The sequence below is a fragment of the Dendrobates tinctorius genome, unplaced genomic scaffold (assembly GCF_039654945.1).
Source record: "Dendrobates tinctorius isolate UK_male_01 unplaced genomic scaffold, ASM3965494v1 ptg000030l, whole genome shotgun sequence".
In the NCBI taxonomy this organism is placed as follows: Eukaryota; Metazoa; Chordata; class Amphibia; order Anura; family Dendrobatidae; genus Dendrobates; species Dendrobates tinctorius.
In genome coordinates, this window is record NW_027361698.1 from 38,124,621 (window position 1) to 38,268,799 (window position 144,179).

Sequence of the window (144,179 nt, forward strand, 5' to 3'; positions counted from 1 at the left end):
TTATCAGTGTCACTTTACTTGATAACAAACAATCCATGGCAGCACAAGTTCATGTTTTCAGCCTGAGCTTTCCCTCTCAATGCTGGCTCCTCTAGCCTCTGAGATGCTCTTCCTGGCACCGCGGTCTTATATTCAGCCTGAGCTTTCCCTCTCAATGCTGGCTCCTCTAGCCTCTGAGATGCTCGTCCTGCCTCTGGGGTCCTCATATAACTGCGCCCACATTCCAGTACTGATTCCCACTCCGGCTCCCCTTCACTGGGAGATAAAAAAGGTTCCGCTGTCCTGATTTAAGCCATAGGCCCCGGATTCTCTATGGGATACCATTGTACCAAGTGGCGGCCGACCGCATTCTGCTTTTCCCAATCATTCTGTGCCTTTCCATATTGTGTGGCCCTCTGGCCTGTTCTGCCTTCTCCTGAATCACTCTCCAGCACTTTCTTAATGTTATAACTATAATTCACTACTGTACACTGCTCACACTGACTGACTGAGAATCAGGAAGTGTCTCACTGACAAACTCATACACTTACTCTTAGCGCTCCCAATTTGGAACATACTGGCACCTTAGTTTTCCTGACTCTATTGTGCCCCACTATACTAAACCCAAGCATATTCTAATTTATAGCTACCCTCTTATCATATCCTTTACATCTTTCCCTAATTACTATGCATAAATGACATTTAATTACTATATAATAACATTAAGTGAATATAGTAATGTTCAGAAAGTTCTATGCAGCAGCAAATAGTATAACAGTGACTATCAGCACACATTTAATACCTACACTGTTTAAAGAGGGAGAGGCACATGATAATGTGTGCAAAGAGTAAAGCGCTGTGGAATATGTTAGCGCTATATAAAAATAAAGATTATTACTATATTATTATTATTATAGCCTCTGTCACACCCTTACATAAAAAAACTACTGATTTCTTCAAGTTGGCACCAGTCAGACCCGAACATGGCTCAAAGTGAATATGTTTTTTAGTTTAAGTGTACATTTTTCTAGATTTCTGGCATTGCTCCAATTTACTGTTGGTTCATTTGATTAATAAGAACTATTACATTATTTAGGTAGAAAAAGACAGCAGGATGGCAGTCACCATTCTCTTGAAATGATTCACTTTATTTCATATTGACAAAGCATAGGCATCGGCACGGGAGAGATGTAAAAAGACGGACAACAGCCGTTTCGTGCACAATGCACTTCAACAGGTCTTAGGACCATAAAGTGAATCATTTCAAGAGAATGGTGAGTGCCATCCTGCTGTCTTTTTCTACAATGATATTTCATGTTTTTCTCACATGGATAGAGCACCCGTTCAATAAGGGTTATAGGTGTCACTCTGATAGCGGTTACAAGCAGCCTTGCGGGTATTTCTTATCCAGGGACAGTGCCGGATGTTTCTTTCTTTCGATTGATATTACATTATTTACAGTAGGCATTTTGCCAACATGGTTTTGATCTTTTGCCTATCCAACTTAATTGAAACCTTCTTCAAATTTTCCTTTTAAGACTGAGAGTACCAATACAAACATATCTGCTTATCTCCCTCAAATATATTGGGAATAGAGTTATTGTGACCAGAAACATCAAGGTTAATTCAGTGCTTCTTCTGAGTTTTAAAGTAGGCGTAGCCAACTTTTATAGTTTTATCCTTGTCTACAGGTCTGCCATCAGGAATTTCAGGGTCCAATACAGGCAAAATTTTCAGGCCCCCTTGAGACTCCGCCCAGGCTCCACTCCAGCTCCACATCCACACCTCGAACCTTCCACAGTCCCAACGCCCACTCTTGGAAAAACTCCACTTCTGCACCATGTCCTCGCCAATCATATATTAACAGTTCCCATCAAACAGCATATCATATACATAGCTAGCAGATTTTTTTTGGCCAAAAGATTTTTTTAAGCTGCCACCATGACTCTTCTGGCTGGGCCCTACTCTACCCTAACCTATTAAACATTTCTTGAAATGGCCAATACTCTTTTTAAAAAATTTTTGATTATTTTTCTTTAAGGGAATGTATTGCATACATTTTTTAGCACCATGGATGAACCACATAGTACAGGTAATACAGTGATCACCGGTGACATTATACATAGGAGCTCTGTATATAGTGTACATGTAATACAGGTTTCACCAGTGACATTATACAAAATGCATTCCCCCATGTTTCCTCAACTTCTACTCTATGCCAGATGAATAAAAAAAGTTACAGTGTCGCCTTGCACAATAACAGGACCCTTCCCATTGAAAACAGTATTCTCAAAAATAAAATATACCACCGCAGTAATTATATTCCTTAATTAGCCCCAACAGTTATAATGTCCCATATCCTGGCACCTTCTTGTAATAATGACCCCCATTCTGGCACCCATATGTTTTCATCCTGCTCCCATATGTCCTTCCATATGTCCTCCCATCCTGCCCCCCATATGTCTTCATCCTGTCACCTTATACAGTATGTCCCCTCATCCTGTCCCCCCACATGTCTCCATCCTGCCCCATATATGTCTCCTCATTCAGTCCCTCCACATGTCCTCATCCTGCCTCCACATATGTCAAATCATCCTGTCCTCCCATATATCTCTATCCTGCCCACATGTATGTCCTCTCACCCTGCCCCCAATATGTCTCTCCATATTGTTGATTTTAGTGAAATAAAAAGTTTCTCCTTACCTGGCCACGACCCAGCGGTGTCCTCTTCCTCAACTATTTGAGGCACTGGCACAAGACAGTGACACAGTGATGCTACATGCTGGTGACATGAGCTGCCGGACTCTAAGGGTATGTGCCCACATTAAGGAATTGCTATGGTTTTGACATTGCGTACTTACGCAGAGTCAAAACTGCAGCAGCAAAAATGTTACAGCATAGTTTATGGGATTTCAAAAATTCCATGTCCACTATGCGTGTATGTGCATCGGCGTATATATGCACCGTGGAGACGGACAGCGTGGAGCGTGTTAATGAGCCGCAACATGTCAATTTCTCTTGTGGAGACAATCCTCTCTGCAACATAAATGTCAATGATAAATAGAAATGACAAATCACAAGGCTGAAACAGTATAACATCATATATTATGTGTAGGTGCAGATGAAAAGAAAACCAACACAATCAGCCCATGGAAAATCAGTGTAGGACACACTGTAATCAATAAGAAGCAGCAAAAGGAAATCAGTGCATAGATGTCCAAGGTATGGTAAAATCACAAATCTTTATTAAATAGCACAGGTAGAAAAGCACAAACAATGACAGACAAAGGGTGACACAAGCAGAAGCAGAGCAAAGGGGTATACAGTGTCAAAAACCTCACTCTAACCCTTATCGTGAGTAAACACCTGGTGGTAAGAATAAATAAGTGTCCAAGTATAAACACCCAATATATACCAGGCAGACCAGTGAAAAGCAGTAAGGGGTAAAATCCCGAGCTGGATGGCCATATAATCAGGGGTGAAATTGCAAAGACACAAAAGCAAAGTAAACATACCAGGAGGGGAGAGGGGAGAGACACTGGATCCCAAGCTCAGCTAACCCCGACGTACATTTCAGAATTGATCTTCCTTCCTCAGGGGGCGTATCAATAGGATGTTAATTGCGGTTTAAATAGGGGAAGTAAAAACAAGCACCAATCATGAGGGGTGACGCTGACCAATCTCCCCACGTCCCCCATTGCTGCCTGGGCTGGCGCTGATCAGCACGGGGACCTGTGATGTCAGACGCCAGACCATAGGCAGACGGGGGCGAGACAGGAAGCGCGTCCACCCACACATGTACAGGAACAGGAAAGACGGCCGCGGCCATCTTGGATATGGGCAAAAGGCAGGAAATCTGCTAGAACTGTGAAGGGGAATAGTGAGCGTCTCTGAAAGGACCTCACAAAATAGAAGCGGGCTGAATAGCGCTAAAACTAATGAAGTACCCTAATATAACAATGTAGTAATGCATCACAAATGACATGCAATTTAATTAATATATAGGGGAGCGCAAATAGGGCATTAACAAGAAATGTAAATGTAAACTAAAAGTATAAATTACACATGGGCAGCAAGAATAATCGGTAAAATGAGAGACAGAGCACATAATATTACAGAGTTAATAACAGTAACCAGTATTTAGTGCCCATACCTATCATATATAATCAAATACATGATTTTAAATACATAAAGCTGCACAAGAGCTGTATACATGTCGATATATACATCAGTATACAGATCCATAATATTGAGCCAAAAAATACACCTACATATGGATGCAGCAACATCATTAGTCCAGCATTCATAGTAATGAGATGGAGAAAAAATAAGGACTAGGGTACCACCATATTCTCCATGAAAATGTGCCATAAAATAAACTTGCACATAAATACAGAGACATTATTAAACCAACATTCATAGTATTGTGATGAAAAAAAGATGAGGCCTTGAAACCGCCAAATTCTCCATTCAAAATGTGCCATAGAGTAAACTGGCACATAAATACAGAGGCATTATTAGTCCAGTATTCATAGTATTGCAATGAGGGAAAGATGAGGACTTGAAACCGCCATATTCTCCATACAACAATGGAGAAGTAGATATATCTTTATCTTCCCAAGTAAGATATCCATCCAACCCAACAAGGAAAGCCACAAGAAAACCATCAGACAGGTGCCTGCAATTAAAACTAAAATAAAAACAAATGTTAAAACCAACGACACAAGGAGTCACACAAATGGCAGCAACAAAAAAGGGGATAGAGAGGACAATCATAAAAATGGAGCAAATGACAGACACTCATTGAGACCCCTCGGATGGACCGTTTGCAACTTCCAGATCCACCTGGTTTCCAATTGACCCAGCCTTTTAGATAGGCTCCCACCTCTGATATCTATTCTCAGAGCCTCGATGCCACGCACTTTAAATAAAGATGCGTCACATTTATGATGATCTTTGAAGTGCTTGGGAATAGTTCTCAGGGTGGAGTCATCCATGTGGTCCCGTGCCGCCTGGATCCCCAACACATACTCCCGCACACGGACCTTTAGTTGGCGTGTTGTGAGGCCAACATAAATAAGATCACACGGACAAGTGGCGTAATAAATTACGTATCTTGCCGTGCATGTGATTCGTTGTGGTGAAAGTTTGATCACCATCCGAGTTGGTGAAATCATTGCATCGCAATATGTTGGGGCAGCCAACACAGTGACCACATGGAGAACAACCACCCCTGAGAGTAAAGGAGTCCAGGAATGAGGGTCTATAACCACCAGAATAGTGACTAGAGATCAAATGGTGTCTTAAATTTTTTGCCCGTCGAAATGACAAAGACGGTCTTTCGGTGGTAAATTTATTAATGACTGGGTCAATCCGGAGTATAGGCCAGGCCTTTTGTAAAGCCGTCCGAACGGCATTAGATCTGGAGTTGTAAGTGGTAACGAACCTCACAACCTGCCGATCCCTAGACTCAGTAAATGACCCCGTTTTATACAGTAAATCTTGTCTAGAAGTATGTTTGGCATGATTAAAGGCTCGCTTCAGTGATCTACGGCTGTATCCACGATCTAAGAAGCGTTGGCAGAGCTCATTTGCACGATAGAAGAAAGTTTCATCCGTCGAACAAATACGACGTAATCGTAAAAATTGTCCAACTGGGACAGATTTAATAATATGTTCTGGATGAGATGACGTAGCGTGAAGTAAGGAGTTGGTAGCCGTAGTCTTTCTGAAGATATCCGTCTGTAAAAACCCGGCAGGGTCCCTCCTAACAGTAACATCTAGGAAATCCAAAGCCTCTGAACTGTACGTAAATGTTAAATGGATGTTACGGTCATTGCTGTTCAAAATGGTCATCAACCGCTCAAGGTCGACGGGCGTGCCCTGCCAAATGAAGAAAACATCATCAATGTACTGCGTCCAAAAGGGGACGCGGCCCATTGACGAAACCTCATCTGACAGAAAGAGGTCCCTCTCCCACAGCCCCAGAAATAGGCCCGCATAGGAAGGCGCAAAGGCCGCTCCCATTGCGGTACCCTGGAGCTGCAGGTAGAAGGACCCCTTAAACACAAAGAAATTGTGTGTGAGAGTGAACTCTAATAGCTCCAGCAGAAGGTCCCTTAGGCCTAATGACAGGCCAGATGTATTCAAGAAAAATCTCACGGCTCTCAATCCATCAGTATGTTTGATGTTAGTATAAAGGGACTCTACATCTACTGAAACTAAAAGAGCATCACTCTCAAGGCAAAGCCCGTTGACCCTGCGCAGAAGATCCCCAGTGTCACGGAGGAAGGAAGGAAGGCTGGACACAAGAGGTTGCAGATGGTAATCTATCCATTTATTAACATTCTCCGGGAAATTGCCCCGTCCAGATACAATCGGTCATCCGGGTGGTACGGAGGCATTCTTATGTATCTTAGGGAGTAAGTACAATGTAGGGATCGCAGGTTCAGATACCAATAATGCCAAACATAGCGGCTTGGTGATAATGCCGTCCTGCAGAGATCTTTTTAATATAGCTTCCAACTGAGATGAATAGGCCGAGAGGGGGTTATACGTCAACTTCCTGTAACAGGATTTGTTGTTTAACTGACGAAATGCATCCCTCTCGTACATCTCAATTGGCCACAGGATGATATTACCACCCTTGTCAGCCGGTTTGATAAGAACACCTGGCAGTTTTTGTAATTATCCTGTTGTGAGTTCATTTTCCCCTCCACCATTGAGGTCTGATGAACTCCCTCTTCTGGTGAAGGAAGGTAGTGAGGCTGATTACAAAGCACCTGAGCAGAATGATGATGACTAGATAACTGGAATTGCTGACTGGATATAAAGGCAGCCAACGCCCTTCTGCCTTGCGGGTGATTTCTCTGAGGGATTCTTGGAGACCAGTCTGATTCCTGCTCCTCAAAAGCTAAGTTTTTCTGCTCTGCTTTTTGCATTTGTGTTTTGGTTTTGTTTTGCCTTGTTTTTCTGATTTCTGCCTTTCCCTGCTGGGTGAGCTGAATTCTTTTTTGCTCTGTCTTCAGAAAATACCTGAGTACTGATATAGTCTTTTTGAAGCCTAGCGTCTTCAGGGCTTTTTTCCCTATCAGTCTGTTGGCTCTTGTTTTTGAGAGGGTTTTGGCGGATAGCAGACAGCAGCTTTTCTATCCTGTCCTATATAGTTAGCTTGGACCACATCATTTGCTCAGCCTATCTTTCTATCTGTGTGAGTGTTTTTTCATCTTGCTTCACCATCATTATATGTTGGGGGCTGCCTATTGCTTTGGGGTCTGCTCTGGGGCAGTTTAGATTTCCCTTTCTGTTTTTAGGCTATGCAGTTCTCCGGCTGTGATCGAGAGGTCTAGGGCACCGTAGGAACCCCCCACGGCTACTGCTAGTTGTTGTTAGGTTCAGGGGTCTGCAATCCGATAGCTGCCAACTTCTCTGGTTTTCTGGACTCAGCTATTATTTCTGTTTTTGCCTCCTACGGTGACTCATTCATAACATATCCCAAATGCTGTCTTTCCTCTCTATTAAGGTTATCTCCAGCAATAAAGCTGGGAATTTTGTACAGTTCATCCGTTACCACACGGACGAACATATCAATATTGGCACACGAAGATAACGCAGGAAACTTAGTAGATCGTGGGCGAATTGAAGGAGGGATCTTACCTCCATCAGGGCAATTTTCCAAGGAGAGTTCCTCAAGTATCCTCAAAGCCTCCTGTTCCTCCTCTGTGGGAAACAATGTAGAAGCATCATTAGAATCAAAGTACCTTTTGAACAGCAATGACCTAGCAAAAAGATGTACATTCTTAATAGTCCCAAAAAGATCAAAGTGAGAGGCTGGACTGAAGGAGAGACCCCTGCCGAGGAGACACAGATCGGCATCACAGAGACTTAGCTCACATAAGTTAATCACCTTATTGTCACGCTTGGGATGGATCACATTTCTTCTATACGGATGGAATGTATGATCTCGTAGTCTAGAAGTCTCATTCGTTGCAGTAGTGGATACGGAAGAGAGGTCTGAGTGTCCACTCAAAGATGACACAGAAAGAGAAGAAGATGTCTTACGTAGATTGGAATGTTGAACCACATTCCTTCTCCACATATATACCCTTTTTGACTGATAGTCCTTAATATCCCGGTTAAATTTTGCTATTTGATTATCCTGGATTTTTTTAACCAAAGAGTCCATGGATTTGTCTAGATCTTCTTCAAATTTCTGTAATTTGTCTACTGGACAGCCATTACGGAGCTCATTAAGTGTAGTGTCAATTAACAAATCCAGGCTAGCAATGGTGGAGGTATTATGTTCAATTAAACATTGCATAAGAAACATTGAGCAATTATTGCACGACTCCTCCCACTTGGCTATAAAGGTCTCATCCTCAATAGGAAAAGAGGGAATGACTTTTACCCTGAGACCTCTAGGAATCATTTTATTGTTTTTATATTTTTCCAACAAAGACAGATTCCACCATAGTTTAGATCGTTTAGAGAGCAAAATTTTAACAGAACCAAATTTGTCTTCAAGACCACTATCCCCAGATGGCTGAACACCCGCCATGTTGGCGCCAAACACCTGGTCCATTTGTGAAAGCCAAGATTTTTCTTTGGCCCGGAAATCCATGTTGTCAGTCAAAATTCCTGTGCATAACACAGTAAAAATCAATGATAAATAGAAATGACAAACCACAAGGCTGAAACAGTATAACATCATATATTACGTGTAGGTGCAGATGAAAAGAAAACCCACACAATCAGCCCATGGAAAATCAGTGTAGGACACACTGTAATCAATAAGAAGCAGCAAAAGGAAATCAGTGCATAGATGTCCAAGGTATGGTAAAATCACAAATCTTTATTAAATAGCACAGGTAGAAAAGCACAAACAATGACAGACAAAGGGTGACACAAGCAGAAGCAGAACAAAGGGGTATACAGTGTCAAAAACCTCACTCTAACCCTTATCGTGAGTAAACACCTGGTGGTAAGAATAAATAAGTGTCCAAGTATAAACACCCAATATATACCAGGCAGACCAGTGAATAGCAGTAAGGGGTAAAATCCCCAGCTGGACGGCCATATAATCAGGGGTGAAATTGCAAAGACACAAAAGCAAAGTAAACATACCAGGAGGGGAGAGGGGAGAGACACTGAATTCCAAGCTCAGCTAACCCCGACGTACGTTTCGGAAATGATCTTCCTTCCTCAGGGGGCGTGTCAATAGGATGTTAATTGCGGTTTAAATAGGGGAAGTAAAAACAAGCACCAATCATGAGGGGTGATGCTGACCAATCCCCCCATGTCCCCCATCGCTGCCTGGGCTGGCGCTGATCAGCATGGGGCCCCGTGACGTCAGACGCCAGACCACAGGCAGACGGAGGCGGGACAGGAAGCGCGTCCACCCACACATGTACAGGAACAGGAAAGACGGCCGCGGCCATCTTGGATATGGGCAAAAGGCAGGAAATCTGCCAGAACTGTGAAGGGGAATAGTGAGCGTCCCTGACAGGACCCCACAAAATAGAAGCGGGCTGAATAGTGCTAAAACTAATGAAGTACCCTAATATAACAATGTAGTAATGCATCACAAATGCCCTGTTAATGCCCTATTTGCACTCGCCTATATATTAATTACTTTGCATATCATTTGTGATGCATTACTACATTGGTATATTAGGGTACTTCATTAGTTTTAGCGCTATTCAGCCCGCTTCTATTTTGTGGGGTCCTTTCAGGGATGCTCACTATTCCCCTTCACAGTTCTGGCAGATTTCCTGCCTTTTGCCCATATCCAAGATGGCCACGGCCGTCTTTCCTGTTCCTGTACATGTGTGGGTGGACGCGCTTCCTGTCCCACCCCCGTCTGCCTGTGGTCTGGCGTCTGACATCACGGGGCCCCGTGCTGATCAGCGCCAGCCCAGGCAGCGATGGGGGATGTGGGGGGATTGGTCAGCGTCACCCCTCATGATTGGTGCTTGTTTTTACTTCCCCTATTTAAACCGCAATTAACATCCTATTGACACGCCCCCTGAGGAAGGAAGATCATTTCCGAGACGTATGTCGAGGTTAGCCGAGCTTGAGATTCAGTGTCTCTCCTCTATCCCCTCCCGGTATGTTTACTTTGCTTTTGTGTCTTTGCAATTTCACCCCTGATTATATGGCCGTCCAGCTCGGGATTTTATCCCTTACTGCTTTTCACTGGTCTGCCTGGTATATATTGGGTGTTTATACTTGGACACTTATTTATTCTTACCACCAGGTGTTTACTCACGATAAGGGTTAGAGTGAGGTTTTTGACACTGTATACCCCTTTGCTCTGCTTCTGCTTGTGTCACCTTTTGTCTGTCATTGTTTGTGCTTTTCTACCTGTGCTATTTAATAAAGATTTGTGATTTTACCATACCTTGGACATCTATGCACTGATTTCCTTTTGCTGCAACATACAGTAAATGTCAACAATAGAAATTTATTTGGATGCAGTAAATCCACATGGTTCACTGAACACATGCGGAATATGCGGATTTACCTACGTGATTAGAATGCAGCGCTTTGGACGCAGCGAAAATACGCTGCATCCAAAGCACTGCTACTTCCTGATCGTGGGAATGTAGCCTAAATGGCTAGTGGGTCGTATTTTCGTGCAGGACGCGGTCCTGCATAACAATAGATTTACACTAGATGTGCATCCGAGGACGCACTTTCAGTTACTGAGCAAACGGCTGAATCCTGTTCCTGGGGTCCAGTGAGGACAGGGGCCCGAACTGAGGACATACATAGTAACATAGTAACATAGTTAGCAAGGCTGATAAAAGACATTTTCCATCCAGTTAAGCCTATATTCCGTCAAAATAGATTGCAAGATCTACGTCCTTCTAAAGAACCTAATAACTGTAAGATACAATATTGTTACGCTCCAGGAAGACATCCAGGCCTCTCTTGAACCCCTTGACTGAGTTCGCCATCACCACCTTTCCAGGCAAGGAATTCCAGGTTCTCACTGCCCTAACAGCAAAGAATCCTCTTCTGTGTTGGTGGAAAAACCTTCTCTCCTTCAGACGCAGAGAATGCCCCCTTGTGACCGTCACATTCCTTGGTATAAACAGATCCTCGGAGAGATTTTTGTATTGTCCCCTTATATACTTATACATGGTTATTAGATCGCTCCTCAGTCTTCTTTTTTCTAGACTAATTTTGCTAATCCCTATGGGTATTGTAGTTCTCCCATCCCCTTTATTAATTTTGTTGCCCTCCTTTGTACTCGCTCTAGTTCCATTATATCTTTCTTGAGCACCGATGCCCAAAACTGTACACAGTACTCCATGTGCAGTCTAACCAGGGATTTGTACAGAGACAGTATAATGCTCTCATCATGTGTATCCAGACCTCTTTTAATCCACCCCATGATCCGGTTTGCCTTGGTAGCCACTGCCTGGCACTGGCTGCTCCAGGTAACTTTATCATTAACTAGGATCCCCAAGTCCTTCTCCATGTCAGATTTGCCCAGTTGTTTCCCATAAAATGTGTAATGGTGATATTGATTCCTTCTTCCTATGTGCATAACATTACATTTATCATTGTTAAACCACATCTGCCCTCTTTCGGCCCAAGTTTCCAACTTATCCAAATCCATCTGTAGCAGAATACTATCTTCTCTTGTATTGACTGCTTTACATAGTTTTGTATCACCTGCAAATATCAATATTTCACTGTGTAAACCTTCGACCAGATCGTTAACAAATAATTTGAAGAGAATAGGTCCCAACAATGACCCCTGCGATACCCCACTGGTCACAGCGACCCAGTTAGAGAATATACCATTTATAACCACCCTCTGCTTTCTATCACTAAGCCAGTTACTTACCCATTTACACACATTTTCCCCCAGACCCAGCATTCTCATTTTGTGTACCAACCTCTTGTGTGGCACGGTATCAAACGCTTTGGAAAAATCAAGATATACCACGTCCAATGACTCACCTTAGTCCAGTCTATAGCTTACCGCTTCATAAAAACTGATTAGATTGGTTTGACAGGATCGATTCCTCATAAAACCGTGCTGATATGGCGTTAAACAGTTATTCTCATTGAGATAATCCAGAATAACATCCCTCAGAAACCCTTCAAATATTTTACCAACAATAGAGGTTAGACTTACTGGCCTATAATTTCCAGGTTCACTTTTAGAGCCCTTTTCGAATATTGGTACCACATTTGCTATGCGCCAGTCCTGTGGAACAGACCCCTTTGCTATAGAGACCCTAAATATAAGAAATAATGGCTTGTCTATTACATTACTTAGTTGTCTTAGTACTCATTGGTGTATTTCCATCCGGACCCTGAGATTTATCTATTTTAATCTTATTTAGCCGGTTTCGCACCTCTTCTTGGGTTAGATTGGTGACCCTTAATATAGGGTTTTCTTTGTCTCTCAGCATTTCACCTAACATTTCATTTTCCACCGTGAATACTGTGGTGGAGAAGAAGTTGTGTAACCCCTTAACCCCTAAGGGTGGTTTGCACGTTAATGACCAGGCCAATTTTTACAATTTTGACCACTGTCCTTTTATAAGTTAATAACTCTGGAACGCTTGACCACTGTCCCTTTATAAGGTAATAACTCTGGAACGCTTCCATGGATCCTTGTGATTCTGACATTGTTTTCTCATGACATATTGTACTTCATGTTAGTAGTAAAATTTCTTTGATATAACTTGCGTTTATTTGTGAAAAAAATGAAAATTGGGTAAAACATTTCGAAAAATGTGCAATTTTCCAAATTTGAATTTTAATGCCTTTAAATCACAGAGATACGGCACACAAAATACTTAATATGTAACATTTCCCACATGTTTACTTTACATCAGCACAATTTTGGAACCACATTTTTTTTGTTAGGAAGTTATAAGGGTTAAAAGTTGACCAGTGATTTCTCATTTTTACATCACCATTTTTTTTTTTAGGGACCACATCACATTTGAAGTCACTTTGAGGGGTCTATATGATAGAAAATACCCAAAAGTGACACCATTCTAAAAACTACACCCCTCAAGGTGCTCAAAACAAACCACATTCAAGAAGTTTATTAACCCTTCAGGTGCGTCACAGGAATTTTTTGAATGTTTTAAAAAAAATGAACATTTAACTTTCGTTACGTACTGTAGCATGTCATATGCAATGAACTGTGGAAAATAATTTGGAATTTTTCAAAATATATCTCATTTTTAGTCCAGAAGAATGTACAATGGGAATTTGCTGTAAAATTGAAATGAACTCCACATGCTAAAAAGTGAATGCTTTGTTTTAATGGTTGTCATGGAAATAGATCTGTTTATTATACAATAACAATAAATCTTGCAGACTATGTCTGCCGTCTTCAGAACAATCTGGAATTTCATTTTGGATATTAGCCTAATTTCTAATGCTCCAAGAATATACATATTTAATATCACAGCTTTAGGCTGGTTTCACATTAGCGCATTTTCAGCGCGCGCACGGCCGGGGGTAGCTCCGCCCCCGATCCGGCTCTCTGCCCGGCGTGCCCGCCCCTTCCTTGTAGCGCCGCCTCCTAGCGGACAGCGGCGCCTGCGATCGGCGCACCCTATCTTTAGCATAGGGTGCGCCGATCGTGCGCAGGCCGTGCGCTAGTTGCGCTTTGACCTGCGCTGCACACTTTTGACGGTGCGCCGTGTGCGCCAAAATCAAACTTTTCGGATTTTGGCGCGCACGGCGCACCGTCAAAAGTGCGCAGCGCAGGTCAAAGCGCAACTAGCGCACGGCCTGCGCACGATCGGCGCACCCTATGCTAAAGATAGGGTGCGCCGATCGCAGGCGCCGCTGTCCGCTAGGAGGCGGCGCTACAAGGAAGGGGCGGGCACGCCGGGCAGAGAGCCGGATCGGGGGCGGAGCTACCCCCGGCCGTGCGCGCGCTGAAAATGCGCTAATGTGAAACCAGCCTTAGTCTAAAGAAAAACAAGTCTCTAATTTTTGGCAGTTTCTGAAAGAGAGAAAAGATTATTGATGCTTATTGTTTCCAAAAATATAAATATTTTAATGATGTTAAAATTATAACCTATATCGTTCTCACCCATAATGACCACTGACTGCTAAAAAATATGACATTGATTATCTTGTAACAATGATAGCTGTCATGGAGTGGGATAAGCAGGGAACATTGGCGAATATAAGGATCTAAACTACTTTGACTAGAGTCAAATTGTGATGGCTAGATGACTGGCCAGAGCGTCTCTAAAATAACATGTGTTGCTCTTTATAAGCTCTGGGTAGTACCTACCAAAAGTCATCCAAAGAAAGGCAACTGTTTGGCCTGGCATCAAGCTCATCGACATCAAAGGCTCTTTGTTGTATGGGACAGAAAAGACTTCCATTTTATCCGATCCTACGAAAACCCAATGCAGGGGTGGACGTAATATTAGAGCAGCCTGTGCAGTCGCACAGGGGCCTAAGAAGTGAGGGGGCCCATTTCTACCTTCAAAACAGGATTTGGTGGACACTACATTAGGATGAGCTATTGGATTATTGGACTGTCTGTGACCGCCAGTGACCCACTGCACCAAAAATTGCTAGAGAAGATAAGACTGACTGCGATGGAAATGTGTCAGAACAAACAATATAGCACAGTTGTCTCCTTGCCAATGCAGTACACAATGTCAGTCAGGTAGCTTTAATCTTATAGCTGATTGGCTGGTCCAACTGTAGATCTGTATGCATCTGATTTCAGACGTATGGAGTTTTTGATGTGAGATTTGTATGATCTTAGAAATTATATTGTGGATTAAAAAATTTCAGCAGGTCGTGCAATGTCAGCATCGTTCTGCCTGCATCATGCAGAAGGGGTGACAGTCAAGTGTTGAGTATGAGAGCCAGCTTCTGCTCTCTGCCGCTCTAATGATATTATTCAACTGCATCCATGTAAGGATGTGGATACAAGGCAATGCCTCAGCAGAGCTACAAAAAGCAGTGGTCGGCTCCATGACTCTCATCCCAAAAATAAACGAGAAGCTGCAGGATGTCTATTCTCATTCTCTGGGTGCGCTGCTGATTGCCAGCGATAGCCCGGTGGGCAGGCAGAGTGGTGAGCAGTGTCAGTGACTCTGAATCTGGAGAGGGGATGAGGGGCATCATCCCTGAAGCAATAATAATGATTAATTCTCTTCCTGCCCCCCCAGGGGAACAGGGGAATCCCCCGGTGGGCCCCTGTGCAGGCATGGGCCCCCAACCCCCTTTTTTGGGTAGTACTTGGTATAATTTGCATGAATTACTCTGTACAGAAAAAAGCAGCATCTCCTCATTCATTAACCAAACTACCTAGTTTATTATTTAGAGATATAGGTACATTTGTGAATGAGGGGAATGTAATATTAGTATGCAAGTGAAAAGTGGGCCCGCAAAGTCACTGTTACTGGTGGGTCCTTGGCACCCTAGTCCGATACTGCTTGGCTGAAAGATTGATGAAAACAGATATGCCAACAAATAAATATATGGCATGCAATAACTTTTGAAGGATACGATCCTCTTTCTTATACATAGCATGTTTATTTGCTGATATAAAGATAATTGTTAATCATTAACTAAATAAGCTATAAATAAGGTTTTGCTCATCTTGTTAAATGGCTTTCTGCTATGTGAACACAAGATGGCAGCACTGAGCTAAGTTAATTTCCCTTCAGTTGCAGTGTCTTTCTCAAAATTTGTCTCTGAAAAGATCAACCTTTCCTTGTACTTGCTCAGAATGTTGAAACATACTTCTCTGCAGATGTATCCAGTGCAATGAAATATCTGAGAAGTCTCAACTGCCAAACACTGTTATGCTTTAAATAGTTTCTCATAAAATAATAAAATCCAGAAACATTTCAATGTGGTGTTCAGATTTTTTTTTAATTCAGATAGTCCTACATTTTTATGGTCTGAACATTGATATATTGGTATACCGAGCTCTGTGAGAGGGAGATGTTCAGCATTAGGAAAGCAGGGGCTAAAATGAGACTTTATATGTGCATTGACCTGTCACTAGCAAGCCATTGAAAATTCTTAGTATACATTTGCTTTATGTAATATATTCCTATTCTAATGGCCTCAACTGATAGCTATAATGCTACATAAAATTTGTCTGCATTAGCTGCTACTTCATTGCTTTTACAATTGACTGGACTAGTGTTGGACTTGGGTGCCAAGGGACCACCAGTGACCAACTACAGTGCCCCCCTTTTCATCTAAATGAAAATTATTATTACCTTTATAGTGCCATTTATTCCATGGTGCTTTTCATGTGAAAAGGGGTATACATGATAAAAAACAAAAACAAACAAAAAAACAAGTAGAATAATCTTAAACAATACAAGTCACTGAATGGTACAGGATGAGATAGGACCCTGCCCGCGAGGGCTCACAGTTTACAAGGAATGGGTGAGGATACAGTAGGTGAGGCTACAGCTGGTCAAAAGAGGGTTACTGCAAGTTGTAGACTTGTCATAAGAGGTTGGTCTTCAGGTTCCTTTTGAAGGTTTTCACGATACGTGAAAGTTGGATATATTGGTGTAGAGAGTTCCAGAGTAGAGGGATGCACAAAAGAAATCTTGTGGGCGATTGTGGGAAGAGAAGATAAGGGTGGAGTAGAGAATGAGATCTTGTGTGGATTGGAGGTTGCATACAGGTATGTAGCAGGAGACTAGGTCACAGAGGTAAGGCGAAGACAGGCTGTGGATGGCTTTGTATGTCATGGTTAGGGTTTTGAACTGTAGTCTCTGAGCAGTGGGGAGCCAGAGAAGAGAATGGCCTGGAAATAGCGGGGGGAGATGTTTTAGTCAGACAGCAGAGATTAGGATAGATTGGAGGGGTGCAAGAGTGTTAGAAGGGAGGCCACATAGCAGGAGGTTGGAGTATTCATGGTGGGCGATGATGAGGACATGCACTAGCAGAGGCATATCTGGGGGGGCAGCCGTCAGGGGGACGCAGTCGGGCCGCCTAATGTGGCAGTCCACAGTGTCTCCCTGGCGGCTGCTTTCTGACTCCCCCCGGACTGGGAGTTGGCCGTTCTCTGTGCTGGCTGTTAAGCTGACAGCCAGGGCAAAGAAGCTGCAGCACGCTGGCTCCCAGGAATGAATTGTACTGGCATCTGTACAGACTCCAGTACAATTGAAGCTCTGACCACCAGGTCAGAGCGTTGCCAGCAGCATGATCAGGTCATGTGATCACGCTTCTGACATCACTCGCCAGCACCCAGAAGCATCGGTGGTAAGTGTGCTTCACTCTGGAGCTGGTGAAACCACTGAAGATTGAGGGAGGGGGAAGTGATTTGGAGTGGGGATACAGGGGTACATAATGTGGGGGGGATTTGGAGTGGGGATGGGGGGTACAAAATGTGTGAGAAGATGGAGTGGGGATGGGGGGTATTTAATGTGTGAGGGGATTTGGAGTGGGGATGAGGAGTACTTTATGTGTGTGGGGGATTTAGAGTGGGGATGGGGGGTACTTATGTGTGGGGGGATTTGGAGTGGGGATGGGGGTACTTAATGTGTGGGGAGATTTGGAGTGGGGATGGGGGTACTTTATGTGTGGGGAGATTTGGAGTAGGGATGGGGGATTTAATGTGTGGGGAGATTTGGAGTGGGAATGGGGGGTACTTTATGTGTGGGGGGATTTGGAGTGGGGATGGGGGGTACTTTATGCGTGGGGGAATTTAAAGTGGGGATGGGGGGTTATTTTATGTGTGTGGGGGGATTTGGAATGGCGATGGGGGGATTTAATGTGTGTGGGGAGATTTGAGGACACAAAATGAAGAGTATGTATGTATAAGGGCATGTATGAGGAAACAGTATGGGGGATGGGTGCAGACACAGTATGGTGAGTGGGGAGATGGGTGCAGACAGTATGGGGAGCGAAGGGGTAAATGTATATGGACACAGTATGAGTAGCGATGGGAAAAATGTATGTGGGCAAAGTTTGGGAAGCAAGGGTGATGGGATGTGTGCAGACAATATAGGGAGTCAGGGGTATGTGTGAGCAGACAATATAGAGAGTGAGAAGGTAAATATATGAAGAGACAGTATGGTAAAAAGGGGGATGTGAGAGGAGACAGTATGAGGAGGGAGGGGAATAGTGTGAGGCAACAGTATGGGGGGAGAAAAGTGAGTGGGCACAGAATAGAGACTGAGTAGTGGGGGTGTAGCATGTGGGGACAGTGCAAGGGTACAGCCAGGAGGGGGCAGCATACCAAGGAGGGGGAGTGTGATGAAAAGGTACAGTATAGAGACTGAGGCCTATAGAGAGGACACAGTGCGAGAGGACAGTGTGAGAGGACAGCGTGAGAGGGCAGTGTGAAAAGGTATCCCAGTATGGAAAGGAGAGGTCAGTGTGAAGAGCATGTACCAAGAAAAGGACAGTGTGGGGTCATATTTTGTGCAGACAATATAGTGAGGGGTAATTATTAATTCAGGGGCTCAGTGTACTGCAGATACTTTTATTTAGGAGCATTATAATGACACTTCTATCTTTAAGGGCATCATGTGGAGATCTGCTGCAGAAGTGCAGAGAAGATGGAAGTCGGTGGTGGTGGTGGTGGTGGTGGTGTTGATTAAGATTAAGATGGGAGAAAATTGATGAATTCTGTTTTGTCCATGTTAAGTTTTAGAAGTCTATCAGAGAAGAAGGATGAAATAGAGGACAGAGATTGTGGGATTTTGGTTAGTAATGAGGTCATATCGGGTCCAGAGAGGTAGATCAGTATGTCATTAGCATAGAGATGACACTGAAAGCCATTGGACTCTATGACCTGTCCCAGTCCAACAATGTACATGGAGAACAGCAGGGGTCCTTCAGCTGAACCTTGGGGGACATCAACAGACAGGGGGCGAGATAAGGTGGTGAGTGGGAGATGCTGAATGTCCATCTTGTTGGTATGAAGAGATCGAAGATATGGCCAAATCTGTGATGTCGAGATGAGAGAATCTGTAGTAACAGGGAGTGGTCCACTGTGTCAAAGTCAGAGGACAGGCCCAGGAGGGGGAGGACAAAGTAGTGTCGCTTGGATTTGCTGGTTAGTAGGTCATTGGTGAATTTAATCAGGGCAATTTCAGTGGAAGAATGCAGTCTTAAGCCAGATTGTAAGCTTTCAAAGAGGGAGCAGGAGGACAGTTATAGATGGATGTGTTGGTCCAGTAGTTTTGAGGCATACTGGAGAAGTGATATGGGGTGATAGCTAGACACAATGGATGAGTCAAGCGAGGGCTTTTTGAGGATGGGTGTGATCAAGACGTGGTTAAAGTATGAGGGGAAAACACCAGCTGTTAGCGATAGTTTGAAGAGATGAGTTAAGGACCCGTTACACACAGCGATCTCGCTGGCGAGATCGCTGATTTTGTGACACATCAGCGATCTCTCCAGCGAGATTGCTGTGTGTGACATCCAGCAGCGATCGGCCCCCCCCGCGGGGTATTGCTGATCGTGCTGAATCGTCCTGGCCCGTTTTTTCATCACTGGTCTCCCGCTGACCAGCGCGCATCGCTGCGTGTGGCAGCGGGAGCCAGCGATGAGCGATGCTGCACGCTGGTTACCAACGTAAACATCGGGTTTCTAAGGGCTGCGGGGCCCTTAGAAACCCGATGCTTACCCTAGATACCAGCATGCACTGCAGGCCGGGGCGGGAGGTGGAAGCAGAGCAGCGCACAGACCGGAGTAGCTCTGCTATCTGCTACTCCAGTCTGTCAGACCGGAGTAGCGGATAGCAGAGCTATGCCGGTCTGTCTGCGCCGCTCTGCTTCCACCTCCCATCCTGCCTGCAGTGCACGCTGGTATCTAGGGGAAGCATAAGGTTTCTAAGGGCCCCGCAGCCCTTAGAAACCCGATGTTTACGTTGATAACCAGCGTGCTTGCAGGTCCTGATCGCTGGAGGGGCTGTCTATGTGACAGCTCACCAGCGATCAGCTAACAATGTTCCAGCGATCCCATCCACGTCAGATCGTTGGTGGGATCGCTTGGACATCGTTATGTGCAACGGTACCCTTAGGGCTTGGATGAAGACTGTGGTGAGGTTTGGGATGAGATGGGATGGGATCAGGTCAAGTGCACAAGTGGTGAGATGTGGACTGGAGAGTAGAGAGGAAAGTTGATCTTCTGTAATGATGAAGAAGCTGTTTTTTGATGGAAGAGGGCTGACTAGTTATGAGGAGGGACTTTGGGGGCTGTAGACCAAAGCTTTCTCTGATGTTATCGATTTTCTGCTTGAAGCGTGAGGCAAAGTCTTCAACTGAGATGAGAGGAGAGGTATGAGGTGCTGGGGGATGGAGGAGAGAATTGAAAGTGTTGAATAGTTTTTAAGGGTTGTGAGATGGAGAATATGAGAGATGAGATGTAGGTTTGGTTTGCTGCAGCTAGTGTGGACTTGAAAGTGGTGAGGGACTGTTTGAATGTGATGTAGTGCTTGTTGAAGTGGCATTTTTTCCATCTATTCTCAGGAACGCTAGAAGCCTGCCTCAGTTCTTTAGTCAGGCTGCTGTGTCAGGTTGTCTGTTTATTGTGTGAGCTTTGGTATTTGTGAGGTGGGCGAATGATTCGAGAGCTGCAGCTGATGTGTTATATAAAGCAGTAGTATCTGCATTGTGTAAGTAAACTATGTCTTCAAGAGGGAGAAGGGACTCAAAGTGAGTGTAAATCAAGGTGTTTGAGATTTCTGCGAGGGTGTGCAAGTTATTCACAATCACAAATTTATGAACTGGGTAGATTATTAAATTAATAAGATGCTGTCTTTGTCTGTACATAGTGATTCAAGTATATTATACCAAGTGCTGCTTGTATAAAAGACGGTGGTGGCTTAGTTTTGCCCATAGGCCCATTGGAGGATTATCCTGTTCTCCTGTGGGTCAGTCCAAGACTGGACTGGATGATATTGTGGCATTGGGTATACAAACAACATCTACTGGGAGCCCCTCAAAATTATTTACGCTGTAAGTAGCCTGCAGTTTCGGGATAATGTAAAAGGAGCCTAATTAATGTTCAAGTGACCTCAACCTATCTGGCTATGGGAAAACTGATGGAAACCAATAGCCGTATTTGGGTGCTCCAATGTTGGGCTATTACAAGAAGGAAGAGTGCAACAAACAAATGTTTCTTTTACAACACACAGACTTTGTGAGGTAGACAGTTATTATAGAGATTTTTGTTTTGGCTTTGAAAAAAAAATTGCAATCAATGTAGTGAAGTAAACTTCTCTATATTACTTCAATCTTTGCATTATTATTCACAAACTGAGAGTTTCAGGCACTGCAAAACACAGTTCACCCCTTTTTTTTCCCACTATGTCGTACTCCTCACCTCAGCCCCCTGAAAAACACAGTTCACTCCAGGGAAATTTAATGGAACTGGTCACATCCAAGTTTTATTGGTCCCATTCATAAGTCAGCAAAATAAAACACAAATAATACAAAAAAAGTTCTAAGGCTAGTTTCACACTAGCTTATTTTCCACGCAGCGCTCGGCGCCGCTAAGCCCCGCCCCCTGTCGACTCCCTGCCCGCCCCATCAGGTCATCGCCGCCTACTATCGCGCACGGCTGCATGCGATCTGCGCACCCTATCTTTAGCATAGGGTGCGCAGACCATGCGCTGGCCGTGCGCTAGTAGGATTTTAGCGTGCGCTGCGCACTTTTGAAGGTGCGTCGGTGTGCGCCGAATGCACCATGTTGCATTTTGGCACGCTCGGTGCACCTTCAAAAGTGCGCAGCGCATACTAAAATCCAACTAGCGCACGGCCAGCGCACGGTCTGCGCAGACTATGCTAAAGATAGGGTATGCAGATCGCATGCAGCCGAGGGCGATAGTAGGCGGTGATGACCGGATGGGGTGGGCAGGGAGCTGGCAGGGGGCGGGGCTTAGCGGCACCGAGCGCTGCGTGGAAAATAAGCTAGTGTGAAACTAGCCTAAGCCAGTTGGTTGCTGCAAACTATACATGTAAATCCTGACTCAAGAGAGCTGGACCGTTGCATCCCAAACAAACAAATTACTTTACTTATACAGCAGACTTCCCAGCAGTCCAGAGAGCCATCCACTTGTGGACACTCTACACCAACCAGTTGCACTTGGCTCTTTGTGGGCACCCACAGAGAGGAGGTAGCAGAAAGCTTAGGAGGCTGACCAAGCATTGTGAGGTATGTGGCCAGGTGACCTGATTGTCCCAAACTGGGTTCTTGTTGGCAGCAGATTATTCAGCATACTCTCCAAGCGTGTGACAACAGAGCTTCTTTATTCAGGAACAAACAGGAACAATATATGATAAGCTTAAAGGGGTTGTCTGGGCTTTTCACATAATCTCAGTAGATATCTGGGCTGCATAATTATGACATTAAGTAATTTACTTTCTGTCACTAGTTTGCACGGTTTTCTAGATATTCTGAACAGAACGTACAAGGGGGGGTGTTATGGCATTGAAATGAGAACTAGTCGTAGCCTCCTACTCTACTTCAAACATGCCCTCTATAGCAACAACCCCACCCTCCATAGCTACAGGCTCCCGTCCACATGATGAAGCCCTCATCACACAGTAACAAATCCTCCCCCTCTAGCAGCCTCAGTGCAGAGAGCAGCTGCTCCTCCCCCAGACACACACTGAACAGTGATCTATGGAAAGTGACACAGAGCTGTCTCATTCACACAGCAGAGGCTTTGTCACACAACAGATTACATCAATGACTGCCATCCCCAGTGCAGATTAGAAGCTGCAGATCCCCATCACTGGCCATCACACAGTCTGTTCTCACTGCTGCCAGCAGCCTGGGACAGTGAGGGAAGGAATTACTGATAATGAGTTATGTATTGTAATCATGGAGTGGCCCAGAATACAGGACGATTTTCCCTCCTCACTACTTTCACTTTCCATAGATCACTGTTCAGCATGTGTCTGGGGGAGGAGCAGCTGCTCTCTGCAGTAAGGCTACTAGAGCGGTAAGATTTGTTACTGTGTGATGAGGGCTTCTGCATGTGGACGGGGAGGGCCTGTAGCTATGGAGTGTGGGGTTGTTGCTATAGAGGGCATGTTTGGAGTAGAGTAGGAGGTTATGACTAGTTCTCATTTCAATGCCATAACACCCCCCCTTGGACGTTCTGTTCAGAATATCTAGAAAACCATGCAAACTAGTGACAGAAAGTAAATTACTTATTGTCATAATTCTGCAGCCAAGATATGTACTGAGATTATGTGAAAAGCCCGGACAACCCCTTTAACAGATCAGGAAAAAATCATTTGTGTGTCTCTATCTGTGCATCATCTGCAGTAAGCTGCTTCATCTTCCATACACAGACACAGGAAAAACAGGAAATACAATCACATGCTCTCCCTGTGTGAGCCTCTGGGAGTTTTTTTTACTTTATAAACAGCATACAAATATGGCAACTGAACACTCTGTGAGGTAGCGCTGTCATTCAGATAGGGGATTCTCACTAGGCAGCAAACAAAAAACATCCGGCACAGATTTTCCACCAAATCATAACTCCATGCGATTTATTCCTCATCATAAACCAAAGCAATATCCAACAGAATATAAACAGCAGAGCGTCCATTATAGCTTCACTCTGTAAACCCTGTTTTCACACAGGTTGTACAATGTCCAGCATGCAGGCTCTATTAGCCTCATTTATCTCACCCTCGTCCAGGTTTCCTCATGGCTGCTTCAGCTTACTGCAGACGTTCATTCCCTCCCCTGGGAACTCTCAGACACGTGCAGCCATTCACCACAGCCACTCCACAGGCTGTTAGCCAGGAAGCTCCATCTCAGCGGGACCTTCCACACTGGACCAATAAGGGTCCCAGCATTCACCCCCATGTGACCTACCCTGGCCACATTATATGGTCCATAGCCACACCCACTGGGTCACATGACTCTGACCTCATCACAGGTTCTTCAAGCCTTTACACACTCTTTACAATAGTGCTTTAAACACACCCCCTGGGTGGGTTTGTAGGTAACCAGGTCCGCCCATCTCTCTAGTTACCTGGAGACTTCTCCCTTACACATTGAAACAACACCTCAGCAGTATCACTGCTGATCAACACATAAGTCTCCATCCCAAAGCCACCCACTTTGAGATACATAACGGCCATTCAGTATTCTACCATTCATCCTTTCTCCTGGGACATCCACACAGCGCCCCCTAGTGGACTCAGTGGTTACTACACCACATACCTTCCCCCTCTGTTCAAACTTGTGGGGTTGAACACACAACATTACACCAGGGTCTCACGACCGGGCACTCACTACACCTTGCCCCACAGGTCAAGAGAACCGTCTCCATCTGTCATACGGCCTCGTTCCTACATTAAACCTCCCCGCCTCCAGCGGTCAGAATATCGGTCGTTTTCTTTGACCCTCCAGTCACGGTCTTTCTGCGTCGTCAGACACTGGTTAGTCACCATCCTTTCTCTATTTAAGCGTCTTGTAACAAATGGTACCCCACCACATCTAAGTTTACTTTTCAGTGCATTAACCTCACAGTTCTTTGCATCTGCTGTCTCTGTAGCAACCTCACACTGTAATCTACGGTGCAACGTATTGGCACGTTGAGCCTCTTTCTCTGCTTCTTTCACCTGGCGTTTCAACTGTTTCATACGCACATCGTTTCCCTCCACCAGGTCTTGGTACTGCTCAGAATTACGCCTTTCATCATCCATTTGCCTTAGTGCAACCTTCAGTGTTTTTCCTCCTACGACGTACTTGTTTGCTAGCAGATTGTCGCACTTTAATTTCTGCATCAAGCTGTTCCTCCAGTAGTGCAACCTTTGCTTCTAAGTCCTTATTCTGGTGAACTAACTGACGGATATTCTCATTCTTCTGAGCCTTACTATGTTCTGTCCTCAGATCAGCATCCATCTGGTCAACCTGAAGTGTGGCCTTTCTCAGCTTGTCATTGGCTAATTCAACGTTGCCGTGTTCTTCCTCCGCTTCTTCTTCAAGCTGAACAATTTGAGACTCTAACCGCCTCTTTTCTTCCAAAGCCAGAGCACCTTCACCTCTGTTGTTGGCAATCACAACAGCCAGTTCATCTCTTTCCTGCTGTGCTTGTCTTTTAGCACACTCTGCAGTAGCAAGCTTCATCTGCAAACAAATCACCTCTGCTTCCATACTTTTCAGTTTCTTTTTGTCTTCACACTGTTCCTCATTCAGGCCTGGCCGCTGTAAGTCTTCGTTCCACTTCTTCTCCCGCAGAAGACCTCTTACAGTTTCTGTTAGTACTCCTACCTCTTCTCTGAGGGACTTATTCAGACCTTGCCATGATGCCAGGTGACCTTTGAGCTTGAAGACTTCTTTCTCTAGGTCATCTAGTCTGTGCTCCCTTTCTCTCTCAGAGCCACAGTCACCCCTAGAGTCTGAGTCATGCCGATCATCTGAGTCAACCCTCCAGTTACCCTCTGACAGTGTGTCCACTCCAGTCACCTCATCTCCCAGCCCACCATCTGTCTTGTCACGAGATGTCAGGTCCATCAGTTGGGCAGATGTACTTCTTTTCCCAGTCAGTTCTACCTCTGAACTGTCCACGTCAGGAGCTGTCACTGTCTCAGTGCCTGCTGGCCCAACAGTAGAAACGTCTTCAACCTCCTGCCATACGTCATCAAACACGACAAAGTCCCGGCCCCTCTCCAAGGCATAGACTAAGTCCTGTGGTATCCCACCCCCTTGGCACTCACCACTTATGGGCCCCTCAAACATCACTCTGTCTACCGTATAGTTCACCGTGACCCCATGTTTACAGCGAACCCTGGCGCTTTTCTCGGTCAGAGACAAAACGAGAGGAGTTCCTGTCAGAGTCACCTGACTCTCTGAGTCCAGTCTACCAGAGACTCCTTCCCGGTGCAGCATCACGGTACACACCTGTGGCCCGTCATTATGCGGAAAATACATGCCGCACGCCTCAAAACTCATACAGACACACTGCGGTTCCCAAGACATACCCAGTGATGCAACCAGTGCTGCCATTTCCTGAACCGCCCCAATTTGGGTCACCACCCCCTCCCGGGACTCCACCCCTTTTTGGGTTACCACCCCAATTTGGGTCACTGCCCCCCTCTGGGACTTCACTTCTTTATGGGTTACCACCCCCTTCTGGGACTCCACCCCCTTTTGGGCTACCACCCCGATTTGGCCACCGCCCCCTTTCGGGATTTCCCCATGTCCATTATACCGGTCTTCTCAGACCACAGTTCACACAACACAGTTTGTCTTCTTTACGATGCCACACAAGTCCTTGCTGGCACCACCACAGCTCCTGCTGTCACCGATCACCGACACCACCAGTTGCTGTTCACACACACAGTGGCTGGTGTCCTCTTCGTAACCCCACCAAGTTACAGAAAGCCACTTGTCCCCTTCGTAACCCCGCCGAGTTACCGAAAGCCGCTTGTCACCTTCTTGACTCTCACTGAGCCACCGCAGGCTGAGTTGAGAAAAGAAGAAAAAAAAAACACACCACAAAAACTCACGTGTCCTGTGCTATTCAGGACGTACCGTCTCCGCCTGAGACCGTCCAACACACAGGGCGCACTGGGTGCTATTCAGTGAGTGGCCCTCCTCCCAGGGTTTCCCAACACACCAGCCTCACCAGGTCCAGGGGCTTAGCAGGTGCTCTTCAGGACATCCATCTCCACCTGAGACTGCCCAACACTCACGCCTCACCAGGTCCAAGGTCATACCACGTGCTCCAGGGATCCGATTCTTCTCCCAGAACCTCCCAACACTTGACCCTCCAGGACCTTGCTCACTGACCCAGGTCAGTACAACACACGGCTTTCCAGACCGTCAGCCGTCCTGGCTCAGCAATGCCAGCACTGCAACATGTGCTGTTGGAACCGCTGCCCTTAGCAACCGAGTTTTGCAGTCCTTTTCCGTTGCCCCTAGCAACAAGGCTACAATATTGTCCTTTGCAATTCTCCACCAATTGTGAGGTAGTGCTGTCATTCAGATAGGGGATTCTCGCTAGGCAGCAAACAAAACACATCCGGCACAGATTTTCCACTAAAATCATAACTCCATGCGGTTTATTCATCATCATAAACCAAAGCAATATTCAACAGCATATAAAAAGCAGAGCGTCCATTATAGCTTCACTCTGTAAACCCTGCGTTCACACAGGTTGTACAATGTCCAGCATACAGGCTCTATTAGCCTCATTTATCTCACCAACGTCCGGGTCTCCTCATGGCTGCTTTAGCTTACTGCAGACGTTCATTCCCTCCCCTGGGAACTCTCAGACATGTGCAGCCATTCACCACAGCCACTCCACAGGCTGTTAGCCAGGAAGCTCCATCTCAGCGGGACCTTCCACACTGGACCAACCAGGTCCCAGCATTCACCCCCATGTGACCTACCCTGGCCACATTATATGGTCCATAGCCATGCCCACCAGGTCACATGACTCTGACCTCATCACAGGTTCTTCAAGCCTTTACACACTCTTTACAATAGTGCTTTAAACACACCCCCTGGGTGGGTTTGTAGGTAACCAGGTCCGCCCATCTCTCTAGTTACCTGGAGACTTCTCCCTTACACATTGAAACAACACCTCAGCAGTATCACTGCTGATCAACACATAAGTCTCCATCCCAAAGCCACCCACTTTGAGATACATAACGGCCATTCAGTATTCTACCATTCATCCTTTCTCCTGGGACATTCACACAGCGCCCCCTAGCGGACTCAGTGGTTACTACACCACAACTCATAGACAGGAATGAAGTTGTTGCACCATATTCCAACACCCCTACTCAACAACTACTTAACCTGTTAGTCCCATTGTGGTTTTGAAGACCACAAACTTGGCTCTTGATAGTGGATTTGTCATACCATCAGCTATCATCTTGTCAGACTCGCAATAAACAAACTCGAGTACACCACGTTCCACTAAGTCACATAAGTGGTGATGTTTTACATCAATGTGCTTAGTTCTTGCACTAATCTTCTCACTGCTGGCGAGTTTGTGCATTCTTGGTTGTCCTCATAGATAACTGTTGGTTGAGCTAATGGCTTGCCGAAATCTTCCAAAAGTTGTTTCAACCAAATTAATTATTGACTTGCATAAGCAGCAGACATACACTCACTGGCCACTTTATTAGGTACACCATGCTAGTAACGGGTTGGACCCCCTTTTGCCTTCAGAACTGCCTCAATTCTTCGTGGCAGAGATTCAACAAGGTGCTGGAAGCATTCCTCAGAGATTTTGGACCATATTGACATGATGGCATCACACAGTTGGCGCAGATTTGTCGGCTGCACATCCCTGATGCGAATCTCCCGTTCCACCACATCCCAAAGATGCTCTATTGGATTGAGATCTGGTGACTGAGGAGGCCATTTGAGTACAGTAAACTCATTGTCATGTTCAAGAAACCAATCTGAGATGATTCGAGCTTTATGACATGGCGCATTATCCTGCTGAAAGTAGCCATCAGATGTTGGGTACATTGTGGTCATAAAGGGATGGACATGGTCAGCAACAATACTCAGGTAGGCTGTGGCGTTGCAACGATGCTCAATTGGCACCAAGGGGCCCAAAGAGTGCCCAGAAAAAATTCCCCACACCATGACACCACCACCACCAGCCTGAACCGTTGATACAAGGCAGGATGGATCCATGCTTTCATGTTGTTTACGCCAAATTCTGACCCTACCATCCGAATGTCGCAGCAGAAATCGAGACTCATCAGACCAGGCAACGTTTTTCCAATCTTCTACTGTCCAATTTCGATGAGCTTGTGCAAATTGTAGCCTCAGTTTCCTGTTCTTAGCTGAGAGGAGTGGTACCCAGTGTGGTCTTCTGCTGCTGTAGCCCATCTGCCTCAAAGTTTGACGCACTGTGCGTTCAGAGATGCTCTTCTGCCTACCTTGGTTGTAACGGGTGGCAATTTGAGTCACTGTTGCCTTTCTATCAGCTCGAACCAGTCTGCCCATTCTCCTCTGACCTCTGGCATCAACATGGCATTTCCGGCCACAGAACTGCCGCTCAATGGATTTTTTTTCTTTTTCGGACCATTCTCTGTAAACCCTAGAGATGGTTGTGCGTGAAAATCCCAGTAGATCAGCAGTTTCTGAAATACTCAGACCAGCCCTTCTGGCACCAACAATCTTGCCACGTTCAAAGGCACTCAAATCACCTTTCTTCCCCATACTGATGCTCGGTTTGAACTGCAGGAGATTGTCTTGACCATGTCTACATGCCTAAATGCACTGAGTTGCCGCCATGTGATTGGCTGATTAGAAATTAAGTCTTAACACACAGTTGGACAGGTGTACCTAATAAAGTGGCCAGTGAGTGTATATTCTGCTTCTGTAGAAGATAATGCGATAGACACTTGTTTTCTGCTGGACCAAGAAATTTAATTTTCTCCTAACTTGAACAAGTAACCACTTGTTGATTTCCGATCACTGGAATCTCCAGCCCAGTCTGCATCCACATAACCTCTGAGAGTGAGATCTCTTGATGCAGATATCTTAAGATTTAGCCTTTGAGCTTCTTTAAGATATTTAAGAATTCTCTAAATTGCATTCCAGTCTCTTTGGCGTGGCTTGCTTACACATTGGCAGAGAATTCCGACTATGGCTGTGATATCCAGACAAGTTGTGGTTGCTATGTACAGCAGCTTGTCTGTAACTCTCATTGTTAGGAAGGAAGCAGATCTTCTTCTCCTTCCAACGTTAAGTAGGATGGATCTATTGGTGTTGACGCACCTTTGGCTTCTGACATTCTAAACTAGTTTAGTATTGCGTAAATTTTAGAACTTTCGTTGAGAAGAAAACTCGCATCTTCCTATCTCTGTATTAGGATTCCCAAATAACACTGTGCAACAAATTTCAGGGAAGTTCTTGTCCCCTGAGAAAATTTTATTGTATCTTATAGATTTTGATATGCTGAACATTAATATGTGCTCCAAAAGTCTGTATCACGTAAAGCTTTTAACCCTTTCATGACCGGAGGTTTTTTCGATTTTTCATTTTGTTTTTCGCTCCCCTTATTTCCAGAGCCATAGTTTTTTTTATTTTTCTGTCAATATGGTCATGTGAGGGCTTATTTTTTGTGGGACGAGCTGACGTTTTTAATGATATCACATTTGTGCAGATACACTACCGTTCAAAAGTTTGGGGTCACCCAGACAATTTTGTGTTTTCCAAGAAAACTCATACTTTTATTAATCAAATGAGTTGCCAAATTAATTTAAAATCTAGTCCAGACATTGACAAGGTTAGAAAAAAAAGATTTTTATTTGAAATAATAATTTTCGCCTTCAAACTTTGCTTTCATCAAAGAATGCTCCCTTTGCAGCAATTACAGCATTGCAGACCTTTGGCATTCTAGCAGTTAATTTGCTGAGGTAATGTGGACAAATTTCACCCTACGCTTTCAGAAGCCCCTCCCACTAGTTAGTTTGGCTTGATGGGCACTTTTTGCATACCATACGGTCAAGCTGCTCCCACAACAGCTCAATGAGGTTGAGATCTGGTGACTGCACTGGCCACTCTATTACAGATAGAATACCAGCTGCCTGCTTCTTCCCTAAATAGTTCTTGCAGAATTTGGAGGTGTGCTTTGGGTCAATGTCCTGTTGTAGGATGAAATTGGCTTCAATCAAGCGCTGTCCACAGGGTATGGCATGGTGTTGCAAAATGGAGTGATATCCTTCCTTATTCAAAATCCCTTTTACCTTGTACAAATTTCCCACTTTACCTGCACCAAAGCAACTGCAGACCATCACATTGCCTCCACCATGCTTGACAGATGGCGTCAGGCACTCTTCCAGCATTTTTTCAGTTGTTCTGCATCTCACAAATGTTCTTCTGTGTGATCCAAACACCTCAAATTTGGATTCGTCTGTCCATAGCACTTTTTTCCAATCTTTCTCTGTCCAATGTCTGTGTTCTTTTGCCCATATTAATTTTTTCCTTTTATTAGTCAGTCTCAGATATGGCTTTTTCTTTGCCACTCTGCCCTGAAGGCCAGCATCCCGGAGTTGCCTCTTCACTGTAGACGTTGACACTGGCGTTTTGCGTGTACTGTTTAATGAAGCTGCAAGTTGAGGACCTGAGAGGCTTCCATTTCTCAAACTACAGACACTAATGTACTTGTCTTGTTGCTCAGTAGTACAGTGGGGCCTCCCACTTCTCTTTCTACTCTGGTTAGAGCCTATTTGTGCTCTCCTCTGAAGGGAGTAGTACACACCGTTGTAGAAAATCTTCAGTTTCTTGGCAATTTCTTGTATGGAATAGCCTTCATTTCTAAGAACAAGAATAGATTGTCGCTTTTCACATGAAAGTCCTTTTTTTCCGGCTATTTTGAGAGTTTAATGGAACCAACAAATGTAATGCTCCAGATTATCAACTAGATAATAATAATAAATGTAATACATTTTAATTCTATAGCACAGCACTTTACATTTCAGAGGGGATTTGTACAGACAATAGACATTACAGCATAACAATAATCACATAGATTATAACAAATACCAAGAGGAATGAGGGCCCTGCTCACAAGCTTACAGTCTATGAGGAAAGACAGTTACCCTGATTGTATGGACCAGCCATAATGTTAAGTGTGTAATAGTACAGACACAGAGGGCTAATGGATGCATAAAGCATGTGGGAACATGATGCTGGGAACCTGGTTATGGTAAAACTTTTGGCTGTGCCACACAGGGATAGATTAGGTTAATGTGTTGAGGCGATAGGCCAGTCTGAATAAATGCGTTTTCAGGGCATGCTTAAAATTGTGGGGATTGGGGACTAATTGTATTGACCTGGGAAGTGCATTCCAAAGAATTGGCGCAGCACGTGTAAAGTCTTGGAGATGGGAGTGGGAGGTTCTGATTATTGAGGATGCTAACCTCAGGTCATCAGCAGAATGGAGGGTGCAGGTAGGGTGGTATACTGAAACAAGGGAGGAGATGTAGGGTGGTGCTGAGCCATGGAGGGCTTTGTGGGTGAGGGTAATAAGTTTATACTGAATTCTGGAGTGGATGGGTAGCCAGTGTAATGACTGGCACAAGGTAGAGGCATCGGTGTAACGATTGGTGGGAATATGATCCTGGCTGCAGCATTCAAGACAGATTGGAGAGGGGAGAGTTTGGTAAGAGGGAGACCGATTAGAAGAGAGTTACAATAGTCGAGACGAGAATGAATAAGAGAAACAGTAAGAGTTTTTGCAGAGTCAAAAGTAAGAAAAGGTGGAATTCTAGAAATGTTTTTGAGGTGCATATGACAAGAGCGAGCTAGTGATCGAATGTGGGGGGGCAAAGGAAAGCTCAGAATCTGTGACGAAGTGTCAGCTTACGCTGAGTCGTTCTTCTTAGAAAGAGTGGACCCTCTGGGCCGTGGCACCCACCCTCCTAGGGCGAGTTGACCTAGTGAGAACCACCCATTATACAGGGAGTGTCAGGGGAAAAACCAAGGGGGTGAGCCACCACGGCAGCTGGACCTGACAGCCGGCTCAGGGAAACAAGACAAGGCAAGACAAGTCATTACTTCAAAGGAACTTCATTAAGGAAGACTTCAGGTACAACAGGTGCAAAACGTGAACACACAGAACATAAGACAAGGTGCGTGCACGAGCACGCCGAGGTCCAAGACCTCAACCAGGGCATCAGGGTCTGTAGCTCAGAGGGTGATCGGCAGGATCCGGACATCCAGAAGTTAGCCAGGGTTCCATGCAAGGAAACAAGAGAGTTAGTGACATGGTGCGTGTCAACAGACACGCCAGGATCAGGTTCACAGGACAGAGACCTGCGCATGCCGAGGGGCAAGCCAGGGACGGGTCAGGTTCATAGGACGGTGGCCTGCGCATGCCAAGGGGCATGCCAGGGAGAGGCACAGAGTACGGTGGCATCGGAATCTAAATGCTGACATCGACCGACAGGGTCCAGGTATCTGGCTACGGACATCAGCTCCGGACATCAGGCCGCAGTCATCTAGGTCCGGACCTCTGGCAGCGGTCGGCAGGTTTTGGAATCCGGCAGGCAAACTAGAGGTACAGAAAGGAGCAAAAGGAGACAAAGACTTTGTGCAAGAGTAGCAGCGTGAGTGCAAGGGAGCACAGAGACCACGGCTGGGAGCACCGGCAGGTGGTACCGACGATGGCAGTTGCAAGCGGGCACGACTAGAGGCGGCACCGCTGCGGGGCCACGCAGCCAGACCACTATAGCACTGGACGGGGCACGGCTGGGGCACACAGGCGAGCACGGCTAGAGGCGGCACGGCTGAGGCACACCAGGTAGGCACAGGAGACCAGGCACATGCACAGAGGCACGGAGCCACAAGGCAGGGCTTGGCAAAGACACAGGACAGAGACGCATACAGCCAGTACGGCAAAGCCTAGTGCGAAATGTGCAAGAGCGCACGAAACATCAGGGACAATACAAAGAACTAGGCAGAGACCTGCGCATGCAAAGAGCATGCCAGGGACAGGGACAGTCTAGCAGCGGAGCGTAGGCCGAAGCCCAGATCCGGGCAAAGGAAGGACCTTGGGACTAGACAGAGCACAGAGCAAGGCCTGCACGTGTAGAGACACGCCAGGGAGAGGTTCAGAGCAAGGCCTGCATGTGTAGAGACACGCCAGGGACAGGTTCAGAGCGGAGGCCTGCACGTGTAGAGACACGCCAGGGACAGGTTCAGAGCGGAGGCCTGCACGTATAGAGACACGCCAGGGACAGGGTCAGAGGCAGGGTACCTGAAGCCACAAAGCAGAGCGAGACATGACACGAGGACAGAAACACGGAACAGAAGCAGAGCAAACAAGGACTACAAGACAAAGCAGAGCAGGGACAAAACATGGCACGAGAGACAACACAAGACATGACATGAGACGAGACCAGAGACGGAATACGAGCACAGAGCGTGTGCAGAGATGCACGACAGAGCAGAGTGCAAGGGCACAGAATAGGGGGAGCGCCCCACAGACCAAGCAGCCATGCAGGGACACCACACAATACTCAGGCCCTGAGCATAGGAAGGGGCGGCCTGATATAGGGCATAGCACCTCCTCTTCCAGGTCAGGACCAGGGGAGCACTTCCGGGTTCAGATCCACAGGATAACAGAGCATAGTCACATGATCGGAGTTCCAGACATGACGAGACGACTGCAGAATCAGTGCTGAAACCTAGACAGGTCACATGATCAGAGTTCTAGACATGATGAGACGACTGCAGAATCAGTGCTGAAACCTAGACAGGTCACATGATCAGAGTTCTAGACATGACGAGATGATTACCAAACCAGACAGTGCAAGAGCCTAGGAAAGGTCACATGATCAGCGTTCCAGACATGACGAGATGATTGCAGAACCAGACAGTGCAGGATCCAGGCAGGGACACATGACCAGGGATTCTAGACATGACGAGAAGATCACAGAAGGCAGAGCAGAAACGCAGGCATCCTGCAGCTCAGACATGAGGTGAGTGTGCACACTGCTCTAGGGAACATGCAGGATAGCAGACAAGATATGCGCATGCACATCGCTCCAGGAGTTCTTGAGACAAAACAGACAGGGCAGACATGGCGGACATGACAGAATCAAGTATGATCCCAAGACAACGGACATGTTGCTGGGGAGTAATAGTGGAACCACACACAGAAATGGCAATGTCGGGTATAGGTACAATAGTAGAGGGAGGAAACACAAGGAGTTCAGTCTTTGACGGGTTTATTTTCAGATATAGTGAGGACATGAGGTTAGACACAGCGTTTAGACAGTCACCGGTGTTTTCTAGAAAGGCTGGTGTGATGTCAGGAGAAGAAGCGTATAATTGGGTGTCATCAGCATAGAGATGGTACTGGAAACCAAATCTACTGATTGTTTGACCAATAGGGGCAGTGTACAAGGAGAAGAGGAGGGGGCCTAGAACCGATCCTTGAGGAACCCCAACAGTAAGGGGAAGGTGAGAGGAGGAGGAACCGGCAAAAGATACAGTAAAGGAGCGGTCAGAGAGATAGGAGGAGAACCAGGAGAGAACGGTGTCCTTGAGGCCAATGAAACGGAGCATAGTGAGGAGGAGCTGATGATCCACAGTGTCGAATGCTGCAGAGAGATCCAAGAGAATTAGCATGGAGTAATGACCATTTGATTTAGCTGTTAGTAGATCATTAGAGACTTTAGTGAGGGCAGTTTCAGTAGAGTGGAAAGAGCGGAAACCAGATTGGAGAGGGTCGAGAAGAGAGTTATCAGAGAGATAGCGGATAAGATGGGAGTGGACCAGGCGTTCCAGGAGTTTAGAGATGAAGGGAAGATTAGAGACAGGTCTATAGTTAGCGGCACAGTTTTGGTTGAGGGATGGTTTTTTAAGTAGTGGATGTATGATGGCATGCTTAAATGAGGAGGGAAAGATACCAGAAGAGAGAGAGAGGTTAAATATTTTAGCTAGGTGAGGGGTGACGGCAGGGGAAAGGGACTGGAGGAGATGTGACGGAAATGGGTCACTGATGCAAGTGGTTGGGCGAGAAGATGCAAGGAGCCTGCTTACTTCTTCTGTGACTGGTTCAAAATCAGAGAGTGAGCTAGATGCAGTGGGGGAGGGAGGACAGTGCATGGTATGAAGTGATTGGGAGATAATTTCCTGTCGAATCTGGTCAATTTTTTCTTTGAAGCAATTGGCCAGATCGTCAGTTTGGAGCTCCGTGGTTGGGGCCTGTACTCTTGGGTTGAGTAGAGAATGAAAAGTGTCAAAGAGACATTTCGGGTTATTGGACAGTGAGTTGATGACGGTGTTGAAATAGGTTTGTTTGGAGAGGTGAAGGGCAGTGTTGTATGTTCTAAGCATAAAGTTATAATGGATGAAATCTTCGTGTAGATTGGATTTTCTCCACAGACATTCAGCGCACCTGGAGCACCACTGCAGGAAACGTGTTTGCAGGGTGTGCCAGGGTTGTCGCCGTCTGTGTTGTGGTGTTCTATTTATAGGGGGTGCAAATTCATCCAGGGCACTTTGAAGTGTTTCATTGTAATGCTTCAGTGCAGAATCAGGACATGAGAGGGAGGAGATAGGGGCCAATGAAGACTGCAAGTTCTTCATAAGTTTCTGGGTGTTAATGGCCTGTATGTTTCTATAAGTATGGACAGTGGGGGTGACCTGAGCAGCCAGGCAGTTCTTATCAGATCAAAGGAAGGCCAGGTTTATAGCCTCTCTAATCAGCCAAACTGTTTTCAGCTGTGCTAACATACCTGCACAAGGGTTTTCAAGGGTATTCTAACCATCCATTAGCCTTCTTACACAGTTAGCAAACACAAAGTACCATAATAACACTGGTGTGATGGTTGTTGGAAATGGGCCTTTGTACACCTATGAAGATATTGCATTACAAACCAGACGTTTGCAGCTAGAATAGTTACTTACCACATTAACAATGTATAGAGTATATTTCTGAAACATTTAATGCTAGCTTCATTGGAAAATTGGAAAAAAATGTGCTTTTCTTTAAAAAATAAGGCAGTTTCTAAGTGACCCTAAACTTTCGAACGGAAGTGTATGTGCTTTTGTTTACCCGTTATTGCACTTTAATGCAATGTCGCGGCGACCAAAAAAAAACATAATTCTGGCGTTTTTTTTTTTTTTATCTCTACGCCATTTAGCAATCAGGTTAATTATTTTTTGTATTGATAGATCGGGCGATTCTGAATGTGGTGATACCAAATATGTGTAGGTTTGATTTTTTTTTATTGTTTTATTTTGATTGGGGCAAAAGGGGGGTGATTTGAACTTTTATTTTTTTATTTTTTTATATTTTTAAATACTTTTTTTACTTTTGGCATGCTTCTATAGCCTCAATAGAAGGCTAGAAGCTGCCATAGCGTGATCGCCTTTGCTACATAGAGGTTATGTTCAGATCACCTCTATGCAGCAGAATTACAGACTTGCTATGAGCGCCGACCACAGGGTAGCACTCGTAGCAGTCTGCCATCAACAACCTTAGAAGTCTCGAGGAGACCTCTGGTTGTGATGGCAACGCAGTGATGACTCCCGATCATGTGATGGGGATCGTCGCTGCACGTATTTCTGGACCGGCATTCGGAAGTGCATTTAAATGTCCGCTGTCAGAGTTGACAGTGGCATTTAACTACTTAATAGGCGCAGGAGGATCACGATTTTGCTCGTGCCTATTGCGTGCACATGCCAAGGAAGTTGAAGGTCACATCTTTAAAGGCTCTCCATGCCACTTTTTCAGCACCTTGCAAAAGGCCATCAAAGCTACTGTCATTCATTATATCTCTGATCTGTGGGCCAATTAAAATACCTTCTTTAATCTTTGCATCACTTATTCTTGGAAATTTCTGTCGCAAGTAAGAAAAGGCTTCCGATTCTTTATTCATTGCTTTGACAAAATTCTTCATAAACCCAAGTTTAATATAGAAAGGAGGGAGAAATTTCTTTGCTGGATCACCAAAAGGATTATGTTTAACATTCTTCTGTCCAGCAACCAGGTTTTCACAGAGTGGCCAGTCCTTTCTGAAATAGTACATTTCTCGTGAATGACTGTCCTACTCACAAATAAAACAATACTTGGTATCCAAGTGCAGTCCAAGAAGAAGTGCAAGAAATTTTAGATCATCACATATGTTCCAGTTATAATTTCTATATTAATGTGGGTCAACAGTAACTCCATATTCTCATACGTTTCTTTCATGTATACCGCATGTCCAATAGGTATAAAAGGATACATATTTCCATTGTGTAGTAAAACAGCCTTCAGACTTAAAACTGACAAGTCAATGAACAGTCGCAATTCCTTCGGGTCATGTTCACATCCAAGAGCACCAAACAACCCCAAGATGTCGTTGCAAAAGTTTAAACTGTTGACATGATTGAAAAATTGATAAAGGTCTTCTTGATGACTGCAAAAAACAGAAACTCTTGTTCCTGGTAATAAGAGATGCCATTCTTGTAGCCTTGCCTCTTTGACAATTTCAAATCTGTGACCAAGTCACTCAGATCAGCTTGACTGAACAGATGTGGATTAGATGTAGAAGGCTCAAAGTCTGGGTCTGCAGCAGTTTCATTTTCCACTGACATTGTTAGTTCATCTTTGTCATCCTCCATTGTCCATACGGCTTTGGAACACGAAGACTTTCATTGTGTTGCATTAGTCTTTTGGCTGAAGGAAGATTATGATATTCTATTGATTTCTTGTTCTTTGCTGAATATTCTGTTACATTTGTAAGGCAGAAGTAGCAATCTGTTACATGATTTCTCTGCTCTCTCCATATCATTGGGACAGCGAATGGCATTGGAGGTCGTGACTAGTGATGAGCGAACGTGCTCACGACAACTCGTTACTCACCTGAGTATTAGTGTGCTCAGTGTACTTGGCGAGCACCGAGCATTTCCGGGATTAGTCGGCGGGAATTTGGGTCTCCACACAGCACTTTTGGTGGACTTTAGAGACCCAATCACGGTGCAGAAATTGTCTGCCAGGCCATGAAATGCTGCAGCCATCTTTGCTGTGGTCGTGCAGTGATTGGCTGGCCGCACAGCATCATCAGGGGTATAAGGGACTGGATGCCGCCCAGCTCAGCACATTCAGCTCCAGATTCAGACAGTGTAGGGAGAGCAGCTGCCTTAAAGGGAATCTGTCACCCTTCTTTTCGGCTTGCAGCTGCCGGCATAGACATCGGGGGCTTATCTACAGCATTCTGTAATGCTGTAGATAAGCCTCCGATGTAACCTGAAAGATAAGAAAAACACGTTATATTATACTCACCGGGGTGGGCGGTCCGGTCCGGTGTGCGTTGCGGTCCGGTCCGATGCCTCCCTTCTTCATGCGATGACGTCCTCTTCTCCCGTCCTGTAATCGCTGCGGCGCAAGCGCACTGCTCTGTTCTGTTGAGGGCAGAGCAGAGTCCTGTAGTGCACAGGCATCTGGAGAGGTCCGGCGCCTGCGCACTGCAGAACTCTTCTCTGCCCTCAACAGGGCAGAGCAGTGCGCTTGCACCGTAGCCATTACAGGACGGGAGAACAGGACGTCATCGCATGAAGAAGGGAGGCGTCGGACCAGACCGCAACGCCAACCGGACCGGACCACCCACCCCGGTGAGTATAATATAACGTGTTTTTCTTAGTTAGTGTGGGGTCTACCATCCTAAATACTCACATCCAGCTAATCCAACAGTCCTTGTAAGGACTAATTCTGAAGTATATAGGCTCCAGTGTTAGGCAGGCAGGGGAGTGTACACCGCTCTATACACATCAGTGCAAGCCCTGTAGGCACTGTATGTATGTACTGTATATAAAGCATTGCATATATCAAGATGGTCCATTCCCTTCCTGTGTTCTGGTGCTGCTGCTGCTACCTGTGGGATATATTAGCCGTATATAGCTATCCCCAGGTGTAATTGGAATACAGGCCACACATTTTTTGGTGTGGTTTCTCCATGCCAGCTCATATCTGTGCGTGCTCAAACTTTGGCCAGTTTATGGCTTTTTTCTCATTTTTACCTGGCTGTCAGTTTTGGATAAATACAGCAGTATTTAGGCCAAAAAAAAATACAGGCCACACATCTTTTGGTGTGGTATCTCCGTGTCAGCTCACATCTGTGCATGCTCAAACCTTGGCCAGTTTACGGCTGTTTTATATTTTTGGGCTGGCTGTCACTGTTGTTTAAATAGCAACACACATCATATCTGTGCGTGCACATATTTTGGCCAGTTTATGCTCCCTTTTGTGCCTGTGTTATTTTTGGTTCATTAAAGCAGTATTTAAGCCCTAAAAAAGGAAAACCCATTATTTGGTGCAGTATCTTGCTGCCAGCTGTTATCTGTGCGTGTTGACATTTTGGCCAGTTTACAGCTTTTTTCTCTTTTGTGCCTGTCTGTTATTTTTGGTTCAATAAAGCTGTATTTAACCCCTTTCTGCCATAAGACGTACTATCTCGTCCATGTGCCCTGGGACTTAACTCCCAAGGACGGGATAGTGAATCATATGTGATCAGCGGCGCTCACTGTGGGAGCGCCGCCAATTGCGACTTGGTGAAAGCTGATTATCACAGCTGACACCCGGCACTATGTGCCAGGGGCGGTCACGGGCTGCCCCCGGCACATTAATCCCATGCAAACTGCGATCAAACATGATCGCAGTGTATTGGGGGCATAGGGAAGAATCGCGCAGGAAGGGCGTTGTCCCGAGGGCCTCCTCCCTTTTGGCCCCTCAGATCCAATATAGCCACGGGTCCTGCAGGGAGGCGTCTTTCTCAGTGCCTGCTGAGAGCAGACGCTGAGAAAGCTTCCTCAGTGCATGTCAGATCGCTGATATGACACAGTGCACTGCAAAGTGTCAGATCAGCGATCTGACACTTTATAGTAATATCCCCCTGGGACAATATAATAAAGTAAAAAAAAAATCATGTGTAAAAAATTTTAAAAAATCCTAAATAAATAAAAAAAATCCCTAATAAATTCTTTTTTGTAAATAAAAAAACAATAAAAATACAGATATTTAGTATTGCAGCGTCCGTAACGACCCGCCCTATAAAACTGTCCCACTTTAGTGACCCCCTTCAAAAAAAACAAGGCAAAAAATAATGCTTTATCATCATACCCCTGAACAAAAAGTGCAATAACGCACGATCAAAAAGATGGATATAAATAAACATGGTACCGCTGAAAACGTCATCTTGTCCTGCAAAAAATGAGCTGCCACACAGCGTCATCAGCAAAAAAATAAAAAAATAAAAAGTTATAGCTCGTACAGTAAAGCAATGCAAAAATAATTATTTTTCATGTAAAATTGTTTTTATTGTATAAAAGCACCAACACATAAAAAAATGATATAAATGAGATATCGCTGTAATCGTACTGACCCGAAGAACAAAACCTCTTTATCCATTTTACAATGAATAATGGAAGAGGAAAAAAAAAATCTCCAGCATGTAATCCAAAAAAATCAATTCTTTTATTCAAGACATATTAAAATTTATGTATCAAAAATACAAAGGAAAGGAAGGACGGGGTCCCCATAACAACCAAGGTTGAAACATGTTGGTTGCTATGGGGACCCCATCCTTCCTTTCCTTTGTATTTTTGATACATACATTTTAATAAGTCTTGAATAAAAGAATGGATTTTATTGGATTAAACGCTAGAGATTTTTTTTTTCCTTTTCCATTTTTCATTGTGAACCACACCTCTGATCAAGGCGGCTCCGTGTGTGCTCAATCAAAGAAACCTGCGGGAGACTGGTGAGCTGACTATTTTCCTTTTCCCCATGCTATTGATTATCAATTTTACCACACACGGAACGGTGTAAACGCCACCCCCAAAAGAAATTCATGAAATGCTGTTTTTGTTCATTCTGCCTCCCAAAAATCGGAATAAAAAGCGATAAAAAAAGTCACGTGCCCGGAAATTGGTACCAATAAAAATGTCAACTGGTCCTGCAAAAAATAAGACCTCACATGACTCTGTGGGTCAAAATATGGAAAAATTATAGCTCTCAAAATGTGGTGATGCAAAAACTATTTTTGCAATAGAAAGTGTCTTTTAGCATGTGACAGCTGCCAAACATAAAAACCCGCTATAAATAGTAAATCAAATCCCCCTTTATCATCCCCTTAGTTAGGGAAAAATAATAAAATTAAAAAAATTGCATTTATTTCCATTTTCCCATTAGGGTTAGAGTTATGGTTAGGGCTAGGGCTAGGGTTAGGGTTAGAGGTGTGTTAGGGTTAGGGCTAGGGCTAGGGTTGGGATTAGGGTTAAGCGTGTGTTAGGATTAGGGCTAGGGTTAGGGTTAGGGGTGTGTTGGGGTTAGAGATATGGCTAGAGTTAGGGATAGGGTTACGGCTAGGGTTAGGGTTGGGACTAGGGTGTAGGGGTGTGTTAGGGTTAGGGCTAAGGTTAGGGTTGGGATTAGGGATATGGGTGTGTTAAGGTTAAGGTTAGTGCTAGGGATAGTGGTGTGTTGGGGATAGGGTTGGAGTTAGAATTGGAGGGTTTCCACTGTTTAGGCACAACAGAGGCTCTCCAAATGCGACATGGTGTCTGATCTCAATTCTATCCAATTTTTCATTGAAAAAGTCAAACGGTGCTCCTTCCCTTCCAAGCTCTGCCATACATCCTATCAGTGGTTTACCCCCACATATTGGGTATCAGCCTACTCAGAACAAATTGCACAACAACTTTTGGGGTCCAATTTCTCCTGTTACCCTTGGGAAAATAAAAAATTGAGGGCAAAAATATCATTTTTGTGGAAAAAAATATTATTTTTTTATTTTTATGGCTCTACGTTATAAAGTTCTGTGAAGCACTTGGGGGTTCAAAGTGCTCACCACTAGTGTTGAGCATTCCGATACCGCAAGTATCGGGTATTGGCCGATACTTGCTGTATCGGAATTCCGATACCGACTTCCGATATTTTTTCAATATTGGAAGTCGGCATCGGAATCGGAAGTTCAAAGTTGATTGACAGCCTGACGTCATCATGATGCGCGGTGTGTGCGCATCATGATGCGCCGTCATTTCGGGCCTTCCGGGGGTCTCTGCCGGCCTGCCGGGGGGCTGTGCCGGCCTGCCGGGGGGCTGTGTGGACTGCCCGGGGTCTGTACCGGCCTGCCGGGGGGCTGTGCCGGCCTGCCAGTGGTCTGTGCACCCTGTGGGGGTCTGTACCGGCCTGCCGGGGGGCTGTGCCGGCCTGCCGGTGGTCTGTGCACCCTGTGGGGGTCTGTGCCGGCATGCCGGGGGGCTGTGCCGGCCTGCCGGGGGGCTGTGCTGATGTCCGGGGGTCTGTGCAAGCATCGTCCGATGGGACTACAAGTCCCATCTGGCGATGCCTGCTACCATGACAGTGATTGACAAATTAGCCAATGATGGGACAGTAGTAGTCCCATCATCCGGCTAATGTGTTAAATGTTAAAAAAAAAAAAAAAAAAAAATACTACATACATACTACATGTATGCTACATACATACTACATACATACTACATACATACCACATACATAACACATATATACTACATACATACTACATGCTACATACATACTACATACATACTACATACATACTACATGCTACATACATACTACATATATACTACATGCATGCTACATACATACTACATACATACTACATACATACTACATGCTACATACATACTACATATATACTACATGCATGCTACATACATACTACATATATACTACATACATACTACATACATACTACATGCTACATACATACTACATGCATGCTACATACATAACACATATATACTACATGCATGCTACATACATACTACATGCTACATACATACCACATACATACTACATGCATGCTACATACATACTACATGCTACATACATACTACATATATACTACATGCATGCTACATACATACTACATACATACTACATACATACTACATACATACTACATGCTACATACATACTACATGCATGCTACATACATACTGCATGCTACATGCATGCTACATACATACTACATACATACTACATGCTACATACATACTACATATATACTACATGCATGCTACATACATACTACATACATACTACATACATACTACATACATACTACATGCTACATACATACTACATGCATGCTACATACATACTGCATGCTACATGCATGCTACATACATACTACATACATACTACATGCTACATACATACCACATATATACTACATACATACTACATACAATACATTCATACAATACATACATAGACATACAGTACATATAACATAGAGTAACATACTTACCAATACTTGTCACATTGTTCCCCGAAGCCATTGTCTTTTACAGAATAAATATTAACATAACAAACCACAAAAATACTCACCCACGATCCGAAGCAGTCCACGAGTGTGTCCCACGACGATCTTGGGTAGAGAACTGCAGCATCAGCTGTTGCTGCCGTTCTCTACGGGCTGCAGGAATCCAATGACGGAAGGTAGGTATCCTTCCGCACTGTATTCCTCCGCCACTTAAAAAAAAAAAAAGTCCCTAGTCTCACTTTATGCCATTGCTGCGTGGGAATTTCCTTGTATGTAGCATGTAGTATGTATGTAGTATGTATGTAGCATGCATGTAGCATGCAGTATGTATGTAGCATGCATGTAGTATATATGTAGTATGTATGTAGCATGTAGTATATATGTGGTATGTATGTAGCATGTAGTATGTATGTAGCATGCATGTAGTATGTATGTAGCATGCATGTAGTATGTATGTAGTATGTATGTAGCATGTAGTATGTATGTAGTATATATGTGGTATGTATGTAGCATGTAGTATGTATGTAGCATGCATGTAGTATGTATGTAGCATGCATGTAGTATATATGTAGTATGTATGTAGCATGTAGTATGTATGTAGCATGCAGTATGTATGTAGCATGCATGTAGTATGTATGTAGCATGTATGTAGCATATAGTATATATGTAGTATGCATGTTGCATGCATGTAGTATATATGTAGTATGTATGTTGCATGTAGTATATATGTAGTATGTATGTAGCATGTAGTATGTATGTAGTATGTATGTGGTATGTATGTAGCATGTAGCATGCATGTAGTATGTATGTAGTATATATGTGGTATGTATGTAGCATGTAGTATGTATGTAGCATGCAGTATGTATGTAGCATTCATGTAGTATATATGTAGTATGTATGTAGCATATATGTAGTATGTATGTAGCATGCATGTAGTATATATGTAGTATGTATGTAGCATATATGTAGTATGTATGTAGCATGTAGTATATATGTAGTATGTATGTTGCATGTAGTATATATGTAGTATGAATGTAGCATGTAGTATGAATGTAGCATGTAATTTTTTTTTTTTTTTTACATTCAACACATTAGCCGGATGATGGGACTACTACTGTCCCATCATTGGCTAATGTGTCAATCACTGTCATGGTAGCAGCCATCGCCCGATGGGACTTGTAGTCCCATCGGACGATGCCTGCACAGACCCCCGAAGCCTGCACAGCCCCCCGGCAGGCCGGCACAGCCCCCCGGCAGGCCGGCACAGCCCACCGGAGCCTGCACAACCCCCCGGCAGGCCGGCACAGACCACCGGAGCCTGCACAGCCCCCCGGCAGGCCGGCACAGCCCCCCGGCAGGCCGGCACAGCCCACCGGAGCCTGAACAGACCCCCTGGCAGGCCGGCACAGCCTCCCGAAAGGCCCGTACAGACCCCAGAGAGGCTGTACAAGGGAAAAACAGGATTTTTCTTATTCCGATACCGGAAGTCCCATAGACTTGAATGGGACTTCCGGTATCGGAATCGGCGATACCGATACTTTTTTTTAAGATCGGCCGATCCATTCCGATCCGATACTTTGAAGTATCGGACGGTATCGCTCAACTCTACTCACCACACATCTAGATAACTTCCTTGAGGGTATAGTTTCCAAAATTGGGGGGTTTCCACAGTTTAGGCACTTCAAGGGCGCTCCAAACGCAACATAGCGTCCAATATCAATTCCAGCCAATTTTGCGTTGATAAAGTCAAACGGCACTCCTTCCCTTCCGAGCTCTGCCATGCGCTGAAACAGTGGTTCCCCTCCACATATCAGGTATCAGCATACTCAGGACAAATTGCACAATAACTTTTGCAGTCCGATTTCTCCTGTTACCCTTGGTAAAATAAAAAAAATTGGACCTGAAGTAATTTTTTTGTGAAATAAAGTTAAATGTTCATTTTTTTAACCATTCAAAAAATTCTTGTGAAGCACCTAATGGGTTAATAGAGTTCTTAAATGTGGTTTTGAGTACCATCAGGGGTGCAGTTTTTAGAATAGTGTCACTTTTGGGTATTTTCTGTCATATAGACCCCTCTAAGTGTCTTCAAATGTGATGTGGTCCCTAAAAAAAATGATGTTGCAAAAATGAAAAATCGCTGGTCAACTTTTAACCTTTATAACTTCCTAACAAAAAAAATTTTGGTTCCAAAATTGTGCTGATGTAAAGTAAACATGTGGGAAATGTTACTTATTAAGTTTTTTGAGTGCCATATCTCTGTGACTTAAGGGCATAAAAATTCAAAGTTGGAAAATTTTTGCCAAATTTCCATTTTTTTCACAAATAAACGCAAGTTATATGAATGAAATTTTACCACTAACATGAAGTATAATATGTCATTAGAAAACAGTGTCAGAATTACTGGGATCCATGGAAGCGTTCCAGAGATATTAACTCATAAAGGAACAGTGGTCAGAATGGTAAAAATTGGCCCGGTCATTAACATGCAAACCACCCTTGGGGGTAAAGGGGTTAAAAATGGAAAAGTGGCCTGATCTTGCTTTTCATACCGTGGAGGTTTTGTAAATCCTGGTAACCAGCGTTCTTTCAAAATAAGTCTTAAGCGCTGCTGGTTGTGTCCTGCTTGTTAAGCGCATCCATATGTCCCCTGAAAGTGTAGGCAGCCCAACTTTCATCAAGATGAACAAGTCATGGATCTCCAATGACATTTGCACCTCAGTCACAGACTATACAGACTAGGCGATGGTGTAGTTTTTAGTGTGATGCATTGATATCTAAAACAGCTAACAGAAAAATTCAAAAAAACACATGCCATACAGATACGGCCTTCCCAAACCCTGTCTGATGACAAATGCACAGGCATCCACTAATAAAGGCAAGGTGCAGCACAGCTGCAAGCTACTGATAAAAACAGCCAACCCCACACCTACCAGACTATGGAGGGGCCGGCTGCCTAGTAGAAAAAGATTGAACACTAATAGGGCTTGCATAGCATAGGATGCCAGTCACACAGGTAAATGTGATGCAGTGTCTGTCGTGCAGCCTTATTAATGACACCCATAGTATTATCAGGTGGACTGCCCAGCACTAAGATATGCGCCACATAGGGACAGAAGCCCTAATGAACCAAGCCAACAGAAAGAGGCCTAGCTGCATCCTGCAAAAAATGATATGATAAAAAGTGCAAAAAATTAATGCATATGATGAATACATTAAATGAGGTATTGGTTAATATTTTGGCCAAAATATGCTTATTGTCATACTATAATGTCTATTGTCTGTACAAGTCCACTCTAAAATGTAAAGTGCTGCGGAATATGCTGGCGCTATAGAAATAAAATTATTATTATTATATTTATTATTAAAAAACACAAGTAATCTGAATTTCCCCCTTTCTGCTAGTTAAAAATAAAGAAAAGTGCTCTCTACCACCACCACTGATTGGCAACTTTCTGTGTACAGTGTGCATAGGCACAAAGCTGCCAATCACTGGTGTGATCAGTGAGATTATGAAACTCTTTGCCACATGATTAGAGTTGAGCGATACCAGCCGATACTTGAAAATATCGGATCGGAATGGATCGGCCGATCTTAAAAAAAAGTATCGGTATCACCGATTCCGATACCGGAAGTCGCATTCAAGTCTATGGGACTTCCGGTATCGGAATTAGAAATACCCTTTTTTTCCCACGTACAGCCTTTCGAGGGTCTGTACGGGCCTTTCGGGGGTCGGTGCCGGCCTGCCGGGGGGCTGTGCCGGCCTGCCGGGTGTCTGTGCCGACTCCCCGGGGGTCTGTGCCGGCTCCGGGGGTCGGTGCCGGCCTGCCGGGGGGCTGTGCTGACTCCCCGGGGGTCTGTGCAGGCTCCGGGGGTCGGTGCCGGCCTGCCGGGGGGCTGTGCCGGCCTGCCGGGGGGCTGTGCAGGCTCCGGGGGTCTGTGCAGGCATCGTCCGATGGGACTACAAGTCCCATCGGGCGATGCCTGCTACCATGACGGTGATTGACACATTTGCCAATGATGGGACAGTAGTAGTCCCATCATCCGGCTAATGTGTTGAATGTAAAAAAAAAAAAAAAAATTACATACATACTACATAAATACATGCTACATACATACTACATACATGCTGCATACATGCTACATACTACATACATACTACATACATGCTACATGCTAAATACATGCTACATACATACTACATACATGCTACATACATGCTACATACATACTACATACATACTACATGCTACATACATGCTACATACTACATACATGCTACATACTACATACATGCTACATACATGCTACATACTACATACATGCTACATACTACATGCATGCTACATACTACATACATGCTACATACTACATGCATGCTACATACTACATGCATGCTACATACATACTACATACATGCTACATGCATACTACATACATGCTACATACATGCTACATACTACATACATGCTACATACTACATACATGCTACATACTACATACATGCTACATACATACTACATGCATGCAACATACATATATACTACATACAATACATTCATACAATACATACATATAGACATACAGTACATATAACATAGAGTACATACTCACCATCACTTGTCACATTGTTCCCCGAAGCCATTGTCGTCTGAGGATTAAAAATTAAAATAACAAACCACAAATATACTCACCCTTGATCCGCAGAATTCCACGTATGTCCCACGACGATTTTGTGTGGAGAACAGCAGCATCAGCTGATGCTGCCGTTCTCTACGAGCGCCAGGAATCCACTGTAAAAAAAAGGCCCGAGTCTCACTTTATGGCAAAGTGCCATAAAGTGAGACTAGGGACTTTTTTTTTACAGTGGCGGAGGAATACAGTGCGGAAGGATATCTACCTTCCATCATTGGATTCCTGGCACTCGTAGAGAACGGTAGCATCAGCTGATGCTGCTGTTCTCCACACAAAATCGTCGTTTGACATACGTGGAATTCTGCAGATCAAGGGTGAGTATATTTGTGGTTTGTTATTTTAATTTTTAATCCTCAGACGACAATGGCTTCGGGGAACAATGTGACAAGTGATGGTAAGTATGTACTCTATGTTATATGTACTGTATGTCTATATGTATGTATTGTATGAATGTATTGTATGTAGTATAAATGTATGTTGCATGCATGTAGTATGTATGTAGCATGTATGTAGTATGTAGCATGTATGTAGTATGTAGCATGTATGTAGTATGTATGTAGCATGTATGTAGCATGTATGTAGCATGTATGTAGTATGTATGTAGCATGTATGTAGCATGTAGTATGTATGTAGCATGTATGTAGCATGTATGTAGCATGTAGTATGTATGTAGTATGTATGTAGTATGTATGTAGCATGTATGTAGCATGTATGTAGCATGTATGTTGCATGCATGTAGTATGTATGTAGCATGTATGTAGTATGTAGCATGTATGTAGTATGTAGCTTGTATGTAGCATGTATGTTGCATGCATGTAGTATGTATGTAGCATGTATGTAGTATGTAGCATGTATGTAGTATGTAGCATGTATGTAGCATGTATGTAGCATGTATGTAGCATGTAGCATGTATGTAGTATGTATGTAGTATGTATGTAGCATGTAGTATGTATGTAGCATGTATGTAGCATGTATGTAGCATGTATCTAGCATGTAGTATGTATGTAGTATGTATGTAGCATGTATGTAGTATGTATGTAGTATGTATGTAGTATGTATGTAGCATGTATGTAGTATGTAGCATGTATGTAGTATGTATGTAGCATGTATGTAGCATGTAGCATGTATGTAGTATGTATGTAGTATGTAGCATGTATGTAGCATGTATGTAGTATGTATGTAGCATGTATGTATGTAGTATGTATGTAATTTATTTTTTTTTACATTCAACACATAGGCCGGATGATGGGACTACTACTTTCCCATCATTGGCAAATGTGTCAATCACCGTCATGGTAGCAGGCATCGCCCGATGGGACTTGTAGTCCCATCGGACGATGCCTGCACAGACCCCTGGAGCCTGCACAGCCCCCCGGCAGGCCGGCACCGACCCCCCGGAGCCTGCACAGCCCCCCGGCAGGCCGGCACCGACCCCCCGGCAGGCCGGCACCGACCCCCCGGAGCCTGCACAGCCCCCGGCAGGCCGGTACAGACCACCCGGAAGGCCCGAAGTGACGGCGCATCATGATGCGCACAAACCGCGCATCATGATGACGTCATTTCGGCAGCCAATCAGAGCCACAAAAGTGGCTCTGTTCAATTTGGGAATTCCGATTCCGGTATCCGATATAAAAAAAAATATCGGAATCGGTATCGGATATCCGATACGGCAAATATCTGCCGATACCCGATACTTGCGGTATCGGAAAGCTCAACACTACACATGATGTAATGGTTGATTCATGAAAAAAGTAGAAGGAGGCCTGCTTGCCTTTCTTGAATAATATACATAGCATCACAGTGTCACAATTTCTCTGTTTAGTGAGTGATTGATATATAGTCTGATGGAAATTGGGTCATGCTGAGTTGTCAGTAATCTGATTGACAGTTCAGCTGTCCAATCTTGTGATGGGCGTTTTGAGATGTCGGTACCTTGATTGACAACTCGGCTGTGCAATCTGTGACTGGAAGGTGTGGGACTTTCTCCAGGTGTTCTGTGCTCTGGAGATTTTTGCCAGTGACCCTGATTTTCATGATGCCATCTTGAGTGGTCACCCCGTGGTCACTGCTACTCAGAAAGTTACAGTATATGTAGACTTATGTGGTGGCCACACATGCATAATGACATTAAAGGTTTTGTATCGGCTTGTGACGTTTGCATTAAATTTGTCATAATGATTGCTCAGTTTGGCTGGATGGCCAGGTCTAGGAAGACTTCTGGTGGTCCCAAACATCTTCCATTTAAGGATTATGGAGGCCACTATTCTCTTAGGAACGTTGAGTACTGCAGAAATTCTTTTGTAACCTTGGCCAGATGTGTGCCTTGCCACAATTCTGTCTCTGAGCTCCTTGGCCAGTTACTTTGACCTCATGATTCTCATTTGGTCTGACATGCACTATGAGCTGTGAGGTCTTATATAGACAGGTGTGTGCCTTTCCAAATCAAGTCCTATCAGTTTAATTAAACACAACTGGACTCTAATGAAGGAGTAGAACCATCTCAAGGAGGATCACAAAGAAATTGACAAAATGAGTGTCTGAGCAAAGGGTTTCTGAATACTTATGACCATGTGATATTTCAGGGTTTTTTTTGCAAAAATGTCTACATTTCTGTTTTTTTAGTCAAGATGGGGTGCAGAGTGTATGTTAATGAGAAAAAAATGAACTTTTTTGAATTTACCAAATGGCTGCAATGAAACAAAGAGTTAAAAATTTAAAGTGTTCTGAAGACTTTCTGTACCCACTGTATATATCGAGGTTTGTCCCACATGCCTTGGGGATTCCAAGACATGTGGAGCTACCCCTTGGCCACCTGCCCACACAGCCACCATAGTCAACCCACACCAAGTCAGCAAGATGTAACGCCCCTGCCCATATTTGCTCGTACAGATGTCAGTGGTGAAATGCACCATGGCAGAGATAGATTTTTTTCAGGGAATGGGTGACGTTATTGACAAGATGATGCAGCACAGGCACAGCTTTCTTAGAGAAGCAATGGTGACTGGGCAACTGGTACTGGGGGACTGTGATGGCAATCAACTTTCTGAAACCATCTGTGTCCACCAGGTTGAAAGGCAGCATTTCTGTGGCCAATAGATTGGAGATGGTGGAGTTCAAGCTCTTAGCTTTGCCTTGTGTAGGAGGAAACATACTTTTACATTACCACAACTGTGGGACCGAGAGTTGGCTGCTGTGCTGAAAGAGGGCAGAGTACAGAGACCTGGACAAACTACTGGACTGTGAGTGACGTGCAGGCGGAGTAGTTATGGTGGATTGAGAAAGGTGTGTTGTGCTAGGTGACACAAAAGCAGCAGTCATGTCTACTTCCATAACAGCTGACCGGCTCTCATTGACCAAGGCTGTGGTGGGTAAACAGTTGTACTTTCTGTAGCCAGAGAACTGTGTGAGTAGACTCGCAATGGTGACATGAAGTCAGAAGCATCTAAGTAGATCAGCAGAGGAGGTGGAAGAGGAGGAAGATGAGGAGGTTATGTTGCGGCTTCAAACACAGATACGAAGTGATGCAACCACGACATAAACTGCATCCTCAGCCCCAACTCTGGCTGTGGCCAGCACCGGCCGTGAGTGTGCAGTTTGCAGGGGCGACAAAGGTTGCCTAGCCTTGGCCTTTTTTGAGACATCAAAGGATGAGCTAATACAGGTATCTGTCAAATTTGCAAAAAAAACTCAGTGGAGGCAAACATTGCAATAATTTGACAACTACATTCAAGAACCGGCACATGCGCGATCTGCATGCCTTAGTGTGGGAATCTCACTACACTAAACTGTGGACTAGGGGGCCATACCAACCACCTGCCATCCCATCAACCCCGTCTCTTGCTTCTGACTCCTCGTCACCATTCCAAATGGGATCTACAACCTCATCGTCATCCTCTCTGTTCTCACACTGCTCACCCTGAGAGTCCTCCTCTACCTGCCTTCACACCACAGTACAGATTGTGTGGTATCTGAGTCTCATCAGATCATCTCCACCTTTGGTAGTTAACATCTGGTGATGGAGGTCTGGGTTCTGCTCGGACCCTACTTCATCTGACCCCAGATCCAACATGAAAAAATTTGTGGCATTGGTGCAGATGCTTTTCTCCTTTAGATTCTGTGATCCTTCGGAGCTGACCTCTGATGCCCGTAGAATAGAATGTGAGAACAGCTCTGCAGAATGACCCATCTTGAGGTTCCCATCAGTCAGTTGGTCATTTGGAAATTTTTGAAACAGGGGGAAAAATGGGTGATTTGAGGTGCCACCTGAGTATGGTACTGTGTGTGATGTTAACGTGGAGGAAGAGGAGGAGAGGCCACTTGATGTAGCAGTTTCCATCCACTCAAGCATATGCTCTTTCTGAGCCTCATCTACAAGGCATACTGCTGTGTGGCTGACTAAGAATGGGAGTTGAGTAGCCGGGCCAGTAACAGATGTAGTCAGTGGTCTGTGTTCAGTTGAGCTTTCATTCACATTAACACCTAACCCACGTAAATGTCGAACACCAAGCCTATTCCCCTTTCCACCATGACCTCATTTTTTCACACTCATGTTGTAAGTAGCCTTCCCCTCTTGTTACCTGCTGTTTCACAACCTTAGGCCCACAGCTGTCAGTCGTATGTCAATAAATGAACAGTCACTATTTATTTTCCTAGATAGTATAACTGAACAACACTGTTATACGCAATTATTTTTAAGTGGAAATCTGGCGTGCTGATTTGTCTCTGAAACACAGTTTTAGCAGAAACGATTTGGAGTAGCTAATTGGGACTCGTGGCTGCACCCCAAAATTAGGCCTAACGATTTTAAAGTGGAAACCTGGCCTTCTGAAGTGCCACCGAAACATTGTTTTATCACAAAAGATTTGGAGTAGCTAATTGGGCCTCGTGGCTGCAACTCATTATTAAGCCTAACGATTTTGAAGTGAAAATCTGTCCTGATAATTTGTCTCTGAAACACAGTTTTATCACAAACGGTTTGGAGTAGCTAATTGGTCCACATTGCTGCACCCCAATATTATTCCTAATGATTTTTAAGTGGATATCTGGCCTTCTGATTTGCACTGAAACACAGTTTTTTTACAAACGATTTGGAGTAGCTAATTGGGCCTCGTGGTTGCACCCCAACAATAGGTCTAACAATTTTTAAGTGGGAAAACTGGACTTTCAATTTGTCCCAGAAACACAATTTTATCAAAAATTATTTATAATAGCTAATTGGGCCTCTCGTGGCTACACCCAATATTAGGCTTAACAATTTTTAAGTGGAAACCAACCTGATTTGTCTCTGAAACACAGTTTAATCACAAACGATTTGTAGTAAATTGGGACTCGTGGTTGTACCACTATATTCGGCCTAATGATTTTTAAGTGGAAATCTCGCCTTCTGATTTACCACTGAAATAGTTTTATCACAAACAATTTGGAATAACTAATTGGGCCTTGTGGTTGCAGCCCAATAATAGACCTAACAATTTTTAAATGGAAATCTGGCCTTTCGATTTGTCTCTGAAATTCAGTTTTATCAAAAATGTATTAGAATAGCAAATTGGGCCTCGTGGCTGCACCACTATATTAGGCTTAACAATTTTAAGTAGAAAGCTGGCATTATGAATTTCCACTGAAACTCAATTTTATTACAAACATTTACCAGTACTAAATGTTTGTGATACTGTAAGATCTTTTTCACACAGGACAGGATCCTATCTATTTTAACTGACAAGTTCACTTTCAGCACCAGCACTAGCGCAGGAGTGATCAGTCTGCATTTTGACACTGGCACCAGCAAAACAAGATGTCTGCTTTTTATGTAGCCAGGGACATGTGATTTCGACAGCCAATCACAGAAGACCTTGTTTCATAATGTTGCATATGGTTTCTGCTCCCTGATTGGTTGCCAGAATCAACACACATTAAGTTAAGGGGAAAAATAAAAAAAGAAAGAGCCTATAACCTCTCCACATGCTCTTCTAACCTCTCCACATCTCCTCGCCCTCCCATTCCCACTCATCATACAGCACTATCCTAGCCAAAGTAATAACAAAAGGAGTAGTGTAAACTCGATGCTTTACCAAACTGTGACCGAATTTTGCCAACTTTGAGAAAAAATTCTCAGGAAAGCGAACACGAATCAGAATGTGCTCTTTGAGACTGGCAAACGTTTTCCAAACATGTTCGCTTGTCTCTATTCCTTATCACCCAATCGGTGTGGAGAAGATGAGATGAAGCTGGGATGTGTAGTAACACCCAGTATATTTTCTTGCTCCATCTTAACTTGCTCCACCTGCAAAACCCCCTTTTTAATTGTAAGCTTTTCACTAGACACAGAAGGGGGATGGTGATGCTGATTATGGCGTCATTACCACTCACCATCTTGGTTGTGTTTTCAAGGTTTTGGAGAACTGCGCACATGTCAGATATCCATGTCCACTCATCATCTCTTATGTGCGGAGACTTACTGGAATACCGATGGGCATGATGTAGCTGGTATTCAACTACTGCCCTTTGCTGCTCACAAAGCCTTGCCAACATATGTAACATTAAATACAAACATACATATTAAAGAAGAGATCAACCTGTAGCATGTCAAAACAAGTTTATACGTATCAAAAAGGAAAGAAACATGCACAGATACAGGGACCACCATGTAAATATTCAATATTTTATTAATGTATGTACAAAAGAGCCCAAACTGATTAAAAACATTTAAATACCAAACTGATGTATGCCCACCTAAGGGAAATAACAGACTAGACCTCCTGACACCTGTAAATACAATGCTATGTATGAAAATACAGCAAAAATGGAACCTGCTGACCAGGCATTCTTAAATAATAAATGGTTGACATCCAGTATGTGGTCTTAGAAGCATATGAAACAAATACGTCTCAATATCTATGATAGAAAGGATATGACCATATACAGCACAAGAGCAGTGAAAATGCCATGCAGTAAAAAATACTGGAGAATTAAATTGTCATAGAACACATCTAATGAATGCCAAAAAGGTCATGCAACCATGTCAGATGAAAACAGTGGGCACTGAATGCAGGTGTAAGGAGGTGGCAGGTTCCCTCAGTTGCACCCTCTCCTCCTTCCATGTGACCCCCTGTGCCCTTCATATATGTAATGCATTTGAATATATCTTGTGTTTATACTATGTATTATGTGAATGTTCCCTTTAATGTGCTGTGTCTGCCATGTATATAATACACTTAATAGAGGCAGGGACAGCAACAGTTAATATTGTTGGCTGGGCCAGCAGCAGAAAGGGGACAGAAAACTGTTGCTTCCTGGACAGACCTGCCTGGGACTCATGCCAGGGCAGATGTGTTTGTCAGACAGGGCACTGCCAGACCCCTCAGATGGGAGAGGTCTATTGCCCCAGACTCAAAGGACTCCAGGGACCCAAGAGGGGTCCCAAGTGAGGATCACAACACGGGCTCCAGGAATCTGGAAGGGCCAGTGCTGGAGGGTTGTCAAGGGCCCAGGACTCCAGCGCGTGGACCACTGTCTACCTTTGGCTGCCACAGCTGCTGAGCCGAGTCAGCGACTGATGGAGGACCCTGAGGAGTAAGAGGATTACAAGGACCTGGTGATATCCCGATGGGAACCTGCGGGAGTCCGGAAGGTTTTGGAGGCAGCTCTACAGGGGATGATGATGGCCGCAATCACTGCTATCGGCGGCTGTGCAAGAGGACTACCGGCGGCTGTGGCAGTGAGAGACCCCTGCTCGGCCGACCTGCTGCATTGCCTGCTGTCTCCTTATCTCCCGTGTCTCTGCCATCATCTCCGGAGATGCCCGGCCATCTGTTCCACCAGCCTCTTCAGGGACGTCCTGACCGCTGACTCTGTCGTCGCCTCCGGCCGTGTCGGCACCTGCGCTTCCCCAGGCCACACCCGTCCCAGCTGACAACCACGGCCTGCAGGCATAGGAGTCCCATGTGCCTACAAAGGCCGAGTGGATCCATTAAGTGATACCCCAGAAAAGGTGGCAGGAGTGCCACGTCCTTGCAGAACTACAGTGCCCCGGCAGAGGAACCATAGCAGGCCAGATGACCCGCAGCCTCGTCAGGTATCTGAATTGCGACAATGGCTATGACTTTGTGCATTAGCTGGAGACAGGGGCCAAGGTCTACATAAATCCTGGGTCCCTCATGTTCAATGGCCCCCCTCGGGAGGGGGACTACATGTTCATAAAAAAAGAAAGACTCCGGGGGCTCTATGCAGTGGCCATTAAACTGGCCCCTGATTGAGAGACTGGCCCATCACAGGAGGTCTCAGATGTGGAATGGCCAGCTGCTACGGCCACACAGGAGAAAGCGGTGCCTCAGGGCAGTGAGGACGCTGCAGATGTGTTCACAGAGCCGGAGGCTCAAGGAGCTGCAGGACCACCAATGGAGGGAGTGCGGAGCCGTAAGAACAATGGGGACTCTTCCTCCTCCATTGGGTCCTCGTCTAATATCTATGTAGTAGTACAAGGGCCAAATGCAGCCCACTATGCAACTCAGCAGCCATCTGCAGACTGAGCGGCCCCTTAAGGTATTAATGGTAACTGGTGCTAGTTGCACTCAGCAAATATGAGGGACTGTTTTGCATCCCTAAGAGGACAATGGACCTTGCATGGCGGCCTAGGATGATGCCGTTTGTGGTGGCCATTTGTTGATGGCCACATTTGTTTGTTTTCCCACTCCTCCCAGTTGTGTTTACACCCAATGGTGTCCCCCCTGCTGGATCATGGGACTAGGACCCCATGGGGGTAATGACGGTGGACTCCAGATATGGCTGTTGGACTGCCTGCCTGAACTTTGTCCCCACTTCAAACCACGGACTAGCCCCATGTTTGTAAAAGCAGTCCACCACCACTAAAAGGGGCCCATGATCTGCTGAAAGGAGGGAGGGGGAAAACTGTCCTCAGAAGGACCATGGTAACGTGGGCCCATACACCAAGAAAGACAGTTGGGTCTGAATGAGGCCCACTTCAATAGACTGTGGTCGCCCATGTTACAGGGATAACTGGCCATTAGAGAACTGAGTGTGTTTTATTAACTGCTGTTTTATGTTTTGCCAAGTTTGCTATGGTTGGGGATGGCCATGTTTAAGGAGGGGAAGTGTAAGGAGGTGGCAGGTTCCCTCAGTTGCACCCTCTCTATGGTTGGGGATGGCCATGCTTAAGGAGGGGAAGTGTAAGGAGGTGGCAGGTTCCCTCAGTTGCACCCTCTCCTCCACCCCCTGTGCCCTTCATATATATATGTTATGCACTTGAATGTACTATGTGTTTATACTTGTTAGGAGTCAGGTTCCTGCGTCTGCTCTGCAGGAATCCAGACCCTTACATTCTGCGGTCTCTTGCTCTTTAACTACCGCAGAGGAGATTGCCTTGCAGCAAATCTCTCCAGGGGCTAAGTCTTTCTGTCCTCTTACTGAGCATGCACATGAGACGGTTTCCCATTGGAGATCGGGAGTCATGTGCTCAGGTCCTGCTCCAGATCTCATTGGTCCATCTCGGAGATCTGGAAGCTTCCGGAAGGTCCCGGCTGCTATAAAAAGCGCGCATGGCCCTTCCGCCATGCGCTAGTATAGACTATACTGCTATGTGTGAATGGTGACGGATGTATGATTCTGGAGACTGACTTATTATGAAACCCCTTCCCTCTGATATTACGCATGTGGTTAGGGAATTAGTTCAGTAGTCTGCGCCAGTCTGTGGCTAGCCTTAGGCCACTGTGCAAACCGCACCTCTGCGCTAGCGTCTGACATAGCACCTGCTTTGTAGCTCTGTCATCCAGCGGCAGTGTCCTGCACCACACTGCAGTTGCAGCCCTTCTTGGCGTTCGCAGTAGCAACGCTGCACACACGGTAGGTCTAGACGGACGCAGCCCCTCTGTCTTAGTTCCTGCTCCTGTGACCTTATACCGTGTGTGCATTTACCTGAGGCCTGTGACTCTAACAGGCTCAGCCTTTTTGTATGTTTTTATTGTGGCGCCTCTGTGTGTGAACAGAGCCCGCTCTGCGCACTTCGGGTGAAGTTGAACCCGTGCGCATTATATCGCCATATTGCTCGTCTGCCATTACTCAGCAGCGGTTGTAACACCTACTGCACGGTGGACCCCGAGCGGCGAACGCACTTTATTATTATCTTTATTTAGTGCGTTCCGCCGTTCCTAACAATACTATGTATTATGTGAATGCTCCCTTTAATGTGCTGTGTCTGCCATGTATGCAATACACCAAATAGAGGCAGGGATAGCAACAGTTAATATTGTGGGCTAGGCCAGCAGCAGAGAGGGGACAGGAAACTGCTGCTTCCTGGTCAGAACTGCCTGGGACTCTGGCCAGGGCAGATATGCTTGTCAGATGGGGCACTTCCAGATCCCTGGGATGGAAGAGGTCTGTTGCCCCACACTCAAAGGACTCCAGGGACTCAAGAGGGGTCCCAAGGATCAAAGGACTGAGGATCACAATACTGACCCCAGGAATCTGGAAGGGCCCCCGCTGAAGGGGTGTCAAGGGCCCAGGACTTCAGCGCGTGGACCACTGTCTACCTCTGGCTGCCAGAGCTGCTGTGGGTGTGGCTGCACAGTGTGTCAGGGAAAAATCAGGAATCCAGTGCTGTATTCTTCTGTTATTCTACTCCATCCCTGTTTATTAAAATTTATTTTCCCTGTTGAAGAACAGCTGTCTTTCTGGAATATTATTCATCTGGACTGCTGTGACCAGAGGAGATGGTAATCTGTGGGGAAAGAACTTTGTTGGTTATGTCTGTCTATGTGTAAGGCACCGGGGTGCTCGCTGATTGTGTGCTCAGTGGACTCTGCACTGTGACTGTGTACTGTGTGACTGTGTACTGTGACTCTAAATAGCTCACCCTTATTACACTGGCACAAGCAACTTGAGCAACAGGAACTCAAGGAAAAATAATGGGTCTGTGAGGGCCACAATGTGCAAGGCCTGAGAATGTATAGGAGGTAGGAGGAGCAGAGGGTCGGAGGCGATGTATTATAACCACCCCTGTCTGCATGTAGTACCTTCTACATGTCTTGGCTATTGGTAATGATATGGGGCAAGCACATTTACAGGTGTCAGGAGGTCTGATCTGTTCTTTCCCTTAGTTGGGCATGCAGCAGTTTCATTTTTAAATGTTTTTAATCAGTTTTGGATTGTTTGTACATTAATAAAATATTGAATATTCACATGGTGGTCCCTGTATATGTGCATGTTTCTTTCCTTTTTTATATGCATTCATATTAACATTGAGTTCCAACGCGTAGTGACATCGTACACCAGTCGGTAAGCTGGAAGTTGCAAATGCTGCTGCAGCATTGCCAGGGCGGTTGCAGCGGTAGCCGACTTGTGGAAATGGGCACACACGCGGTGTACATTCACAAGTAGCTCAAGCAGATCTTGGTAGGTTTTGAGAAAACTCTGAACCACCAAGTTGAGCACATAGACCAGGCATGGAAAGTGTGCAATGTTGCCAAGCTTCAGAGCTGCCACCAGGTCACACACGACCATGGTTATTGGCTGAGGGGTGAGAGCCACAGATCAGTCTGGTATGTTAGACCTTTCAACAACTCAGTGGTGGTGTGCGGGTTATCACATAAGCATATTAACTTCAGAAGAGATTGTTGCCGCTTGGCCGAGGCAGTGCTGCAGTGGTTCTAGCTGTGTGACTGATATTGATGTTTCGGAGATGCTGAGTCAGGTCCCCAATCCTCGGTGTCGGTAGGGTCCTAGGGTCTGACAGGGTGCCCACTTCCACAATGTTCACCCAGTGTGCCATCAAGGAAATGTAGCATCCTTGGCCATAAGCACTTTTCCAAGTGTCCCTCATTAATTGGACCTTCCCATTCACATCATTGTTCAGGGCACGACTGATGTGAGGGGACACATGCTTGTGCAAGGCGTGGATGGCACATCGGGTAAAATAGTGGTGGCTGGGGACCAAATTCTGAGGGACGGCCACCGCCATGAGGTTGTGGAATGGTTCTGTCTCCAGAAGCCTAAACAATTTTAGGGCAAGCAGTCTGAAAATGTGGCTGTTTAGTATTGTAGTCTATGTGTGGGTGGCTGCGAATTTACACTTGCGTTCCAAGGACTGGGGTAGAGGCAACTGAATGCTGCACCAGGACAAGGAAGTGGACAAGGTTGCTGATGGTGGTTGCAAGTGTGCAGCAACAGGTGCACGGTGGGAGGCATCTTCATCTACGTCATGGATGGAAGATTGGTGTGCACGTAGAACAGGGAAAGAGGTAGTGGTTTTGCATGCAGACACTGTTTCTGGATCCTAGCGTTCAGCCCAACTAGTTGGGTGCTTTGCTGTCATGTGCCATAACATGCTTGTAGTGGTCAGGCTGGTAGTCATGCTGCCCTTGCTGATGCTGGCATGGCAGTTGTTGCAAATGGCCTTTTTTGGGTTAATTTTACTATCTTTAAAAAAGCCAGAAAAGGCCAGAATCTGTAACTGGAAATGTGAATACCTCTCTGGAGTGTCCAAGTGTGGAATCATTTGGCTATGGGCACTAGGCATGGTGGGAGGAAGGAGGATCATGTTGATTATTATGTGATCCAAAATCACAGCTACTGAAATTTGACTGGGTGGTAGACAGGGTTGTGCTGGCAAAGTAACTGGAATTATTATCTGCTATCCATCCAACAACCCTTTCACAATGGTCTACTTTCAAGAGACGTGTTTTGCGCCCTGCTACAAAGTAGGACAGGAAGCTAGATAGACATGATGTGTGTTTATTGTGCTTGCACAGCAGAAATAGGTTCAAAACAAACAATTTTTTTTACTTTGGGAGTTTTGAGGACTAACTTTTGAACAATAAATGCCATATAAAATTTCACGTCTGCAAAAAATTGCAGTAGTACAATGCTAGCATGTGCCCACTTCAGATGTACAAATAAGACTGCAGTATCAATATATCAATTCAAATTTTTTTTAAAAAGCAATTTTTCTTATTTTGGGGTTTTGAGGCCAAATTCTAGCACAATAAATACTGTATGAAATGTTACTGCTGAAAATAATGCAGTATTAAAATGCCAGCAAAATTTACCAACTTCAGATGGATGGATAAGATTTCAATATCAGTATAGCAATACTATTTGTAACTAATTGATTTTTTGTAGGGTTTAAGGCCCAACAATAGCACGCTGTATAAAATGTCACTGCAGGAAAAAATTGCAGTATTACAATGCCACCAAAATGTGCCAACTTCAGATGGAGGTATAAGATTGCATTATCAATATAGCAATGCAATTTATTTAACAAACAACTGTGGGGGGTTCAGGCCCAACTGTAGCACAATAAATTCTGTATAAAATTTCACAGCTCAAAAAAAATGCTGTATTGCATTGCCAGGCTAATTTGCACACCTCAGATAGAGGTATGAGATTACAGTATAAATATAGCAATGCGATTGATTTAACAAACAAATTCTTTTTGGGGGAGATTTGAGACCTGACTGTAGCACGATAAATGCTGTATAAAATTTCACTGCTCAAAAAAATTGCAGTATTACAATGCCAGCAAAATTTGCCCAATTCAGAAGGACATATGAGACTGCAGTATAAATATAGCAATGCAATTTTTTTTAATAAACAATTTCTTTTTTGGGGGAGTTTTGTGGCCAAACTGTAGCATGACAAATGCTGTATAAAATTTCACAGCTCAAAAAAAATGCTGTATTGCATTGCCAGGCTAATTTGCACACCTCAGATAGAGGTATGAGATTACAGTATAAATATAGCAATGCAATTGATTTAACAAACAAATTCTTTTTGGGGGAGATTTGAGACCTGACTGTAGCACGATAAATGCTGTATAAAATTTCACTGCTCAAAAAAATTGCAGTATTACAATGCCAGCAAAATTTGCCCAATTCAGAAGGACATATGAGACTGCAGTATAAATATAGCAATGCAATTTTTTTTAATAAACAATTTCTTTTTTGGGGGAGTTTTGTGGCCAAACTGTAGCATGACAAATGCTGTATAAAATTTTCACAGCTCAAAAGAAAGTAGTATTACAATGCCAGGCAAATTTTCACACCTCAGATGAGACTGCTGTATCAATACAGAAATGCTATTGAGGTCCCACCACATCTGGCCATATGCTTTTGACGCACAACTGCAGTAGTAAAAATGGTGTATAATATTTCAATGCTCAGAACAATTTGCAGGATTAAGAGCAAAAAAAATGTTATTAGTCCTGAGAAGGGATTTTGGTATCAGTTGCAGGCTGCAGCATAAAGAACGTACAATTCACCCTATCCTGCCCTACATGATCCCTTCAGCACAATCTTACCAAGGGCAGAAACCCAGCCCTGGTCACTGGGAAGGTAGGTAATAATCAGATTATTTTTTTCATAAATACTACAGCTCTAGGCATAACATTTTCTGAAAGTGGAAAACCCCTCTAAGGAACTTTGCTTTCTCTGTCCTTTTATTTCCTTTTATTTCAGACAAGATTTTTTTCTGAACCTCAAGGTAAAAAATTAAGATTAAGAAACACGAATGGTTTGGTAATCCTTATGTAAATAAAAAATATCAGAAGTGTAAAAGTATCATTGATTTAGAAGAAATGTGTTTATGAAATGTTCAATACAAACAGTGGATGCGGGTTATAACCTCCATTTACTCAGATTAACATGGTGGCAATGAAAGGTAAGACAAAGAGTGAATTATTGATTCTGAATGGCTAACATTTTCACCTCCGATAACAGACATGACTCTGCCCTTATTTTACTATTTGCTATCTTCACAGAGTTAGATAACCCAATAATAAGCCTGTCTGTACAGATTGTTCAGTTCAAACCACCAGTGTCCTTAGCAGTAAGTGCAGACAGCTGACTGGCATGACCCTGCCTCTAAATCATACAGCTGAATAATGAAACAGTGAAATAATATATCTAATTTCCCAGATTTCCTGTGAGTCTCTAAGGCTACTTTCACACATCAGGTTTTCGGCGTCAGGCGCGATCCGGCGTCGTGCCGGAACGCCGGATCCGGCAAATGTTTAGTAAAACCGGATGTGACGGATCCGGTTTTCTGCCGGATCCGTCTTTTTCTTGACAGACAAAACCGGATCCGTCTCATCCGGTTCATCCGTTTTTCTATCCGTTTTTCGACGGATTACGCCGGATCCGGTTTTTAAAATTGACCCTTGTGGCCTTCCGAACGGGATTGGCTACTGGAAAACTATATATAGAGTGCTCCTACAGCCCTTCTTTGACAGGTTGTTGAGGAGAAAGTGCAGGTTGGAGAGAAGAGCAAGTTACTGGCGAAGATGGATGTTGTCATTGGAAATATTTTGAAGAATTTGGCGGATTTTATAGCGGAGGCGAATCGTTTGAGGGTGATTGTTCTGGAGAAGGAGAGAGCGAGACAGCAGCGCATCAGGCATCGTAGACGACGTTTGTGGATCCACCCCATCACAGCCAAGAGAATGACGCGTGGGGTCTATTCTACACTCTGCATGGACCTTCGACGAAACCCGGATAAATTTTTTGGATATGTTAGGATGAAAATGGAGAATTTTGATTACTTGGTGGAGCGCATTGCACACCTCATAAGAAAAGCGGACACCTATTGCTGCTTCTCTGTTTCACCCGCAGAGCGTCTGATGGTGACTTTAAGGTAAGCCACATTTATTGGATGTGATCGCATCAGAGCACACTTTCACTGCAATCTTGTTGGTGGTAGTTTGTATCTCCAAGTGTTATAGCTCAGTTTTGGTATGTAATGCTGTGATTTTAAACTAATTGATTGTTTTTTAATTCCCCACAGATTTCTTGCAACTGGAGAATCCCTTTCGTCACTGCATTTCCAGTACAGACTCGGGATTTCCACCATATCTGGAATTGTGAAGTACACATGCCGTGCACTGTGGGACTCCTTAGCTGAAGAGTTTTTACCAGAGCCCACAACAGAGAGGTGGATTGAAATTGCTGACAAATTTCAACAGATATGTCAGTTTCCCAACTGCTTGGGCGCTGTGGACGGGAACATATCCGCATTGTAAAGCCAGCTGGATCGGGATCGGAATATTTCAATTACAAGAAATATTTTTCAATTGTCCTCATGGCCATCGCTGACGCGGAATACAAATTTATTGCGGTTGATATTGGGGCCTATGGCCGCTCCAATGACTCTCAAGTTTTCAAACTGTCTGCCATGGGGCGTAAACTGTATGGAAACACCTTCCAGTTCCCACCACCTAGACCGCTGCCGCAAACATCTGGTCCACCTATGCCATTTGTCTGTGTAGGGGATGAAGCCTTCCAGCTGTCAGAACACCTTTTGAAACCGTACTCTAGCAGAGGATTGACAAGACCAAAACGCATTTTTAATTACCGCCTCACAAGAGCAAGAAGAATGGTTGAATGTACCTTTGGTATTCTGACAGCCAAATGGCGGGTCCTATTGACTGCGATCAACCTCAAGACAGAAACTGTGGACGAGGTGATCAAAGCGTGCGTGGTACTCCACAATTTTGTTATCTGCAAGGAACCCATTTCCATTGAGGACACCTCTGAAGAAACCACCTTGCAAGATTACCATGACATTACCACTAGAAGTTCTGTGACGGTTTCAGTAATGAGGGACAATTTTGCACTATACTTTATGTCACCTCAAGGCAGAGTACATTGGCAGGATGACAGAGTGTGAAAGATTTGTGCCCTAACCAAACTTGTGTACCTTCTGTACCAACAGTATATACCTTTGCCAACCAAAGTTGGCTATCTTGTCATGGTCTCTATTTTTAGCTTTAGGCCACAGGTGTGTACCTGGTTGTGTTTTATGCAAAGTATTTCACCTTTTAAAAAAAGTTGTGTACATTGTTAGGAAATCACCAACAATAAACACAACTTTTTAGGTGAAATACTTTGCTTCAAACACAACCAGGAACACAACTGTGGCAAAAAGCTAAAATTTACCCACAGTTATATACCTAGTTTTGAATACCATTTCACCTTTTAAATACCCTGTATTTAACCTTTTTCGCCGCAGAAAGAAATGACAGACAACCAGTGTAAAATAATTTAACTTTTATTGAAAAATGTTTTTTTTAGTAAACTTTTTTAAAATTTTAATAAACTTGTTTAATAAAGCTTTGAAACCATAAAACTGGTCATTTTTATTTAAATACACACATTATAAATCTGTGTAGTGTGTGGTGGAAATACTGCTGGAGGGGCTGCGGGACACTTCGACACTGGGAGTGTGGAGAGAGGACTGGGATCGTGGTGGGGAAGGAACAGTTAGAGGTGAAGGTGTGGAAAAAACTACAGAATGGGTGGACATGTGGGAAGCAGAAGAGGTGGTGGGTGGTGGAGTGGAGGGTTGGGCAGGGACTGTAGGAGCAGATGATGTTGATGGCAAGTTGTATGGGGAAGGAGTTTGGTACGGGGCAGGTTGCTGGAAGTGGGGAGATGTCTGGTACGGGGCAGGTTGCTGGAAGTGGGGAGATGTCTGGTACGGGGCAGGTTACTGGAAGTGGGGAGATGTCTGGTACGGGGCAGGTTGCTGGAAGTGGGGAGATATCTGGTACGGGGCAGGTTGCTGGAAGTGGGGAGATGTCTGGTACTGGGGAGGTTGCTGGTACTGGGGAGTTTGCAGGTACTGGGGAGGTTGCTGGTACTGGGGAGGTTGCTGGTACTGGGGAGGTTGCTGGTACTGGGGAGGTTGCTGGTACTGGGGAGGTTGCTGGTGCTGGGGAGGTTGCTGGTGCTGGGGAGGTTGCTGGTGCTGGGGAGGTGGATGGTATGTAATAGGAGGGGGAGGATGGAAAGTGGCTGGAGGGGGTGTAGATGTAATAGGAGGGGGAGGATGGACAGTGGCTGGAGGGGGTGCAGGTGGAGGAACTACTGTGGTGGGAGGAGGAGGTTGGGAGGTAACTTGCTGGAGAGCAGCGTGGCATGAATGCATTACATGCATCTGCTGGGCAGGAGAGAGCGTTTCCATGCGCTCCACAACAGACCTGAAAAAGGTGTGGTTTGGCGAAGATCTTGCTTCTGAATGCATGGTTTGCAGAAGTGTCTTCACCTCCAGAATGCTGGAGTTGATCTGCTGATGTCAGAGCAAATCTCCGCAGGCTAAGACTTTTAGACAGTTCTGGAAAGATGCATTCAGATGCAAGAACTCTGGCGCATAAGTCTTTTCCTGACCCCTCTGCCGCTGCCGCCCAGTACCCGCAGGTGTACTAGAGGTGGCAGGGGCAGAAGGGTGGGGTAAAGGGAAAGCGATCTCCTCACCAGCAGCTTCATGATGCTCCTGTGCTGGTGGATGGGACAGATGGGTCAAATGTGTGGGAAGGCTGGGAAGGTGCAGATGTACCGGGGCGGTCGAAGTGTCCCTCGGTGCCGGTCTCCTCAGGGATCGCCTCAGAAGGGTCCAATCATGCAGGCTCCCGAGTGCTGCTCACCGTGCTGTGGAATAAAGAGAAAAAAAAACAATTAAAATAGTGACATGGTATGGTCCTGGCTGAAAAAAAAAAGTTACATCTAAACATTTTTTTTGCCACATGTGGTGTGTAATATTTACCTTCTGGTGAGCATTGTCTCCCGGAGGAACGACAGGGCTCGTGCGTACTTGTACTTGCTCCTGCGTCCTCCAGATCCACTCGGGGCCCGCATCTCTTTATTGAACTCCTTCTTGAAACGATCCCTCACAGACCGCCACCGCTTCACAATTCTCTCCCCTGAAACGAGAAAGGACAAAGTGGTTAGTATACAACATCAGTGTTTCCCAAACTCCAGTCCTCATGGTCCCCAGGGGTCATGTTTTCAGGATTTTCAAAGTAAATAGAAATCCTGAACACATGATCCGTGGGGACCACGAGGACTGGAGTTCGGGAAACACTGGTTTAAATCAAGCAACCGGTACTGTATATACTTACGCTCTTTAATCTGGGCCCGAGCTTCGAGGTCCTCCCAGCGGTCCACAAGGAGCGAACAGATTTCCTCCCAGAGTCGTCGGGTAACGATCAGGTCAGCGTGGCGGCGGTCAGCCATATTCCAGAGCGGCTCCCTTTCTCTGACGAGATCGATGAGGTGGTCCACATCAATCCCTCCATCCTCACCGTCAGAGTCGGGAGCACGCTGTGAAGGCTGTTAAAGAAAAAGACAAAAATAACATAATTAGCCTCCACAAAAGAAATGAAATAAAAAGTGCAAAAAAAACAAAGCAAAAATATTTATACTTACACGCTGGTGACCGCCGCGTTGCTGTCGCCGACGACCCTGGGAGGCACTGCGAGGACCTCTTGGCCGAGCACCAGATTGGGAAGACTAGAGAAGAAAACAAAAAATGTTATGTGGATGTAGGCATTTGTTTGCTGTGTGTGGTCTGCAGAACATTGTTTTCTATGTGTTGTGTGTAGTGTGATGTTGTGTTTCTGTGTTTGATGCAAAAAACTTACCAATTGTGAGCCCACTCCAAGTGTCTGTCCACCCCTTCCTTCTTCTGGGAGCTCCTCTTCATCTTGTGATTCCTGTTTTGAAATAAAAGGCAATGAATACACATATATTACAGAGATGATGGATTTTGGAAATAAAAACTTACCGTCAAACGCTGACGATGCGAGGGAGGGCTCCCAGAAGATGTGCTGTCTTCCTCATGGCCAGACTCCATGGCTGTGGGTGGTGTTTCTGCTGCTGCCATTGCTGCTGCTGCTGCTGCTGCATCTATTGGGCGGCTGTTGAATAAAGAGAAACAAAGGGCCAATGAATATCTTGATATTCCATAGCCCTAGTTTGGAGGAATGGGGGATTTGATAATTACCGTCTCTCATCTGATGCTGGACTCCCCTCCCGTTGTTCAGCATGCTGCTCCATTTGGGCTGGTGCTGATGGTGCTGCTGCTGCAGATGTCTGCTGCCTTCTCCTGCTCCTGGTTCTTGGCTTGGGTGGCATGTTGGGTGTGGCTGAGGGTCCCATTGTCTTGCTTTTATATATGTCCTGTGGGCAGAGCTACTGAGCATGCTCAGACCAAAGAAACCGGATCCGGCCGCCGGATCCGGCGCATTGCGGCGCTCATAGGCTTTCATTGTATGAAAAAGCCGGACACGCCGGATCCGGCGTGTCCTGCTTTTTCGCCGGAGACAAAAACCGTTACAGTAGCCATTTTTTCCAGATGCCGGATCGCGTCACATTGCCGGATCCGGCGAAAATCGGATGAAACGCATGGCCATCCGGCTCGATCCGGCTCTAATGCAAGTCAATGGGGGGGAAACCGGATCCGGCATTGCATTTCGCCGGATCCGTTTTTAGTCAAAAGCGCCGGATCGCGCCTGACGCCGAAAACCTGATGTGTGAAAGAGGCCTAAGCCTTAACTTCTCTGATCACATGCAGGAACACATATCTTATTAATTGACGGAATACTGTAAATCTGTTTGAAATGCTACATATCCAGAATAAAATATTGGCAAATATCAAAGTAAAAAAGATGTTTCAAGAAATGTATGTTCCTGAACTTAACAGCACAGCTATTTTTTTCTGAACGAGACTCTCTTTATATCTGGTAATATGTCTCTATTATAATATATTATTATACTCATTTTCTTGTAAGTGGTAGTGATTTTAATAATAAGTCTATAAGAGGATCACTTTTGTGTATGTGGCTTAGAAACCATAATACAGTAACCTACCTCAAGACTATTCAGGCTTTGGTGGTTACACAATTTCTAGCACAATTTCTGGCTGTTACACAAATATAGTATAGGATGAGGCACAGAGCTTGGTGGTTACACATTACCAGCAAAAAACTATCTTAATTCAATCCACAGTATAACTCACAGTATACGATTGCTGGGTTTGGTCAATGTCTTAGGCCACTTGTTAAGCCAGAACTCAAGATACAAGATTTACACTATATGTAGTCCTAACCACTTGTAACATCAAGGGCTATGTTGTCATGGAGCACTATTACACCCCATAGTGAGAGTTGTCCATAGAAGGTCAATGAATTAGGTAGTGATAAGTAATTATCCTGTCATATATCAGGGTCTTTAGTCTTTCAGCCGGTCCATCTTCAGCCATGGATCTTCCTCACTGCACTTAAGCAGTACAGGTGAGCCTTTGCTCTGTGACACACTGCCCAACACTCTCAATAGCTCACTGTATCATTGTCTGGACATCTCAGAGTCTGACCAGGAGGAGCCTTATGCTGCCAGGGACAAATAGTATGGAGCCATGCTCAGCGTTGGTACAAGTGGATAAAATATAAAGCATAGGTGCATCAATGAAGTCAGCAGTCACCCTGGACCCACTATTTTCTATTGAAACATTTTGCATGCAGCCCAATTTCTTAAAGAGCTATTATATAATAAAAACCATTTCTGTTCTTTTGCTAGAAACATATTGTCATAGAGAAACAGTAAAATCCATAAGACCTCTCCAGAGAGGGAGCATATCACCCTTACATTGAACATATGGGATACATTATAACTGGGGAAGTGAGAAAATAATTATAACTGGGAAAGTGAGTGGGAGCTGCCAATTCAGCCTCCAGTAAAGTAGGGACCTCCTGTGGTGATCTTGTAATTACAGCAGATATCTTCTCTGTGAACAAGCAGCAAAAAATGGGAGGTGGATAAATTCCCTTTCGAGGCAAGATGTTCCTATGTTCATAGTACTGGTCCAAAGACTTTTTGAAGCCACTGGTCATTGATTAATATTACAGTTTGCATCAATCTGATATTTATGGATAACATATTTTTGGCATCATAGCGATAAGACCAACAAAACGTATTCACTCACATGACAGTAAGCACATTCTAACCCCTCCAACTTAGTATTGCTCCGATGCATGATGCTATCAATGTCATGCTTAATCTCTATAGAAAGGTAAATTCACAAAAGGAAACATGACGACAGTATTTACCGCCTGGAACCTCCAGGGGCAAAGATATCCTAAAAGGTAGGGATCTCATGAAATTCTAACAACTAGAACATGCCACAACCAGCCCTTATATGAGCTTACCAAGGGGAGGTATGAGGGTGAATCTTTGATTTAATAAAAGAAAAAATTTGGGGTTTTGTATTCTGTCAGTCCTGGAAGGTAAAGCTTTCTGTGTTTTCTGTGCGTTTTCCCAAGGGGTGCCTCCTTCCACTAAGCTCTGATCTGTTACCATGATATCAGGTTTAATAATTTTCTTTTGTTATCCTTTTCATCCTATGTAATTTTATATGCCGTATTGTTTCGTTCACATTTTGTACAATCTTTTGTTTATTTTTATAAACTGCCTATGTTTCTGGATTAAATATATAAAATTGAATAGTTCTGTTCTGCTAGCTCTATAAACCGGACTCCTGAAGCCATACCATAACTATAATGGGTGTGCAATCGGCCTGTATAAACGACTGGTGGTGGCAGCTAGTAGTTCCTTTTTGTTATTATGGAGCTGGCAGTGACTGTACCAAGGTACGAAAGTATTCAGTACCCTTTAAATTTTTCACTCTGTTTCATTGCAGCCATTTGGTAAATTCAAAAAAGTTCATTTTTTTATCATTAATGTACACTCTGCACCCCATCTTGACTGAAAGAAAAATAGAATCATAGAATCATAGAATCGTAGAGTTGGAAGGGACCTCCTGGGCCGTCTGGTCCAACCCCCTGCTCAAAGCAGGATTCGCTAAATCATCCCAGTCAGGTGTCTGTCCAGCCTCTGTTTGAAGACTTCCATTGAAGGTGAACTCACCACTTCTCGTGGCAGCCTGTTCCACTCATTGATCACTCTAACTGTCAAAAAGTTTTTTCTAATATCTAATCTGTCTCCTCCCATTCAGTTTCATCCCATTGCTTCTAGTCTTTCCTTGTGCAAATGAGAATAAAGTTGATCCTTCTACAATGTGACAGCCCTTTAGATATTTGTAGACAGCTATTAAGTCTCCTCTCAGTCTTCTCTTTTGCAAACTAAACATTCCCAAATCCTGCAACCTTTCCTCATAAGACAGGGTTTCCGACCGGTCACCATTCTGGTCGCTCTTTTCTGAACTTGCTCCAGTTTGTTGATGTCTTTTTTAAAATGTGGTGCCCAAAACTGGACACAATATTACAGATGAGGTCTGACCAAACAGGAGTAGAGGGAAATAATGACTTCACGTGATCTAGACTGTATGCTTCTGTTAATACATCCTAGAATTGCATTTGCCTTTTTTGCTGCTGCATCACACTGTTGACTCATATTCAGTCTGTGATCTATTAGTATACCCAAGTCTTTTTCACATGTGCTGTCACTTAGCCCTATTCCTCCCATTCTGTATATGCTTTTTTCATTTTTATTGCCCAGATGTAGTACTTTGCATTTCTCCCTGTTAAAAACCATTCTGTTAGTTGCTGCCCACTTCTCCAGTTTATTTAAATCTTTTTGAATCCTCCCTCTCTCTTCTCTAGTATTAGCGATCCCTCCTAGCTTTGTGTTATCAGCAAATTTAATCCGTTTACCCTCAATTCCTTCATCTAAATCGTTGATAAAGATGTTGAACAATACAGGACCCAGGACAGAGCCCTGTGGTACCCCACTTGAGACATTCTTCCAACTGGATGTGCAGCCATTTACGACCACTCTTTGGGTCCGATCACTAAGCCAGTTATGAATCCAGCTAACAGTTGCCTTGTCCATTCCATACTTAGTCATTTTTTCAATAAGGATTGTATGAGAGACTTTGTCAAATGCTTTGCTGAAGTCAAGATATACTATATCTACAGCATTTTCTTGATCCACCCAATCAGTGATACAGTCATAGAAGGAAATTAAGTTAGTCTGACATGACTTATTAGTTACAAACCCATGCTGACTCTGTTTAATCACTTCATTCTTATCCAGGTACTGACATACATGTTGTTTAATAATTTGTTCAAAGATCTTTCCTGGTATAGAAGTCAGACTCACTGGCCTATAGTTGCCTGGGTCCACCTTCTTCCCCTTTTTGAAGATAGGAACAACATTTGCTCTTCTCCAGTCTTCTGGCACTTCTCCTGTTCGCCAAGAATTTTCAAAGATTATGGAGAGGGGTTCAAAAATTTCTTCTGCTATCTCCTTCAGTACTCTGGGGTGTAATTCATCTGGACCTGGAGACTTGAATTCATTTAGGTTAGCTAAGTGTTTCCTCACTATCTTTCTGTTTATAGATATCCTGGATTCTTCTATTCCCTTAATAGGACAGTGAATAACAGTTGATGTTACTTTTCCTTTCTGAGAGAAAACAGATGCAAAATAGGAATTTAAAAGTTCAGCCTTCTCAACATCCTGTCTTACCATTTCATCATTTTCATTAGGTGAAAATCCTATAGCACCTTTGACTTTTCTTTTACTTTTGACATATCCCCAAAATCCTTTATTATTGCTTTTGACATCTCTTGCAAGCCTCAATTCATTTTTAGCTTTAGATAATCTGATTTGTGCCCTGCACGTTCTGCAGACAGCATTATATTCTTCTTTAGATATGCCTCCCTCTTTCCATTTTATAAACATTTTTTTCTTCCTTTTTAGCATGTGCTTAAGTTCTGTGTTCATCCATCCTGGTTTCCTTAAATGCTTCCTATTCTTCCCTCTTTTCGGAATTGTTAACAACTGTGCTTTGAGAATTTCATTTTTCAAGATTTCCCATCCTTCCTGGACATTTTTGCCTTTAAGGATATCCAGCCATTGGATCCCTCCAATTCTCTTTCTGAATCCCTTAAAATCTGCCTTTCTGAAATCTAACCTTGACGTCTGAGTCTTCACAGGTCTTCCACCTCTAGTTATCCAAAATTCTAAAATAGCATGGTCGCTACCTCCTAGGGTCCCAGCCACTTTTACCTAGTAGAAATTTTTGCAAATTTATTAAAAAAGAAAAACTGAAAGAGAAACACAGTAGATTGACAATAAATGGCTTCACCCAACCACTAACCATGAGTGGAGAAAAAGTTTTGGTGTTATCATTCATATTCTCTGAAAAAAGGCCAAGAAAGCAAAAATTCTGCTGGGGTAGGTAAAGTTTTGAGTACAACTGTTTGTCATGCGTTGGAATCGGAGGTCTAAATGCCATATGCTAACTGTGAGTTGCCCAATAACTAGTCTAGTAGTGGGAGCAGCAGCATCCAGGTCCATCACTCATCAGTCAATTACATAATTGCCCTGACGATTGGAGGCAGCAGAGTTGCATTCCCTGACAAACTAGCGACAGTGTTTGGGTCTGCGTAATCTCTCCAGTGTTATCAGTGACACATATTAAATTAACTTTTTGTGCAAAAAATAAAATGACTAAAATGGACAAGGGAAAGGCCACCAGCTACTTCAGTGATGGTCCTTTCCTGCCCCAAAAAATATGAACATTGAACCATTGATCAACATGTCTTTCTTCAGCGTGCTGATTATCCGTTATGATATGTTTTCCTGTGAACATTTGGTGGGTCATTCCCTACTTATATCCACATAAGCTTGCTTTAATTGCTAGTGATAAGTTGTTACTTCCCTGGTTTACTTTTCCGTTTACAATGTTCTGTTACTTTCCTATTTAGATCCTGACCTTGGTTTATGTTCTGACAATTCAACCATATCTTGATTTTGTCTGTAACCTTACCAATGTCCAGTCCAGAGATCTTAACAGCTCATTTACTTATAGATATCAAGGTATCCTTTTATTCAACTATGACCTACATGCCCATATAGACCACTTAAGTGGGTTGATCATACTGATAGATTGCCTTTATATGTGAAAAGCTTGTAGTATGGTAACAGAAGATGCAATTTATTAAGTGAAATTGAATTTTTACTAATAATAAAATTGCATCTCTCAGTAGTTATATATTTAATGGAAGATTTTGGAGAAGCTTCAATAATGACATAGGAATAAAGTCAATGACTACTTTAAACTTACTTTAGTCTACAGCCTGGCATACAGCACAACCCCTTGATTGCAAGAGAAGAAAATTATATTGACTAAATTCACTATATTTCACATTAGAATTTTCTTTTAAACAAACTTTCATAACAGTAATTACAAAACTTTTCAAATGTACAGTGTCTCTTAAACTTCATACAGGAACAAACTTTCTTTCCAACAGAATTACAAATCAAGATCAATATTCTTTGCATACTTATTTTGCAAAGTGCTGCATTACAGGGGTCATCCAGGGAACATTTTAATGTATCAACCTTACTGAATAGCAGAACTCCTAATTAGATGCTATTAGCATTTCTTAAGAACACTCCTTTAATGATTAAATGTTTTATCTAAGTTTTCTGTAGCTTTAGAACTTGTCTGTTTCTTTGTTTCTTTCTTTCAAATCATTTCATCATTATTACTTTATGGAATGACTATCACGTTGCAAACAATTCACCAGAATTAAAGAATGAAGCTTGCAGATTGCAGATGCCAAATCTGTAATGGACTGGATGGAAGGATTCTGAAGAGGAGATGAAGAGTACTAGAGATAAGCGAGCCTTTCATAAATCTAAATTAACCCATACTCATGTAAACACCCAGTCCAAAGAAGCCATAGTCTTTTGAAACATAATTAAAATAATAAACCGCAATTTTCCTTACCTGTCCACCGAGAAGATATTAATCTATTTATCCCGCAATGGGTCTAGCTCTGCTATATCAAGATGGTAGGCTGCATTGTTGCCTGATGCATCTATACAGCCTGCCATCCAGCAGAGACACTGAGCAGCATCTGCTACCACTTTTCAGTATCTCACAGTGAACTGATGTCACCACGAGCTTGAGAAAGTTCTACTGATAGTGGTGCTGTCACAAACGTCCTGGGAGTTCACAGGCAATTAACTCAGTTCAACTCACTAATGTCAGCGCGAGCGGCATGAAAAAAATTGTAACGGCACTTGTGCCGATGTCAGTTTAACTAAGTTCATTGGCTATGAACTCCTATTACCTTTCTGATGGCACCGCGAGTTCATAGGAATACACTGCGAGACAATGAGCAGCGGGTATGGTTAAATTTAAATTAATTAAAGGAGTCTGTGTCATTCTTTCAATTAAAGGACTTTATTCTGGGCGTTTGTTTTTTAGGCTGTGTGCCCACGTTGCGCTTTTGTAAGCATTTCCGCAGCTGCAGAAATGCTTAAAAGAAGCTTCCTATTAAATTTAATGCATTTTTGGCTTTTGTGCCAATGCATGCGTTTTTAAACGCTTAGAAATCGCTTAGCTGCTAAAAACGCAGCATGCTCATTATTTTCCGCATAGCTGTGCGTTTTTAGCCATTTCCGATGATCCTAGAAACCGCGCGGAAAAAAACGCATAAAAAACACACGTTTTTTGTGCAAAAATCGCACAAAAAACCCGCGAAAATAAAACGCTCGGTTTCTGGGAAGGAGTCCGGTTTTCTTTGCTAACGTGGGCACATAGCCTTATACAATATGACAATGGTCTTAGCAATGGGAGAGTCTTATAGATGCCTCTCCCTTCTTACCTCTGTGCTTGATGTCATCTGAAAATACAAAGGTGACATCAAGTCCCCCAACTATCACCCCACTTGCCACGGCACCAGGGCAAGTGGGAAGATCGAGGCTAAGTGCATCTTATGGATATACCATTTTTGATGTGGCTGAGAGCTGATATTTTTAACCTGTGAGGTGCCAATATCCATGACCCCTTCCTTGGCTATTAATATCAGTCCACAGCTGTCTACCTAGCTTTGCTGGTTATTAAATATAGGGGGACCCCACATCATTTTCTTGAGGGTTGCCCATTTTAATAACCAGGAAGGGATTACTATACAGCTTTGAGCTGTTATTAATCGCCTGGGAAGCTTTATGAACATTGTCTCTTTCCCAGAATATTAACCATTGGCTTTCCCTCTGTTGATTATAAGAATTACGAGGGGACCCCCAAGCATTTGTATTCAATTCCTTTTTTTAATTGTCAACAAGAACAACAAGGTCAACTGAGTTCATACAAGCTGTTTCTCTTGCTTTGCAAGTGCCAGTGCTGGATTGATGAATGGCTGCGAGTCCATATTTCCAGCATTCAACAGTCCAGCATTGGAGCTACCGTGAGACCCGGTGGCTTGAACTCAGGTAACCTCCAGAGCCACTGGGTCTCCGAGGAGCTGCGAGGCCCAGAAACCTCATATGAAACTTTACGGGACATTTTAAGATTACTAAAGTTTCCAGCTGCTGGAAAAGCTGAAGGCTGTAAACTAAGGTTACATTGGGTGTATATTTTACTGTACTTGTAAATAAATAAAAAGATAAATGAAAAAGCATGGAGTGGGATACCCCGTAATTTTTTATAAACAGCAAATGGGAAAGCTGACAGCTGTCACATTGGTAATGTCAGGTAACTTTAAGGTGACTTTTCCCACTTGCCCTGGTGCGGTGGCAAGTGGGGTTATAATTGGGGGGTTGCTGTCACCTTTGCATTGTCAGGTGACTTTAACCCCTTTCTGACATTAGAGGCACTACCCCATCCATGGTACCCGGGCCCCTATGACCGGGGACAGGATAGTTTGTCTAAGCGATCAGCGGCGCTCCCGGGGGTGCCGCTGATTGTGGCCGGGTGTCAGCTGATTATCACAGCTGACACCCAACACTATGTGTCAGGGGCGGTCACAGACCACCCCCGGCACATTAACCCCGGCACACTGCGATCAAACATGATCGCAGTGTACCAGGGGATCAGGGAAACATCGGCAGGGAGGGGGCTACCTCCGTGCTTCCCTGAGACTCCCAGCACAGCGCAATGTGCTGCGCTGCTCTGGGGGTCTCCTTCCCTGCAGGTAGGCGGCTTCCTCAGTGCCTGCAGAGAGCAGGCAGTGAGGACGCCTGTGCAGCGCCTGTCAGATCAGCGATCTGACATATTACAGTATTGTACCCCCCTGGGACAATGTAATAAAGTAAAAAAAAAAGTGTAAAAATAATTTATTTGTTAAATTAATTAAATTATTATTATTATTAAATTAATTTTTGTTAATTCTGCATGCCAAAAATCGGAATAAAAAGCGATCATAAAATGTCACATGTCTAAAAATGGTACCAATAAAAACGTCAACTTGTCTCGCAAAAAATAGGACCTCACATGACTCGGTGGGTTAAAATAAGGAAAAATTATAGCTCTCAAAATGTTTTGATGCAAAAACTATTTTTACAATAAAAAAGCATCTTTTAGTGTGTGACAGCTGCGAAACATAAAAAAACAGCCATAAATAGTAAATCAAACCCCCCTTTATCACCCCCTTAGTTAGGGAAAAATAATAAAATAAAAAAAGTATTTATTTCCATTTTCCTGTTAGGGTTAGGATTAGAGTTAGGGCTAGGGTTAGGGCTGAGATTAGGGTTAGGGGTGTGTTGGGGTTAGGGCTGGAGTTAGAATTGGGGGGTTTCCACTGTTTAGGCACATCAGGTGCTCTCCAAACGCAACATGGCGTCTGATCTCAATTCCAGCCAATACTGCGTTGAAAAAGTCAAACGGTGCTCCTTCCCTTCCAAGCTCTGCCATGCGCCCAAACAGTGGTTTACCCCCACATATGGGGTATCAGCCTACTCAGGACAAATTGCACAACAACTTTTGGGGTCCAATTTCTCCTGTTGCCCTTGGGAAAATAAAAAATTGGGGGCAAAAATATCATTTTTGTAGAAGAAAAATATGATTTTTTTTATTTTTATGGCTCTACGTTATAAACTTCTGTGAAGCACTTGGGCGTTCAAAGTGCTCACCACACATCTAGATATGCTCCTTGGGGGTTTAGTTTCCAAAATGGGGTCACTTGAGGAGGGTTTCAACAGTTTAGGCACATCAGAGGCTCTCCATATGCGACATGACACCCGCAGACCATTCCATCAAAGTCTGCATTCCAAAACGTCACTACTTCCCTTCCAAGCCCCGATGAGTGCCCATACAGTAGTTTTCTCCCACATATGGGGTATCAGCATACTGAGGACAAATTGGACAACTCTTGGGGTCCAATTTCTCGTGTTACCCTTGGAAAATTAAAAAAATTGGGGACTAAAAGATCATGTTTTTGGAAAAAATATGATTTTTTTATTTTCACACCCGGGAGTTATAAACTTCTGTGAAGCACTTGGGGGTTCAAAGTGCTCACCACACATCTAGATAAGTTCCTTGTGGGGTCTAGTTTACAAAATGGGGTGTTTCAATAGTTTAGCACATCAGAGGCTCACCAAAAGCGACATGACAACCACAGACCATTCCATCAAAGTCTGCATTCCAAAACGTCACTATTTCCCTTCCAAGCCCTGACGTGTGCCCACACAGTAGTTTTCTCCCAGATATGGGGTATCAGTCTACTCAGGACAAATTGGACAACAACTTTTGGGGTCCAACTTCTCCTGGTACCCTTGGGAAAATAAAAAAAGTTGGGGACTAAAAAATCATGTTTGTGGAAAAAATATGAATTTTTTTATTTTCACGCCTGAAAAAAGTTAAATGTTCATTTTTTTTTTAAAACATTAAAAAAATTCCTGTGAAGCATCTGAAGGGTTAATAAACTTCTTGAATGTGGTTTTCAGCACCTTGAGGGGTGCAGTTTTTAGAATGGTGTCACTTTTTGGTATTTTCTATCATATAGACCCCTCAAAGTGACTTCAAATGTGATGTGGTCCCTAAAAATAAAATGGTGTTGTAAAAATGAGAAATCAACCCTTATAACTTCCTAACAAAAGAAAATTTTGGTTCCAAAATTGTGCTGATGTAAAGTAAACATGTGGGAAATGTTATTTATTAAGTTTTTTGTGTGCCATATCTCTGTGATTTAAGGGCATAAAAATTCAAAGTTGGGAAATTGCAAAACTTTCACCAAAATTTCCATTTTTTTCACAAATAAATGCAAGTTATATGAATGAAATTTTACCACTAACATGAAGTACAATATCTCACGAGAAAACAATGTCAGAACCACTGGGATCCATGGAAGCGTTCCAGAGTTATGACCTCAAAAAGGGACAGTGGTCAGAATTGTAAAAATTGGCCCGGTCATGAACGTGCAAACCACCCTGTGGGGTAAACGGGTTAAGACCAGAGGTTAGTAATGGGAAGGCATCAATAAGACCTTCCATTACTAACCCCATTGACATATTGCATAAAAAACACACCCAGAATAAACTCCTTTAACTCCTTTCAAACATCAGGCGTAAATGTCGATGTCAGACTCCCTCCCTTTGATATGGGCCCTGGCATTGAGTTGAGACCACATATTTTCCAGCTCATAGTAACATAGTTACAAAGTTATTAAGGTTGAAGGAAGACTTTAAGTCCATCTAGTTCAACCCATATCCTATCATATGTTGAAGTGCATTGTGCACGAAACGGCTGTTGTCAGTCTTTTTACATCTCTCCCGTGCTGATGCCTATGCTTTGTCAATATGAAATAAACTGAATCATTTCAAGAGAACGGTGAGTGCCATCCTGCTGTCTTTTTCTACTATAATATTTCATGTTTTTCTCATATGGATAGATCACCCGTTCAATAAGGGTTATAGGTGTCACACTGATAGCGGTTACAAGCAGCCTTGCGGGTATTTCTTATCCAGGGACAGTGCCGGATGTTTCTTTCTTTCCTTGGATAAAAATTAAAATACCTCCGGGGGTTAAGGGGTTAATGAATTTAGATAAACCATACATACATCATCACACAGTCCACAGAAGCCAATGTCTCCTGTAACAGAATTAAAATAATAAGCAACAATATTTCTCACCTGTCCACAGAGAAGATAATAATCCATTTTTCCAGTGACAGGTCTAGCTCTGCTACATCTAGATGGCAGACTGCATTATTGCATGATACGACTATACAACCTGCCATCCAGCAGAAACACTGCTCATTGTGTCGCAGTGTTCTCCTATGACCTGACTGACGTCACCACGAGTGTAAGAAGCTTCTCATGCTCGCAGTGCCATCAGAAAGGTCCTGGGAGTTCACAGCCAATTAATTCTGCACAACTCACTGACGTCAGCATGAGCGCCAGTGTGGTGCCCCTGAGGCTCAGTCGCCACAGAGGCACTGCACCTTCTCCTAAGGTAAAAACAAAAAAACTGAACTGGAGTAGACTTGAATGACATGCATGATGTAAAAGCATGTTCACACTGGCCATAAGAGCAAGCAAAACCAAAGGAAAAACAATGTATGTATATACCCTAATGAAAATCAATAAGTAAAAAAGCAAGTGCATTAAATAACATAGGGTACTTGGTAAACACTATTTTGATCAAAAAAGTATAAAGCTGTCCCACCACGGCAAGGTGTACCCATTTGAGACAGTAACTACACTAACGGTTAAAACCTACCTAGTGTGAATAGTGGCAGAGTCTCTGGGTCCCAAACGGACACCCAGCTTCAGAGGGACTATAAGTGAACTACACAGCTCAGTAGAAAGGAGGCCACACCCTATTTGTACTGAATACAAAAATGCTGAAGAAAAAACAAAAAAACTGAACTGGAGTAGACTTGAATGACATGCATGATGTAAAAGCATGTTCACACTGGCCATAAGAGCAAGCAAAACCAAAGGAAAAACAATGTATGTATATACCCTAATGAAAATCAATAAGTAAAAAAGCAAGTGCATTAAATAACATAGGGTACTTGGTAAACACTATTTTGATCAAAAAAGTATAAAGCTGTCCCACCACGGCAAGGTGTACCCATTTGAGACAGTAACTACACTAACGGTTAAAACCTACCTAGTGTGAATAGTGGCAGAGTCTCTGGGTCCCAAACGGACACCCAGCTTCAGAGGGACTATAAGTGAACTACACAGCTCAGTAGAAAGGAGGCCACACCCTACTTGTACTGAATACAAAAATGCTGAAGAAAAAACAAAAAAACTGAACTGGAGTAGACTTGAATGACATGCATGATGTAAAAGCATGTTCACACTGGCCATAAGAGCAAGCAAAACCAAAGGAAAAACAATGTATGTGTATACCCTAATGAAAATCAATAAGTAAAAAAGCAAGTGCATTAAATAACATAGGGTATAAGTACCCTATGTTATTTAATGCATTTGCTTTTTTACTTATTGATTTTCATTAGGGTATATACATACATTGTTTTTCCTTTGGTTTTGCTTGCTCTTATGGCCAGTGTGAACATGCTTTTACATCATGCATGTCATTCAAGTCTACTCCAGTTCAGTTTTTTTGTTTTTTCTTCAGCATTTTTGTATTCAGTACAAATAGGGTGTGGCCTCCTTTCTACTGAGCTGCTGTGTAGTTCACTTATAGTCCCTCTGAAGCTGGGTGTCCGTTTGGGACCCAGAGACTCTGCCACTATTCACACTAGGTAGGTTTTAACCGTTAGTGTAGTTACTGTCTCAAATGGGTACACCTTGCCGTGGTGGGACAGCTTTATACTTTTTTGATCAAAATAGTGTTTACCAAGTACCCTATGTTATTTAATGCACTTGCTTTTTTACTTATTGATTTTCATTAGGGTATATACACATACATTGTTTTTCCTTTGGTTTTACCTTCTCCTAAGGTGTAGTGCCCCACCATTCAGGTAAGGTGGGAACTCCCTGCCACACTCCAACACCTGCATCCCACACACAGGATTGTTATGATTGAGTCACCGTAGGAGGCAAAAACAGAAAAGCTAGCTAAGTCCAGAAAACCAGAGAAGTTGGCAGCTATCGGATTGCAGACCCCTGAACCTATCAACACAACTAGCAGTAGCCGTGGGGGGTTCCTACGATGCCCTAGACCCCTCGATCACAGCCGGAGAAATAGCTAGGCCTAAAGAAAGAAAGGGGAAAACTAAACTGCCCTAGAGCAGACCCCAAAGCAATAGGCATCCCCCAACATATAATGACGGTGAAGCAAGATGAAAACACTAACACAGGCAGAAAGATAGACTGAGCAAAGACGGGGCCCAATCTAGCGAAATAGAAAAGGACAGGAACGCTGCTGTCTGCAATCTGTGAAAAACCCTATGAAAATAAGAGCCAACAGACTGACAGTGAAAAAGGCCCTGAAGACGCTAGGCTTCAAAAAAGCTATATCAGTACTCAGGAATATTCTGAAGACAGAGCTACAGGCAAAAGGAGATTCAGCTCACCCCAGCAGGGAATGGCAGAATCCAGAAAAGCAAGGAAAACAAGAACAAAACACTAATGCAAACAGGCAAAGCAGAAAAACTTAGCTTAGAGGAGCAGGAATCAGACTGGTGTCCTAGAAGTCCACAGAGAAATCACCCGCAGGGCAGAAGGGCGTCGGCAGCCTTACATACAGTCCGTGACTCCACTCAGCCAGTCATCCTCATCAGGTTCAGGTGCCTGATAATCAGGCTCATTATCTTCCTTCACCAGAATAGGGAGTTCACCAGACCTCAGTGACGAAGGGGAAAATGAACTCACAACAGTACCTCCCCCTTGAGGAGGGGTCACCGAACCCTCAACCACGCCACCAGGGCGATCAGGGTGAGCCCGATGAAAGGCACGCACCAATCTTTTGGCATGAATATCAGAGGCAGAGACCCAGGAATTATCCTCCTGACCATAACCCTTCCAATTAACCAAATACTGGAGTCTCTGTCTAGCCAGACGGGAATCCAGTATTTTCTCTACCTCATATTCCATGTTACCTTCAACCAATACAGGGTCCGGAGGTGCCACCCCAGGAACAACTGGTTCAACAAACCTCTTCAACAAGGACTTATGGAACACATTATGGATTTTAAATGTGACAGGAAGAGCCAAACGGAAAGAGACCGGATTAATAATCTCCAAAATCTTGTAAGGTCCAATAAATTTAGGCTTAAACTTAGGAGAAGCCACCTTCATAGCAATATTTTTGATGATAACCACACCATATCACCAATCTTAAACTGGGGACCAATGGTCCTATGTTGATTGGAAAACTGCTGGGCCTTTTCCTGGGAGAGAGATAACTTATCCACCACTTGGTCCCAGATCTGGTGCATTCTCTCCACCACAGTGTCAACACCTGGGCAGGCAGAAGGCTCCACCTGCCCTGAAGAAAATCGAGGATGAAACCCAAAGTTACAAAAAAAAGGTGACATCAAAGTGGCAGAACTAGCTCTATTATTTAAAGCAAATTCAGCCAAGGGCAAAAATGAAACCCAATCATCCCGATCAGCGGAAATAAAACATCTCAAATACGACTCCAAGGTCTGGTTTGTTCTCTCTGTCTGCCCATTGGTCTGAGGGTGAAAAGCAGAGGAGAAGGACAACTGAATTCCCAGCTTGGAACAGAAAGTCCTCCAAAATCTAGACACAAACTGAACTCCTCTGTCAGATACAATGTTCTCAGGAATCCCGTGTAAGCGAACCACCTGTTGCAAAAACAGGGGCACCAACTCAGAGGAAGATGGCAACTTAGGGAGTGGTACAAGATGAACCATCTAAGAGAACCTATCACAAATCACCCAAATAACATTCATTCTTTGAGAGACCGGCATATCAGAGATGAAATCCATTGAAATATGGGTCCATGGCCTCCTGGGGACAGGCAAAGGCATCAACAACCCACTAGAACGAGAACAAGATTTAGACCGGGAGCAAGTCCCACAGGACTGCACAAAATTCCTGACATCATGAGACAAGGTGGGCCACCAAAAAGAGCGACTCACCAGATCTCTAGTACCAAAAATACCTGGATGACCAGCCAATGCAGAGCAATGAACTTCAGACATCACTCTCTTCTTCCACTGGTCAGGAACATACTACTTTCCACTGGGACAACGCTCAGGTTTGTCCTCCTGGAACTCTTGCAGAGCAAGTCTCAAATCGGGCGAGATGGCAGAAAGAACTACCCCTTCGCCTAAGATGGTAGCAGGCTTGGTCACCACAGGAGAATCAGCAAAGAAACTCCTAGAGAGGGCGTCTGCCTTGACATTCTTAGTTCCAGGAAGAAAAGAGACCACAAAATCAAAACGTGTAAAAAACAAGGCCCACCTAGCTTGTCTAGGGTTCAAGCATTTAGCCGACTCTAGATAAATCAAATTCTTGTGGTCAGTGAGGACCACAACTTGATGTTTAGCTCCCTCCAACCAATGTCTCCACTCCTCAAATGCCCATTTCATGGCCAACAGTTCCCGATTCCCCACATCATTGTTACGTTCAGATGGAGAGAACTTTCGGGAAAAGAAAGCACAGGGATTCATTTTAGCTGTTACAGGATCATTTTGGGACAAAACAGCTCCTGCACCAATCTCAGAAGCATCCACCTCTACCTGGAACAGGAGAGAGACATCAGGTTGCCGCAAAACCGGGGTGGAGGTAAATCTTCGCTTCAGCTCCTGAAAGGAAGCAACAGCCTCCGGAGACCAATTCAACATATCAGCACCCTTCTTAGTCAGATCAGTCAATGGCTTGGCAATACAAGAAAATTTTGCTATAAATTTCCGATAAAAATTAGCAAAACCCAAAAACTTCTGGAGGGCCTTCAAAGAAGTGGGCTGAACCCAATCATAAATGGCCTGTACCTTGGCCGGGTCCATTTCAATAGTTGACGGAGACAAAATAAATCCCAAAAATGAAATCCTCTGTACTCCAAAAAGGCATTTCGATCCTTTGACAAACAGGGAATTCTCCCTCAAGATCCGGAACACAGTCCGAACATGTTCCACATGAGAATCCCAATCCTTGGAGAAGATCAAAATATCATCCAGATAGATAATCAAAAATTTATCGACAAAGTCTTGGAAAATATCGTTCATGAAGCACTGGAAGACAGAAGGGGCATTAGTGAGCCCAAAAGGCATCACCAGGTACTCAAAATGTCCCTCCGGAGTATTAAACGCCGTCTTCCATTCATCCCCCTGCTTAATGCGGATAAGATTATACGCCCCCCTGAGGTCAAGCTTGGTAAATCAGCAAGCACCTCTAACTCTAGAGAATAGATCCGAAATCAGGGGTAACGGATACTGATATTTAATAGTAATTTTATTGAGGGCACGATAATCAATACAAGGCCTTAAAGAACCATCCTTTTTGGCCACAAAAAAAACCCGGCACCTAAGGGTGAAGAGGATGGTCTAATATGACCCTTCTCCAATGCCTCCTTAATATAGGACCGCATAGCCTCGTGCTCGGGTACAGATAAATTGAAGAGCCGACCCTTGGGAAATTTACACCCCGGGCTTAGTTCAATTGCACAGTCATAACTCCTATGAGGAGGCAAGGACGCAGACTCATTCTCACTAAATACATCATAAAAGTCCGCCAAATAGTCAGGAACATCATGCGACTGAGGAGAGGTGGAAAAAAACGGAACCTCACTAAAGGTACACCGACAACCCCAACTCACCACAGACACAGATTTCCAATCCCAAACTGGATTATGAATTTGCAACCAGGGAAACCCCAGAACAACGGCATCATGCAGACCATGCAACACCAAAAATCTGCAATTTTCTTGATGGTCTGGGGCGACCCGCATGACCACCTGGGTCCAAAACTGAGGTTTATTTTTAGCCAAAGGAGTAGCATCAATCCCCCTCAAAGGGATAGGCGTCTGCAGAGGTGTCATCGGAAATCCACAACGTTTAGCAAAATCCAAGTCCATTAGGTTTAGCGCTGCTCCCGAATCCACAAAAGCCTTGGCGGAAAATGTGGACAGGGAGCAGATCATAGTAATTGCCAGAAGAAACTTAGGTTGAACACCACCAACAGAAAACGTGTGTGCAAAGCGTTTCTCTCGTTTAGAACAAACAGAAATAATATGCGAGGCATCTCCACAGAAAAAACACAGCTTATTACGCCTTCTGAACTCCTGACGTTGCGCCTTAGGCAAAACTCTATCACATTGCATAGGTTCAGACGTCTGTTCAACCGGTGGCAACACCCCTCGTGCAATCCTGCGTTCACGTAAACGCCGATCAACCTGAATGGCTAATGACATAGAATCGTCCAGACCAGAGGGAACAGGAAATCCCACCATAGTATCTTTTACGGCTTCTGACAAACCCTTCCGAAAGAGAGCAGCCAAGGCATTATCATTCCAGGTAGTAAGGACCACCCACTTTCGGAACTTTTGACAGTACAACTCTGCAGAATCTCGACCCTGGTTCAATGCCAACAGGGTCTTTTCAGCCTGATCAATAGCATTAGGTTCATCATACAACAACCCCAAAGCTTGAAAGAATGCGTTCACATTAGTCAGAATAGGATCATCTGGTTTCAAAGAAAACGCCCAATCCTGGGGATCGCCACGCAGCAAAGAGATGACAATTTTAACCTGCTGCGCGGAGCTCCCTGACGAGTTAGGCTTCAAGGCAAAAAATAATTTACAATTATTTTTGAAACTCAAAAATTTAGATCGATCCCCAAAAAATACATCAGGTGTAGGGATCTTTGGTTCAACAGCATGCGAACGAGCAAGGTAGGCGGAAATTCCCCGCACTTCCGCAGCGAGCTGCTCCACACGATCAGACAATTGCTTTATCTCCATTGAGAAAAAAAAAAAATTCCCCCTATGGCCTCAGAGATATAGAGGAAAAAATATACACACTTTTTTTTTTTTTTTTAACAATTCTTTCCTGCTATTGAGTACCCTAGGATCTGCGGTTTGGCGGGTGATTCTGTTATGATTGAGTCACCATAGGAGGCAAAAACAGAAAAGCTAGCTAAGTCCAGAAAACCAGAGAAGTTGGCAGCTATCGGATTGCAGACCCCTGAACCTATCAACACAACTAGCAGTAGCCGTAGGGGGTTCCTACGATGCCCTAGACCCCTCGATCACAGCCGGAGAAATAGCTAGGCCTAAAGAAAGAAAGGGGAAAACTAAACTGCCCCAGAGCAGACCCCAAAGCAATAGGCAGCCCCCAACATATAATGACGGTGAAGCAAGATGAAAACACTAACACAGGCAGAAAGATAGACTGAGCAAAGACGGGGCTCAATCTAGCTAAATAGAAAAGGACAGGAAGGCTGCTGTCTGCAATCCGTGAAAAACCCTATGAAAATAAGAGCCAACAGACTGACAGTGAAAAAGGCCCTGAAGACGCTAGGCTTCAAAAAAGCTATGTCAGTACTCAGGAATATTCTGAAGACAGAGCTACAGGCAAAAGGAGATTCAGCTCACCCCAGCAGGGAATGGCAGAATCCAGAAAAGCAAGGAAAACAAAAACAAAACACTAATGCAAACAGGCAAAGCAGGAAAACTTAGCTTAGAGGAGCAGGAATCAGACTGGTGTCCTAGAAGTCCACAGAGAAATCACCCGCAGGGCAGAAGGGCGTCGGCAGCCTTATATCCAGTCCGTGACTACACTCAGCCAGTCATCCTCATCAGGTTCAGGTGCCTGATAATCAGGCTCATTATCTTCCTTCACCAGAATAGGGAGTTCACCAGACCTCAGTGACGAAGGGGAAAATGAACTCACAACACAGGATAGTTCAGCAGGGACACCTAGCAGCTTCAGGCTGGGGGTAGCAGAGCACCATTCGGGGAACCCTGCTTCGTAACACGAGATGTGCTGGGAGGTGGGTGGAATTAGTATAAAAAGAATGGGAAAGATAGAATTACAGGTCAGTCCCTTAGGGACTTAGGGGGCCGTCAGAGAGAGTCAGGTCAGTCTGACCGGAGGGGAGTCTGTAATCTGTCCCTGAGGGGGACAGGCTGACAGAAGGTCAGTCGGGAAGGAAGCCACTCAGACAGGAGTGAGGGTCCCTGGAAGAAAGAAAGAGAAGAAAGAGTGTTACAGCTGCCTCAGTGACCTGAGCCAGCTGGCACGGGAAAGAGAGAGAGAGATGTAGAACTGTAACCTGCAATTCCATAAGACAGAGAAAGACAAGTACGGAATGAAGTGGACGGAGAACAGAGAGGAGGAGTGGGTTGTATGGACACTTATGGTTCTGCAGCAGACACCGGTGGAGTAGTTGGCTGTAAATGCACTACTCCCATCCAAGACTTGGGACACAACAGCGAAACGGATAGAGAGCCGGGACTCAGGAGAAGAGAGTCTCCGAAGCAGGCTACAGCTGTCTGTCATACAAGTGAGTGAGTTGTTAGGAACATCTGACAGGAGGAACTTCAGAGAACCACGGTGCTGGAGCTCTTCACACCAATAGGTGCTATAGAGGAGTCGTTCAGCAAAGGCACATGTTGGAGGGGTGCTGGCAGGGAGAGCCCTATCTTGCCTGGAGGTTGGCTGGGCCTCTGTCCCGGAGGACATGGTACCGAAGCGGGCACCTGTGTGCACTACGAACTGTGAGTAAAGCTTTGAAACTGCAAGCCCTGGTGTCCTCCATTCATTCCCGCATCAGCACCGCTACATTGGGGGTATCAACAACTACACCATTCTGTGCCCCTACTCCTCCATCGCACCTATACACTGCCCTGGGACTACAGCTCCACCTGTGGGGAGCTACACCATTTTAGCTGCATCACGCCATCAGTCCCAGTGGATCTGCAAGCAGCATTGGCTTACCATCTTACTTGCCAAATACAGTCATATGTAAAAGTTTGGGCACCCCTATTAATGTTAACCTTTTTTCTTTATAACAATTTTGGTTTTTGCAACAGCTATTTCAGTTTCATATATCTAATAACTGATGGACTCAGTTATATTTCTGGATTCAAATGAGGTTTATTGTACTAACAGAAAATGTGCAATCTGCATTTAAACAAAATTTGACCGGTGCAAAAGTATGGGCACCCTTATCATTTTCTTGATTTGAACACTCCTAACTACTTTTTACTGACTTCCTGAAGCACTAAATTGGGTTTGTATCCTCATTAAGCTTTGAACTTCATAGCCAGGTGTATCAAATCATGAGAAAAGGTATTTAAAGTGGCCACTTGCAAGTAGTTCTCCTATTAGATTCTCCTATGAAGAGTGGCATCATGGGGTCCTCAAAACAACTCTCAAATGATCTGAAAACAAAGATTATTCAACATAGCTTTTCAGGGGAAGGATACAAAAAGTTGTCTCAGAGATTTAACCTGTCAGTTTCCACTGTGAGGAACATAATAAGGAAATGGAAGAACACAGGTACAGTTCTTGTTAAGCCCAGAAGTGGCAGGCCAAGAATAATATCAGAAAGGCAGAGAAGAAAAAATGCTGAGAACAGTCAAGGACAATCCACAGACCACCTCTAAAGACCTGCAGCATCATCTTGCTGCAGATGGTGTCACTGTGCATCGGTCAACAATACAGCGCACTTTGCACAAGGAGAAGCTGTATGGGAGAGTGATGCGAAAGAAGCCGTTTCTGCAAGCACGCCACAAACAGAGTCGCCTGAGGTATGCAAAAGCACATTTGGACAAGCCAGTTACATTTTGGAAGAAGGTCCTGTGGACTGATGAAACAAAGATTGAGTTGTTTGGTCATGCAAAAAGGCGTTATGCATGCGCTGTATTGTTGACCGATGCACAGTGACACCATCTGCAGCAAGATGATGCTGCAGGTCTTTGGAGGTGGTCTGTGGATTGTCCTTGACTGTTCTCACCATTCTTCTTCTCTGCCTTTCTGATATTTTTCTTGGCCTGCCACTTCTGGGCTTAACAAGAACTGTACCTGTGTTCTTCCATTTCCTAACTATGTTCCTCACAGTGGAAACTGACAGGTTAAATCTCTGAGACAACTTTTTGTATCCTTCCCCTGAAAAGCTATGTTGAATAATCTTTGTTTTCAGATCATTTGAGAGTTGATTTGAGGAGCCCATGATGCCACTCTTCATAGGAGAATCAAATAGGAGAACTACTTGCAAGTGGCCACCTTAAATACCTTTTCTCATGATTTGATATACCTGGCTATAAAGTTCAAAGCTCAATGAGGTTACAAAACCAATTTAGTGCTTCAGGAAGTCAGTAAAAAGTAGTTAGGAGTGTTCAAATCAAGAAAATGATAAGGGTGCCCATACTTTTGCACCGGTCAAATTTTGTTTAAATGCAGATTGCACATTTTCTGTTAGTACAATAAACCTCATTTGAATCCAGAAATATAACTGAGTCCATCAGTTATTAGATATATGAAACTGAAATAGCTGTTGCAAAAACCAAAATTGTTATAAAGAAAAAAGGTTAACATTAATAGGGGTGCCCAAACTTTTACATATGACTGTACCACGGGTGGCGTCACAAACTTTATATTACAACCAAACACCACCGCCATTGATATTGGGGCCCAGGGCCACGGACCGGGTCACAGCTGCTGTGACACATCATCCCCCTGACACCGGCCCGGTACCGAGTACCCCACAGCCCTGGGTGAAGCCAGCGGGGGCAACCCAATTTTGGCGTCACGAACAGGATGACGAGACCCGACACCATCGGGTCCTGTGTTCCTGAAATTTATTGAACTTTGACTTTTTGAAAATGTGTAGAAGACCTGATTTGATAGACTGTGAAATGGACGTTAGAAATGGCCGCTGGCACGGAGAAGAAGGGCGTGAAGAGATAGGAGGTCCTAATAAAAGACTGCAAATAGTATTGGGCCTGCCCTGCCTGAATTATTACGTGACAGATACATGGCCCACCCCCCGAGGGGTTCGCATACTAGCTTGGTATGGAGGCGCTGGAAGAAGACGCCGCCCCTGGAAGGAGGGGCAGAAGAAGCCAGGGAGGTAAAGGGGCTGAGGCTGGAAGAGAAACGCCAGAGCGCCATCTTAGAGAGCAAGGGAAGGAGGCCTGCGGAGCGCGGGGACGTGCATATCCCCGGCGCCATGGCTGACGGCTCCAACCCTGATTGTAGCATAGAATGCCAACGATTAGAAGCGGAGATCACCGAACTGACCTCCCATCTGCAGCTGAGGCAGAAGGCCCTGGCAGAGCTGAGGCGGCAGCGCGCCCCGGCTGGGCCTACACCAGAAGAGAATATCGGAGTTAAGACCATGCTCCCGCCCGGACCTGTCGCGGCCGTGCAGGTCCCGACAAGCCCCCACGGACCCGGAGCCGCCACCTACTCCACCAATGCCAGCACCCGGACCCACCATTCCGGAAGATGTCCCCGCAACGCCCCACCGCTTCTGGCCTGAAATGGAAACAGAGCACCGCCAGGAGGTCCCAGGTAGGACTGCAGGCCCTGCGCATGGGAAGGCCCTGGGGTGCGCGCCCATAGTGGCGGCAGGACAGGTCGTGTTGGACCTCATCTGGGACCGGGATGCTAGCCCCAAGGGGGAGACACCTGAACCCCTTTCGGTGGTACCGCGAGCCCCAGTGGGTGAGAGCAGGTCCCGGGAGGAGAAAGAGAAGACCGAGGCTCATTGTCGGGCTACGTTACGGCAGCTTGAAGCCAAATATAGGGAGCGGGAGCAACGGAAGATGTCGGTGCTGGGCCGTGATTTAAACCAGAAAGAGGGGGCCTGTGCTGGTCAACTTGGTCCCCGGGATGCAGCCGGTTGGGGACAGGTCCTGAATGTGAATCGGGAGAGGAGTTTTGGCTTTATCGCGGACCCCATAAGGATCAGTGACCTGTTCTTCAACCGGCGGGACGTGGAGCCCCATCTAAGATGGGGGCACCCAGACAGGAACCTGCAGCCCGGGGAGTATGTGACGTTCACTCGGCATGAAGGACTAAGGGGGTGGTATGCCCTGAACATCCACCGCATCCCCAAAGAATTTATCCACCGATACCTGCCGAGCTCACCAGTTTCAGCCCCTCCACCTACAGCTACCAACCAGACAGTTCCTGTACCGGTTACAGAGAAACCAGCTGACCCAGTACCTGCACCTATCCGGCAGCCCAAGTTAAAATTTACAGATTTGACACCCTGGGAAAAGGAGTACCTGAAAATCGCCCATGATTACCTAGAGTCTGGTAGCGGTCACAGTTCGGTTTCCAGAACCCCAGGAGGGGACCATTAAAAGATTTTGTATTATTTTCCAAATCTCGTTACCCAGGAGGGTTTGATGCACCAGTTGTGCCTTTTTGCTATTTTTCATTTTGTTGCCCAGTTTTGATTGGCAGCGTTGTTTCTGAAATGGAACTAAGGAGACGCTGATTGATCCGAACTCATATTGTAAATAGTTTGCATCTCTTTAGGTGCCCTTTCTTAGTTTTTCATAAAGGAACACTTTGTGAAGATAATATTTTACAGATATAGACACTTTGCGAAGATGATGTTTTTGAATGGACACTTTTCAAAGAATGATGTCTACCTCAAAGGACACTGCAAGAGATCCCGGCTGGGAGCAGTGTCCAGCACTGACAAGAATGTTTATAATGTTTTATTGAAAAAGTATTTGATAATGTGTTTTATAAGAAAGTTGATATTTGAGAAATGGCTTTTATGTAGCTAGGATTAGGAATGTCTAATGTAGAGATGAGCAATGTAGATGAAGAATTGATAGAGACAGGTGACAGGCCAAGTATATGAGGTCAGTGTCTTGCGTCTAGTAGAATGAGAAAGAAAAGAAAATTGAGAATAAAGTGACGGAAAAGAGAGAAAAGTAATAAAGAAATGTGTTACAGAGAATAGCACTTTGAGAGTAAGAATTACACTTAGATATTTGCACTGTTTAACATAGAATTTTTGATAGGATTGTTGGTAACGTTTAAGATGAGTACCTCCTATATTAGGAAGCTTAGAGTAGGAAAAGTTATTTATGTAATATAAAATTTTTGTATGTTTCTCTGCTGTATGCTTTGTTTTCTTGCAGCCCGCAGACATACTGTGTTTAACGGGGGGAAGTGTGGCGCCCCTGAGGCTCAGTCGCCACAGAGGTACTGCACCTTCTCCTAAGGAGTAGTGCCCCACCATCCAGGTAAGGTGGGAACTCCCTGCCACACTCCAACACCGGTGGAGTAGTTGGCTGTAAATGCACTACTCCCATCCAAGACTTGGGACACAACAGCGAAACGGATAGAGAGCCGGGATTCAGGAGAAGGGAGTCTCCGAAGCAGGCTACAGCTGTCTGTCATACAAGTGAGAGAGTTGTTAGGAACATCTGACAGGAGGAACTTCAGAGAACCACGGTGCTGGAGCTCTTTACACCAATAGGCGCTATAGAGGAGTCGTTCAGCAAAGGCACATGTTGGAGGGGTGCTGGCAGGGAGAGCCCTATCTTGCCTGGAGGTTGGCTGGGCCTCTGTCCCGGAGGACACGGTACCGAAGCGGGCACCTGTGTGCACTATGAACTGTGAGTAAAGCTTTGAAACTGCAAGCCCTGGTGTCCTCCATTCATTCCCGCATCAGCACCGCTACATTGGGGGTATCAACATCTACACCATTCTGTGCCCCTACTCCTGCATCGCACCTATACACTGCCCTGGGACTACAGCTCCACCTGTGGGGAGCTACACCATCTTAGCTGCATCACACCATCAGTCCCAGTGGATCTGCAAGCAGCGTTGGCTTACCATCTTACTTGCCAAATACCACGGGTGGCGTCACAAACTTTATATTACAACCAAACACCACCGCCATTGATATTGGGGCCCAGGGCCACAGACCGGGTCACTGCTGCTCTGACACATCATCCCCCTGACACCGGCCCGGTACCAAGTACCCCACAGCCCTGGGTGAAGCCAGCGGGGGCGACCCACCATTACAACTTTTCCAATGGTACTCGCACTGATGTCATTGAGTTGAATCTTCTCGGCAGACAGGGAAGGAATATTGTGATTTCTTATTTTAACTCTGCTACAGGAGACATTGGCTTCGGTGGACTGTGCGATGACGTGAGTATGGATTAATTTAGATTCATTAAAGGAGTCTGTTTCATTCTTTCAATTAATGGACTTTATTCTGGCTGTGTATTTAAAATATAACAATAGGATTAGTAAAGGATAGGTGTCTCATAGATGCCTCTCCATTACTAAGCCATGGTCTTGATGTCACCGGACAATACAAAGGTGACATCAACCCCACAAATATGAACCCCACTTACCACCACCACAGGGCAAGTGGGAAGAGCCAGACAAAGTGCCAGAATTGGCCCATCTAACATATGTGCATTTTTTTGGGTGGCTGCGGGCTGCTATTTTTAGGTTGGTGGGGGCAATATCTATGGCCCCTTACTAGCCTGGGAATACCAGCCCCCAGCTGTCAGCTTTAGCTTGACTGGTTGTCAAAACTGGGGGGACCTCATGTCATTTTTTTAAATTAGTTATTTAAATAATTAAAAAAAACAGTGTGAGGACCCCTGTATTCTTGATAATCTGCCTTGCTAATGCTGACAGTTGAGGGTTGCAGCCTGCAGTTGTCATTTTTTTCTGGCTGGTTATCAAAAATTCAGGGGAACATGACATCATGATGTGATGTGAGCTGCCTTCACTTCAGCATGCCACACTGCAGAACAGCGCGAACATTACTGCTGACTCCTAGTCACTAATACAAAATCACACTGATGACATAGGGACGTTTTGTGGCCCATGCTGCGACCGGAAACACTGACATTTTAAATAGCCTTTAGTGATCTCGTTCATTTACTGAAACTTGGCAAACTTTTGAAGATTTTTAGGAAAAATGCTCGGGAATCCAAACATGAATACGAATGTGCTACCTTCGTGACAAATTTGAGATTGGCGAACATTTTCTGAACAAGTTCGCTCTTAAAGAGGACTCCAAAAGAAAGGACCATAGTGTTACTGAGGAATACATCAGATCTTGTGGAGTTTTGGACTATAATAATAAGAAAAATGAGTAGGCAGATACTGGGGATTTAGTATGGGATTTATAGTAATATTTTCAGTTGATGGAGTAAACAATAAGAACATTACTGGTTGCATAGGTTTAGTGTTAGAAATTGATTCATAGGACCCTGATCCTTGTAGGGGCATACATAGAAATCATTGGGGCTTTAGTTTCACATATATGTGAAAGAAGCTTAAGGCAAAGTTCACGTTTTTTCTGCGTTTTTTATGCAAACTAAAAGCTGCTTTTTACAGATCTCAGAAATTTCATGTGCATGTTTTTTTCTGACTGAATTGGGAAATTGCCACGTTATTCAAATCTGCAGCATGTCTAATCTTTCAGTGTTTTTGCAGCATACACCGTTCAAAGCAATGGGAAAGTGTAGAAATGCTACAAATAACATAACTTTAATAAAGGAAATCTGTCACCCCTTTTTTGAGATATCATATAATGATATCATTCAATTGTGTGTCACATAAGGATTCTCTTAGTACTTTTGCTTAGCCCTGACCCCGCACCTTTTATGCATAAATACCTTTTTTATATCGATTCAGATGTACAGTTGTGGCCAAAAGTATTCACACCCCTGCAATTCTGTGAAATAATACTCTTCCTGAAAATAATTGCAAACACAAATTCTTTGGTATTATTATCTTCATTTAATTTGTCTTAAATGAAAAAACACGAAAAAGAATGAAGCAAACAGCAAAACATTGATCATTTCACACAAAACTCCAAAAATGGGCCAGACAAAAGTATTGCCACCCTCAGCCTAATACTTGGTTGCACAACCTTTAGCCAAAATAACTGCGACCAACCGCTTCCGGTAACCATCAATGAGTTTCTTACAATGTTCTGCTGGAATTTTAGACCATTCTTCTTTGGCAAACTGCTCCAGGTCCCTGATATTAGAAGGGTGCCTTCTCCAAACTGCCATTTTTAGATCTCTCCACAGGTGTTCTATGGGATTCAGGGCTGGACTCATTACTGGCCACCTTAGAAGTCTCCAGTGCTTTCTCTCAAACCATTTTCTAGTGCTTTTTGAAGTGTGTTTTGGGTCATTGTCCTGCTGGAAGACCCATGACCTCTGAGGGAGACCCAGCTTTCTCACACTGGGCCCTATATTATGCTGCAAAATTTGTTGTTAGCCTTCAGACTTCTTAATGCCATGCACACGGTCAAGCAGTCCAGTGCCAGAGGCAGCAAAGCAACCCCAAAACATCAGGGAACCTCCGCCATGTTTGACTGTAGGGACCGTGTTCTTTTCTTTGAATGCCTCTTTTTTCTCCTGTAAACTCTATGGTGATGCCTTTGCCCAAAAAGCTCTACTTTTGTCTCATCTGACCAGAGAACATTCTTCCAAAACATTTTAGGCTTTTTCAGGTAAGCTTTGGGAAACTCCAGCCTGGCTTTTTTATGTCTCGGGGTAAGAAGTGGGGTCTTCCTGGGTCTCCTACCATACAGTCCCTTTTTGTCACGGCACCGCCAGACTCAGGGCCTGCTGTCCCGGCCTCGGCCAGTAGGAGGCGCCGGACTATCACATCACCGTCAGACTCAGGGCCTGCTGTTCCGGCCTCGACCACTAGGAGGCGCCGGACTATCACATCACCGTCAGACTCAGGGCCTGCTGTTCCGGCCTCGACCACTAGGAGGCGCCGGACTGTCCTATCACCGTCTGACCCGTGGCCTGCAGTCTCGGCCTTGGTCTCTGGGAGGCATTGTGCTTCAACCCCGAGTGGTGGCGGCGATAGTCATGAGGCTCCTGCGCAGGCGTCCGCTGGACGCAGGCTTCGCTCCTCGGTCAGTCATGAAGGGGCTGGTGCATTACCATCCAGCCTGGTCCTGGGGGCGGTCCGGATGACATCATCTGGCCACGGGCCTGTAAGGGATGACCTGATCCCTCAAATACCTTGGGACTGCTCTTGCAGGCCGCCGGATATATTCTTGGTTCCCCTGCGTGTTACTGTGTGAATTACTGTTGACTGACTGACTTTTGCCTGGACTTCTGACCCTTCTTCTGCCTAACGATTCTGTACCTCTGCGACTCTCCTGGTTTATGACACTGACTTCGGCCTGGATTCTGACTCTGCTTCTGCCTAACGATTCGGTACCTCTGCGACTCTCCTGGTTTATGACTCTGGCTTCGACCTGGTATCTGTCTTTGCTTCTGTCTACCGTGCTTATACCATTTCTGCCTGACTGGTTTAGTCTCGGATATCATTGCCTCTGTGTCCTGTGTTGGAACACCTTTCTGGCGACCATCCTGCTCTGGTCTTTGCTCCTATTCAGACAGCACCTCCTGGGCTCTGCTATAAATCCAGATCCCTGTATAGGGGTAAAGGGTATCAGTGTTTCTCGGGGTGTTGTCCGGCTGCAGCCCAGACGTCACATTATATCCGGCCCAAAAAATAAAACGGCTTTTTGTGTCTATACTTAACACAGATAAAAGCAGTTTTCCTCACCTTTTTTTTTTCCTTCCTCCTGACTGAGCTGATTCTTGGCCCAAACACCTGTTACATTGCACAGCCTGGGAAGTCACTCTCAGGCTCAAGCATGCTGCAGCCTGGAAGCTTCAAGGAAAATGCTGGCTGTTGGAAATCCACATTCCTGGACCATCACCCCCTGGACAGCTTTGGGGGTCAGGTATTGCCCGCAAATGCGGCCAAACTGTTGTTACCAGTTTCCCTTTCTTTTGCTAAGAAACGTCTGTGTGTGAAGGCTTATGTGGATTGTGGTGCTGCCGTCAACCTTATGGATTTTTTATTTGCCAAGAGCCTTGGTGTACCTCTGTCAAGGCTTAAAGCGCCTATTCAGACTACTGCGATTAATGGTACATCTATATTCCAAGGAGGCGTGGAATTCGTTACTGCCGAAATTTCTATGTCAGTGGGGACATTACATAACGAACAAATGTCATTTTTTGTTATATACAATTTATCAGATCCAGTTGTGTTAGGCATGCCATGGTTGCACCAACATAATCCGGTTATTGACTGGCGCATAGGTGACGTTGTGCGCTGGAGTCCATGGTGTCAGAGTAACTGTATGTCTTTTTCAGTAAACCAGATTAAAATTAAAACACCTTCTATTCCATATGCGTTTAGGGATTATGAAGATGTTTTCTCTATAGTGGAGTCGGAGAAACTACCTCCTCACAGAGAATACGATTGTCCTATTGAATTGGTCCCTGGTGCCCGTCTCCCTAAGGGGAGAATATTCAACCTCTCTGGTCCTGAGCGTGTAGCCATGAAGGAATACATAGCAGACAGCCTTCGAAAAGGCTTCATTAGACCTTCCACCTCACCTGTAGGAGCTGGGTTTTTCTTTGTAGAGAAAAAAGATGGTGGACTCAGACCATGCATTGACTACCGTGAGCTGAACGCCATAACCGTAAAAAATCAATACCCGCTGCCACTCATTCCTGATCTGTTTAATCAGTTACTGGGAGCTCGCTGGTTTACTAAGCTTGACCTCCGGGGGGCATATAACCTGGTCCGCATAAAAGATGGGGACGAATGGAAAACGGCCTTTAATACACCCCTTGGCCATTTTGAGTACCTGGTAATGCCCTTCGGACTCAGTAACGCTCCTGCAGTATTCCAGCACTTCGTCAATGATATTTTTAGAGATATTTGTGGGGTGTATGTCGTCGTATATCTGGACGACATTTTGATTTATTCTGCTGACCCTGTGACTCATGCTCAACACGTCCGTTCAGTACTGCAAAGACTGCGCGAAAACTCTTTGTTCGCGAAATTTGAAAAATGTGTTTTTTTTGCCGAAGAGGTGCAGTTCTTAGGATACATGGTCTCAGGCAAGGGGTTCCGCATGGATCCCGCCAAGATTCAACCCATTAAGGATTGGGTACAACCCAAATCGCTGAAAGCACTCCAGCGATTTTTGGGATTTGCGAATTATTATCGCAAATTCATCAGGGGATTCTCAGAGATTGCCAAGCCACTCACGGACCTTACCCGGAAAGGGGCGGACGTGACTAATTGGAATCCTGAGGCAACCAGGGCTTTTTCCACACTAAAAGGGTGCTTCGTGGCCAACCCGGTGTTGATTCAACCAAACTTGGACCACCCGTTTATTGTGGAAGTAGATGCCTCCGAAGTCGGAGTGGGAGCAGTGCTCTCACAAGGCTCTGCATCCCTCACTCAGCTTCGTCCATGTGCCTTTTTCTCCCGCAAATTCTCTGCCACGGAGAGAAACTATGACATCGGCAACCGAGAATTATTGGCAAGTAAGTGGGCCTTCGAGGAATGGCGCCACTTCCTCGAAGGCGCCAAACACAAAATTACTGTTATTACCGATCACAAAAACCTAACCTACCTAGAGTCGGCTAAAAGACTAAACCCTAGGCAGGCCAGGTGGGCCTTGTTTTTCTCCAGGTTCGATTTTTTAATCACCTTTCGCCCCGGAACCAAAAATGTGAGGGCAGATGCCCTCTCCCGCAGCTTTTGTCACACACACACACCGAAGACTATGAACCAGCTCCTATATTGGCTAATGGCATTGTTGTGTCGGCAGTATCTCTGGACCTTCTGGAGGAGATCCGTAAGTCATCAGAACAAGTTCCTGACACTACGCCCCCCAAAAAATTATTCGTCCCAGCTACCTTTCGCTTACGAGTGTTAAAAGAATCTCACGACTCCGTCCTGGCAGGCCACCCTGGTCTCAATAATACCACTAGGCTGGTAACCAGGAACTTTTGGTGGCCAACGGTGGCCAAGGACTGTAAGGAGTACGTCTCAGCGTGTGAAGTCTGTGCCCGCGCCAAGTCCCCCCATAACCGTCCTGCCGGCTGGCTTCAGCCCTTGCCCACCCCTGAAAGTCCATGGACCCACATCTCCATGGACTTCATTACAGACCTGCCACCCTCCGAGGGGAAAACTTGTATTTGGGTGGTGGTGGACAGGTTCAGTAAACAGTCTCACTTTGTTCCCCTGTCCGGCTTACCCAACTCTGAAACCTTAAGTAAGTTGTTTGTTCTTCACGTTGTACGTTTGCACGGCGTTCCGGCAAATATCGTATCCGACAGGGGTACCCAGTTCGTCTCGAAGTTCTGGAGGGCGTTCTGTAGACTTATTGGTGTTGAGTTGTCTTTTTCCTCGGCATACCATCCCGAGACGAATGGTCAAACTGAGCGTGCCAACCAAACGCTGGAGCAATACCTCTGCTGCTATGTCTCAGCACATCAGTCAGATTGGGTGGAACATTTGCCATTGGCAGAGTTCGCTCTCAATAATAGATACCAAGACTCCATCAAAACCACCCCCTTCTTCTGTAACCTCGGACTTCATCCGCGCTTTGGATCATTTTCGGCCAAGATGTCGGAAATCCCAGGGGTTGAGCAAAATATACATCGTCTAAAGACTATTTGGTCCGAAGTAAACTCTAATTTAAAAGGGGCTCAAATTAGACAGACTTCGGCAGCCAATAGACGACGATCCCAGGGGTCGCACCTGGTGGTTGGTGACAAGGTTTGGCTCTCTACAAGAAACATCAAACTTAAGGTACCGTCAGCCAAACTGGGTCCCAGGTTCATCGGACCATATGAAATATTAGAGGTAATTAACCCAGTAGCGTTTCGGTTAAAGCTCCCGCAGTCTTTTAAAATTCCTAACGTTTTTCATAAGTCCCTCCTCAAGGTATACCGCTCCCCAATTCATCCCATCCGGTCCCCTCCTCCTCCAGTTTTGGTCAAGGGCGCCTTGGAGTACGAGGTCCAGGGCATATTTGATTCCCGTCTAGTGAGAAACTCGGTACAATATTTGGTGCATTGGAAGGGCTACGGCCCAGAGGAGAGGTCCTGGGTCCCCGCTAGTGACATTCATGCAAAGCGGTTGATTAGCAGGTTTCACCTCCTCCACCCTGACAAACCGGGTTTTGAGGGTCCGGAGGCCCCTCTTAGAGGGGGGGTACTGTCACGGCACCGCCAGACTCAGGGCCTGCTGTCCCGGCCTCGGCCAGTAGGAGGCGCCGGACTATCACATCACCGTCAGACTCAGGGCCTGCTGTTCCGGCCTCGGCCAGTAGGAGGCGCCGGACTATCCTATCACCGTCAGACTCAGGGCCTGCTGTTCCGGCCTCGACCACTAGGAGGCGCCGGACTGTCCTATCACCGTCTGACCCGTGGCCTGCAGTCTCGGCCTTGGTCTCTGGGAGGCGTTGTGCTTCAACCCCGAGTGGTGGCGGCGATAGTCATGAGGCTCCTGCGCAGGCGTCCGCTGGACGCAGGCTTCGCTCCTCGGTCAGTCATGAAGGGGCTGGTGCATTACCATCCAGCCTGGTCCTGGGGGCGGTCCGGATGACATCATCAGGCCACGGGCCTGTAAGGGATGACCTGATCCCTCAAATACCTTGGGACTGCTCTTGCAGGCCGCCGGATATATTCTTGGTTCCCCTGCGTGTTACTGTGTGAATTACTGTTGACTGACTCTGACTTTTGCCTGGACTTCTGACCCTTCTTCTGCCTAACGATTCTGTACCTCTGCGACTCTCCTGGTTTATGACACTGACTTCGGCCTGGATTCTGACTCTGCTTCTGTCTAACGATTCGGTACCTCTGCGACTCTCCTGGTTTATGACTCTGGCTTCGACCTGGTATCTGTCTTTGCTTCTGTCTACCGTGCTTATACCATTTCTGCCTGACTGGTTTAGTCTCGGATATCATTGCCTCTGTGTCCTGTGTTGGAACACCTTTCTGGCGACCGTCCTGCTCTGGTCTTTGCTCCTATTCAGACAGCACCTCCTGGGCTCTGCTATAAATCCAGATCCCTGTATAGGGGTAAAGGGTATCAGTGTTTCTCGGGGTGTTGTCCGGCTGCAGCCCAGACCGCAGGCAGACGTCACACTTTTCATTCAGATGCCGACGGACAGTACAGATTGACACTGTTGTACCCTCGGACTGCAGGGCAGCTTGAACTTGTTTGGATGTTAGTCGAGGTTCTTTATCCAACATCCGCACAATCTTGCATTGAAATCTCTTGTCAATTTTTCTTTTCCGTCCACATCTAGGGAGGTTAGCCACAGTGCCATGGGCTTTAAACTTCTTGATAACTGCGCACGGTAGACACAGGAACATTCAGGTCTTTGGAGATGGACTTGGAGCCATGAGATTGCTCATGCTTCCTCACATTTGGTTTCTCAAGTCCTCAGACAGTTCTTTGGTCTTCTTTCTTTTCTCCATGCTCAATGTGGTACACACAAGGACACAGGTTGAGTCAACTTTAATCCATGTCAACTGGCTGCAAGTGTGATTTAGTTATTGCCAACACCTGTTACGTGCCACAGGTAAGTTATAGGTGCTGTTAATTACACAAATTAGAGAAGCATCACATGATTTTTCGAACAGTGCCAATACTTTTGTTCACCCTCTTTTTATGTTTGGTGTGGAATTATATCCAATTTGGCTTTAGGACAATTCTTTTTGTGTTTTTTCATTTAAGACAAATTAAATGAAGATAATAATACAAAAGAATTTGTGTTTGCAATCATTTTCAGGAAGAAACTGAGTATTATCTGACAGAATTGCAGGGGTGTCAATACTTTTGGCCGCAACTGTATGTAAACTGCCGCGGTCCGGTCCGCTGGGCGGGGTTTATTCACCTGCTCCCCCTCTCCCTGTCTTGCTCTACGCATTTCTTCTTGTGTAGAGCAAGACAGGGAGGGGGGAGCAGGTGAATAAGCCCCGCCCATCGGACCGGACAACGGCAGTTTACATACATCTGAACCGATATAAAAAAGGTATTTATGCATGAAAGGTGCGGGGTCAGGGGGAAGCAAAAGTACTAAGGGAATCCTTATGTGACACACAATTGAATATCATTATATGATATCTCAAAAAAGGGGTGACAGATTCCCTTTAAACATGTACTGTAGACAAATGAGAAATATCAGTACTGAAAAAAGTAGCAAATATGCAGCGAAACCATCATTTTTTGTAAGCAGCTTCCTTCCAAGAGAGCAGGTTTTGCCTGCAGAAGATAATATTACAAAACCGCAATGTGAAAATAACCTAATTGCAAATTTGGGCATTTCTGCAATCTCACCATCTTATTTATTCATAAAAAATATCGGGTACTATCCATTTTTAGCTGTAGTTGGACACACATAAATCAGCAGAAAATCTGCTTCAGCAGCTATTTTAATATTTTACTTTCTCAAGGTCCATTTACTTGAGGGCTTTTAATGGTATGAAGTCTATAGACAGTTTGGCAAGATTGAGTAAGTAGAAAGCTATGAAAATTGTGTAGAAGCACCAAGGATAATGGTTTTTGTCCAGTGGAATAATTTTGTGAAATAGCAGCTTGGCAAATAGCAAGAACTCATTTTGCCAAGCTATCTGAAGTCTTCTGAAAGTCATTAGTGTATGGGTATAACTATGCTTTGCAAACATTTGATGGATATTTTATTCAATCACAGCAATTTTCAGGCTGCTTCTAAACATACACATTACTGCTCCATTGCTCTGATATTATTGCGTTATTCCACACTCTAAGAGAGCTTTGATGGTCCATTTGATATTCATAGCAGGTCGTTATATAGAAAGCTTAATGTAAGACAGTGAACAGCACATTTTTCCAATGTGATAAATACATTTATTAAGATATAATGAGCTCCAATCTTGTTTTGTAAGACATTCAAGAAACTGGAATAGATAAAAGGTTACAAATTTATTGATATAATCTCGACATCAAAGTCCAATTCCTTATTCTCTTCTACTTCATTTTCATAGTTGACATTCTTTGCAGATAATTTATCACATACAGTAAATATACTGTAGGTTCTGATCCAATAGCAGCTTTCCATGGCAGTGCACTATTTGAGTCAGGCATTTATAATATTAAAAGTAACACATGTTATTTACGTATAAACATTTATTTAAGAACTGGTTTGTTGTAATTTGAGTATAGTACTGTATTGGGATGTCACTGTTGTAGCAAAAATTTCTTCCCTTCTAAATATTCTACTATCAACTGTGAGTGTTATTTTGGAAAAGTGGAAAAATTTAGGAACCACATTAACCAAGCTATGAGGTGACAGACCACATATAGTCACTGAGCAGGGCCACTGATTGCTGAGTTGCATACTATATAAAAAGTTTCCAACAGTCTACTGATACAATAACTGCAAAGTTCCAATTCTCCTCTGCTATTAATATCTGCACACAAATTGAGTGCTGGAACTTCAAGGCTTGTGTTTCCATGGCCAAGCAATTGCATGCAAACCTTACATCACCAAGCACAATTCCAAACACACTGCCAATGGCCTTTGGAGCAGAAGTAATATGTTCTATGGAGGGACAAATCACATTTCTGGAAGAGTCTGTTTGTGAAAGGCTAAGGAATGTTACCTGCCTGACTGTAATGTGCCAATTGTAGAATTTTTTGGAGGACAAATAATTTCATGTGGTTGGTTTTCAGGAGAAGTCTTCGGTTCCTTGGTACCAGTGACTAGAGATGGGCGGACACCTGGATGTTCGGCGGGTTTGGCTGAACAGTTAAAAAAAAGTTCAGGTTTAGGTACAGAACAGTACCTGAACCCGGAACCAGACCCCATTCACTTGAATGGGGGGTCCAAACATCCTGTGTTTGCTATGCTTTCATGTACATGACAGTGTGGCAAACATTGCTTCTGATTGGCAGTAAAATCATTACCGCCGGTCAGACAGCCACGGTTCCAATGCTGACAGCATGAGCCTGCAGTTGTGATTGGAGGTAAAAAGTTTACCTCCAGTCACTGGTGTCAGCTGATGTGACTACTGCCCTCATCAGTCAACGCCCGCTGCCACTAATTACAGTGAGAGCAGGAGCAGCTGATGGGAGTATTCATCAGCCGGAGCCTTCACTGTAAATAACTAATTAAAAAAAACACAGAGTGAGTTGACCTGTATTTTTGATAGCCAGCCAGGCAAAACTGACAGCAGCGTGTTGCAACCCTCAACTGTCAGCTTTAGCAAGGTTGGTTATCAATAATAGAGAGGTCCCCATGCTGATTTATTATTTAACTATATAATAAAAAAATCTCTCTTACCAGCTCTGCAAAGATTTCACCGAACACCTGTCGCTCACACAACTGCCCAGCAGACACCTCGGTAATCAGCACAGATATAGCGTTCACCTGCTTGTGTCAGCATTAGGGTCCAACAATTAGCCAATGCAGCAGCAGCCTCACCTATAATATATTTGACATGATGGCAAGATATTTTATCTACCATTGCACCAATCTAATGTGCTCCAACAAACACAGATGTACCAGCTGAACAGCCAGAATCAGTCTTTTATAGATTGTGTCCGTTCTCAGGTATATACACTGATCCCATGGATTTCTTGGATAACTAATTGGACCAGTGGAAAGAATTGCCCCAGTTTGCTATGGGCATATTGTTATGTGTAGCCTCTAGTGTCATGTGACAGAGGGTATGCGGAGCACAAAAAACAGACTAGGTTATCCAACACAAGCGTGGAAAACCTACCATTCGTATCAGGCATGGAACAGTGCACTTACATGCACCAACGGATGATGAAAATCATTAAATAGGCAGAACCATCTGTCTGCCTGTCTGGCTGTACATTGACTGTCTTCTTCACCGTTCTGCTGCTGCCAGTTCCAGTGGACACACTCAGCTAGGCATCTACTCCCTTTCCATCATATTATCTACACTGTAATACTACTTCTGCAAGGGCTTCCTTTGTTGGACCTAAATTGTCACATATCTCCTGGCCTGCCTTAAGCCAACTTTCTACTGTACTGCTCATGCTGCAGCAACTTCATAGCCATGCAAGCACACATTTCCTGTATCCCCATTGTATTTCAAAGTTGATGGCTTGATAAAAAGCCTTTGTGATTGCCAAATCATTTTGTGATTAGCAAACTAGTTGCAGACCCCAAAAAAGGATAATTGTTAATCCTAGTTATGAAACATTAACTTCTTCACATTCAACCAGTACACATTTTGTCGGTGTTCGGGTGGCATGTAAGAGTTTTATATCGAACAGTACACTTTGTGAGGTAGTTAGTTGTGTTTATTTTCTGGATAACAGATTTTTCTTTTGTCTTTAAAAAAAATTATGTCTTGACCTCACAATCAAGGAAGCACAATTTGGGACACACAAGCCTTGGAATCAGGATTTTTGTTTCGGAGCAAAATTTGGACAGAGAGGAAATAACTGCCCTGTTTTTTTCCATTGAGTGAAGAATTAAAAAATGCTGTAATTAAGGTGCTGTATATCACAGATCAATCAATTCACAGTTCCACTCTGACTATGCACATACAGCGATTCACTATAACATTTGATTCTTTGGATTATTATTCAAAGAATGACACTACTACTCCCATTTTCAATGTGCTTTTAGCATTGCAGTGGTCTAACAAAATAAGACTAGGCCTTTTTCTATCCCTACAGTTGTGGCCAAAAGAATTGACACCACTGCAATTCTGTCAGATAATACTCAGTTTCTTCCTGAAAATGATTGCAAACACAAATTCTTTGGTATTATCTTCATTTAATTTGTCTTAAATGAAAAAACACGAAAAGAATTGTCCTAAAGCCAAATTGGATATAATTCCACACCAAACATAAAAAGAGGGTGAACAAAAGTATTGGCACTGTTCGAAAAATCATGTGATGCTTCTCTAATTTGTGTAATTAACAGCACCTATAACTTACCTGTGGCACCTAACAGGTGTTGGCAATAACTAAATCACACTTGCAGCCAGTTGACATGGATTACAGTTGACTCAACCTCTGTCCTGTGTCCAAGTTCAAGCTGCCCTGCAGTCCGAGAGTACAACAGTGTCAACCCATACTATCCGTCGGCATCTGAATGAAAAGGGACTGTATGGTAGGAGACCCAGGAAGACCCCACTTCTTACCCCGAGACATAAAAAAGCCAGGCTGGAGTTTGTCAAAACGTACCTGAAAAAGCCTAAAACGTTTTGGAAGAATGTCCTCTGGTCAGATGAGACAAAAGTAGAGCTTTTTGGGCAAAAGGCATCAACATAGAGTTTACAGGAGAAAAAAAGAAGCATTCAAAGAAAAGAACACGGTCCCTACAGTCAAACATGGCGGAGGTTCCCTGATGTTTTGGGGTTGCTTTGCTGCCTCTGGCACTGAACTGCTTGACCGTGTGCATGGCATTATGAAGTCAGAAGACTACCAACAAATTTTGCAGCATAATGTAGGGCCCAGTGTGAGAAAGCTGGGTCTCCCTCAGAGGTCATGGGTCTTCCAGCAGGACAATGACCCAAAACACACTTCAAAAAGCACTAGAAAATGGTTTGAGAGAAAGCACTGGAGACTTCTAAGGTGGCCAGCAATGAGTCCAGACCTGAATCCCATAGAACACCTGTGGAGAGATCTAAAAATGGCAGTTTGGAGAAGGCACCCTTCAAATATCAGGGACCTGGAGCAGTTTTCCAAAGAAGAATGGTCTAAAATTCCAAGAGAGCATTGTAAGAAACTCATTGATGGTTACCGGAAGCGGTTGGTCGCAGTTATTTTGGCTAAAGGTTGTGCAACCAAGTATTAGGCTGAGGGTGCCAATACTTTTGTATGGCCCATTTTTGGAGTTTTGTGTGAAATGATCAATGTTTTGCTTCATTCTCTTTTGTGTTTTTTCATTTAAGACAAATTAAAATGAAGATAATAATACAAAGAATTTGTGTTTGCAATCATTTTCAGGATGAAACTGAATATTATCTGACAAAATTGCAGGGGTGTCAATACTTTTGGCCACAACTGTAAGGTGAAAGAGCTGTACTCCCTGACCTCATTACTATGCTGTAAAATCCTAAATTGTGATTGCTTTTAGGCTAAGTGCACACGTAGCAGAAATTTTCTGCTGAAAAACAGGACTCCCTTCCCAGAAACCGCGCGTTTTTCTACGCGTTTTCCGCGCGTTTTTACCACGATTTTTGCGCTGTTTTTTTGCTTTTTTTCCGCTCACTTTCTAGACACATGGAAAAGCCAGAAACGCAGAAAAAAAACACAAAATTAATGAGCATGCGGCGTTTTTTACCGTGAAAAAACGCATCAATGTGCACAAAAAGTGCTAAATGCATAGAAATGAATGGGAAGCTTCTTTTTCGCATTTTTCCCACGGATTTTTTGGTAAATCTGTGGGAAAAACAGCAAAAAAACGCTGTGTGTGAGCACAGCCTTATAGTCCATATCATAATCCTTCTGATTTGCTGTGCTAGAACATGTGATGTGATAGCTGCAAGGCATTATGGGGAAGCCCACGAGTCTTCAAAAGTTTGTAAAATGGTTCAAGGCTTGTTTTTAGATCCTCATGGCATATGTCACTTCATGTGATAATAATTCTGGTTTGCTTATTCCAGTGATTATGTGAATGTTTTTTTCCAGAACACATTTTACATTATATATGTTTACTATGCACAAGCGCTTTCACTCTATATGTAAAACTGAATGTATGCATATATGTGTGTATCATCAACCAATCACGAAACATCTTTCATTTCACCAGAGCTGTTCAAAAGAAGCTGAGCTGTGATTGGTTGCTATGAGCAACTGTTTTCCTTGCAACCAATCACTAAGCATCTCTCATTTCACCAGAGCTGGTTAAAAGAAGCCGAGCTGTGGTTGCTATGAGCAAGTTTTCTCACTTGACAACACCTCAGTAGACACTGAGATGGTGGGATAAATCTAGCATCCCTGGGAACATAAGCTCCCAGCCATTGTCTGCCCCCCTGAATGGAGCAGAGAGCACATAATAGAAATTAATCCCCCTCTCCCGTGTATCATTGGTATTCAAGTTAGAGCAAATCCACTCAGTGTTTTGGTACTGACCCCAGGCCTTTCTTAAAGCAATCTCCGGTATGGAAGGCAGGGCAAATCCATCCAGTGCTTTGGTTCTGACCCCATGCCTCTCTATAGGGATCCTCGGTATGGAAGTCAGGGCAATTGCCTTCAAATGCTCTGGTACTGACCCCAGGCTCTCTTAAAGGGATCTCCTGTATGGAAGTTAGGGCAAATCCCTCAGCGCTCTGATTCTGACCTCAGGGTTCTATTAAAGGGATCATTGGTATGCAAGTCAGGGCAAATCCACCCAGTGCTCTGGTTCTAATCCCAGGTTTTCTTAAAGGGATCCCCGGTATGGAAGTGAGGGCAAATCTAATCTGCACTTTGGTACAGACGCCAGTCCTCTCTTAAAGGGATCCCCGGTGTGGAAGTCAGGACAATTTCCTTCAAATGCTCTGGTACTGACCCCAGGCTCTCTTAAAGGGATCTCCTCTACGGAAGTTAGGGCAAATCCCTCAGCGCTCTGATTCTGACCCCAGGGTTCTATTAAAGGGATCTCCGGTATGCAAGTCAGGGCAAATCCACTCAGTGCTTTGGTTCTGATCCCAGGCTTTCTTAAAAGGATCTCCAGTATGGAAGTTAGGGTAAATCCCTCAGCACTCTGATTCTCACCCCAGACTTCTATAAAAGGGATCATTGGTATGGAAGTCAGGGCAAATCCACTCAGCGCTCTGGTTCTGACGCCAGGCCTCTCTTAAAGGGATCCCCGGTATGGAAGTTAGGACTGTTCCACTCAGCACTCTGGTTCTGACCCCAGGCTGATGGGATGATGTGGGATATTAAGGGTAGTAGTCCGATGGCTCTGGCTGACGGGATAAATGCGGGATATTAGGGGGAGTAGTCCGGTGGCTTTGGCTGATGGGATGATGTGTGATATTAGGGATAGTAGTCCGGTGGCTCTGACGGGATGATGTGGGATATTAAGGGTAGTAGTCGGGCGGCTGTGACGGGATGATGTGGGATATTAGTGGTAGTTGTCTGGTGGCTCTGTCTGATGGGATGATGTGGGATATTAGGGGTAGTAGTCCGGCGGCTGTGACGGGATGATGTGGGATATTAGTGGTAGTTGTCCGGTGGCTCTAGCTGATGGGATGATGTGGAATATTAGGGGTAGTAGTCAGGTGGCTTTGACAAGATGATGTGGGATAGTAGTTTGGTGGCTCTGGGTGACGGGACGATATGGGATATTAGGGGTAGTAGTCCGGTAGCTCTGGCTGAAGGGACGATGAGGGATATTATAGTGAATGTGGCTATGCGGAGAGGGCAGGGCTATAGACTCAGCTTTATATATATAGATATAATCATTATAATTTGTTATAACTAACCGTAGTTAGTTACTATGCCCAGGCAGCGCTGGGCTCTTCAGCTAGTCTATATATAAAACTGGGTGTATGTATGTGTGTATAAAGCCACGCCCACTCCACATAGCAACCAATCACTTAGCATCTTTCATTTCATCAGATCTGTTTAAAAGATGAAAGCTGAACTGTGATTGGTTGCTATGAGCAACAGTTTTCCTTGTAGACAGTTGTGTTAACTGAGGCCTATTATTCTTATCATTTCTTTGGTGTTATCGTCCTTCTATAAAGCTGGAAATAACACAATTTATTACCGTGCTGACACAGACAACCCTCTGACACAGACTGCAGGGGGGCCCAGCATCACACAGGATAGGATTAGATACACATATCAGCAGAATGTATCACACAGGATAGGATTAGATGCACGGCTCAGTAGGCAGTATCACACAGGATAGGATAAGATACACGGCTCAGCAGACAGTATCACACAGGATAAGATACACAGCTAAGCAGACAGTATCACCCAAGAGAGAATTAGATACACGGTTCAGCAGTCAGTATCACACAGGATAGGATTAGATACATGGCTCACCAGACAGTATCACACAGAATAGGATTAGTTACACAGCTCAGCAGACAATATCACACAGAATTGGATTAGATACACGGCTCAGCAGACAGTGTCACACAGAATAGAATTAGATACACAGCTCAGCAGACAATATCACACAGGAGAGGATTAGATACATGGCTCAGCACGCAGTATAACACAGAATAGGATTAGATACATGGCTCAGCAGACAGTATCACACAGGATAGGATTAGATACACGGTTCAGCAGTCAGTATCACAGTGATAGGTCAGAATCATACTACCATGTGTGATGCGAGAAACTCCCACGAGTCTCTCGCATCAACACCCGGCGCTGCCGCCGGCACTCAGTACCGGAGCTGCGGCTACATGTATTTCTATGCTGCCGGGTGTTGATGTGAGAGACTCGTGCGAGTTTCTCGCATCACACATGGTAGTGTGATCTCGGGCCATAGGATTAGATATACAGGTCAGCAGACTGTGTCACACAGGATAGGATTAGATACACGGCTCAGCAGGCAGTAACGCACAGGATAGGATTAGGTACACGGCTCAGCAGACAGTATCACACAGGATAGGATTAGATACATGGCTCAGCAGACAGCATCACACAGGATAGGATTAGATACACGGCTCAGCAGATAGTATCACACAGGATTGGATTAGATAAACTGTTCAGACTGTATCACGCAGGACAGGATTAGATACACGGCTTAGCAGTCAGTATCACACAGGATAGGATTAGATACACGGCTCAGCAGACAGTATCACACAGGATAGGATTAGTTACACAGCTCAGCAGACAATATCACACAGGATAGGATTAGATACACGGCTCAGCAGACAGTATCACACAGAATAGAATTAGATACACAGCTCAGCACACAGTATAACACAGGATAGGATTAGATACATGGCTCAGCAGACAGTAACACACAGGATAGGATTAGCTACACGGTTCAGCAGTCAGTATGACAGTGATAGGTCAGAATCATACTACCATGTGTGATGCGAGAAACTCACACGAGTCTCTCGCATCAACACCCGGCGCTGCCGCCGGCACTCAGTACCGGAGCTGCGGCTACATGTATTTCTATGCCGCCGGGTGTTGATGTGAGAGACTCGTGCGAGTTTCTCGCATCACACATGGTAGTGTGATCTCGGGCCATAGGATTAGATATACAGGTCAGCAGACTGTATCACACAGGATAGGATTAGATACACGGTTCAGCAGGCAGTAACGCACAGGATAGGATTAGATACATGGCTCAGCAGAGAGCATCACACAGGATAGGATTAGATACACGGCTCAGCAGATAGTATCACACAGGATTGGATTAGATAAACTGTTCAGACTGTATCACGCAGGACAGGATTAGATACATGGCTCGGCAGAAGGAGTGGGAAATAGATTATTATCAGGTCATGAGTGTGCTGTTTGCCGGGTGCTCGGGTTCGACATATTGCGGATTGGATAGACAGATTGCTGGGTGGGACTGGGGAAAATCCAGCGGTCATGGTACACATCGGTACCAATGACAAAGTTAGAGGGAGGTGGAAGGTCCTTTAGAATGATTACAGGGAACTAGGAGAGAAGCTGAAGGTGCAAAATACTAATAAAACATGCACTTACTAACCCACTAAACATCCATGGTGTGGCCTACTAGTATATATACAGTGAAAACCAGAGAAAAGGGAGCAAACGATAATTGCAAAAAATATCAATAATTTTTATTATTACATAACATACAAAAAGTGCACAGAGTCATATTAAAGTGTCAATGCAAAGCAGATGAAAACACACCCGACCAACCCCTCTCCATCCAAGATGGAAATAATATCCTCATATAAATATCCTAGCCATAATGCCTAGAAAGTGGAAGCACAATATATAATGCCACCTTGTATGGGGTTAAATGGACATGTGGCTCGAGTTGCTCCAGATACCTTCCTGAGCACAGCTCAGGATCATTACAAGAAATAAATGCCGTCCTTAAGATACAGGGAGTGTAGGCACAAACAAATGCAGGCCCCACTATAAGACAAAAGTAATTATGAGTCAGCGATCTTACCAGAGGATGAGGAGGAGAGGGGGAACGTCTGGCAGTGACCTACGACGCATGTTTCGTGGCGCAGACCGGCCGCTTTATCAAGGAGAATGTAAATAAATCTCCACAGGACCTTCAAATACCTTGTGACCTCAGTCACATGACCGAAGTCATCCAATCAGCACGGCATCATCAGCGCATGCACTCTGGGGCCGGCAAGATCCGCTGCACAGAGCAGGCATCATGCTGGACACCAGGCACCACAAACCCAGGGTGCGGGACATTGGTGCAGCCAGGACGATGTCCGACATTGGGGATCTGAAAACTATTCCTCGACATTTCAGATTATGTCATAGTAGTGATGCGGCCCTATTGAAGATTAGAGGAATTGATGACCTTCATATGGGGATTAGGGGTGGTGACAACAGAAAAATCTTGTCATAGATGGAGGTCAGGTGGATTGTCCAACTTGACACATTGACTCCTAATGGACTCAATGAATCTTTGAGTTTCGCTCCATTCTTATAGTCTTTGGATATATCAACTAGGCACCAATGGTCCCTTGTTAATGATAAAAGTATTTTTGCCATCGGATTCCCACTTTACAGGACATTCCTTTGTGTATTTCCTTATAATATACTTTATTGGGATACATGGATATATTTGTATATAACAATGGATAATGAGAATTTCTCCTGTCCTTTTTTCCTCCGCACTTATATATCACACTCCTTCCTTCTCTCTGGCAGTGTGTTGTTTTTAGTGGTTTTTAAAATTATTTTATTCACTAATTTCTTTTATATGTCAATAATTTACATCTAGTGACCTTGAGGACACCATTTCTCTCCCAGGACCTTCTTCCTGTACCAGATTAAAAACATGTGACATGCACAAGTGTGAACAAGTCGGTCAGACAATGCTCACACCACCCAATGGCTGAAACACAACAAGAAAACACAAAATGACAAATTTGCAAAAAATACTCTGCAGTAAAAACATGACAGTAATCAGCAAGTGCTGTTTATCAAATACAGGGTATTTAGTCGATACGTTTTTTGCAAAAAATGTATACCAAGCCGCTTTACCACATCACGGTAACCCTTCACGAAGCAGTCCCTATCTAATGTATTTAAAACCTGAACATGTGAACAGTGTCTAAATGAACAGGATACAGACAGGCGCCTCCTAGTGTATGGGCTTGTGGTGTAAGACAGCTCATTTATGTGCATGTCACACAGGCGAGGGGTGGGGTCTCCCAAACCATGCTGAGCAAGGAAAAAATGGATTAAAAACATATGTGACATGCACAAGTGTGAACAAGTTGGTCAGACAATGCTCACACCACCCAATGGCTGAAACACAACAAGATCTATGTGAATTGGATTCAGCAACCTAGGCAGCTGTGGGAATGATGACGATATTTTTCATGTTTGATATGTTTCATATATGGGGTTTGTTTATTGGTTATGCCATATGTGATGCACATTTATTGCACACCATGAATTTCTTTTAAATATCCTGGTTATATTTGACATGTTTGATATGTGTGATTCGTTTACTGGTTATACCAACATGAGATGTACACCTATATGTATATGATATTGTATGCCATGATTCCTTTGAATACTTTGATTATTGTCCGTATGGATCCTATCGATTTTTTCACATATGAGAGACAATTATGAGTGTACCAGGTTTTTTCATAATTGGATCCAGCGGCTTTTGTATACACATTTATATGGGGGGTCACAGAGGGGCACATTGGCATACTGACGATCATGGGTAAGTGACATTACTTAGATACTGAAGGGCATTTGACTTGATTAATGCTTTAGACAATATCATTTACACCTTGTATGGGTATTTTGCCCGGGACTTACCATGTTGTACCATATTGTCGCTTTATACACCTTATAACCCTTGGTCACAGGATCACCATGTGTACCTCTGTTTTGGCCTTAGTATTCCTCCTTTTCCTTTTTACTATATAAGCCATTATTGGTATGTATATTTTTGTATTGTCAACTATTTGAAACAATAAATTAATGTTTTTATTGGATGTTGTTGTCTGCTCCGTTTTTTCTGTGTCTATTCCTAATGGGAGCATTTCCATTCTCTATTGCTGTTAGGCCTTGGCCTTACTTTTTGGATTGAAGTTATTTTCTTCAGCATTTATTATAGTTTATATATGCTTACTTTTGACTATTTTTTGTTTTCACATTTATATATATATGTTTTTGTATTTATACATTCATGGCCATGCATTGTGATGTATTTTATATACCTTATACATTTGATGTATTTAATATTGACTTCTTGCTCATGTTATATGCGATGGACATTTGCATATATATTTATGATGATTTCCCTATATGATCCCTCCAAAAAGCAAAGATTTTTCCAATATGGACTGTGGGGACTGCTGTCCATTCTATACAAGAGACATGACTACAGGCGGCTGTGCGCATCTCTCTGTAGTGGTATGGACACTGCTGGCAGGTGGGTGTCTTTATGCTGCACACGGGCACCCTGGGTTTGTGGTGCCCGGTGTCCAGCATGATGCCTGCTCTATGCAGCGGATCCTGCCGGCCCCAGAGTGCATGCGCCGATGACGCCGTGCTGATTGGATGACTTCGGTCATGTGACTGAGGTCACAAGGTATTTGAAGGTCCTGTGGAGATTTATTTACATTCTCCTTGATAAAGTGGCCGGTCTGCACCGCGAAACGTGCGTCGGAGGTCACTGCCAGATGTTCCCCCTCTCCTCATCCTCTGGTAAGATCGCTGACTCATAATTACTTTTGTCTTATAGTGGGGCCTGCATTTGTTTGTGCCTACACTCCCTGTATCTTAAGGACGGCATTTATTTCTTGTAATGATCCTGAGCTGTGCTCAGGAAGGTATCTGGAGCAACTCGAGCCACATGGCCATTTAACCCCTTACAGGGTGGCATTATATATTGTGCTTCCACTTTCTAGGCATTATGGCCAGGTTATTTATATGAGGATATTTTTTCCATCTTGGATGGAGAGGGGTTGGTCGGGTGTGTTTTCATCTGCATTGCATTGACACTTTAATATGACTCTGTGCACTTTTTGTATGTTATGTAATAATAAAAATTATTGATATTTTTTGCAATTATCGTTTGCTCGCTTTTCTCTGGTTTTCAATGGATTATAGGAGCTGATGTGTCTTATGTCGTGGGTGAACAAATTGTTTTGATATCATCCATCGGTAATTTAGCAATCTATATGGGATTCCTGTTTATAGTATATATACAGTATATAAAAAAAAAGCTTAGTTACTTTTTAAGTTTGAGACTTAGGGAAGTCATTTCCATATAGAAGTTTAATAATTGAATAGAAGCTTTAAAAATCTCTTAAAGCGAAGACTCTGAAAGCAAAATCTATTAGTGAAATAACTATTATTAGACAACATTTACCTATATTAGCTCATTTAAACAAAAAATGAAAGTACGAGACGGCCCATATGGTCTTGTTCTCACATCATTTGAAACTAGTGAATTCGTCCTTTGAAAACCGTCTGTTACTAATTGCGTCCACATTGAGCAGGAATAATTTATTCCAGTACTGCAAACTACATGCTTTAAATATTAACTAATTTTTGAACTGTGGCTGTTCATATTATATGATAATAATAAACTAACTTAAATGGGTATTCTAATAATAATAAATGTCTAATAGAACCAGGTCCATACATGCTTAACCCCTTCAAAAAGCCTGTTTTCACATTCCTGACCAGGCGAAATTTTACAGTTGTGACCAGTATCATTTTATGTGGTAATAACCTTGGAATGTTTCAATAGCACTCTGGCACCACTCCAGTCTATCCTACACTCTGCTGCCCGACTAATCCACCTGTCTACCCGCTATTCCCCAGCCTCCCTGTTATGAATGGGTCAACGAGGAGGAAAAAACAACACAAGCCAAGTCTCAGAAAACCAGAGAGGTTGGTAACTATGCAGATTGCAGATTCCTGATCTTACCACACAACTAGCAGCAGTCATGGAGCGTACCTACGATGATCCTACATGCCTCGTCACAACCAGAGAGCTACATAAGCCTAAAGCAGGAAAAGAGGAAAACTAACTGCCCCAGAGCAGACCCCAAAGGAAAGACAGCCCCCCACATGTATTGACGGTGAAATAAGATGAAAACACAAACAAAGGCAGAAAAATAGGCTGAGCAAACGATGGGGCCCGACTAACTAGAAAGGACAGGAAAGGAAAGACACTGTCTGCAATCTGCCAAAAACCCTACCAAAATAATGTCCAACACTTCTGATAGCAAAATTAACCCTGAAGTCACTAGACTTCTCCCACTATATCAGCACTCTGAAATATTCTGAGACAGAGCAAAAAGAGGCCAATCTAATAAGGGACCAAAAGGCAAATACAGATAAATAGGAGTGGAAATTCAGCACAACCCCAGCAGGGGCTGGCTGACCACAAAAAAATTGAATTGACCAACAAGAGCAAGTGTGAACAATAGCAAAAACAAACTTAACTTGAGAAGACTGGAACAGAGCTGAAGTCCAAGACCTGAGAAGCAGACTGAATCACCAGCACCAGGATAGGGCGTCGGCTGTCCTATATCCAGTCTGATTCTCCAGAGATCCAATTGTTATCCTCCTCATCAGGTGGCAGATCACTACCAATTAAACCAACCTCACTACCTCCTGTCACCACCAGAGGGAGAACGGAAGGAGAACTCTCAACTGGTGGAGCAGAAAATGAGTTCACAACACCTCCCCCTATGCCAGGCCCTTCACTGGCCTCCTATTGCCCAGAGGCTCCCATTCAAAACCCTAACCCTGACATACAAAGCCATCCACAACCTCTCTCCTCCATACATCTGTGACATGGTCTCCCAGTACCTACCCGCACGCAACTTTCGATCCTCTCAAGATCTCCTTTTCCACTCCCACCTTATCTCTTCTTCCCACAACCGCATACAACTCTTCTCCCGTGCTTACCCCATACTCTGGAACTCTCTACCCCAGCACATCAGACTCTCACCAACAGTGGAAACCTTCAAGAAGAACTTGAAGACCCACCTGTTCCGACAAGCCTACAGCCTGTAATGTTCCTCAGTTTACTGAACCACCACACAACCAGCTCTATCCTCTCCTAGTGTATCCTCACCCATCCCTGTAGACTGTGAACCCTCGCGGGCAGTGTCCTCACTCCTTCTGTACTTGTGTGTCCCTTGTCTTACAAATGTTTATTGTACCTGTCTATATTTCCCCTTTTCACATGTAAAGCGCCATGGAATAAATGGCGCTCTATAAATGTATAATAATAATAATGTATCCCACTGATCTGAAATTTTTTTGTGACATACTATACTTCATGATAGGGGTAAAATTTGTTTGATATGACTTTTATTTATTTGTGAAAATATCAGAAATTTTGAACATTTTTCAAATTTTAATTCTTATGCCCTTAAGCCAGAGAGTTACGTTGCACAAAATAGTTAATAAATAGCATTTATCACATATCTACTTATCATTTGCATGATTATTTTAAACATAATTTTTTTTGTTAGGAGGTTAGAAGGGTTTTAAATTTAATCAGCAATTTCTCATTTTTTAAACAAAATTTACAAAACCATTTTTTAAGGCTCACATCCCATTTGAAGAGACTTTGTGGGGCCTATATGACAGAAAATTCCCAAAAGTGACGCCATTGTAAAAAATTTCTCCCCTCAAAGTCCTCAAAACCACATTCAAGAAGTTTATTAACTCTTCAGGTGCTTCACAGGAATTAAAGCAATGTGGAAGGAAGAAATTAACATTACTTTAGCTGAAAATGTTTTATTTTCCGAAAGGTAACAGGAGAAATTGGTCCCCAGAACTTGTTCTGCAATTTCTCCTGAGTAAATACCCTCTATATGGAGGAAAATTACTGTTTGGGAGCAGGACTCGAAACGGAAGGAGTACGGTTTGACTTTTTGAAAGCAAAAAACTGCTTAGACAACACAGGGTGATGGTAAAACAGTGTGGGAATACCTTACTGAAACACAAAACAGGCAGGGTCACGACCTGGCTTCATCTTCCAGGGCCAACTACTCCACCTATGGCACACACAGAGAGAATGTAATAACAAGCTTAGGAAGATGACAGTTCATTGAGGTAAAAGGCCAGTTGACCGGAGGGTCACTTTCACGCTGAAGCTCTGCAAGTAAATGCACTAGATGGCCACAGAGTGGAGTGAGGGCTGCAATACAGCACAGAGCAGAGCACTGCAGCGAGGCCACCACCAGGTGGCAGCAGAATAGTCAAACAAGCAGGCTCAATACCAGAAAGTAACTGAGTAGCAAGGGAAGTAACAAACACTGGATCAGAGCCGCGCCAGAGGTTCAATGCCAGTCAGAAGCTGAACTACCAGAAGCAAGAGACAGAATTAGGTCAGAGCAAATGCCTAGTTAAATACTGGGAAATCCAAACACTAAGGGAAACACTGAGTCGGGAAGGGAGAAGAGGAAGGAACAGACATGGGAAAAGACAGCTAAACGCAGCAGGACAAATTAGGGTATCACCAGAGTCAACTACTCTCGCCGAAGTCAGAAAATATAACTGACACCGCCTGCAGGATGCAGTGGACAGAAATAGCAAACTTGACACCAGAACGAGGCAGAGAAAAGTTAACCCCTAACATGACCAGACCGGGAAAGAGGGAAACAGGTCTCAAAATCCAGCCTGGATCATGACAGTCACAACCTGGCTTCTCTGAACATCTCCATGGAGCCAGGTGACCAGCAGGTCCCAATCCTGGCTTTCTGCAAACATATCCAAGTATTCGCTATGGTCAATGAAGCAGATCTGTATTCTTCCAGCTGGAGCCGAGGTCCCCTAAGCTAGAATTCTGTAGAATGATAGATCTGTATGCCTCGTTATGGAGCCAATGAATTCATCTATTGGTCCTGAACATGTATGCACCACATGTGCCTCATAGAATTTTATACTATTGAGCAGTGAAGAAAGAATAATTACATTTTTACCTCTAAAATCTTGTTTTATCCCAAAGTTTTTAAATTTTATCAGGGTTTATAGCAAACAATGGATCTCTCAGTTTGCTGTGCGCAAATACCCTAATTCGGGAACTACCTTATTTTTCGGACTATAAGATGCACTGGACCATAAGACGCACCCCAAATTTTCAGAAGAAGTATAGGGAAAAAAATTAATGATTCAAATGATCGTCCATCTTACAGTCCGAATTGTTCAGCTTACCTGGGGGGTAGGGTGTGATATGGAGCACTGGTGGAGAGGGGTCACAGGAGGTGTTCGGTGGTTTGGCTCATCCCAGGCTGGTGCAGCAGGTTTGGTTGTGCAGGGGCTTTGCCATTTTGTGAAAGCCCCCACACATCCATACCGGGCTGGTGCGGCACTATTGCAGATGATCAGTGGTGCGTGTGCTCCGCCGGCATTTTGTGAAATGCCGGAGCCCCCTCACTTCCATTGCTATAATGATGAGTTTAGCTTCATGAAAATGGCCACTGGAGGTGGCACATGCGCAGAGTGAGATCCCCTGTGGGCAAAACACTATTAAGACATCACAGGGTGAGAGTAAAACAGTGTGGCAATAATTTATTGAACCACCAACATACAATATCATGCAGAACAGTTTCAGCAAATAACCAAGATTGTGCAAATTACAGTGTCTCACCCTTCTGCTGACTTGCTGGGATTAGAGCTGCAGCCATTGCCGAACACCCCAAACCCCCACCAGTGGCTCCCCACTTCTGGCAGGCCCCCACAGCAAGGAGGTAACGACAAGCCTAGGAAGCTGCAGTGAGGTATGTGGGCAGGTGACCTGATTGTCCCAACCTGGACATGGATTCTTCAAGATGTTTCTGGGGTTTCAGTGATGGTCAGTGAAGCAGTCCTGTGTTCTTCCAGCCTGGGCCGTACTCCCTTAAGCTGATCTGTAGAGTCACATGGAATAGAAGAAAAAGTCTCTTTATATAGTTCACAAGTGGCCTTCAACCAGCATCCAGAGGTCAGAGAAAGATGTGAATGAGACCAACCTGCATTGTTTGATTATGTAATCTATTTGCATAGTTTTCCCCCTCTGTTTGGGAATGCCAACAAACTGTCTAGTATGGACAATGTATGTAATCAATATAGCAAACATCATTGTTCAGTGGCCATGCATTACTGTTCAGCAAAGATAACAGAAAATAAACTGTAGGAGATAATATTAAAGATAAATATTCATCTTACAAGAAGAGTCAATACTTCAGACAACAGTTTATGATTCTGGGCCTACACAATTTCTGTCTGGCATAATGAAGAAGAAATGCTGTGTCATCACACATGGCAAGCGGGATAAATGTGCGCCAAGCCATACTGCGATCTTTGGTAGGCAGAATGAGGAAATCAACAGCAGGTGAAGAACTGGTTTTATTTATTTTTTAGATAATTTCTCATGCAGTATAAGTGATTAGACGACTTTATTCTTTGGGTTGGTACGATTACAGCCGTGCCAGATTTATATTTTTTTATGTTTGGCTTCTGTAACACACTAAAATATGCTTTTTATTGCAAAAGCAAACTTTTGCATTGCCATATTTTGAGAGTTACAATTTTCCTAAATATCTGCAGAGTCATTTGAGGGCTTGTTTTTTGAGGGACACCTGGTTCTGATCGCGTGCAAATCTGCCATGTGCGTAAAATTGCCAGGATTTATCCATTCATCCTAGGTTAGGAAGTCTTTCCTTTCCATGAAGTATGGATACGTCCAAGGTTGTGAAGGGGATAAAGGGGTTTTCCCATGAAAAAAGTCAATGTTAATCAACATTTTAATTAATAGATCTTGGAATATTAATATTTTCCACTATTGGATATTTTTAAAAAAAACTTTCCTGTGCTGAGATAAGCTTAGAAATGTGTCCCTGCTCTGTACTATGTAATGACTGTCTGATCGTACAGTAACATGGTTTGATAATGCCACAGCTCCGGGGCAGGGAAGAAAGAAAAAGAGAGTATACTGTCAGGACAGCACAGGAGCTGATTCTTTCTTTGAAATAAAACATTGCTTAAAAACAGGCAGTGAAATGTTTTGTCTCAGAAATAAAAAAACAGTTGTTTTCAGATACTTTAATGTCTGTATACTCTCTTTTTTGCTTCTTTACCTGCCCAAGAGATGTGGTATATGCAGACCATGTTCCTGCATGTTTTGACACAGCCATTTATAAGATTATCTCAGCACAGAAACCTTTTTTCTAAAGGTACTGTCACACTTAGCGATGCACCAGAGATATGACGCGGTCAGGATCGCTGGTGCATCGCTAAGTGGTCGCTAGTGAGCTGCCACACAGGCAGATCTCACCAGCGACATCGCTGGGGACGGGGGTCGCTACTTACCTGTCAAACGAGGCGATCCTGACGTCCTCCCGCCCGCATCCACGCGTCGCTCTTCGGCGCCACAGGAAGCCCAGCAGGAAGCTGACGACGAGAAACGGTCCAAGACGTTCTCGCGCGATCAGCGATAACCAGCGGGGGAGCCGGTCGGAGGTAAGTATCAGACATAGCGATATCGCTAGCAATATCACTATAATGTCACAAAATCAGTGACGTTATAGCGATATTGCTAGTGATATCGCTTAGTGTGACAGGCCCTTAAAACATTCAAATGTGAAACTTATTTGTCTTCCAAGATCCATTGATTAAAATGTACTTTGTTGGTGAGAAAAACCCTTTAATGGAGAGAACCATGACCTGTTCACAAGATGAATGCTCCTGTCAGATATTTATCATATACCTATAAATGTCTGAGATGGGATTGTCCTTTTAAATGTGTTTCATGCTTATTATGGGACTTAAGCAAATGTTAGGCTGTTACAGTGTCAAATACATATCTCACCTCATTCATTTGTGCTTCTGTATATGGATAAAATAAACAAATATTATATTTACTCATTGTTATGGAATCACAATTTTCTAAGATCAGTTCCTCCTGTATTTGAGGTCTTTGCTTTAAGTCATGGAGTAAGATCCATCATTAGTTATGTGATAGCTACATGTGCACTGCTCTTTACAGAAGAGATCAAAGTTGTGCTTTGTAAAGAGACATGTCCATTACATGATCAGGATGGATGTGTATCTTCTGAAGTAAACATTGTAAGCACATTATATATAATTATTTAAATAAAATTAATTTGCTAAAACCAGAGTATCCCTTTAAGAAGTCAATAAGCTTTAGCATAACTACTGTTTTATGTCTAATACAAAATTTGGGGGCCAGTGCACGACTCGAGTCACAGGAAGATAAACATTGTAAGTGAAAGATATCTGGCAGGTGTTCATATTTTCATTATTAGATTACATAAATTTTAATGGATGCTATAAAATTTTAGGGATCCAAAAAAAAATGTTTCAGAAACACTAGCTCCATTATTTTATGACAGTTTACTTATGACTTTTTGTGAGTCATTTGTAGGAGGTTTTATAGTCAATGTGGTTTGAAGGGCTGGCTTCTTGGCGCCATGATCTTACTCTCATAAATTAATTTGCATTATATTTCTTGTACTTAATTTACTTATAGGTAACACTTTAAAATATAATTGTCATCTCATCTACCCAAGGTCATAACTTAAAAAAATCAGGCCCCCAATGCACAATTATAGTAGTGTCCTTCAGACTCCATATACTATTCATAGTGACATAAGATGGAAGTAGACATAGTTGATCAAGTTCAACCCTTCTCCACTAGTTATACATTCTCTGTCACTAGATTATTTGTATCAAACAATGCCATAAATTGTTAGAAAAATATCTAGCCATTTTTTCAAAATGTTGATATAGTATCTGTCCTTACTAGTGTTGAGCATTCCGATACCGCAAGTATCGGGTATCGGCTGATATTCGCTGTATCGGAATTCCGATACTTAGTTCCGATACTTTTTTCATATCGAATACCGGAATCGGAAGTTCCCATAATGCTAGGAGCCCGCTCGATTTGATTCAGCCAATGGGGATCCTCAGAAGTGTGGGCACATCCTGTTAGGCACGTAGGTATGTTAACTACTGGCATGGCTGTGATTGGCTGCTGAAATGATGTCATGATGCACTATAAAAACCGCTGCAGCCGCCATTTCTGGTCACTCTGCTGTGAATTCATTTAGGGACAGGCTGCTGTTGAAGACTGTGAGGGACAGTTAGAAATAGCGATCATCAAAAATATCTATTGCTCTACCCAGGCTACATAATCCACCACTGTAGCATTTTTGTAGCCCAGCAGCGCTGTTTTAATAGCTGTCTGCAAGGGCTGTGTGAGTGCAGACCCACGCTGTGTAGTGTGTCCTGCAGGCACGTCTGCTTGTAGGCCGCCCAGCGTGTGTCTCTGCCTCATACACATTTTTCTTTTATTGCTGCTTTTTTTTTCTCCTCTATAGTGTGCTTCCATACGTATCCATATACGTTGGTTGCAAACACTAAAGGAGTGGACAGCGGAGCCTTTCAGCAGCCTTTCAGTGCTATAGCCCATTTCTCTGCACTATTTTTGGCTGTCTGATAGGTCTCTCTGTGTGTGAGTGCAGCTCACGTTGCAGTGTGTTCTACAGCCACCGCTAGCTGTAGTCCGCACAGCGTGCGTCACTGCCTCATACATAGTCCTTTTTTTGCAGCTAATTTATCCAGATTTTTGTTCCTATATTAGTGTGCTTCCATCCGCATCCATTGTCATTGGTTGGTTGCAAACACTATATAGGATTAGCTAGAGGAGCCTTTTTGCTGGCTTGTGCCCTTCAGGGCCAGCCAGACTAGTATCACCCTATTTTTTTGGAGCCTCATCAATTGCATTGTAGGTTAGCTTCCTGCATTGTAATCACTCCAAAAAGTTTGTGATACTATAGCTTTCAAACTTTGGTCACATCCTTTTCTCCCCCCCCCCCAAAAAAAAAGGAAATAAAGTTCACCAAACACTCCACTTTACAGTTGTGTAGGCCACATTAGATCATATTAAAGTGTAGTACACACACTCTTAGCCAAATTAGTGTTTCTTATACTGGTTAGCAGGTGTTCAGGAATAAGAACACTAAGCCACCCCTTTTTTACTTTTCTGCCTATCTTTATCAGTCTACCAAGATGAAGAAGGCAGAGAGTAAGGCACGTGGTCGTGGCCGTGGAGTTTCAGCAGGGAGAGGATGGGGGGATTCAGCAGGGAGAGGACGTGGGGATTCGGTGTCTGCTGCGGCCACCAGTGACTCGGCATCCCCCACTTTTACCAGGCAACAGTCCTTCATGCGCAGCTTTGTAGGACCTCGCCGTACCCCACTGCTGCGTGACGAACAAATTGAAGCCGTTGTCGGATGGATGGCAGCTAACGCATCCACTTCAATGACTTCCGCATCCTCCCAGGGCCAGAGCACTGAAGAGCAACCATCTGTCTCTTCACCACCTGCCAAATTGCCCAGGCAGTCTGAGAGCCCTGGACAGGAGCCATCTCAATCTTTACTTCTGTTCTCAGAATCTGTAGGCTTGGAAAGAGGTGGCCAGCCAAGCAGCATTCTAGAGCGTGAAGAAGAGGGAGTATGCAGTGATGCACAACTGCTTTATCCCTCTGAATGTGAAGAGGCGGGTGGGCCAGTGCCTATTGTCAGCACACCTCAGTGCTCATCTGATGATGATGAGACTCAGTTGCCAATTTCTGGTGCGTACGGTGCTGGCGAGACAACCCAGGGCCAGCCGGTGCTTGAAGAGGGGAGTGGAGGTCCTTGACCCATCATGGCGTCAGCCACAGGAAGGTGGTGGGAGCAGCTCTGAGGAAGAGATTCCCCGAACGGCCAAAAGAGGAGGGAGAGGGCGGGGGCAGACTTGGTTGCCTGTAGCCTCCACTTTGGCACCCGTGAGGAGCAATCCTCTTCCAAAACACAAAACGGGTGCTCCCAGGACTTGCAGTGCGTGGTCTTTTTTTGACACAGTTGCAGATGACATTTGCTTTGTCAAATGCAAGCTGTGTCATCAGAAAGTGAAACGACCGAAAAATGTGAGCAACCTTAATACCACAAATATGTGGAAACATGTGCGTACCAAGCACGAGGTGGAGTTACACAGACACACTGAAGATGTAGGCCAACCTTCACCTACCACCTCTTCAGCTCGTGTTGGGGCCTCTTCCTCCAGCTCACACACTGCTGGTTCGACTTCCTCACTGGAACGCCATGGAAGAACCACTGCCACTGTTGTCCAGAGACCCAGTGAAATTCCACCCACTGAACCACGTTCGCAGTCATCAGCACACTCCCAGGCCACTCACCAGCAAACGGTAGCACAGGCATGGGAGAAAAAGCGGCCATACTCGGCAAACCATCCCCGAGCACTGGCTCTGAATGCCGGCATTGCCAAACTACTGGCCCTTGAGATGCTGTCATTCAGGCTGGTGGAGACTGACACCTTCCGGAACTTGATGTCCACAGATCCACAATACAATGTGCCCAGCCGCTTTTATTTCAGCAGGCAAGCCATCCCTGCCCTGCAAAAGCATGTGGAGGGAAAAATTAAAAATGCGCTACTAAACGCCGTCAGTAGCAAGGTCCACCTGACCACCGATGCGTGGACCAGTAGCCATGGACAGGGACGATACCTTTCCCTCACTGCCCATTGGGTCAATGTTGTGGAGCCGGGTACAGATCTGGAGAGTGGCTCTGTACGTATTCTGCCAACTCCAAGGATTGCAGGAATGCAGTCTGTACATATTGAGTCCTCCTCCTACTCTAGTTCCTCAGAATCAGCACTGCATGAGCCTGTTAGGCCAGATATGAGCACAGGTGTGGCCAAACGTCAACAGGCCGTCCTTAAATTAATTTCTTTGGGGAATCGGAGCCACACAGCACAGGAGCTCTGGAATGCCATCAAGCAGGAGAGCGATGTGTGGTTTGTGCCAGCGAATCTCCAGCCAGGTTTGGTAGTGAGTGACAATGGCCGAAATCTAGTGGCAGCTCTGAGCCTAGGCAACCTCACTCACATACCATGTCTGGCACACGTGCTCAATTTGGTCGTGCAGAGCTTTCTGAGGGACTATCCGGATCTTGATGCACTGCTGCACAAGGTTCGCCTAGAGTGTGCTCACTTGCGGTGTGCCAGCATGGCAAGATTGCGCATTGCATCTCTGCAACGCCGATTCCGCCTGCCAGAACATCGCATCATATGTGACCTCCCCACCAGGTGGAATTCAACGTTACATATGTTGGAGCGGTTGTGTGAGCAGCAGGCAGCAGTAATGGAATACCAGATGCATCAGGCGCAAAGAAGTTGCACTGTGCGCCGGACACACTTCACCACCACTGAGTGGGCCACTATGAGGGACATCTGCCAAGTTTTGCGTGCCTTCGATGACTCCACGCGGATGGCCAGTGCAGATGATGCACTAATCAGCATGACTGTCCCCCTCATCTGTCTGCTTCAAAAAAGCTTACAAGCACTAAGTGAGGAGGTTTTTGAAGAGGTCGAGGATGAGGAGTCAGAAATGCCATCTGCTTCTGGCAAGTCTGCGCAACGTGCTTCCACACAAAGGCCCAGGCAGGGGACACTTAGTGAGGAGGATGACGAGGAGTCAATGGAGGAGGAGGAACACATCTCTCCAGAGGAGGGAGGTACACAAGGCTCTAGTAGTCAGTGTGTACAGCGAGGGTGGGGTGATGCTGAGCAGGCAGAGATGCTGCCTCAAGCTGGGGACAGCGTTTCCGGTCCAGTTGGCAGTCTGCAGCACATGGTTGATTTCATGCTGCAGTTCTTGTTAAATGACCTCCGCATCGCCAACATTCTCCACACGGCTGATTATTGGGTGTACATCCTCCTAGATCCTCGCTACCGGGACAACTTACAAAGCCTCATACCACAGTTGAACCGGGAGCGAAAAATGCGGGAGTACCAAGAAACACTTGTGCAGGCCATCATGTTCTCCATTCCCCCCGCAAGTGTTGCTGGTAGTGCTTTTCAAAGCAGCCATGTGGGTAGAGGCAGTGGAGGAAGCTCTGCACAAAGAGGTAGCAGAGGCAGTGTCGCAGGACAAGGCAAGGCCAGTATGGCCCAAATGTGGAAAAGTTTTGTGGGACCGCCACAAACGGCTACACCATCACAGACGGCTCCAGTCAGCAGGAGGCAACGTTTCCGTCAGATGGTGACAGACTACTTGTCTTGCCCTGTTAGTGTACTCCCAGACGGCTCTTCCCCGTTCAAGTATTGGGTCTCTAAGCTGGATACCTGGCCAGAGCTTAGCCAGTATGCATTGGAGGGGCTGGCTTGCCCTGCTGCCAGTGTATTATCGGAACGTGTCTTTAGTGCTGCAGGTGGTGTGGTAACAGACCGTCGCACGCGACTATCCGCCGATAATGTTGACCGGCTTACTTTTCTGAAAATGAACAAGGCATGGATCTCACCTGAATTTGCCAGTCCTCTTTCAGAATAATAATTGGCTGGCAACAGGATCCAGGTCTCCTGTTGTGTTCATGTTTCTATGACCTGAACTTTATTTCCTGGGCTACAGCAACGCCCGTTGTTGCTCAGAAGTGCTGTCCGCTCATGTGTAAGTGGGGTTCGGTAACGTCAGCTGATCCCCTGCTGTGTGTACGGCAAACTCTCCTGCTGCCTACAACTTCTGACTACCTCTGATTTAATATGTTCTCTGATTTGCCCTCTGTGTCCACTCTGTTTTGAGTATTTCCTCCGGCCTACAACACCGCCTGTTTCTGCTCTCAAGTGTCGTCTGCACAATCCACACTTGTTCCTGTGTTACCTGGGTCCTGTAACATCTGCTCATCTCCAGAGGTGAGCACGGCAATGTCTCCTGCTTTGTCTACATTCCCACTACTTGTAGTGGAAAAGTGGACAGAGCAGGAGACATTGCCTGACTCACCTCTAGGGAGAAGCTGCTGTTACAGAACCCCAGTAACACAGGAACAAGTGTGGGTTGTGCAGATGGCATTTCAGAGCAGCAACTGGCGTGGTAGGAAGCCAGAGGAAATACTCAAAACAGAGTGAAGACAGAGGCCTAATTGGAGTACGTTGACAGTTAGCAGTAGTCTAGAAACAATCGCAAACTGCCACAAAGTAGGCCTCGGCCTACTACCTGATTTTCCCTGGGCTCCGACACCGCCAGTTGGTGCTCAGAAGTGCTGTCCACACAGACAAAACACTCGCTCATGTGTAAGTGGGGTTCGGTAACATCAGCTGATCCCCTGCTGTGTGTATGGCAAAGTGTCCTGCTCCTTCCACAGTCAAACATTCTCAGATTTACACTTGGCTCCAAGTAGGCCTCGGCCTACTACCTGATTTTCCCTGGGCTCCGACACCGCCAGTTGGTGCTCAGAAGTGCTGTCCGCACAGACAAAACACTCGCTCATGTGTAAGTGGGGTTCGGTAACGTCAGCTGTTCCCCTGCTGTGTGGAGGGCAAAATGCTGCTGCCTCCAAATTGTAACTACTTCAGATTTAAACATTCTCTGATTTGGCCTCTGTCTCCACTCTGTCTCTAGTATTTCCCCTGACCTCCAACACAGCCAGTTCCTGCTCACAGTTGCCGTCCACGCATTCCACATGTGTTCCTGTGTTCCTGGTGTTCTGTTACGTGAGCAGATCCCCCAATGTGTGTCCGGCACTGTCTCCTGCGCTGTCCACCTTCCCACTGCAAGCGGTGGGAACGTGGACAGAGCAGGAGACAGTGGCAGACACACATCAGGGGCTCTGCTGACATTACAGAACCCCAGTAACACAGGAACACGTGTGGATTGGGCAGACGGCAGCTGTACGCATAAACTGGCTGTGTTGGTGGTCACGTGAAATCCTGGAAACAGAGTGGAGACAGATGCCTAATTGGAGCACGTTGACAGTCTGTTGTAGCCTACAAACAATATAAAACTGCCACCAAGTAGGCCTCGGCCTGCACCGATTGTCCCTGGGCTCCAACAACGCTAGTTGTTGCTCGGAAGTGCTGTCCACACAGAAAAACACACTGGTTCATGTGAAAGTGGGGGTCAGTAACGACAGCTGATCCCCTGCTGTGTGGAGGGCAAAGTGTCCTGCTCTCTCCAAAGTCAAAATACCTCAGCTTTACACCTGGCTCCTAGTAGGCCTCGGCCTGCACCCTGATTGTCCCTGGGCTCCAACAACGCTAGTTGTTGCTCGGAAGTGCTGTCCACACAGAAAAAAACACTTGTTCATGTGAAAGTGGGGTTCGGTAACGTCAGCTGATCCCCTGCTGTGTGGAGGGCAAACTGCTGCTGCCTCCAAATTTAAACAACGTCTTATCTTAAACTGCCTCCAAGTAGGCCTCAGCCTACAAAATGACTATCCCTGGGCTCCAACATCGTCAGTTGTTGCTCGGAAGTGCTGTCCACACAGAAAAAAACACTCGTTCATGTGAAAGTGGGGGTCAGTAACGTCAGCTGATCCCCTGCTGTGTGGAGGGCAAAGTGCTGCCGCCTCCAAATTGTAACTACTTCAGATTTAAACATTCTCTGATTTGGCCTCTGTCTCCACTCTGTCTCTAGTATTTCCCCTGACCTCCAACACCGCCAGTTCCTGCTCACAGTTGCCGTCCACGCATTCCACACGTGTTCCTGTGTTCCTGGTGTTCTGTTATGTGAACAGATACCCCAATGTGTGTCCGGCACTGTCTCCTGCGCTGTCCACCTTCCCACTGCAAGCGGTGGTAATGTGGACAGAGCAGGAGACAGTGGCAGACACACATCAGGGGATCTGCTGACATTACAGAACCCCAGTAACCCAGGAACACGTGTGGATTGGGCAGACGGCTGCTGTACGCATAAACTGGCGGTGTTGGTGGTCACGTGAAATCCTGGAAACAGAGTGGAGACAGATGCCTAATTGGAGCACGTTGACAGTCTGTTGTAGCCTAAAAACAATCTAAAACTGCCACCAAGTAGGCCTCGGCCTGCACCCTGATTGTCCCTGGGCTCCAACAACCCTAGTTGGTGCTCGGAAGTGCTGTCCACACAGAAAAACACACTGGTTCATGTGAAAGTGGGGTTCGGTAACGTCAGCTGATCCCCTGCTGTGTGGAGGGCAAACTGCTGCTGCCTCCAAATTCAAACAACGTCTTATCTTAAACTGCCTCCAAGTAGGCCTCAGCCTACAAAATGACTATCCCTGGGCTCCAACAATGCCAGTTGGTGCTTGGAAGTGCTGTCCACACAGAAAAACACACTTGTTCATGTGAAAGTGGGGGTCAGTAACGTCAGCTGATCCCCTGCTGTGTGGAGGGCAAAGTGTCCTGCTCCCTCCAAAGTCAAAATACCTCAGCTTTACATCTGGCTCCTAGTAGGCCTCGGCCTGCACCCTGATTGTCCCTGGGCTCCAACAACGCTAGTTGGTGCTCGGAAGTGCTGTCCACACAGAAAAAAACACTCATTCATGTGAAAGTGGGGTTCGGTAACGTCAGCTGATCCTCTGCTGTGTGGAGGGCAAAGTGCTGCTCCCTCCAAATTGTAACTACTTCAGATTTAAACATTCTCTGATTTGGCCTCTGTCTCCACTCTGTCTCTAGTATTTCCCCTGACCTCCAACACAGCCAGTTCCTGCTCACAGTTGCCGTCCACGCATTCCACACGTGTTCCTGTGTTCCTGGTGTTCTGTTACTTGAGCAGATCCCCCAATGTGTGTCCGGCACTGTCTCCTGCGCTGTCCACCTTCCCACTGCAAGCGGTGGGAGTGTGGACAGAGCAGGAGACAGTGGCAGACACACATCAGGGTATCTGCTGACATTACAGAACCCCAGTAACACAGGAACACGTGTGGATTGGGCAGACGGCTGCTGTACGCATAAACTGGCGGTGTTGGTGGTCACGTGAAATCCTGGAAACAGAGTGGAGACAGATGCCTAATTGGAGCACGTTGACAGTCTGTTGTAGCCTACAAACAATCTAAAACTGCCACCAAGTAGGACTCGGCCTACACCATGATTGTCCCTGGGCTCCAACAATGCCAGTTGGTGCTCGGCAGTGTCTTTGGTACGGGTACTCCCTGTTGCCCAGCCTGGTTCCAGCACGCCAGCTGTTTCCGGGTAGTGTCAAGGTCACTATGCCACCAATTTGTTGTCCTGTCGTCTTGCGGCCGGTTTAGCCGACTCTACGGTGCCTGCAGTTTAGGTGACTCCTATGTGGGCTGCGGGAACTGTCATTGAAGGCTGGATACGTAGTGCCAATGGGACATGGACCCCCTGTAGGACTGTGGGTTTCGGTAACTGCGGCCGGCTTGCGGCCCTTTGCTTTGGATGGGTACCTTCTGCTACCCACCCGGGTTCCGGCATTGTCAGCTGGTTCTCGCCAGAGCCTTTGGCCTAGGTGCCTCCATCTCGGTATCCGAAGGTCCAGCACCGTCAGCTGGTCCTTGGTAGTGCTTTCTAGCACAGGTACCTCCTGCCTAGTAACCGTGGTCCAGCACCGTCAGCTGTTCCTCGGTAGTGCCATTGGCTCTTGTAGCCTTTGCTATCTATCTGGGTTCCAGCACCGTCAGCTGGTTCTCGGCAGTGTCTTTGGCACGGGTACTCCCTGTTGCCCAGCCTGTTTTCAGCACGCCTGCTGTTTCCGGGTAGTGTCAAGGTCACTATGCCATCAATCCGTTGTCCTGTCGTCTTGCGGCCGGGTTAGCCGACTCTACGGTGCCTGCAGTTTAGGTGACTCCTATGTGGGCTGCGGGAACTGGCACTGAAGGCTGGATCCGTAGTGCCAATGGGACATGGACCCCCTGTAGGACTGTGGGTTTCGGTAACTGCGGCCGGCTTGCGGCCTGGCTACTTTGCTTTGGATGGGTAACTTCTGCTACCACCCGGGTTCCGGCATTGTCAGCTGGTTCTCGCCAGAGCCTTTGGCCTAGGTGCCTCCATCTCGGTATCCGAAGGTCCAGCACCGTCAGCTGGTCCTTGGTAGTGCTTTCTAGCACAGGTACCTCCTGCCTAGTAACCGTGGTCCAGCACCGTCAGCTGTTCCTCGGTAGGGCCATTGGCTCTTGTAGCTTTTGCTACCTATCTGGGTTCCAGCACCGTCAGCTGGTTCTCGGCAGTGTCTTTGGCACGGGTACTCCCTGTTACCCAGCCTGTTTTCAGCATGCCTGCTGTTTCCGGGTAGTGTCAAGGTCACTATGCCACCAATCCGTTGTCCTGTCGTCTTGCGGCCGGGTTAGCCGACTCTACGGTGCCTGCAGTTTAGGTGACTCCTATGTGGGCTGCGGGAACTGGCACTGAAGGCTGGATCCGTAGTGCCAATGGGACATGGACCCCCCTGTAGGAATGTGGGTTTTGGTAACTGCGGCCGGCTTGCGGCCTGGCTACTTTGCTTTGGATGGGTACCTTCTACTACCCACCTGGGTTCCGGCATTGTCAGCTGGTTCTCGCCAGAGCCTTTGGCCTAGGTGCCTCCATCTCGGTATCCGAAGTCCAGCACCGTCAGCTGGTCCTTGGTAGTGCTTTTTAGCACAGGTACCTTCTGCTTAGTAACCATGGTCCAGCACCGTCAGTTGGTCCTCGGTAGTGCCATTGGCTCTTGTTCCTTCTGCTACCCATCCGGGTTCCAGCACTGTCTGCTGGTTCTCGCCAGAGCCTTTGGCCTAGGTGCCTCCATCTCGGTATCCGAGGTCCAGCACCATCAGCTGGTCCTTGGTAGTGCTTTTTAGCACAGGTACCTTCTGCTTAGTAACCGTGGTCCAGCACCGTCAGTTGGTCCTCGGTAGTGCCATTGGCTCTTGTTCCTTCTGCTACCCATCCGGGTTCCAGCACTGTCTGCTGTTTCTCGCAAGAGCCTTTGGCCTAGGTGCCTCCATCTCGGTATCCGAGGTCCAGCACCGTCAGTTGGTCCTTGGTAGTGCTTTTTAGCACAGGTACCTTCTGCTTAGTAACCGTGGTCCAGCACCGTCAGTTGGTCCTCGGTAGTGCCATTGGCTCTTGTTCCTTCTGCTACCCATCCGGGTTCCAGTACTGTCTGCTGGTTCTCGCCAGAGCCTTTGGCCTAGGTGCCTCCATCTCGGTATCCGAGGTCCAGCAACGTCAGCTGGTCCTTGGTAGTGGTTTCTAGCACAGGTACCTCCTGCATAGTAACCGGGGTCCAGCACCGTCAGCTGTTCCTCAGTAGTGCCATTGGCTATTGTTCCTTCTGCTGCCACTACGGGTTCCAGTACTGTCAGCTGGTTCTCGCCAGTTTTTCAGCCTTCTTGTACCTTCTGCTACATTTCCAAGATCAAGCTTTTTGAAATTGTCTTTGGTAATCCTTATTGATCTCCATGACGACGACCCTGATGACGACGACCCTGAAGACCACACCAAAGAAGACCAGAAATATGACTCTAAATAATAAGACCAAGAGGACAAAGAACATGAAGACAACCATCAAGATACAGAACAAAAGACAGAAGAACAAGAAGCAGAAGAAGCAAAAGCAGAAGAACAGAAAGCAGAAGAACATTAAGCATAAGACTAAAACTCAGCATAGAAGAAATCAAAATTATAAGCAGAAGAAGACTAAGCAGTAAATGGGGGTGAGTCCATTCCTCCTCGTGGTGCCCCTGGAAAATGCCTGCTGCTGCAGGCCAAACTGATCGCGGACAAATCCTGTTGTAAATCTATAGTGACAGGCAGAACGTAAGGTGTAATCTTATAACTTTTATAGATAAGTACTACAGGAATGCCTGTCACCATAAGAAAATGAAGAAAAAGAAGAATAGGAAGAAGATGAAGAAATAGCATATTAAAATTAATAATAGCTGAATAAGAAGAATATGAAGAATGGAAAAAAAAATTAATGGGAAGAAAATGAAGAAGAAGATGAATAAGGTGAAGAAAAAGTTGATGAAAAAAATGCTACTGCTGCGGATCATGAAGGAGAAAGTGTGGGAGAAGTACAAAAGAAGGTGAAGAGCATGGAAGTTGTGAAACATACATATCTGACAAAATATAAAAAAGGTTAACATAGTCAATATCTTTTTAACTCCGAACGTCTTGAAAAAAAAATTGGAATTAATGCTATGCCATGTGATTTGAATAAACCACTATGCCTTTAATGTCTCCTCCACCTCCCACAATACATTCTATGTGATTCTTATTTGTTTTCAATTATGTAGAATTAGTCAACAAGGAAATAAAGGGCTTTTTTTAATTCCGATACCGGAAGTCCCATTGACTTGAATGGGACTTCCGATATCGGAATCGGCGATACCCGATATTTTTTTCGTATCGGGCGATACCATCCGATACGATATTTTTGGGTATCGAACGGTATCGCTCAACACTAGTCCTTACTATATCTTGCTGTCATTCGACAGTATGACTACTCTACCTGTAAAGAGCTCTTTGCAATCTAGATGCCAGCTTTGAGTTAACTCCACAAGTGACGAATGTACCCTGCTCCTTTGTAAAGTCCTTGGAAGGAATGTCATGTGCCAGTCCTTTATATTCACCATATACATATTTATACATGTAAATGAAATCACCTCTGAGGTGTCTGTTACACCCCGGGCTGCGCCTCCTCGACATACTCACCTTGCTTTGGCATCCTGGCAGGTCTCTGAACGAGGGGCGCACCGCTCGGTGTCCTCACGTCCGGTTTCACGGTCAGTCTCTGGACCCGGTGACTGGCGCGTGCTCTGTCCTCGGCTTAGGCCATGGCCGCGCGCGTCTCTGACCTCTTATTCCTAATGAAGCTTTTGACCCATAAGTCTTTCCTGACCTACAGCAGCTACTAGTATTTCAGGCTACTTCCTGCTAGGGCAGGCCCCTGATTATCACTTTGCTTCCCTGCTAGGCTAGCTAGGTTCCTGCATGGTCGCTCTTCTGGTACTGCAACAATTTTTTCCCTTGGAAAAATTTACATTTGACAACACTGGCAGCAGTTCCTTGGACAATCAAGGAGTGGAGATGAGGGAGATACACACCAGATGCAGCAGAGGCACGGAAACACACTGAAAGGTCAGGGACAATTTTCTAAGACCGTCCTATTGCCCGGGGCCTGAAGTGCAGGGTGCTTTATTAGAAATAAAACAAAACACACTCTTCCTTATTTATTTAAAAATAATAAGCACAGTTATGCTCACCTAATGCCTAATTCCACTGAATCCCTCGTCTCCTGCAATAAAACCTGTCACACACCGTAATCCAAGTTTGGGGGAGAAACAGTTTTCAACCTGGACGTTGCCAAAATGCGAACGTCCAGGCTGAGAACCTCCGATGACTGAACTGCTAGAGCGCAGCCTCAGTTACTAGTGTGACATCATCAAGGTTATATCCGGTTACTGAGGATGCATTCACAGCTGGGCTGAACTGCGGTGACCTTGGTGAGATCCCCACTAGCACCATGAGGACTTTATTCTTGCTGTGTCTTTATTTACCATTCAACTAAAGGATTAGTAATGGAGAGGTAACTTTATAGACGCCTCTCTGTTACTAATCTGTGGGCTTGATGTCACCATACATTACAAAGGTGACCACAACCCCACAGACCATCCAGACGAGAACACTAACACAAACTGACAGTGTCGCTGCTTGAAGTAACATCAAACTGCTGTGACTGTGAGGAGTTTTTGTTCCAGATGTTCCATAACTCCATCCGCTTCCTCCCCACTAATGCACTTCTCCAATTTTGGTCTATGCTTTGCAGAATTACTGTCCAGATAGCTGTTTCTAGTGGTATTGGCAATGCCTGTGCTGCTGCTACCGATTCCCACATTCTTAATCATTGCATGGGTATTTTTTTTTCTCTTACACTATCCTGTCCATTGTACTTTTAGTTTACCATACATTTTGAAATACTATAATTAACTTTTGACATTTTTTTTCAACTGAAAATTATTTCTGCCTTGCCAAAAAGGATGGAACAAGAAATTCTAGGTAACCAGTACTGTACGTGTTGTGGTGTAGTAACCACTGTGTCCGCTAGGGGGCGCTGTATGGATGTCCCAGGAGAGTGGATGAATGGCGAAATACGGAATGACCGGAATGACCGTTATGTATCTCAAGGTGAGTGGCCTTGAGATGGAGATTTAGGTGTGTGTTAATCAGCAGTGATACTGCTGAGGTGCTGGGTCAATGCGCCAGGAACTAGTTACCTACAAACCCACCCAGGGGTTGTGTTTGAGAACTCTATTGTAAAAGACTATGTGAGTGTGTGAAGGACCTGTGATGAGGTCATAGTCATGTGACCCGGTGGGCGTGGCTATGGACCATATAATGTGGCCAGGGTAGGTCAAATGAGGTGAATGCTGGGACCTGATTGGTCCAGTGTGGAAGGTCCCGCTGAGATGGAGCTTCCTGCCTGACAGCACGTGTGTGTGGCTGGGTGTAATGGCTGCCAGCGTCTGAGAGTCCCAGTGGAGAGAGTGGATGTCTGCAGCGTGGAGCAACAGCCATGAGAGAACCCTGACATGGGTGAGATAATTATAAGGCTGAAGAGCCTGTGTATGCTGGACACTGCTATCAGAGTGAAACTATAATGGACGCTATGCTGTTATATGCCATTTATGTTGCTTCTGTGGGTTTACGATGGAGGAATAAACCGTATGGACTATGTTATGATTTATGGAAAACACGGTGCCGGATGTGTTTTTTGTTCGCTGCCCAGCTAGGATCCCCTAACTGAATTACAGTGCTACCTCACATTTGGTGGAGAATGCGGGCATTGTTGTAGCCTTGTTGCTGGGAGCAATGGAAGAGGACTGCAAAGTCGGTGGCTAAGGGCAATGCTGAGCCAGGAGGGCTGACGGTTGGGGAAGCCACTGCCTGGCTGTTGTTCTGGAACCGTAGGGCGGCCTAGTGAGTAAGGCACTGTCCGGATCAGTGAGCCCAGTGCAGCCGTTTCCCCAGGAGAAAGAGACTTATAGGATACCTCTGCGGTAGAGGGGTCCAAGAACCTGCGCAGCCAGCAGGTGACGGTCGTGAAAACCGTGTTGTACTGACCAGGGTCAGTGAGAACGAGACTGGTGATTGCTATAGGGTGCCTCTGTGGAGAAGAGGTATCCGAGGACCTGTGTGGCTGACACAGGTAACGGACAGTTGTTTGTGTTATTTACCTGGGTCAGTGTGAAAGACTGTGTACCTGGAGGGTTCAGTGACCAAGGTCCTGGAGGGTCAGTGATGGGAGGTTCTGGGAGAAGAATCGGATCCCTGGAGCACGTGGTATGACCTTGGACCTGGGTGTGTTGGGAAACCCTGGGAGGAGGGTCGGCTCCCTGAATAGCACCCGGTGCGCACTGTGTGTTGGACGGTCTCAGGCGGAGACGGTACATCCTGAATTGCACACAGAAAGGACACGTGATTTTTTGTGTGGTGTTTTTTTTCTTCTTTTCTCAACTCAGCCTGTGGTGGCTCAGTGGGAGTCAAGAAGGTGACAAGCGGCTTGCTGTAACTCGGCGGGGTTATGAAGGGGACAAGCGGCTTCCTGTAACTCGGTGGGGTTATGAATGGAACAAACGGCTTCCTGTAACTCGGCGGGGTTACGAAGAGGACACCAGCCACTGTGTGTGAACAGCAGCCAGTGGTGTAGGTGATCGGTGACAGCAGGAGCTATGGTGATGCCAACAAGGACTTGTGTGGTATCGTAAAAGAGACAAACTGTGTTGTGTGAACTGTGGTCTGAGAAGACTGGTATAATGGACATGGGGAAATCCCGAAAGGGGGCGGTGGCCCAAATCGGGGTGGTAGCCCAAAAGGGGGTGGAGTCCCAAAAGGGGGCAGTAGCCCAAATCGGGGCCCTGAAGAGAATTGAGGATGAAACCCAAAATTACAGAAAAAGGGTGACATCAAAGTGACAGAACTAGCTCTATTGTACAGCGCAAATTCAGCCAAGGGAAAAAATGAGACCCAATCATCTTGATCAGCAGATATAAAACATCTTAAATAAGACTCCAGGGTCTGGTTTGTTCTCTCAGTCTGCCCATTGGTCTGGGGATGAAAAGCGGAGGAGAAGGATAACTGAATTCCCAGATTGGAACAAAAGGCTTTCCAGAATCTGGAAACAAACTGGACTCCTCTATCGGACACAATGTTCTCAGGAATCCCATGTAACTGAACCAACTGTTGTAAAAACAAGGGTACCAACTCAGCAGAAGATGGCAACTTTGGGAGTGGTACAAGATGGACCATCTTCGAAAATCTATCACAAATCACCCAGATAACAGTCATTCTCTTAGAGACAGGAAGATCAGAAATAAAATCCACTGAGATATGGGTCCATGGCCTCTTGGGCACCGGCAGGGGCATCAGCAACCCACTAGAATGAGAACAGGGTTTAGACCGAGAACAAGTCCCACAGGACTGCACAAAATTCCTGACATCACGAGATAAGGCAGGCCACCAAAAAGACCGACTCATCAAATCTCTGGTACCAAAAATACCCGATGACCAGCCAATGCAGAGCAATGAATTTCAGACATCACTCTCTTTCTCCACTGGTCAGGAATATACAATTTTCCCATAGGGCAACGCTCAGGTTTATCCTCCTGAAATTCCTCCAGGGCACGTCTCAAATCAGGCGAAATGGCAGAAAGAACTACCCCCTCACCTGGGATAGTAGTAGGCTCGGTCACATTAAGAGAATCAGCAAAGAAACTCTTAGAAAGGGCATCTGCTTTAACATTCTTAGTGCCCGGAAGAAAAGAGACCACAAAATTAAAACGTGTGAAAAACAAGGCCCATCTAGCCTGTCTAGGATTCAAGCGTTTGGCCGACTCCAGATAAATCAGATTCTTGTGATCGGTGAGGACCACAACTTGATGTCTAGCTCCCTCCAACCAATGTCTCCACTCCTCAAATGCCCACTTTATGGCCAACAATTCCTGATTCCCTACGTCATAGTTGCATTCAGATGGGGAGAACTTTCGAGAAAAGAAGGCACAGGGATTCATCTTAGAATTCACAGGGTCTTTTTGGGACAACACAGCTCCTGCACCAATCTCAGAAGCGTCTACCTCCACTTGAAATGGAAGTGAGACATCAGGTTTCCGTAAAACTGGAGCTGAAGTAAATCTCCGCTTAAGCTCCTGAAATACTGAGACAGCCTCAGGAGACCAATTCAGCACATCAGCTCCCTTTTTGGTCAGATCAGTCAGTGGTTGGACAATACCAGAAAAATTACCTATAAATTTACGATAGAAATTAGCAAAACCCAAAGCCTTCAAAGAAGTAGGCTAAACTCAATCATAAATGGCCTGTACCTTGGCCGGGTCCATTTCAATAGTCGATGGAGACAAGATAAATCCCAAAAAAGAAATCCTCTGTACACCAAAGAGACATTTCGATCCCTTAACAAACAGGGAATTCTCCCTCAAAATCCGGAACACAGTCCGGAGATGTTCCACATGAGAATCCCAATCATTAGAAAAGATCAAAATATCATCCAGGTAGATGATCAAAAATGTATCCACAAAGTCACGGAAAATATCATTCAAAAAGGTCTGGAAAACAGAAGGGGCATTAGTGAGCCCAAAAGGCATCACCAGGTACTCAAAATGTCCCTCCGGAGTATTAAACGCCGTCTTCCATTCATCCCCATGCTTAATGCGAATAAGATTATACGCCCCCCTGAGGTCAAGCTTAGTAAACCAGCAGGCACTCTTAACTCTGGAGAATAAATCAGACATCAGAGGTAATGGATACTGAGGGAACGATAATCAATACACGGTCTTAATGAACCATCCTTCTTGGCCACAAAAAAACCAGCGCCTAACGGTGACGAGGATGGTCTAATATGACCCTTCTCCAATGACTCCTTAATATAGGATCACATAGCATCATGTTCGGGTACAGATAAGTTGAAAAGCCGACCCTTGGGAAATTTACACCCAGGCATCAACTCAATTGCACAGTCATAACTCCTATGAGGAGGCAAAGATGCAGACTTACTCTCACTAAAAACATCAGAGAAATCAGCCATATAATCAGGAATATCATTAGACTGAGGAGAGGTGGAGAAAACAGGAGCGTCCCTAAGAACACACTGACAACCCCAACTCACCACAGACACAGATTTCCAATCCAAAACTGGGTTATGAGTTTGCAACCAGGGGAACCCCAGAACAATAGTATCATGCAAATTATGCAGCACCAAAAATTTGCAACTTTCTTGGTGGTCTGGAGCAACTCGCATTATCACCTGGGTCCAAAACTGAGGTTTATTCTCTGCCAAAGGAGTAGCATCAATACCCCTCAAAGGAATAGGCGTCTGCAGAGGCATCATGGAAAAACCACAACGTTTAGCAAAGTCCAAATCCATCAGATTCAGAGCTGCTCCTGAAGCCACAAAAGCCTTATTGGAAAACGTGGATAAGGAGCAGATCAGAGTAATTGCCAAAAGGAACTTAGATTGTACACTGCCCACAGCAAATGTGTGTGCAAAACATTTCTCTCATTTAGGGCAGACAGAAATAGTATGAGAGGCGTCTCCACAGAAAAAACACAGCTTATTACGCCTTCTAAACTCCTGACGTTACGCCCTAGACAAAACCCCATCACATTGCATAGGTTCAGACATTCGTTCAAAAGGTGGCAGCGCCTCCCATGTAGTTTTACCTTCACGTAAACACCGATCAACTTCAATGGCTAATGACATAGAACCATCTAGACCAGAGGGAACAGGAAATCCCACCATAACATCTTTTACGGTCTCTGATAACCCCCTCCGAAAGAGTGCTGCCAATGCACTATCATTCCATGTAGTAATGACCGCCCACTTTCAGAATTTTTGACAGTATAACTCTGCAGAATCCTGACCCTGGTTTAATGCCAACAGGGTTTTCTCAGCTTGATCAACAGCATTAGGTTCATCGTACAGCAACCCCAAGGCTTGAAAAAATGCATCCGCATTAGTCAGCATAGGATTTTTAGGTGTCAGAGAAAAAGCCCAATCCTGGGGATCGCCGCGCAGCAAGGAGATGACAATTTTAACCTGGTGCACAGAGCTCCCCGATGAGTTAGGCTTCAAGGCAAGAAATAATTTACAATTATTCTTAAAATTCAGAAATTTAGACCGATCCCCCAGAAAACACATCAGGGGTAGGGTTCAGCAGCATGTGACTGAATGAGGTAAGTGGAAATTCCCTGTACTTCAGCAGCAAGTTGCTCCACACGATCAGAAAGTTGCTTAATCTCCATTAGGAAAAAAAAAAATTCTCCTATGGCCCCAGAGAAAAAGAGGAGAAAATACATGAAAAAAAAATTCTGACACTTTTGAGTACCCTAGAATCTGCAGTATGGCTGGTGATTCTGTTATGAATGGGCCACCGATGAGAAAAAACAACACAAGCTAAGTCTCAGAAAACCAGAGAGGTTGGTAACTATGCAGATTGCAGATCCCTGATCCTAACCACACAACTAGCAGCAGTAGTGGAGCGTACCTACGATGAATCTAGATGCCTCATCACAACCGGAGGACTACATAAGCCTAAAGCAAGAAAAGGGGAAAACTAACTGCCCCAGAGCAGACCCCAAAGGAAAGACAGCCCCCTCACATGTATTGACGGTGAAACAAGATGAAACCACAAACACAGGCAGGAAAATAGGCTGAGCAAACGATGGGGCCAAACTGTTAGGACGGCGGAATGCACCAAATATAAAATAACAGGAGGTGCGTTCGCCGCCCGGAGTCCACCGTGCGGTAGGTGACAAGACCGCTGCTGAACAATGGCAGATGCACCTAATCAATGAGGTACTGCGCTCGGGTTAACGTCACCCGAATGCTAAAGACGGCTCTGTTCTGGCACAGAGTCGCAAGGGACAATGTGATGCCGAGACGCGGCTCTGTTAATGTCACAGAGGCCTGCGTGTGGCATCGCAACAGCGACCAATAGTAGCTGCGGTTAGTGCAGCGCAGTGGCAGGTAAAGCCGCAGATGTCGTCGCTGAGACACAGGCGCCGACGGACGCTAGTGTAGGCAAGGATCACGTGGCGTGTAGCTTGCCACAAGCTGAGACTGACTATCCAACTCTCTGTCACCATTCGTAATATCCGAGGGAAGGGGTTTCATAATGCGTCAGCCACCAGTCCACACATCCATCACCATACACACACAGCATAATATGCTACACTAGCACATCGCCGAGCCGCCATGCTGGCTTTTTATAGCGATGCGCTTCCGGGACCTTCCATTAGCTTGGGAAGGACCAATCAGATCCGACGTAGGACCTGAGCATGTGACCCCTGCTCTCCAGTGAGAGGTCAAGTTGCGGGCATGCCCCGTAGCACGGCATGAGGACTTAGCCTCAGGAGCTGTTCCCTGCAGAGCAGGTTGCGCTGCTATTGCTGCACCAGAGGTGGCAGCAACATCCAGGCTGTCAGAGCGAGTCTGAGCAGCAAGCCTGGCTCGCCGTGTTTGCTGAGCAACACCCGGAGCGGTCGAGGAAGAATGGGAGACCGCAGGATGTCTGGCTCTGGACTCCCGCTGTGCAGTGCCAGGAGTCCGACGCCTAACACAAACTAAGTAGAAAGGACAGGAAAGGAAAGAGACCGTCTGCAATCTGCCAAAAACCCTACAAAAATAATGTCCAACACTTCTGATAACAAAATTAACCCTGAAGTCACTAGACTTCTCCCTCTATATCAGCACTCTGAAATATTCTGAGACACAGCAAAAAGAGGCCAATCTAATAAGGGACAAAAAAGGCTTCCTGTAACTCGGCGGGGTTACGAAGAGGACACCAGCCACTGTGTGTGAACAGCAGCCAGTGGTGTAGGTGATCGGTGACAGCAGGAGCTATGGTGATGCCAACAAGGACTTGTGTGGTATCGTAAAAGAGACAAACTGTGTTGTGTGAACTGTGGTCTGAGAAGACTGGTATAATGGACATGGGGAAATCCTGAAAGGGGGCGGTGGCCCAAATCGGGGTGGTAGCCCAAAAGGGGGTGGAGTCCCAAAAGGGGGCAGTAGCCCAAATCGGGGTGGTAACCCAAAAAGAAGTGGAGTCCCCGAGGGGGGCGGTGACCCAAATTGGGGTGGTAACTGTTATGAATGGGTCACCGAGGAGAAAAAACAGCACAAGCCTCAGAAAAACAGAGAGGTTGGTAACTATGCAGATTGCAGATCCCTGATCCTAACCACACAACTAGCAGCAGCAGTGGAGCGTACCTACGATGAATCTAGATGCCTCGTCACAACCAGAGGACTACATAAGCCTAAAGCAAGAAAAGGGGAAAACTAACTGCCCCAGAGCAGACCCCAAAGGAAAGACAGCCCCCTCACATGTATTGACGGTGAAACAAGATGAAACCACAAACACAGGCAGGAAAATAGGCTGAGCAAACGATGGGGCCAAACTAACTAGAAAGGACAGGAAACGAAAGACACTGTCTGCAATCTGCCAAAAACCCTACAAAAATAATGTCCAACACTTCTGATAACAAAATTAACCCTGAAGTCACTAGACTTCTCCCTCTATATCAGCACTCTGAAATATTCTGAGACACAGCAAAAAGAGGCCAATCTAATAAGGGACAAAAAAGGCAAATACAGATAAATAAGAGAGGAAATTCAGCAC

At 44.8% G+C, this 144,179-nt stretch overlaps 1 long non-coding RNA gene across 1 annotated transcript; it reads right to left on the reverse strand.

The window, feature by feature from the left end:
* Nucleotides 1-3,204: 3,204 nt before the first annotated feature.
* On the reverse strand, nucleotides 3,205-112,779 carry LOC141086061 (uncharacterized). Its single transcript, XR_012231493.1, has 3 exons — nucleotides 112,718-112,779; nucleotides 7,636-7,698; nucleotides 3,205-4,669 (listed from the first exon to the last, which is right to left on the reverse strand). It is a non-coding gene; the product is annotated as an uncharacterized lncRNA (long non-coding RNA).
* Between the last annotated feature and the right edge of the window lie 31,400 nt (nucleotides 112,780-144,179).